The sequence below is a fragment of the Triturus cristatus genome, chromosome 9 (genome assembly GCF_964204655.1).
Source record: "Triturus cristatus chromosome 9, aTriCri1.1, whole genome shotgun sequence".
In the NCBI taxonomy this organism is placed as follows: domain Eukaryota; kingdom Metazoa; phylum Chordata; class Amphibia; order Caudata; family Salamandridae; genus Triturus; species Triturus cristatus.
In genome coordinates this window covers 636699198-636843376 of record NC_140592.1, presented here as the reverse complement: position 1 = coordinate 636843376, position 144179 = coordinate 636699198, and the positions used below count along the sequence as shown (strand labels likewise).

The window sequence follows — 144179 nt, the reverse complement described above, 5'->3', positions numbered from 1 at the left end:
TTGACAGTGTTGAAGAAAGAAATTATAAAGTGGGCGAACTGCGAGGAGAGAGTACTCTTGAGAGAAGCCCAGGGTGGGCATAGGTAAGGTCGACAGTGCTTGAGCCTGGGGTATGCTCGTAGATAGTTTTTCTAATCCTGAGCCGGATACACCGGTGGTGACTCCAGTGGGGTCCCCGCGACAGTCTCCATAAATCAATGTGTTGCATCTTGAACTGGTATGAATGTCTTACGATATTTGATGTGGGACAGCCACCGATTATGGAGGGCACCGCATCCCCCCACCGGTCGCCCAACGGCCTAGCTTATGCTAAAGAATGTGATTTGAAATGTTCTCTATATAATGCTGTACTGACTCATAAGTGGGAGGGAGGTGGGGATTGTTATCTGAGGGGTTATGGACCGCAGTGGGCATTACACCGATATTTGCTGTAAACACTAGATGTATGACGAATGTAATGCTTTATATAGTTTATCGCTGAAAACCCAATAAAATCTGTTGGAAAAAAAAGAACTAAGGTTATTGCTCTGCTGTCCATCGCAGCAGTGCGGCTCTAGGGTGGTGCGACCGGTTCCACCGCACCAGGCGTTGACTTTGGGAGGCGCCTTATTTTCAAATAGATTATGGATTTAAAAGCACCTGCAGCACCGTTCCTCACCTCCAGCAATTTTAAGGCAATAATACAAATATCAAGATTACTGTGGTTCTTAATGGAGCTGCTGGAGAGGGTGGAGAGTTTTGTCTAGTGGGACTTTGGATTCAAAGTAGCACAGAGGGTTAAATCGCCTATTGCAAAAATGTGTACCATGCAGATCACAGAAGTGTATATGTAATTAGTTCAGTGGGTTACCACTTTTGTTGCAGAGATATTTTTATTACTTCCAGTTTATAGGTTTGAATCTTAGTATATATAGCACAGTGAACTACTAAGTGCCATCTAAGAGCTGCATGCAAACTGCAAGATATAGATTAGAACACTATGATTTTTTCCCCAGTCTTTCATTATCCTAATGTCATAAAAATTGTTAATTTAGATAGAAATCCATTCTTATTAGTAAAGCAAACCACTGAGGCACATCTAATTTCTTCCGAAGACCAAGCACTCTTTAAATGATACTGCGTACCAGTATGCATGGCATGTGACTCCTACACCATGTAGTTCTCTGTCTTATGTAACATTTCCCATAGACGCATGATTCATTGTCTCTGTGTAATGTGTGTGTAGTAAAGTGCTCTGACATCCTCCACTGGTATGAGTGGCGCTAAAAGCAAAAGAAAGGCACGTCAAAGAGAGGGGTTATGGAGACTTGAGGGGCGTTTTTAAAGGATGGTATTGAGGGAATCCATGGAGAAGTAAGTCATTGGGGTTGCCAGCGCCAACAAACATTGGCGCACTGGGCGCCGTCAGCGCGAAAGGCAGCCGGCCCTGATTCGCAGCCCTGCATGTCAGCAATTCGCGGGCGTCGCAGAAGGACCCTGTCTCACACATATCATTGAGGCAGACCTTCCCCATATTAAAGGGGGGTCCGGGGGAAGGGGGGCGTTTGCCAAGCAGGCATTATGTAAAAAACTGACGGCTTGCGACCCTGCCTTTGTATATTAGGCCGTAATGTTCTGGTCTGCTGTACCGAGCCCTCAGGTATTAGAAACATTAATGATTTTCTCTTCTGAACTGCCATTAAAGACTTTTTTTGAAAACATATAACCTAAATATTGGCGATCGATCGACCCGGCCCCTTGTAAACACGAGGACAACTCTGCTTAACTCATGCAGGTGTGCAGTATGGGATGTTGCAACGTCATGTAATAGAGCACCCTGCCTCTTCAACTCTGCCAGGCCCGGGCGCGGCGCCCACCGCCATGCCACGCCCAACACCCGCGATGCCGTCACTCTCGTTTCGCAGGAAAAGAGGTCTTCTGAATATGAAAGCTCCGGATGGTTTAGAAGGGAAGATATACACCTACTGTCCCCATTACCAAGCCATGAGAGGGCCATCTTCTGTCGATGGATTATGGATTCAAGACCTCAGCTCCCAATCTCGATCGGTTTCAGCACCTCCAATTTACCGTCCCGTGCCCACTCCCCTTTCACCACACGCGGCGCTGAATATTTCCATAACGTCTGACTTGCTTTAAATCTTCATTTACTTGTATTTGCATCCTACGATGCACCTGCGCGCCCCACGCGGTAGGCTATCCATTTGTTGGGAAATACTGGTGCAGTTTGTGGTGTCGCTTATGTCTAGCGGTGGGCTTTACAGGTGGGCCATTAATACTTCAGCAGGGGTGCTGCGGGGTAGCGGTGTCTCACTGGAGGCCTTGTGCGACGGTGCAGAGCAGTGAGCGCGTGCTGGTGCTTGCTGTGTGAGGGAGAGTCGCGGGCAGGGAGTACGGAAGGCGTTTCAGGGTTTGGTTGCCTTGGTGGTCTCAGCACTGGAAGTGCACACTGGTGCTGCAGAATGGAGGTACATCACGGTACTGAAAGATCCACAGTGTTGGGTGTTCACAGTCCAAAGTAAAGGCTGCTTTTACACCTTAGTACTGGAGAGCGGAGGTGCGCTCAGTGAGGATTTTGAATTCGTAGGCGGATCACAAAACATTTTGCCCGTGCTTTCACATGGACTCGGTGCGGTGCTGAAGAGGCCACTGCTTGGTGCAAACACGTTTTACCAATGGATCATGTGGATTGTAGCTTTAGTAATATGTGACAAGAATGTATGTCCATACTACGCACCGACTGTCACTAGGGTGTATACAACATCACAACAACACAGCTCCCACAATAACACCACTGCGGTGTATACAACATCACAACAACACAGCTCCCACAATAACACCACTGCAGTGTAACACAACAGTGCACCAACATAGCACATCTACAAAACAAAACAACAAATCCAAAACACGACACAACAAATATACAGTAGAACACAACACACTAACAAAATACAACAACCCAACCAAGCAACACAAAAACGCAATGACTGGAACACAACACAATGCAAATTAGCATCGCAAAATAACACAGCATAGTATCAGAACACAACTGCACATCTCTGTTTGTGTCTTTGTTGTGTTTTATGTGGTGTTTAATGGTTGTGTTGTGGCTTTGTGTTTTTGGTTTAGAGTACTATTGTTTTGTGGTATTGAGCCGTGGGTATATTGTATTTCTTTGTCTTGTGTTAGTGCCATGTTGTGTTGATGTTTTGATTTGTGTTGCATTATTGTGTTACCGTTGTGGTGTTATTGCATTGTACTGTCATTGTATTGTCTTTGTGTTGTCATGTTGGGAAGTATTCTGTTGTGGATGTTGTGTTGTCTTCTGTTCTAACAATATTGTTACTTGTTGGGTTGTGTTTCTGAGTTTTGTAATTATGTTGTTTTTGTTCTTTTTTTGGTAATTTCCAAACAAATGAAGCGCATCCCACTAACGTTCTAGCACAAATTAAGCATTCAATACTGCCAATGCTGGCAACATACCGCTGCTCCTCTCTTCCAAGTTTCAAGACACCTATTAGCCCAAACCCATGGGATAGGCCGTGACTTAAACTAGCACTTACAATGCCGCCCACATGTGATCCAGCCCCAGTGGAGCAGTTATCTTGTGTGTGGTAGATTAGTGCTGAAGGACGATGTCTGAACAATGGAATTATTCAAACCTTAGCAATTAATAAATACATACCCACCCACACTCCTTCTGCTCACCGCCCACCAACGCCCCAACAAGCACAATACAAATCGAGTATACTCTTATGTGAGAAGCAAGGTGCATATATTGGAGCAGATGTGAACCCAGGGTGTTCAACCCCCTAGACTTCCCCCTCTTTCTCTTTCATTTCCACTAGACACCTGAGCTGCATTTGTTCCCGTACACCCCACCACAGACAGATGGAACGCTCCAAACGTGGAACATCCCCCACTCAGTGCGCTGCCTTGGGCAGTGGCATCACTTACATTCTGTCTGATCCGTCTGCTGCTGCTCGGCCCAGATCCTGTTACCTTCTTACCTGGCAGCAGTGAGTCATGCTGCTCTCTGTGCCCTGATGGAAGAGTACTGACATGCTGCCTTCCTCTCGCATTCTGCAGCTGCGGCGACCAAGTACTTACTCTCTTACCACCCCTGGCTCTAAAAATGTAGGTTACACAATCAAGTTATACTCTAGGTTGTTGTAGTGAGTTGGAAGTTAATAACAATATGACACTCGTAACACAATAGCCGTGCGATCTCATCAGAGTTATATATTTTAGAAGAATCATCATATTGCCAGATTTGGAACTTTTTTACTATATTTCTCCCATATCATAGGTGCTGTACAATCATAAGTTTGACGTGGTGCTTTGAGTGTGTTTTTAATAAACTCCTAGGAATATTAACTTGTGCATCCTGGGTACATGAATGCATCACACCGCATGACAGGACACTAGCTACCCACACTAATCAGGCACCCATGGGGTCAAATTCAACACTGTATTCTAGGGACACTAAGAGGGGAATATTTACTTACAATTCATGCAACAGAGCGCAGCAAGGCAAGTTGCTTCTCTGCATTGCATGAATGGAAGACAGCCTAAAAGCGCTATATCTACTAAGATATGGCACTCTTCAGCTCTCTCCCTGCGATGGCGCACTTTTGGATGCGTAGCGCCAACGCAAGCAGCATTGCACCATGGTGCAAGGGCACCTGCGTTAAAGGCAGGATTGTTTCTGTGCAGGAAGGGGCACCTTTCTGCACACAAACAACCCTAAAGGCATTTTCCTCTCTTTATGTAAATTGCAGAAGGAAACACGCATAGAAAGAGGAAGTAACAAGAAGAAATAAATAAATTTCTCCTTGTTACGTCTGGTTCAGCCAATGCTCCACCCATGGAATGCCTCCCATACACAAAGTAACGCAAGGCAGCATTTTGCGCTGCCTTGCATTGTTTTGCATTTATTAAACCAGGCAAAGCAAATCAGGGTTACTTTGTAATGCTCAATAAATGCTAAAAAGGACTTTGCATCGGGGCTGCACCCTAGAAGTGACACAGCTCTGATGCAAAACCTTAGCAAAACCGCTCCTAAGTAACTAGACAGTACTATGCATTGATATTTTTCTGCACTGCGTCTTAGGCGTGCAAACGCCCTATTTTGCCACAGTTATGCAAACTAGTCCACTTTACTACATTTCATTCTAAGTACACTAAACCCTGCAATGCCCTGCATCCTACAGATGCATACCAACCAAACCTAACTGTGTCCTCGGAACACTAATCAACTACATATGTAATAGTTAATGAGCACAGTACACTGCACATCCTATGAACAAAGATCCACTGCATTAACAGCTCGGCACATTACCCCACTAAAGTGCCATTTTTGCTAAGGACACTAGCCCAGCACATTGTCCTATCTAATAGTGATTGTTATAAACAAGGAGAGAGTGGCCTCACTATCCAAGAGACAGGGTACCGTATACAATAAATGTATCAAAAAATTATTTCTTTTGGATCACAACATCAAGAATAATCCACACTCAATCATTCAAAAGGAGTTCAAATACCCTCAGTCAACTTATTAAACCAGGACCCAAAAATCAAATATACATTTTTTTTGTATGTATCAAAAGCACATTTATTAAGAAAACAATTTTGATCATGTAAAACACAATTCGTAAATACAATAATTTTTCAAAGTAAAAACAATTCAATTATTAATCTCATATATATGAAATTTGAACTTCATTAAACATAAATACGAGAGACAAAACAAGAGACAACTTTAAATCATCATAACCAAGTTAATTTGATTGAATCAATGTTGTTAAAGTCTGTGAATTCTTTTGTGGTTAGACTTCAAAGTTCCTTGAATTTAACCATAAAAAAACAGAAGCATTAACGCGTTTCGGTGAGCAGTATATTTTTAAGCCACCTTCTTCATGACTCTCAATCTTAAAGTCTCTCTCAATGATAACATAATTTAGTGTATGCCTGTTTTGAAACAAAATATATATCACAATATTGTATTATACACAACATAAAACAAGCGGATACATATTGCACTTAGGACAGCCCAAACGTTTCTAAAAAGACATTCAGTATCCGTTATGTATGGGATAAATAGTCTATACATATAGTTTATAATTGATTCACTGGCCCCTCCTTAACATGCAGCAAAACTACCACTCATACTCATTCAACCCAGTCATTAATACCAACTTTATATAGCCTACAAAGTCCTACTCATATAATGTCGAAGTAGGATGTGGCGACACTAAGGGAACAGGCACTCATCCTTATCGCTCACTCAAGCATTACTGCTTTTAGAGAAATGATCCACATGTCACATCCAAACAGTACCGATATTCTATCATTATTTATTACGCTGTATTGTTTCACATTCCTTTCCAGGGGACATATAGATCTCCCTTCAATTAGGAATATCTCCTATCAATCCCTCTGATGATCATAGCGACGTAAATAGTACCTTATAATAACACTGTTCCATCTGGTAGTAGAGGTATCATCACATATTTTTGCCTCTGTAGTGTGTGGCCCTACACTAAATTATGTTAGCATTGAGAGAGACTTTAATATTGAGAGTCCTGAAGAAGGTGGCTTAAAAATATACTGTCCACCAAAATGCGTCAACGCTTCAGTTTTTTTAATGGTTAAATCCGAGGAACTTTGAAGTCTAACCACATAAGAATTCACAGACTTTAACAACATAGATTCAATCAAATTAACTTGGTTATGATGATTAAAAGTTGTCACTTGGTTTGTCTCTCATTTTTATGTTTATTGAAGTTCAAATTTCATGTATATGAGAATAATTATTGGATTGTTTTTATTCTTGAAAAATTATTGTTTATTAATTGTGTTTTACATGATGAAAATATTTTTTTAAATAAATGTGCTTTTGATACATACAATTATTTTCTTTTATAATACATTTTTGGGTCCTGGTTTAATAAGTTGACTGAGGGTATTTGAACACCTTTTGAATGATTGAGTGTGTATTATTCTTGATGTTGTGATCCAAGAGAAATTCTTTTTTGATACATTTACTATATTATAGTGATACTGAGTCATCACACTGGGCTCTTCTATAGGGGCACTTAGCTGCTCCATGGCAGTGCATTCTCTGGACACTCATCCACCATGCTGCACCATAAGAATGCTAACACACCACACTGCACCGTTTTGTATCATCCATATGTAGTCAACATGTATTATAGTACCACTGCAAGATGATTTTTTTTACGCAGTGCTTTGCGAACACTTGTCATACTCTTAGGGACAGATGTACGACCATTTTGCGAGAGCAGAGTCGCTCGCAAAAAGATTTGCTCATACAAAATTGGTCATACCCAATGTACAAAAGTCACTCGCAAAACCATTTTTTGCGATGTAACTGAATACCCACTCGCAAAAATAGTGTGCGGAAATAGCGAGTCCCAAATAGCGACTGGCAACTAGCAAGTCGAATGCACAGGCCATTAGCAATTTGTCTCATTTGCGCATGCAATTTAACATGAATTCAAAACAGGTGGTAACAGGGCCCAACCTATAAAAACAGCCGCAGAATGCATCGGAAACCTTTCAACAATGGCTGCCCTGTATGTGATAGCGAGGAGTATGCGGATACTGGCTGCTCGGCAGAGAAGGCGGAGACAGGAGAGGATATTCAGAATCAAGCTAACCTTGTTTGAGAAGACAGAGGAAGAGATATATGAGCAGCACAGGCTGAGTAGCACTGTGATCCTAGATCTAATGCCACAACTAGAAAGCAGAACCCAGCGCAGCAATGCAATCCCCACACATGTCCAGGTGTTGTGCTCCCTCTACCTATTGGCCACTGGTAGTTACCAAGATGTTGTTGCAGTCGCTGGAGGGGTGTTGCAGAGTGCGCTTTTGCATTTCTTCCACAATTTCTTAGATGCCATGCTCCACCACATACACCAACACATCTACCTGCCTAGGGATGATGTGGAACTAGAAAATACCAAAATGCAATTCTACCGAATAGCAAGGTTTCCACAGGTCATTGGGTGCATAGATGGTTCCCATGTGCCTTATGTCCCACATCTCGCATCAAAAATCGATATTCTGGAATTGAAAAAGCACACATTCCCTCAACATTCAAGCTGTCTGCAATGCAGTTCAGTTCAGTTCAGTTCAAATAGCTTTATTTCTTTCACAAGTATCATAAAAGCATCGAACATTCTATCCATATAAAAAGAGGAAGAGTAAAAATTATTAAGATTAATTAATATAGCAGCACATGAATTAAAACAGTCTGAATATAAAGCTATTTCACCTTGAATTGTATGTTTCGATTTAAATTGATTAGATAAGAACTCTAAAATATAATTAAAAGTGAGGGTATTTGATGCCGTATTTGGGGTCAGTCTGCAGCGATTTAAAATTACAAATTCCATCTTCCCATATTCGCTGAGCTGCTCACAAAGATTCTGAATCATGTTACATCGCCCTTCGTTTGGCACTGTGCCTAATTATCCAGGCACGGCCTAGGAACTTGGCGAGACCACAAACAAAAAGGCTTCTCAGGTCAGATTTTAATATGCGTAGAGCTACTCGATGATCCTGAGTGCCTAGTTGTTTGCAATGCATACAACATCATCACGGACCTTGTGGCCAAATATTTAGAGAGCACCCATGACTCACACATTTTTGGGCACAGTGGCATGTACCAGAAATTAGAAAGTGGTGACTTTGATGAAGGATACCTACTAGGTACTTACATTAGAAAGTGGTGACTTTGATGAAGGATACCTACTAGGTACTTACATTTCATGTCCACAGTGAGATATAGTGGCACTTTAATGTATGTCTGCATGTTGTCTTACCATCATATATCTCTCACCAGGTGACAGTGCTTTTGCCCTGTGGACATGGATACTTACACCGTACCTATCTCCCAACAACCACATGCAAGGCAGTACAACATGGCACATGTGCGCACCGGATTGCAGTATGCGACTGAGACTGCCTGCTAAATAGTGGCAACCTGTGCCATACTCCACAACATTTCCTGCAGGGGTGGCTTCCCCATGGAGGTGTCTGAATCTGACTCAGTGGATGATGAACCTGGCCCTCCTGCACAACAGTCAAGCCAGGAACGCGCAGAGGGGAGAAAGCTCAGGGACCACATAGCCAGACATTATTTTTCAAGGTACGCCCTACCCATTGACACTCTAGCCTCAGCAAATGACAATATGAAATGTGTTTTTTAACAATGTCAAATTCCCTTTATTTTGAGGGCATGCAAAAATATTGTTGGACAGCATGTCCATCTGCATCCACATAACCAAAACAAAACTAGAACTGTCATGTGGTTACTGCACCACCAAAGGAAAATAAACTGGGCACATTGTATGCCACATATTTGCCTCTACTTACAGCTTGGGGGGATCTTGCAGGTGGGATTAGAGGCTGGTGGCTGCTGCTTCTCACGTCATTGGTGTTTCTGCAGCAGAGGTACTACTGCGGCTGGACACCTCATGTTCTGCTGCCTCTATTGCTCCTCCACTAGCAAACATGTTTGATTTGCATAGCCTCCACTCCATCGTTCTATTGCAGCCCTCGTGCAATGTCACCACTGTAGTGGCTCATCTTGATCTCCAGACCCAGGGTGCGTTGGTGTGTTGAGTGGTTGCCTGCGCTAGCCTCCCGATTGCCCTGGTCATATAGTCTATTCTTTGTGCCCGGCTAAGCTCCATTCTCCTTTGCTGCCCCTCTCTCCTCAGACAACTCTGTGCACGGCTGCCGAATAGCCCCTGTAAGGGCATCAAATGTCCTTTAATGCGGGCCTGGTTCTCAGCCATCTGTTGTGTAATGTTCAGAAATCCCTGGCTCAGCTTGGTGTTAATTAGCCTAATCTGTTTTTGCTGCAGGCACCGAACCTTCCTGCAGCATAGCTTGTTCCAGGCCACCAACCACTGTCTGAGTGGCTTCTCCAGCATGGGAGGGAATGTGCAGCCTAGCTTGCAGCCGCCTACCTGACTGCTGTGTCAGACGCAGCAGCCAGCTCCTGGTGACTGGAGTGCGTTGGGATGGTGCTGGCTGCTGAGATGCTGGGAAGTTAAGCACTGAGCCTGTGGGGACATGGATGCAGCAGTAGCATGGACATTAGAGCAACTTGGCTCACTTGCTGTTCTCTCATCCTGCCCTTCATCCATCAGGCCCTGATCCCGGGCTTCGTCAGTCTCATCCACCATTTGCTCTCCTCCCAGAGGTGTTTCTATGTTACAAATAAGAAAACATATGTCAGTCCTTAACTGCAATCATATTAGGTCACTGACTACGTTTCCCATATTTCACCAACTGTGATTTTTGGTACATGTAAATGGAGCATCTAGATGTAGTTGGGTGTGGGTGTGTGGCATGCATGTGTGGGGCAGGCTTTTAGATTAAATGCTGACACATTACACATTTCACACTTACCGGGAGGGTGGTGGGGGAAAAGACGTGTAGAGGGTCCCAAATCCCACCACTGCCTCTCTCTCCGGGGTACTCTCCACCATAGCCTCTGCTGCAGAAGGGTCAGAAACATTGAATGGGTCTCCTCCTGTCCCTTGGACTTCACACAGCCATGCAGCCACCCTCTCCTTGGCTCTAGAGTGCAGGTCATACCACCTTTTCTTTAAATCGTCCAGGGACTTGTCAGCCACACCCAGGGCATCTCTCTCCATATCTCTCTTTTGTCCGACTCTGGGACAGTGTGAGATGCCCTCCCATACAGCTGCTCGTGGTTGTTGCAGCATTCATCTATCAGTATGTCCAGTTCCTTTTCAGAGATTTTCAGTTTGTGCAGATGCTTCCTGCCTGCCTTCTCACTGGACTTGCTGGACATCTTAGGATTTTTTTAGGAGCCTGCCTGCAGTGTTGGACTGTGCTGCTGCACCCTACCATAACAACAACGTCTCAACTGGATATCATTTACAAATAGCAAGTTTCAAAACAGTAATGTAATGTAAATCACAAAGGGAAGGAAGGGAGACCACAAGAAAAAATTAGAAAAGGGTATATATTGTAGGTAGACGCTTTACTCGCCCGTCTCTCATCCTCTCAGGATTTGCTCCTGCCCCTCGATTAAGTCTTTTTTGGACCTATTTTGCAACACTTTCTTCCGAGGCACATAGATTTGATTCCAATGCCTGGCCCCCGGACTTCGAATGTTTCCCGGTTGCAGACCACCTTGATGTTGACCCCTAAAACCATTGATTGTGCGCTGATTTATGCCAGTGTTTGATCCACTTCTATTGGATTCCTTGTACTTACCTGTACTACGCCCAGCACACATTTAATTATGACCATTGTCCTGATGATGGCCTGAAATCAATCAGGCTGAAACTTCGTCGACAATCCTCAGCAAAGAACTTTGGCTTTTCTGTGGTCACTTAAAAATTGGTTCAAACTAGATTGTATATAATTATTTCTCTTGACCACATTGTTATTATATTATTTTATCGCCGTTCACGCTGTCCTCACCCATTGTGTTCACTGCGCCGTTCACTATCACTAGCACGCCCAGTGCCCACTTGTGTGTTTTGGTCATTTGTACCTTTATTGTACCGTAGTGCTGTTATAACTACCTACAATATATACCCCTTTCTAATTTTTTCTTGTGATCTCCCTTCCTTCCCTTTGTGATTTACATTACTGTTTTGAAACTTGCTATTTTTAAATGATATCCAGTTGAGACGTTGTTGTTTTGTTAAACATTATTGCCCGGTCTCAGCTGGGATAATGGGCTTACTCCTGTATTTTGTTTCTTAGCACCCTACCATATGCCACTATTCTGCTCAGAATCCTCCAGAGACACCACTTCCTGTTTTGGACTCCTTCTGCGCTCCTAGGAAGTGTTTCAGCTTTTTTTTTTATTGGGTCGCTATTTGCGACTGCAAAATGACCTTTTCTGACACATTCACTATTCGCGAACGCTAAACAGGCTTTTTAGCCCTGGCGCTATCTACGAGCACTTATCCACTCGCAATTAGCCTTCTCGCAATATTGCAATGGGAGTCATTTGCGACTCACAATTTAGGGACCAGTTGGGTACATACATTGTGATTTGCAACTCGCGCAAATTGAGAGTCACAAATTACAGCGGTCATACATCTGGCCCCTAATGATGCTAACAAAGGGAAATCAAACGGAAATCATATGCTGCTTACACAGTAGCAGGTAAACCAAGACTAACTACCTGCGTAACACACAAATAATAAAAATGAATTATTATGAAATCCTGGGACTTCACATCTTGAGAACGGGAATGACATATGAAGTGACTCTATGGGGTCTATTCATGAATTTGTCATGCAGTGCAGTGCAGCTCAAAGGTCACCTTACTGCGCTGAACTGTGTGACAGGGAAAGGGCAGGAATGTGCCATTTTAAGGCAATATGGCCCATTCCTGCCTTTTCCCCTGCACTGGCACCCTTTTGGCAGCCTAGTGACAATCCAAAAGCAAAAGAAACACAATTGATGGATGGAATGCAGAAAAAATTAAAATATTCACCCACAGTCAAGAGATCTGGGTTAAATCCATCATTTTTTTGCTCACCATGCCACCCCAGTTTAGACCTGGCCATATGCAAATCAGTCTTGACCCTGTGCCTCATGGGAACAGTCCAGCCCGAACTGCCAAGCCAGGTCCTCCCTGGACCAGAAACAAGCATCCTAGGACCGGTTTCAGGGTTTCACCCCTCATCAGTCAGGATAACTTGAGTCCAATGGCACAGTGAGCCCAGGACCCACGTCTGGGCATACCTGGCGCACTTAGGGCGAGAAAGCAAAAGACACACAATTGATGGACGGAATGCAGAACAAATCAAAACATTCACTCCCAGTAAAGAGATCTGGGTTAAATCCATCTTTCTTTTGCTCACCATGCCATTCAAGTTTAGACCTGGCCATATGCAAATCAGTCTTGACCCTATGCCTCATGGGAACAGTCCAGCCCGAACTGCCAAGCCAGGTCCTCCCTGGACCGGAAACAAGCATCCTAGGACCGGTTTCGGGGTTTCACCCCTCATCAGCCAGGATAGCTCGATTCCAGTGGCACAGTGAGCCCAGGACCGTCGTCTGGGCAAACCTGGCGCACTTAGGGCGAGAAAGCAAAAGACACACAATTGATGGACGGAATTCAGAACAAATCAAAACATTCCCCCCCCAGTCAAGCGATCTGGGTTAAATCCATCATTCTTTTGCTCATCATGCCACCCAGTTTAGACCAAACTGAAACCGGTCCTAGGATGCTTATTTCCAGTCCAGGGAGGACCTGGCCTGGCAGTTCGGGCTGGACTGTTCCCTTTGGGCGCAGGGTCAAGACTGATTTGCATATGGCTGGGTCCAAACTGGAATGGCATGGTGAGCAAAAAAAGATGGATTTAGGCTTAGCGTGGCTTCATAAATCTCACTTATGTTTTGTGTCATGCATGTACCACTTTGTGTGGTGCACATGTGATGCAAACTGGGTCATAAATACGCCCCTATGTATTTATGTGTGTGTGTGTGTACTAGTTATATTAAGGATTGGCTCTCTCACTGAGTGGAGGATGGTGGACTCTGCAGGTGCACCGTGCTGCATGACACATCTGTGCCCGCTGGCTGTGTGTTGCTCGCATTTGTTTTTCTTTTCTTACGGCTTGAACACTGTGTGCATGATATGGAGTCAAAGGCCATCAAAAGAAGCTGCAGTGTTGAGGACCGCTTAAGTTCTGGCATTCGGCCAGAGGGTGATCATTTTCCCTTGGCTTTGTGGATGCTCACCAAGAGAAGACCCTGATGTGGGGAGTCCTCAACAGTCTAATCTTCCTCAATATGTAGAGTATCATACTCATTTTCTGAGGCTTCTAACCCATGTTACTGTTTGATTTGCTGAATGAGTGAAGGTGGTCTATATCACAGAGAGTTTTTCTGGCTTCTGCCTTTTCATGGTGAGTCACATCCTGTTGTGTGCCCTTGCAGATCCTAGTGTGTTTCCTTTTCTAAACTGGATTTGTGGGATACATGCAGGGCCCAATATCCACTTCCTGCTTGAGAGTACTAGTGGGTCAAGATTCAAGATTTAAATGTTATTGTTTCTGTTAATTAAAACCACACCAATGTTGCCATTAAAATAACACCATAACAATGTTACTGTCAAGCTTCGTCCTCCGGTGATCCTCAGGGTTGTACTGATGCTGAATGGGGTCCACCTCTCGATCTCCCCAAGTCCGGAATTATGGAATAACACAGACTGGTGAGGTGATCGAGTGAGGGAAGGAAAGGGTAGGGACAGCAGGGAAGGAGATCTGTAACGAGAAAACACACAACGTATCTAAACTTTGGCAAGATGTAGGTACATAATCTCTCCCGTTAAGGAGTCTTACTGTTATGTCGGACTGAGGTGCGGATAGTTCGCCCTTGTCGTAGGGTGTGTCTCACAGGCGTGGCTAATATATAGCACTGAAAGCTTTAGCGCTCCTCTGCACGAGGCTCCGCCAAGGAGTCTCTCCAACAGAGGGGCAACTCGGAAGGTGCTTTAGAAATAGCACCACAAGAAGTTTTAGCGCTCCTCTGCACGAGACTCCGCCAAGGAGTCTCTCCAACAGAGGGGCAACTCGGAAGGTGCTTTAGAAATAGCACCACAAGAAGCTTTAGCGCTCCTCTGCACGAGGCTCCGCCAAGGAGTCTCTCCAACAGAGGGGCAACTCGGAAGGTGCTTTGGAAATAGCACCACAAGAAGCTTTAGCGCTCCTCTGCACGAGGCTCCGCCAAGGAGTCTCTCCAACAGAGGGGCAACTCGGAAGGTGCTTTGGAAATAGCACCACAAGAAGCTTTCGCGCTCCTCTGCACGAGGCTCCGCCAAGGAGTCTCTCCAACAGAGGGGCAACTCAGAAGGTGCTTTAGAAATAGCACCACAAGAAGCTTTAGCGCTCCTCTGCACGAGGCTCCGCCAAGGAGTCTCTCCAACAGAGGGGCAACTCGGAAGGTGCTTTGGAAATAGCACCACAAGAAGCTTTAGCGCTCCTCTGCACGAGGCTCCGCCAAGGAGTCTCTCCAACAGAGGGGCAACTCGGACGGACCGAATGGGAACTAGGGCTGATCTGCGACTCACTTCCCTCGTCTAGGTAGCGCTGAAGCCGGTCTTCGGGTTGGAGCGTAGCGACTGCTCGCCAGGACTGGACACCGAGGAGGAATAACCAGCGTCTGTTTGCTGCTTCCGTCTCACTGATAAGGGATCCGGCGCACCGCATAAGCGTCACGTGGAACATCGCTACGCGCAACGCTTCACGGGAATTGTAGTCTTTGCGAATTCGCGGCAGTCAGTGACTACCGGGTGATCGGCCTGACAGTACATCCCCCTTTCCGAGGACACTGACTGGCTCTAGGCTTGTCAGGGTATCGTGCGTGGAATGCCGCCACTAACCGGGCCGCATGAACGGACGAGGCCGGTTCCCAAGAGTTTTCTTCTGGCCCGTAACCCTTCCACGCCACCAAATACCACAACTTGCTTCTCAGTATTTTGGAGTCCATGATGCCTTGTACCACATATTCCTGATCGTGTCGTACCCATATAGGTACCGGACGTTTTTTCACAGGACAATGGGAAGGTTTAAGGAGAGAGACATGAAAGACAGGATGTATGCGTAAGGAGGGTGGCAAAGTCAGTTTGACAGCTACAGGGTTAACATGCCGGATCACCCGGTATGGACCTATAAATTTAGGGTGAAAAGCGCTGTGTTTTTTAAACCTGATGTGTTTGGTCGACAGCCAAACCCACTCCCCTTTCTTGTATGAGGGCCCTGGTCGACGATGTTTGTCCGCTTGAGCTTTGTACAGCGTCTTGGCTTTCAACAAGGCATCCCGTGTGTCTCGTAACGTGGAGTGAATGTGTTCTAGCCGTTCTTGTACCGTGGGGAGTTTGGAACGTGGAAGGGGTAGGTCGAGAGGTGTGAACCGAGGGTGAAATCCGTAAGAGCTAAAGAAAGGGGAGTGTTGGGTGGAGGTGTGCTTGGCGTTATTGTAAGCTATCTCCGCTACCCAGAGCCACTCCACCCACGCCTCTGTGTTGTTGTCCACATAGCAACGGAGGAATTGTTTTAATGTCTGATTAAGTCGTTCTGTTTGGCCATCCGATTGTGGGTGAAAACTAGTGGAAAGGGCGGACTCGATCTTCAGTGCTGAGCACCAGGTCTTCCAAAACCGGGCAGTGAACTGGGCACCCCTGTCTGATACAATGACCTTTGGAAGGCCATGAAGACGGACAACATGGATCAGCAGCAGTTTGGCTAACATACCTGCAGTGGGAACCTGCTTGCAGGCAATGAAGTGCCCCATCTTGGTTAAATAGTCAACCACTACCACTATGGCAGTGCAGCCTTGGTCCCGGGGTAACCCTATGATAAAATCCACTGAAAATCGTTCCCATGGGGTGTCGGGCGTGGGTAGAGGTTGTAACAATCCCTGAATGGGGCGGTGTTCGGTCTTCATCTGGGAACAGATGACGCAGCTTTTGACCCAAGACATGACGTCGGTACATACTGTGGGCCACCAGAATTGTCTCTGAATCCTTTCCAATGTTTTCTTCACTCCGGTATGTCCGGCACAGGGGAGGTCGTGACACCATGTGAACACCATCTTCCGTAACTCCTGGGTTGGGATCAAGAGCTGGTGACCTTTAAAGAACAGACCCTGGTGGCTCTGCCATTCTGGGTGGAACTTCAACCAGGTTCTCCAGGGAAAGGTATTCATTCCTTGTTTGGTCTTCTGTAAGAACAGATCCGTGTGCACTGCCCCAATCACTTGGTGGGGTGCGATTATGGCCCTTTCCTTGGTTCCGGGACGGTCTGTTGGCGTTTCTTGTCTCGTAAGGGCGTCAGCTTTCTGGTTATCTTTGCCAGGACGAAAGGTGATAACAAAATGAAATTCCGCAAAAAACAACATCCATCGGAGTTGACGCGGGGTTAGATGTCTTGCGGCTCGCATGAATTGGAGGTTCCGATGATCCGTGTAAACGGTGACCTGGTGAACCGCCCCTAACAGCCAATGTCGCCATTCACTGAACGCATCCTTTATCGCCAGAAGCTCCTTCTCTGCAATCGTGTAGTTCTGTTCTGCGGAGTTGAGCTTTCGGGACATGAACGCTATGGGGTGCAGGTATCCGGTTTCCACATTCCTTTGAGATAAGACCGCTCCTACCGCACCTTCCGAAGCGTCGGCTTCCACGATGAAAGGTATCTCTGGACGAGCATGGGCCAACACCGGAGCAGAAGTGAACGCTTGTTTGAGCTGTTCAAAAGCGTCTTGGGCGTCAGTAGACCAATGAAAGGGTACCTTTTTTCGGGTAAGTTTGGTGAGAGGTGTTACCGTCTCTGAAAAGTTCGAGATAAACCTCCTATAAAAGTTAGCAAACCCTAAGAAACTCTGGATTTCTTTCACGGTTCGGGGTTGGGGCCAGTCGAGGATCGCCTGCACCTTTCTTTCTGCCATAACCTGACCCGACGGGGTAAGTATCACCCCCAGGAATTCGACCGTGGCCACATGAAACTCACATTTGGAGATTTTACAGTAGAGTTGATGTTCCTGAAGGGCCTGTAACACTCTTCCGACGTGGGTCTGATGCTCCTCTTCGGTAGTGGAGTACACCAGGATATCGTCTATGTAGACGACCACAAACCGATCCAGAAATGGCCGTAGGACATCGTTCAGGAAAAATTGAAATGCGGCCGGGGCGTTACATAGCCCGAAGGGCATGACCAAGTACTCGAACAACCCATACCGCGTCTTGAAGGCCGTCTTCCACTCGTCGCCTTCTCTCATGCGAACCAGATGGTATGCCCCGCGTAGGTCCAATTTGGTGTACACCACCGCCGTCCTTACCTGCTCCAGAAGAACCGGAATCAAGGGCAAGGGGTATTGGTTCTTAACGGTGATGGCATTTAAGGCTCTATAATCAATGCAACACCGCAAGTCCCCGTTGGCCTTGGGGATAAAAAAAAGGGGGGACGCCGCTGGCGATCGAGAAGGGCGGATGAATCCTAAGTGCAGATACTTGTCAAGATACTCGCGGAGATGTACATTCTCAGGAGTGGTGAGCGCATAGACTCTACCACACGGAATTTCAGTGCCTGGGACCAAATCGATACGGCAGTCATATTCCCGATGTGGGGGAAGTTCTTCCGCTTTACTGTCACTGAACACTACTGCGTATTTCTCATAACATTCAGGTAGGGTCACGTCTTTCTCTGCAGCCGTTGCCACGTGGAAACCCGCGGCCACCGTCTCCGATGGTCGTGTGGGGTAGTGGTTGCATTTCTCCTGACAGAACTGGGATTGCAGGATTAAGGTCTTGTGTGTCCATTGTATGGTTGGTTCATGCTTCTGAAGCCAGGGGAGACCCAGGATCACTCCGTAGTGTGGGGCATGAATGACTTGGAAGGACAGCATTTCGTGGTGATATCCTCCGTAGACAATTTCATACTTCTGGGTCATGTAGCTGATTGGTCCGGACTCCAATTCCTTGCCGTCAACGGCAAATACTCTTTCAGGGGTGGTTTTCTGAATGAGTTGTAGCTTTAGACGTTGAGCTTCTTGGTGATCTATAAAACACCCGGTGGCGCCGGAATCAATCATGGCTTGTGTAGATTTTCTTTGGTCGTCCGTCAGGATGTCAACCTCTATGAAGAAGTGTTTGCCTTCGACGGCGTTATGGCTGTTAACGGAAGGGATCAGATACGTGCTTGATGGTTCCCCTTCATGAACCTTCAAGCTTTGGAGTTTTCCGACTCTTTTCCGGTTGTTGCGGCGGCCGTCTGTCCTGGTCGTGGACGCCCAAACCGTGGTCGTACAGGACATTCGCGGAGGAAGTGCCCCTTTTTGCCGCAATAAAGACAGAGGCCTTGTTTCCTCCTTTGGTCTTTCTCGCTCAGAGTGAGGGAGGCCCGCACAGCTCCTATTTCCATAGGCTCAGATTTGCTAGCCGAAGAGTCCGGAGACGGCCTGAGGTCCGGTGGTAACGAACCCCTGTCCTTTCTCCGGTGATCCCCTTTCCGTTCTCGAAGGCGATGGTCCAGGCGTAACGTCAACTCTATGAGGGCAGAGCACGTGGAGGGTTGAGGGTCAATCTGGGCAAGGACGTCTTTTAGCTCATCCTTCAGACCTTGGTAGAAGACGGCGGCTTGCTTGGATTCGGGCCAGTCTGTCTCAGCCACCAACCGCCGAAACTGGTTCAGGTAGGTAAGCAAGTCTGCAGTACCCTGGCGTAATACCAATAAGTCCCTGTCTGCCGCGAAGGACTCGGTTCTTCTATCAAAGGTCTTCTCAAATTCGATTCTGAAGGCGTCCCAGTCGTACAATAATGGATCGTCCCTTCTCACCAAGGGCACTGCCCACTGGGCTGCTTCTCCCGCCAAATAAGAGATCACAAACGCTACTCTAGCTTGGTTCGTGTTGAATAGCCGTGGTTTGCAATTAAAATGAAGCAGGGCTTGGGTTATGAACACTTGTATCTTTTTGTTATCCCCATGAAACCTTTCCGGGGAGGCTAACGGGATTTGTGAGGGCATCTCTACGACTACTGGACCTGAATGAGGGCGCATGGTGTCTCCTGCATCAAAGGGATTCCTTTGCATCCTATCTACTCTAGCCTGGAGAGTTGCGCTCTCTGTTCGTGAGGCCGTGAGCTCTGCTTGAACAAGGGCCAGGGCCGCCATGACATCTTCCAGCGTGGTCATTCTCACACCAGCACAACCAGGAGGAGCGAATTCGTGGGCTGGTTATTCTGTCAAGCTTCGTCCTCCGGTGATCCTCAGGGTTGTACTGATGCTGAATGGGGTCCACCTCTCGATCTCCCCAAGTCCGGAATTATGGAATAACACAGACTGGTGAGGTGATCGAGTGAGGGAAGGAAAGGGTAGGGACAGCAGGGAAGGAGATCTGTAACGAGAAAACACACAACGTATCTAAACTTTGGCAAGATGTAGGTACATAATCTCTCCCGTTAAGGAGTCTTACTGTTATGTCGGACTGAGGTGCGGATAGTTCGCCCTTGTCGTAGGGTGTGTCTCACAGGCGTGGCTAATATATAGCACTGAAAGCTTTAGCGCTCCTCTGCACGAGGCTCCGCCAAGGAGTCTCTCCAACAGAGGGGCAACTCGGAAGGTGCTTTAGAAATAGCACCACAAGAAGTTTTAGCGCTCCTCTGCACGAGGCTCCGCCAAGGAGTCTCTCCAACAGAGGGGCAACTCGGAAGGTGCTTTAGAAATAGCACCACAAGAAGCTTTAGCGCTCCTCTGCACGAGGCTCCGCCAAGGAGTCTCTCCAACAGAGGGGCAACTCGGAAGGTGCTTTGGAAATAGCACCACAAGAAGCTTTAGCGCTCCTCTGCACGAGGCTCCGCCAAGGAGTCTCTCCAACAGAGGGGCAACTCGGAAGGTGCTTTGGAAATAGCACCACAAGAAGCTTTCGCGCTCCTCTGCACGAGGCTCCGCCAAGGAGTCTCTCCAACAGAGGGGCAACTCAGAAGGTGCTTTAGAAATAGCACCACAAGAAGCTTTAGCGCTCCTCTGCACGAGGCTCCGCCAAGGAGTCTCTCCAACAGAGGGGCAACTCGGAAGGTGCTTTGGAAATAGCACCACAAGAAGCTTTAGCGCTCCTCTGCACGAGGCTCCGCCAAGGAGTCTCTCCAACAGAGGGGCAACTCGGACGGACCGAATGGGAACTAGGGCTGATCTGCGACTCACTTCCCTCGTCTAGGTAGCGCTGAAGCCGGTCTTCGGGTTGGAGCGTAGCGACTGCTCGCCAGGACTGGACACCGAGGAGGAATAACCAGCGTCTGTTTGCTGCTTCCGTCTCACTGATAAGGGATCCGGCGCACCGCATAAGCGTCACGTGGAACATCGCTACGCGCAACGCTTCACGGGAATTGTAGTCTTTGCGAATTCGCGGCAGTCAGTGACTACCGGGTGATCGGCCTGACAGTTACTATACAAATAACACTGTCTGCTGACGGAAGTATGTTTAAAGTGCGTGTATGGTCAGTAAAAGTTGATTGCAATCTACTGTTTTTATACTGCATTATATGGTAAAAGTTGAACTCAAGAAAGGTGCTTTATCAATTAGAGGACCGATTGGTTTAACTAAGCTAAAAACGTGTCTGTTAAAATCACATACAGGATCGATTGGTTCAACTAAGGTAAAACAATGTCTACTAAGATCAGTACCCCGTTAAAAATACAACCTTATTAGTGTTTTAACACTAACTGACCATGTGTGATGTTCTTTATAAAAGGCACATTTCCTCAACCCATGGGCAGGCCAACCTTTCAACCCTTACGGACCATTAAGACCGACTGACCTCAGCTCATGTCCAGCATAGTTGAACTGGGTAAGAGAGAGGCTACCATCAGAAATTTCACCAATCTGCAGTTCAACTGATGGTCTGCTTGGTTGAGACTTTCTATTATTGCTTCTCTGCACGTTAAAACTCCTCTGACATTGAAACTACTTTTTAGTTTACTGGTGGGAAGCTTGTAGAGATGAGGAATAACGCTTACAAAATATAGCATGCCTTGCTACCCCTTCCCCGCAGATAGACCACCATACTTCTGGCGGTTGCGTGATACTCTTCTCCACCGCCTAGAGGTGGTACAACGCTTGACCAGGACTTTGGAGGAATTCTTATCTTTCAATGACACCCCGTCACCTCAATAGTGTCCCTATGGAAAACGCTCAAGATAGTGGCAAGAGGTGACCTCATTCGCAGAGATAAAAGAGAAGAGCTTTCCAAACAAATGCTAGAATTATAAGGAAAGAACCACAGTTACACCCAGGGTCTGGCCCGGGGAGGGAACTAGAGGCGTTAGGGCACTAGAGAACGGTCAGCCTCCAACCAAAGCTATGAACCACAGAAAGGACCGTCCCTAGTTGTGTCTTAAGAGATGCCCAATTTAGTGGGGGAAAATCACAAAAATTGACGGACTGGCATCACACACCACCAGGTGTCATGCTTCATCATCTGCCAGTCCTCGCCCTCTAAAAACCGCGTTTGATAGAGGGCGGGCATACACCTGAAGACAGGGATGCACTTCTAGACTAAGTGGGGGCCCAAACAAAACAAGCATTTGCAATGCAATAGGTCTCGCATTTATACGAGTTTGAGCTATTGGCATTGTAAATGACAATGCTTTTTATTGAAGTTTGGTTTTTTTAAAACATAAATAAAAGGCACTGTCATTTACAATGCCACTAGCTCAAACTCGTATAAATGCGAGACCTATTGCATTGCAAATGCTTGTTGTCCCTTGGCAACCACCGTACCTCGGAAGCATCACATGTCGCAGTCTGTGGTTTTCAGACAAGATAAGCAGGACATAGTAACGATCGTCAAGAGACCTAAAAACGCATGAGACCAAATCACACAATCTGAACTAAGGGTTTGGCAGCAGCAAAATATGTAACAATCAAAGCGTAAAAGTTTAGTGCTTGGTTTTCACAATTTTCACCACTCAAATACACTAAGCGTTAAAATAACAGGGAAAATACATTCGTAGGTGTATTATCAAGAGATTGCGATTTTACGAATTTACGGGCAGCTACTAAAATGCAGGCTTGCTCCAATACAAACGATCATGCGGAAGCTTTAGGAGCAAGAAGTTAACAGCCAATTGAACAGCTACGCTCAATGACCAATGGGAAGCTTCGACGCATCACAGCATCGGGAAGTAAGTTTCACTTCTATAACGGGGAGACGTTCGTTATTCATGGAGCCAGAATTACAAAATGATGGTTACAAATTAGACAAAGCAGCTCCGCATCACATGAATAATTCTGAAGGTAAGCATGTGCAATCCTGGTGCCCCTATAGATGCAGAAATAAATGCACGTCCCGGTTTTTGGTGCTTCCTTTACAGTGTTGTGAGTGATTACGCTTCTACTGGCCCTTTCACCGCACTGTGTCCTGAAGTTCAATAGTTTCTAGAGCAGCCTTGTCTCCTTCACTCAGCACAGCTGGTTTTAATGTGGGACCAGTCTCCTTCCTCTGAGCCCATTAGCATGACCCTGTGAATGATCGAGGCATCGGGGGAAGGAGTATTAATCTGACTGGTTTCATTCAACGTAGGTGTGCACGATATGAATGTTTTCTATTTGAGTTCCAGTTCGGAATACATGTGATTATGGGCATCTTTTCACTGTCTTCTGTTTCCTCTTGTAGATACGCAAATCAAAGCTTATCAGGTCCTGTGTTTTTTTCGCTGGCATTCATGGAGGGAGGAAGGGAGGCGGCCGTGCGGCCCCGAATGTGAAAGTGATAGCGATCGCGAAAGTGAAAGAAAACGAGTGCTTTCAGGCTGCCAAATGGTGCGCGCGCCCGGAGCACATGCACTGTAGTTGGCGGCCTGAAATGCACTTGTTTCCACTTCCAAAACTCGCTTACTATAAGTCTCGCCAGAGCAGCGCTAAAGCGCTGTCTCAGGCGAGACCTAAAAAGGAGTGAGTGAATTTAAAAACCATCATAGTATACCTGAACAATTTTTATTCTATGGGGTTACTATGTGGGATTAAAAAAAATAAGTGCGGTGAGTGGGGACCTTATCATCCCGTCGCCGCTGTGAATCAGTGATTGTTAATAGGGGGTCAACATGTTTCTGCCTGTATTGTCCACTTGGGTACGTGGCATTCGTCAGGACCTTAAATATTGGGCTCCAATCTTACCACTGGGGGCGTAGGCCTATAGCCAGCTGCCACCTGTTTAGAGAGTATAGAATCTGATAGAAGTGAATAAGTTGTAAAGTCATTAATGGGCCCAGAAACCAAGAATACAGCTTCAGTTACAACACAGAAACTAGATCTGAAAAGACAAGTGAAGATACCCTGGTAGCTGCTGTCTCTCCATCACCAAAGCAAGTCATGGACATTTCTACTGCCGGTCCCCAGTTTCCTCAGTGATCCATTCACCACGAAGACTGATTGAAGAGCTCTAATTGCATATATTTGTAGAAAAATTGCAATTTTTATTTAACAAAGGGGAGATGTTACTTTTGTGGCTTCTGATAGACTCCTTAGAACTGTGACGTAAGCATTAGAGCGTAGTGATTTGAATGCAGGTTTAGAATGCGGAGCTGGCAGTTACATGCAGATTAATGACGTGTTATACTAAACTCTCTGTGTGGCGTAGTCATTGGCGAGTACCCGCGCTGGGCAGGATGCTAAAGTCAACACACACCCCCAAGGGCATGTTGTGGCTATAAAAGTGTCAAACCTGGCATCCAGACCTCAGATCACGTCTGAACTGGACAGAGGACCAAAGAAGGGCTACCCTGCTGTTCCCTGGACCAGGCAAAAATAGGCTGTACCAAACACTGGACTGCACCTGCTATTCCTGGGCTAACAAAGAGAGGATTGCACCTGTAGTATCTGGCTCGAAGAAAAGTCAAGCCAGAGCCCAAGACAGAAGAGTCAGTTGGCAGACTTCCTGTTCCAGCACCATGGCCACAAAAGCTGAAGAGGCTCCCTTGGCAGACTTGGTAGCCACAGCAGTTTGTTTCCTCCTACCCGCCCGGGAGACCAAACCCTTACACTAAAAAAAAAGTGCACTCAGTTTGCTGGACCCAGGAGAGTCCTTGAAGTGGAGTCTGGTCAACCAAAATGGACACTAGCCGCAGTAAAACAGAACTGTGGGTTTCACTGAGAAAAGGCCAGCAGCAACTGGATTTTGTCTGGACCTTGCATGGACTTCAACAGACATCAACATTTGTGGCCAAAGTCCCCCACCGCATTCGTAGACTGAGGGGTGGTCCCGGGACGATACCCGTCAACTAGACAAGCACCCTGTATCCCTTGCATCAGGACCACTCCATTGAAGAATATAGGAGTTGACCCATAGAGCCTGGAACCGGAATGGACACTGCTTTGACTGCAAAGTAACTGTCCTGCTATGTCTTACTGGCCCGTGACTTGCTCCCCATCAAAGTTGGTCACCCAAAGTAACTGCTGAGGTAGTTGCCAATGCCTGTTTACATTCTGAGAGAAATTCAGTGATTTACGATTTGTTTAAAAATTTATAACTCCGGCACCATCCGCTGGATGTTGTTAGTTTCAGTTAGTTATAAAAGTAAGATCTATTTTTATAAATTGTGTTGGATTTCTTTTTTCTCACGCTTCTTTCTTATTCAATTGTTTTGTTACTTCTGAATGCTGTGCACTTGTTCTTTTGATAAAGACTGACTGCTCAAACCCACAGCTACCCAAGATTGAGGTACGGTTTTACAAACGAGCCTGACTGGATCCCAGACAGGGTTGTGAGTTTATTATACAGTGAGTTCGCACAACTAGACCATATAATAAACCACATTTCCTGGATTTCTCATGAGTCTGAAGAGAGAACTGGGCATAGAAATGTATTCTCTGTCACTGAAAACTTTTAAGTGTGGAGAAAAAAACAGTTCCCTTGTCCAGTGCTGCATCTCTACCAATCACCAAAAATAGGTTTACCTATATGTGTTTGATGTCAACTGGGGTTTTGAAATAGATTGTGACATTATTTACACATTTTAATAAAGTATCTGTGTAATGCCTCCAATTGCTTGCCAGATGGCACTCATCTTCAACCTGGCATTTTGAAGTCATCAGACCGAAGGCCTTTCAAAAACACATAAGAATTAGAGCTCAGACAATGAGGGATCTCTTAAACAGGCGGAACTCTTTCTAGGAGAGACGACTTTTGTCTCGCCACAGCGAGCAAACACTCTGGGATTAGATGAAATGGCAACTACCATGCAATAATAAATTCGTCCCTTACAGAAATGAGATTATTTCCAGAACGAGATATGCAAAGTGACGTCCTCTCAATTCAGTGTGTAAAACCAGTTCAGTAGATGCAAGGTAGCAATGGTGTATTTGGGAGAGAGATAGGCTCATTCTTAGCACCTCCCTCCATTTTGGTAAATTGCAAATCTGAGTAGATCAATTCTGATCCACGACTTATATATTATCTTTCTCCCAGTCAGTTTAGCAACTTTAGGATCTCCTTCAATATCTCTATGGGGGAGGCGGCTGTTATGAAAGGAGAGAAAGTATATCTGAGCGGCAGAAGCATTGAAATCCTTCTCTCACTACAGGCAGGAGTGATGTTTCGCAGGTAGAGTTTCACTGGCGTACATCAGAGATCATTCCCAGCACTGGAAAGGCATGATTTGGGGAGCAGGTGGGAAGGAGAGGGATTAGAAGTGAATGAAGCTTATTTTGTTCCATATAGGAACTTGAGCGGAAGATGGTTGAAATGTCCTTCTCTGAGCTCCATCTGAGCTGTCCCATTATGTCCAGAGTGGGTAGATTGTTGATGTGGAGACTGACCAGTCTTCCAGAGTCAGCACAGCTGTTTTACAATGTCCAGGGACTGTTTCTAAACTCTTACCATATTTATGTAGTGCTTCCTGCCCTTGAAGAGACCCGGAGATGCATCTGCAAGCAGGCAGCATACTACTCTTTGGAAGTGCTACTGACGGAAAGGTGTGCATGTCATGTGGCCTACATGGTTAGTATTCTGACACTGTATGTTAGGATTGTGGTTATGCTGTTATCTTGATTTGTAGCTACATGAACATGAGAATTTGAAGCCGAAGAGGCAGACGGATGCTTACATTTTGGATGGTACAGAGTGGGAAAATCTAATTCTGTGGCTTATTTGAAAAGTGTTTTTCGTTCTGTGCGTACACATCAGGGACAAAAAGGTTACTTACTTTTGGTAACTATTTCTAGTAGACACTCCCAGGACAGATTTCTTACCTTTACAATATTCCCAGGCACCAGCCTGGTCTGGGGACTTCCAAGCAATAGGTCCTGCGAATTGCTAGGTAGCCCCACATGGCACTATGGCAAACTCGCACTGCTCCAAAAGTGAGAGTGGAGAGGAACATGGGCACGAACGTCAGTTTCTACACTGTATTATTTTCATGCCCTTAGACATAGAAGTGCTGCCACAAATTGCATGTGACTTTGTGCAAAAGTCTACCTTGAGACCTTTTTAGAGTGTGCAGATATCCAGTCTATAAAGCGGCAGGGTACTTAGGACCAGGTCTTCAGCTTTTAGCAAAAGTCAAGAGATGAGGAGGCTCTGATGTGCTGCAGGAGGTCGATCCAGGCTTTAGAGGCCAGATATGAGAAAGTGCAGCTCTGCTTTTGTGCATGCGTGGGATGTGTGCTGGTGAGAGACCGGCAAAGTGGAGGTGTCTGGAAGATTGATGGAAGTGAATGCGGCTGTTCAGGTAAGCAGGGTCTGTGTTGGGGAGTGCTTTGTAGGTTTAGGTGAGGAGCTGAAGCATGCATGCATGCTTGTGTATCAGTTAGCCACTGGGATTCTTGGAGGTGTGGTGTGATGTGGGCTCTGTGTAGGAGGTTGAGGACTAGTCGGACTGCTGTGTTTTGGACAGTCTGCATTCTTCATGTGAGCTGGTTGATTATCCCTGCGTGTAGGGTATTCCCGTTGTCTAGTCTGCTGGTATAGAGGGCTTCTGCGATTGTTTTCCTGGTGGTATCTGGTAGCCACTTGAAGATTTTCTTCACTATCCTCAGGGTGTTGAAGCAGGACGAGACCACTGCGTTGACTTGGGCAGTCATGTCCCGTTTGTGGGCCTATGATTTAGAGGTTTCTCGCTTGCGAGCAATGCATGGGGGTTGATCGAAAGTCTGTGGGCCACCCGGGGGAATCCCATGCCGAGGTGTTTTTCCCAAAGACCTCTGCTTCGGTCTTGTCCGAGTTCAGTTTGAGGAAACTAGATTTCATCTAGGTGGCCACTTCTGTCATGCATGAGGTGAACTGGTTTCCTAGTAATGGGTGCTTTGTCAGAGAAGAACAGTATCGGTGCACGTCATCGGAATGAGGCTGTTTATGTTGTGAGCTCATGTAATGTCGGTCAGTGGAGTCATGTAGATGTTGATGGTCAGTGGGCTGAGCAATCAGCCTGATGGGACTCCGTATAAGCTCTTGCGTTTCAAAGGAGAAGAGGGGCATGTTGACAGTTTGGGTTCTTCCAGTGAGGAAGGAACAGATCCATTTAACGTCGTGTCCCTGGATGCCTGCTTCGTGGATTAGAATGGGATGGCAGAGGTTGTTGAAGACTGATGATAGGTCTATAAGGATGAGGGGTGCACTTTCCCCTGTCGAGGATTATCCATATGTCATCCATCGCTGCTACAAGTTTCTGTGCTGTGGTTGGGCCTGAATCCTGATTGTGTAACTTCAAGAAGCTGTTGTTTGGCGAGATGGTAGGAGAGGTGCTAGATTTTTTTTTTTCAAGACGGGCTGGGTATGGAAGGAAGGATATCTGTCCGTAATTGAGGAGCTTGGGCAGGTCAGCCATTGTTTCTTTTGGAGGGGGGTTGATGGCTGCATGTTTCTTAAATGGTTTCAGGAAGGTGGCTGTTCTGATGGAGGTGTTGAGGATGGGGGGCGGTTTGTGGGAGGACAATGCTGATAGGGATTGCTCCTTTGTCAAAGGCGTGGAGGCAGGGGTCCGCTGGGGGGTCCTTAGTGAATATGCTAATGGTGTCCCATGTTGGGAGTGTGTTGTTTACATTTGTCACTGGGAGACTTCTGGAAAGGGGCAGGAGGGCTATTTCTGGGGCAAAGTTGCTGAATATGGTTGCGATCTTGCTGCAAAAACAGTTTGGATATTGCTACACAGATCTTGTGATGGGTTGATGTTGCAAGTGGCACCTGTGGGTGTGGTGAAGTCGTTGATGAGTGCAAAGATTTATTTGCTGATGTTGGAGCTGGGGTGTATTCATTCTACTAGACGAGAGGCAATAACTTCGAAACACGTGTCCAGGGATGGCATTTTAACTATATACTCGTGGCATAGGTGTACCCGTCGCTGTCACTACATCCTCCAGAATCCTATGGGGCTATTTGCTATTATGACGAGCGGTGTGCGACCCACCTCGCATTCTACTAGATCCTTCTTCTTGGTCCTTGGATTAGCTGGTGGTACAGTCTCATGGGCGGCTTTGAAAGTCCCTTTTTTCACTTCTCCTGTACTGGTTTTCCAATTCTGTTTTAGTTGTTTAAAGTGTCTTTAGTCATTTTGAGGTCTTTCGTGTACCAGCTGGCTTGTTATAGTTTTTGCTGTGCTGCTTCGATTCATGGGGGCCAGAGTGTCTGCAATATCGCATGCTAGGAGGCCTATGGTTTATAGTTTGCTCTTAAGGAAGGTAGTCGTTCAATCCACCTCTGTTAAGTTGTTCCAGTATTGGCGTGCGGGATGTCTATAGTGAAACAGACTATGGCGTGGTCTATCCAGCTGACAAGATTTGGTGCATTGATTGTGATTTTGTTGAAAGATGTGAAGTCAAGGTCTATGGTGTATCGGGCAGCGTGGGTGTCAAGAATGGCAGCTGAGATGGAAGGTGTGGGGGGTCCGTTCTGTTCTGTTCTTCAAAATGGAAACTGCTATGTCCTAGGAGGATGAAAGCGCTGGTGTTGAGGACTCAGGATGGAGAGCAATTTTGTCTGTGATGTTATTTGCTTGCAAAGTTTTCTTGAGGGCCGGGTGCGAGGGTAGACTAAGGTTCCACCCAGGGTGAAATTTGTTGTGATTGGCAATTAAGTTGAGGTATTCCATGTAGTTTGTTTCCGCTTCAGTGGCAGCACTGCAGGTGAAGCGGTCTTCATATAAGAGTTTGATTTCTTCTCCTGACCTGTTTCGGTGAGCGTACTTGGTGATGTTGTGTCTGGTGGAGATGGCGGTAGCGATGCCTGCAGTTGAAGCTGTGGTCAGTCATATTTCCATGAGGAAGAGAAGGTCAGGTTGGCATTGTACAGCAGGTCTCATATCTCCAGGGCGTGCTTGCTGAGTGAGCATGTGTTTAGGAGCATGCATGAGGCTGGTGTTTAAGGGGTGAGGGTATGTTTGTTTATAGGTGTTTGAGTGTGTATGGGTGTTCTTGGTTGCAGTTGAGCGCACAGTGGTACAGGTGAAGCAGCAAAGGGAGCAGGTGAAAACTCTTTCCATGTGTTTGCACGCCAGCAGAGAGTGGCGAGGTGTCCCAGGTTTAAGGCACAAAGGAGAGCTGCGAGGTAGTGTTGGATCGAGAGGGAGGTGGGGGTACCAGGGTTTCTGGCGCTGGGCATGGTCCACGCCGACAGGTGCAGACACGCTTGCCTTTGGTGCACCAGTGGTGCACCTGCTGCTACTCTGCGCTGCAGCCATCATTAAGTGAATTCTGGGAGGAGTGCAGGGAGCAGAGGATGGGGCTGAGGATTAGCATGACAATAGCGAAGGAGAGGGAAGGAGGGAGGGAGGTAAAGGGGTGCAGAGAAGATGGCAGAAGTCAGAAAAGAGAACGAGAAATGCACAAACAGCGAAAAAATGCAAAAGAAAAACCACAAAAGGTTGCAAAGGGATGGGAGAAAAGGCAAAAAAAGCGAGAGAAACAGCATAGAAAATTCATAGAAAGTGAGAAAAGGCACAGTACACGAGTGAAAAGGCACAAAAAGTCACAGAAAGTGAGTGAAAAGGCAAAATAATTGAGAGAGAAGGGGCACAAAAGTCAGAGAGAGCGCAAGAGGCAGAGAGGAGAGGCGGGTGCCTCGGGCTGCTGGAGTGTGGTAGTAAGAGCCTTGACCGGTCAGAGGACTATCGCAGGTAAGTCCACTGGGGGCTGGGCCTATGCACCTGCTCAATTATACAGAGGATGATCCATCGTCAGGGAGTTCTCTTCTGTGCCGTTTTTCCCGGTTTAGCATCAGCAAATCCTACCAAGCGCTGACCACTGACAATACTCTTGTGCATTCTGTATAAGAACTTAAAATCTCACTGGGGGTCAAACCAATGAAATCTCTGCTCCTCTTTCAAGGGATAAGGCAAAAAGAAAAGCTACGGGAGAGTGATCGACTGTCCTATGTGAAAGGACGATACAACTTTTGGTAGAAATGAGGCCACGGTCCTCATCACCAATCTATCTGGAAAGAAGGTAGTGTATAGAGGTTGAAGCGATAGCGCCTGCAGCCAACTAACGTGACATGCTGAGGTTATCACAATGAAGAGCGCCAGCTTAACAGTCAATAGTTTTAATGTACAATAGTACATAGGCTCAAATGGAATGCACATGAGGAATATCAGAAACCAATAAAGGTCCCACTGAAACATCATACAAGCTCTTGTGCAAAACAAGTTAGGCCTTTCAGGATTCAAATCACAAGAGGTGATTTGAAAAGAGGCGGCTGATCATCAAGCATACAAAAATGCCAAAAGGGCTGTCCTGTAAGGTTTAACTGTGCCCACTTACAAAGCCTTGTTGAGGTAAAGATAAAACAAGTAACACATCAGAAAGTTTTGTCTGTAGAGGATCCCTTCTCCAGGCCACAAACTTTTCCCAGTTTCCAGAATAGACTTGATCGAAAGACATCTGTCTGCAAGGATAACACCCAATTCTTCAGAATGCAAATCAACACTGCTCAGATGCTGCTAGTTAATAACCATTTATGGTGATTTAGGTTTTGGAGGTTCGAGTGGAAGACTCTCCCCTGTTGCTGAGATAGAAGTCCTCCAGAAGGAGTACCCAAATCAATGCTGAATTCTCAGGCACGAACAAATTCTGTACCATATTCTCCTGGTCCAATTTGCAGGAATCAAAATAACTTGGGCCCAGACGGTCTTGACTTTCTTCTGAACATCGAGACAAGACTTTCTTCTGAACATCGAGACAAGAGAGGTCTACAGGAAATGTGAGTACCACAGCAGACGGAATGCAAGGGAGCCTCTTCAGAAGTACTCCTTACGCAGTAATTATGACACTGTCATTCTTGGAGGTGGCAAAAAGATCCACCCCGTGCACATACACCACTGGAAGTACCTGTGTAGGCATAAGGCGGGATTTCGGTTCGCTAATGGGAAACCCAGAAATGTCAAGAGGGTCGGCCACTGACTGAAATTTAGTTGCATACATCCAGGTTGCCCCGAGCACAACGCTGGTGCCTAAATGTGGGCTGACTGAAGAAAACATCTGTTCCCTCCAAAGTTGCGAATTCCCATAGAGTGTCTGTTGGGAGGGGTGATAGGATAGGCTTTATGATTCTTATTAATGGGTTGAAGCCTGCACTGCTAGATCTTCCTACATAGTGTGTAGTGTGAGAAGTCTTGGATCATCACGGGTCGGTTGTGTTGTCTGGTGACAGACTGTCTGGAGGGGCCGATCATGGTTCCGTACATGTGGCCTTAAGAATGTTTATGAGTGCCTCAAAGGGCAATAGGGACTCAGTGGAGGTCAGCCCAGACTGGATCTGCATCAGTAAATTTGATTTAGTTTCGACAATAGGCAGCTGTAGGTCAAGGACGTCTGCTGCCCCGCGCATAACAACTGCAAATTAAGTACTTTTCTCTGTTAGTGGACCAGGTGGCGAGTCAAACTTGATCTCCGGAGAGATGTCCATTTCATTTGCATTCTAAAGGCCTGAATAAAGTTCTTCATCAGTGTAGTGAGGAGAAGGCATGCGGTTTCGAAGGTCACCTCTATGTTCGTCCATGCATAGCTTTGTTTTCTGCCCTCTGATTAACTTTGGGTGCATCAGAATGCTCTCTTCACAAGACTGAATCTTGACCGGAGACCAGGCATTGTAGACCTAAGTCATTAGAGTACGTAACCGACATTGGCTTCCTTCAGTCACAGCTTAAATCCTGTTGTGTTCAGGTGAGGCATTTTCCCTGGCACACCTTTTAAGAAAAATAGGCAAGAGTTGTGAGACCGAAAAGTAGGGAGCAGAGCTCCAGATTCATTTCTAAGAGGTACAGAAAGAAAGGAAATGAGGTCAACACACAGACGTGTACTGAAATGTACCTCTGCTTCGAGGGTGCTACAAAGTAACTGTGCAGCCATGTGACACTACCAAGGCTTGCTTGAAAATCTACGGATCCAATTTGGTGACTGGGAGGCTAAAAGAAAGGAATCTGTGATTAGAAGTATTTGACAGAATTTGCAAACCTTGTTGTAGCAAAGATGTAGCTGTGCCTAGACATGGGTAAAGGCAAAACACGCAGAATATAAGCAGTCAATCTTGTGGATGCCAGCCTTATTTAGAACAGTCTGTAGATACAGCTGAAGCAACACATATTATGGCCCTCAGGGGCCTATGGGTGAAGGGTACTTGGCTTGTGAGGTACGAAGTTGCATAAATTCCAGTATAAGCTCTACAGTCCAAATAAGAGGTGTAGAGGAGGAGCCAATAGAAAGTTGCTGCTTGTAACCAGCTACGGGATGTGTTTTAATGAGTCCACCCAACAACTATAGGAAGCAAGCAACCGGAAAGGTCATTTTACCACCAGTCAGAGTATAAGTTCTGAATGGAATGCCCAGGAGTTGCTGAGGAGCAATCCAAAGCATGATCAACCACTAAACCTACATGGTTCTATGGTTTCCACCCTGGTGTGGTAGTGGTGCAAACAAAGGACAACAGATAGATCTAAGAAGTGATCAGAAACGATGCATGTGGGTCTGTGGCCTTTAACCAAACTAATAATGGTGCAGCCAAAGGAAATCAGTATGATAAATACAACGCCACACATACAAGGGCCGTGAAGTAAAACCAGGACCGGTAATAATAAACGTCACTGATGTGGGTGACAGTAGGATACCAAAGAGAGACCGTTATTTAGAGATTCTTTAGAAGGAATAGGTTTTAGGTCAATAAACATAAGAGGCAGAGGAAATGTGTGGTTCAAGGGAGGATGTGAGGGGGTGAAACAAGTTATGGGTTTGAACCCAAAAAGAAAAGACGCCACTGGATGCCGAGAGGTGGGGGTTCAGCAATCTAGTAAAATGCCAATTAGCAGAAGGGGGATGGAGTGGAAAGAGGAGAGGCCCAAGTCACCTATTTGCGTTGGTCAATGGGGCAGCCCACGGCATGCTCTCATTTAGCAGGTGGCTGGGGAAACAATGGACAGTTATAAACCCAACCTACAACAATACAGAAACACAATGCACACAAAAAAACGACTGAAATTGAAATGTTCAAACTATGATTAATCTTAGAACACCATGATAGTACCTACGGTTAGAAGCCATTACAAGTGGTTCACTGGACACTTTGATTCTCCCAAATGGGCCTGGATAACAGGTTGCATAAAAATCCAGTGCAGATGCTTCCACTTGCGTACTTGGAATGAATCATAGGGATTCTGGGGAAGGAGGTTCAGTTTCTAAATAGATAAATATACATCTCTTTTCGCCTATGTAAAGCCAATCAGTATTCTGGTAAAACCCCTTTTATTGTAGAATCAATACATTTACTTAGGGAAGGGAAGCAAGGCTGTGGATGCCCAGCCCTTGAATCTAAGGGTTATAGAGAAGGTGCAGCCTTTTATAAAATGCGGGAAGCCACATACACCAGCTTCATCTTATCGCTCCCTAAACTTGCTTTTTAGCCACAGCGGCTGCTAAATGAAGGTTCGGCCATATCATGGAAGCCAAAATGCAAGTGCAATTCTATAGACTGATGAAATGTCATTTTATGTCCTTCAGTAAGTAGATCGCAACAAGAACTTTGTGGAACAGAGTTCGATAACTGACGGTCTAGGTACATGACAGTGTATACCATGAGGTAACTGAAATACCTGATCTTTGAATGTCGAGCCTCTACCATTGCAGTCTTCTTCTGAATGAGATGTAATTGAAATGTCTGGTTAAGAAGCCCAAAAATCATGGACTCTGTGGTATCTCAGGACATGCACATGGCATAATTGTTGGGTTAGTCTGAGGCACCTGCAGGCAATAGAGATTACCAGTGGAAGAATAAAAATCAGAGGCAGAATCCTAGCAACAGCCTCTAAAGAAAATATCGATAAAGAGTTCGTTAAAAATATATTGGATGTATAAGATGCTCTATTTAAAATAGAAATGGGCCCCCTGGAGGCTACAAGACTCACAACTGTTAAGGAAGAGTTTGTGAGAATGAGAAAGTAGGCACATTTTGTATGGCTGTGAGAACTCCCATTGTAGGAGGTAGAATGCCTTGTGTTGGAGGGGAACTACATAATACCTCCAGCTCGTCTACGTCAGAATTGACTTGAGCTCCAGAAGGGAATCCTCAAAGGGTAGAACAGAAAATGAGCTTGCAACTCATCCCCTTACCTGCTGATGCTTATTGATACCAGTAGCAGTGTGATCAGATGCAACCATGGATCCTTGGTATGTGACACCAATGGGATAGCTCACTGGCAACTTCATTTACACTATTTGATAAATCTCTTATAAGTTTCTGATGCAAATGAGATGAGAGATCTGTTCTTATTACAAGTCTTGAAATGTAGCACCTGGCAATCCATAACCGCTCTACAAAGGAAGAGGACCGCTTCACCAAGGAAGAGGATAGCCGAGTAGTACCTTCAACACAGTTGCAGTGGTTTTGAATGAAAGCAGAGAAGTAAACAGAGTGTAGCTCAGGCTGGCTATTTTTCATCTTAAACTCTACGGAAATACTTCAGCAGCTACTACGGTGATTTTCCCACTGTGAGCTAACAAGATCCCTTCCCAGCATCAAATGGTATTTTGGCCCAAGTCAGTAACAATTTGTGTGCTGCTCTGCACAAGAAACACAGAACTCGATTGCAAATACATCCTTAAAATATGTTTTTTGGTTTCAAGATAGCATACAACACAGGAAACTGATAGATAACATATCTTTATATACCAATATATAAATTCCATATGGAATGATACTGTACCAAACAAACAGAAAAGACAAACAAAGACAGCTGGTATAAAAATATATACACACACACAGTAATGAGTGTAAAAACAGAATAAAAATGATTGTTCTGCAGAAGATGTAACAAAAAAACAGAAAACAAGAAACAAACGCACTTGGTACCTTTCACTTTGGAAGACGTGTTCTAGCAAACAGGTCAGTTTTACATATATATAGGAAAAACATGTCAAACAGCATCCTTGTACAAGGTCTTTGAGGAGCGTTGGGTTCTGGAACAGATGAATAACAGAGGCAGCGGATACATAAAACTGCTGTCTGGGCAGTGTTTGATACAGAGAAACTATTTTCCAAATGTGAACGATAAGCATTACAAAGACAGAACATAAGGTAATCCCGTGTAGTACCTGTTAGAACAACACTCTCCCTTACTGCTGGAAGCCAAGGAAGGTAGGGAAGGATTCGTTATGTGACCTACAGCTAGTTCTTCTCAATCTTATTCATAAGTCTGTCCCCCTATTATCAACAGATGATAGTCTACTAATGCTCTTTGAAACTACATAAGTAGTCTTGGGTTGTATATTTATGCAATTCATGTGTTCTCCCCCACAAGATTCCTACAAATGGATTATGTCAAATGCAATGGAAACAATTCAGAAGTGTTTACTTTTACAAATACACGTTCTCCTATGTTCCTCCCAAGGAAACCAGCTTAGGATTTCACTTCTATGAACCAGCTTCTGCCAAAATTAGCCAGTCTTGCCTTTAGTAAAGGCCCTTTAAAAAAAACCAGATGAAGTTTTAGACCTTCTTTAAAAACATAAGCACGAGGAGACTAGATCTAGGGGTCATGAGTATTGAATGAAAATCTAGTGATCACAGTGAATAATAAATATTTTTCTTTTTAACTTCACTTTTTTCTCAGATTTCTGCAGTATTATTCGAGTTCTGCGGTTAAGATATAAAATTTTGGTCCACACTGTGGTGTCTCATCTAAGGCGGGCACATCCACTGCGGATTCTGGATGAACTGCTCTCAAGGTCAACTTAGTCTCAATGTATTAACACCAGTTGAGGTCTTGAACTCTTCATCTGCTTTCAGCCACTGCAAAAAGCAAGGAGTTATCTGAAACTGCGAGTCAATATACACTGAATAAACAAATGTGTGAAATGTTTCTATAAGGCACTTTTATGACAGATTTCATTTCAAGCTGATCCCCTGTGGTAAAAAAAATGTAACAGACAAGCCCTAGGGGTTGTCGTTGTCTCGCTTTATATCTATCCATATTATGACCTTAGGCTGCTTGATTGATCTAGAGAGAAGACAGACCTGTCCAGAAATGCTATCATTTTGGATTTACTACAAAGATTGTGAACTCATTTCAATAAACATTAACCATGATTCACCAGCAGTTGTGTAGCCAAGAGTGGAAAGCATTACTCCTTCGATAACCCTCTGATGTATTCAAGTCCCCCCCCCCCCCCCCCCCCCATTTGCCTATAAACCAGCCCCGTTGCCCATTGCAATGAATTCTCTACAATTCATGTACACACATTTTCTAGTGGATACAGCCATGATTTGCTACACTATGCCTCTCCATATTTAAAGTGCTTCAGAATATTGTGTCAGGGAGAACGGCAGGTACTTGCACGGAATCTTTGGTAACGGATGTTTGTGCTTGTGATCGAACTTTGGCATAGCAGCAACACTTCAAAAGTCTTCCCAAGGCGTTGCTTCATGTTACAGAATTTCATACATTCTAAGATGGATAACTTCATACTGCACTACTGACAATTGAGGAGTAACACAGGTTTTAAGTCACGTAAAGGGGCAGCTGCCAAACCTTTGCTTTACAAGGCACTTTTCTGAAAAGAAAAACTAAGGCCAACTATTCAATTAAAATACAGCAATTTTCATAGCTTTCTAACGCTAGATTGGGCAAGCAATGGTGAGATGAATTTGTATTTCTTTGAAGACAGTACGAGTTAATTCAACAATTAATAGATGTGTATAGTGCACCTTTAATCTATTTCACTCACATATCTTCAGAGGTATATACTGGATGAATCTTCTGATTCTCACCTTCCAAGACACAGGTAATGAGAGGAGAATGGGGTTTATATCAGTCATCAATCCAATGAGAGTTTCGAGAACAATCAGAGCGAAATAGTCGTCATCAGTAGCTGAAAGGTCACTGGGGCCAGGTCTGATGATTGGAAACCACCTGCTCCTTACTGGGGCTGCAATCCTAGAGCAGCTCTGAAATAAGAGAGAGGCAGCAGAAGCCTGGTCAGCCTCCAGTAGCCCATGCACTTTCTGGTTGTGGAAAACAAATCTCTCTGAAGTGAGAGAACTCGTTCTGTCCTTTTAGTGAATAGGTCACCTGCTGCTGATGGGATAACATGCAATATTGGGTCCTTTTAAGTAAAGATGGTCTTGACATTTCAGTAAATAAAATCAAGATCTATCACAAAGCTTTTGAGGAGGACATCTCATCTGCTGTAAAGTAATCTTGAAAATGAGGGCGTTGCTAATCTACAAACCCAAGTGGTGGATGAAGACTTGTCCCAACACTTCAGACGTCATAGGCAAGCCCTGTGTAGGTCAGCAGTGGAGAGCCCACAAAGCAAGTAAACCTGGATGCTAAGCAGCTGTGACAATAAGGGTCATACATCAGCTGAAAAGACAACAAAGGAGACAGCATACCCCAAACTAAAAACTGAAAAAAATAAAACAAAATATCCTGTTCATAATTATTTTCAAACCTAATGCTTTGATTAGGTCTTGGCAAAAGGAGCTGAAGGAAAGATTTGATATCTTATCGACTATCAAGAAAACAGAACTCTGCATTAGGCCCACAGACAAAATAAAGAGGGGCTAAGGACACGCTCGAATTGTATTGGCATGCCTTGGGCTCCACAATTTTAAAGTGCTGAGGCAGAGTCTGAAATCCATTCACTTGATGGCACAGTACTCACAATATCTGTAAAATGAAGGAAACTAAACGTAATTGTGCAGGTTATAAACAAGCAATGTTCAATGCAAAGAATAAGCAAAGTGTTTTAAAATGCACTCATGAACTTCTGAAACTGCAACAGCAAGTTTAAAGGGAAAGGGATAACATCACATAGATATCTGGGAAAGGATCAGAAAGCAAGGTTCCAAATAATGATGGGCACTGCAAGAATGCAAAGTATGTTTAGAAGGCCAGGGCAAAAAAAGTTGCTAAGAGAGGAACCGGTTGGTTAGAATTAAGAGCATTTGAAGAAATGGACTAAAAAAATAAATATTACGTGCGTGTGGTAAGAGAAACTGGATAGTTTACTAGGTATGGGACTAAAAGGCCAGCTTTCAGAGCTTGCAAGAAGATGGGCTGGAAGGTCAGCTTTTTGAAGCGTGGAAGCAGAACTCGAAGGTTTGCTTTTATGATAGGGTGACCAGGTATTCTGGAGTGGACAGGACAGTTTCGTTTTTCCACCATCTGTACCGACAAATTTCATAAGTTTAACACCTGTCCTGGTTTTCGGAGAGGTTCGACTGCACACGCAAGGAGGCAGGCTTTCTTGTGTTCCAGTATAGGATTAGTGTGCAGTCTATGGCAGAAAACAGTATAGCTAACATAAATGATACTATGTGAAAAACTTGATTCAGTTTCTCATTTTCCGCATTTGCTACATTTTGTGTGCTGCTAATTAAATCACTGTGCCCTCCCCGGTATATGCACAATAGTAGTCCTACTTCCATGTTTGTGTAATGTCCCAATTTTTGGTTTCAAGATCTGGTCACCCTGCATTAAGACCCTGCAAGTAGGACTGCAAGGAGAAGGACCGGAAGATTCGATTTAGGAGCATGAAATGAAAATGACTGGAGGGTCAGTGTCAAGGAGAAGAACTTGATGGTTAATGACTTAAGTGTAGTCCGCAAAAGGAGTGAGAGAGGACAGGAACTGGAAAACCAGAAAGGGCACTAGAGTTTAATAGTAAGGAGATGGGAGACAGGGATGTACAGGTACAGCGATTGGCGATGATCTCTAAGCATGTAAAAGGAAATGGATTTGAGAACTATGGACAAAGAGAAGGTTTTAAGTACTAAGGGCTCAATAAGGAGTGCCCCAGAGGGGTAAGTGCTACTATCCACAAAGGTTCGGATTTTAGGAGGAGTGATAAACAGCACCTATGAGTTATGGCCTCAAAAAAGAGTCAAAGCATGCAAATTTTGGTGCACCAAATTCTGCACGTCCAGTTATTTACCAGGTCTTTTCACCTGCAAAGCTTCAGCAGGGTTTCACAATCCGACATATAGTGGGAGAAAAAGCAGAGCGCAATCTTCATTGCACCCAGTAAATACCAAGTGCAATAAACATCACACAACTTGTATCTGCGATCCTGCAACTACACCTTTTGATTTAAAGTATCGCTGCCTAACAGAGTGTGACTGGAAGATCAGCAAAAGCATTGACGGATTGGCAAGTCACATCAAGATCGCTTGTGCAAGAAGAAGTGCCAGGAGAGTGCATGAAGAAAGACTGAAAGGTCAAGAGAAGAAGCATTATGGGAGGATTAGTAGATCAGCATTAGAAGCGTGCAAGAAGATGGACTGAAATGTGAGCTAAAGAACAGTGCCTGACAGAAGCCCCAGGACAGTGCTTGAAAGATCAGCACTGAGTGTGCAAGGAGACAGAATGAACAATGCCACACTAAAAAATAATCTGGGGTTCACCAGTAAAGGTATGGTAAGAGTATGATTCCAAGGACCGCACTAAGAGTACGCAGAGAGGGACAGGGGGTCAGCACCAAGAGTGTGCAGGAAAAGAAATGTAAGGTCACAAGTGAAGCAGTGTAATGGGAGGACTGGAAGGTCAGCAATAACGGTGTGGAGAGAGAGTTTGGACAGCAACGACGCTGTGAGGCCAGGAACTGAGAGCATTGAGAAGTGAGGGCAAGCATCAGAAGATTGGGAGGGAATTGTAAGGTTAACATTAAGTATAAGTGTAGATACTGGAGAAAGGCTGAAGACAGTAGTGTGAGCATGTGCAGAAATGGATTGCAATTTGTCTAGCAAGTTATGTCAAGACATAGACTGCACAAGAGCATGCGAGAAGAGAGTTCGGAGGAAAACACTGTAGGAGTGCAAGAAATGTAACTGGAAACCAACACTAGGAGGGCGCAATAAATATTAGTGGAAAATCAGCTTGAAGAAATATTCAATTAAACAGACTTCGTAAGGTCAGTATAAAAACCAGCAATTAGAGAAACTAGAGTGCAGTCAGCGTCAAAAGCGTTTGAACGAAAAGGCTGGAAAGGTGGTGGCCCTGAGTAAAGAGAATTCAAAACCAAAAGGAATCATGTGTGAGCATTTCCTGCCTACTCACTTTAAGATGGTGACAATTGTAAGCTGGAAAAGCCATTCATCACAGCAGAGGTGAGCCAGTGATCAGGGAGCAAGAAGAGCCGGGATCTTCATGAATGAGAACAAGATCGCTACAAGTTAAACTGCCTTCTTTCAAACAAGCCGTGTAGAAAACAGAAGGGTTGATAACAATGTACTGTTGCAGTGCTTCCAGGGTTACGAAAGTGAGGAGGGCTTCTGTTTTTTCGAGGAAAAGATGTAGAAAATATTGTCATACCGGTTTTCGTGTGGCCTTTGCGGACAGCCCTTTTGGGAAGGAGACAGTTCTTGTGTGCCAGGGATCATTATAAACCTACTGTTCTGTTTATAAAATGGAAACATTATTTGCCTTTTGCAAATTATTGATACAATGCGATAGACTTTTTGAAGGGCTCGATGTTGAAAGCAAAGATGGTGTCAAGAGTCACCTGAAAATGTGCTATTCAAATGTAGGCAATTATTTAATAGGCAAATGTGTATCTAGCCTTTAGTGTTATCTTCTCGTAGGTTAAAATGATATGACCGTAGCTTTAGACAAGTTACCATTCAGTGTTGGGATGCATAACTATCTTCATCCAAGTTCAGATTAATCTCTGCAGCAGTGTCTCCCTTTATGGCCGTGGCCATTTTACAACAGTCTAGACCATTCAGCAGCAGTGTCACCTTGGGCAAAGCTACCAACAAAAGAGGGAGGACATGCAGTATTTTAGTCACAGCTTTCTCCAAGGGTCCACATGATAAAATATGTATACTGCAGCAATAAAATGTTACATTTCCTCTAAGAAATCTTGGATCATTTTGATTGAAGAGGGAACAGAATAAAGATCTGCACGGGCAAAACTTTCACTACAGGCTTCTGTAAGGATTATTAAATAAAACCCTTTCTACAATAACACAGCTTCCTTTTCTTGACAGCAATAAAATGTCTTCTCTGATGCCAGGGAGACCCCAAACTCTGAACATTTGATTTTTTTTTTAATAGGACTTTCCAAAATTGCATGTTGAAACCATGAAGCTCAACAATCTTTGACCTACCATTGGACAATTTCTCTCGCCTGTTTTTTAATGTGTTTTGTGTTGGCTACTTTTGAAATACTTTCGATATCTCTTCAACAGTCCTCTTCTTAACCGGTTGAGATTGTTTTCTTACTTAAGCAGGGTATTATTTACAAAGACTGAACTGGTTTGTTTTATGTTTGAATTGTCTGCCATTTATTTATTTCACTGCTAAATGCACATTAGAAGGGCTAAGGGTGACAACGGATGTTTTGAGTATTTAAACACCAATCCTGATTTTAGGACTTGTGTTTAGGAAGCAAGATATGCGAGGACTCTTAATGCACCCTCCATCTTGGGGCATCTCTGGTGGCACAATGGTAGCAGAAATGTCACCATTCAACCCAGCAGTAGAAAAATGTGTACCTGCAGTTTCAAAACCTAAGTAGCTGTTCTATGAAGCAGAAAGACACTTCAGACTGAAACTTCCTCTTCCACCAGAAAGAACTTAAAAAGGTAAGGGAATTTCCATCATCAAAATTCATTGCTGGTATATACATCTCAAATGGATATCCTGAAACTCCTGCAGTGCACGGAATGCGAATCAACTCTGGACATCCTTGTTCTAGATGCTAATTATTATGCACATTTTTAAGGAAGACTGGTGGCTGTCGCATACATTTTAAAATCAAAGACTTAAATTTCTGACTTTCAAAAGGGAGTTGAGCGGATTTGTAACCTCTTGTGTTGGCATGAATGTCTGGCTCCTTCTTATGTCTGACATTTTCCTGTCTTCATCATTCTTCAGGGCGTTTGTATTTATTTGGCTAATATATATCATAACAGAATTTGCTCTTAGTCTCATTTAGATTTTCCATCTTTGGGATTTTCTGAGGTTCCGAGAACTGAGATTTGAGCTTTAAGGAGCTGCATAAAATAGGAAAGGACATTATATGTTTTTTCCCAATCTTGCATTAGCTATTCCCAATGTTGCTAAAAAGGGTTCATCTGGATAGATATACATTCTTATTAGTAAAGCCATCCTTTACCAGTGCTTTAAAATAAATGAAATATATGTGAGAGAGGGGCTGAAAAGAGATGAGGGGAACTTTTGCAGTGATGTAGTGAGGAAATCCGAGGTGGTGGTCATGGGGGTTGTATGGGGCACCAAAAATGATTGTCGCACTGCTCGCCAGGCCCTGCGGTAGCACTCTCGGTCTCTTTATATAAGGACATATGATGTCTGAGGTTCAAAGATATAGGATTCTGCCAATTTAAATATTTGCACGTGCCAAATAAGTAAATTTTAAGATCTCCTGTAGCTACTATTTCTATTAGGGTGAACAACGAACGCACTTCATGGATAATAAATGTGTGTCACTCTTTTTAATACTGATAAGATGAAGAATATCAATTATGTTTTTTTGTAATGCAGGAAAAGGGTAGGAAGCTAAGCTCTCACCCCATGCATGCTGGTGCTAGGTGATCTGTGCCTTGCATGCTTTATTTTGCTGTCAGAGGGGGGAATAAATCTATAGTGTCCATAGGATTATTCTTTTCATGAGGGGTTGATTCTGCAAGTGTGATACGGTGTGCATTGTAGGTTGTATCTTTTTGGAAATAGTTTTCCATAACTGGCAGCTGTTCAGTTAGGGGTGCAGTTATATTTTTAAAACAATCATAAAGAGGCTATTTCAGTCAGGAAAATTCCACTACAGTAATATTAGTTCTCCCGAAAAGTCGTACTCGTCTTACTCACCATCTCCTGCTATACAGCCCAAATTCTTTTTTCTTAATGGTGAAATAATTTATACCTGCTTCTTAAAATTAGGTGACAAAGTTTCTGCGCAATAGGTTAGATTGTGGGTTTATGAAATGAAAGAGCGTGGAATGTTAAAAGCAAATGTTTCTTTTAGTACATTTAAGAACTCAGTTTTTAGTTTCCAAATAACTAGTTAACCTATTTTTTAGGAAAGTGTTGCAGGATCTCCCAGGCGGCAGAGGAGATATTATGAAGGATATTAATTGAAATATACTCATTCTGGAGAAATACGTGTGAGAAAACCCATGGAACTTTCCAACGTAGCCACTTGGTTGTAGGGGTACGAATAAACAGCATAAAAACATCTGCTGCTAAAATATTCCACAATAACCAGTCCTGCAAATGTTGGTGTATCTATAAGAGAATGTGAAAACAATTGTGTTTTTCAAATGTTAAATGTTTAGGAACACCCACCTCTCAACACAAAATTGAAATCATTCAACGTTAATACAAATTTCTAAAGCAGAACATAGTGGCCCTCTATGAATGACAAAGGCCCTGGAGTGCAAAGGCAATAGGTTGCATTGTTACATATGTATTGGAGTCATTTCTGGATGCTAGGCATACCCTGAACCTCCATCTGTGGGATACAGTTTTGCTGTGATCATCAGCCATCACATTGTGGTGAAAAATCAGAGTATACAAATGGTTGGGGATAACTCCAAAGATCCTGATCAAATCAATCTCTAGGATCACGTTTCCTACCACACGCTCCAGAGAAAATGTATATTGTCATTTCATCTCCTACAAGTGATGCACAGAAAATCATCACAATTCAGGACATAAAAAGGTCCAGTCTCAAGAGGTTCTACAGTTATACCCAATAATGCTGCATACAAGCCTTAAATTTACCCAACAGGGACATTCGTTGTAAAAAAAAAAATCAAGCTTTGTTTGCTTCACCACCTTGAAAACGTACATTTTGAAAAAGTACATTTTGAAATAGCATTCATCACCGACGCTTGGGAACCAGCCTCACGCTGATCAGTGCTCATTACATTCAACAATTCTTTCATTCATTCTTGCATATGAAATCTTTGGATAGGAGTTCCTGTGGCCCTCCATCTTCTTGTACGTCCACTCCGTACACCAGTAGTGATGGAGGACTAGAAATGTCTCCTGTGATCTAATTCTATGGCTTTCCTATAAAAAGCTGTTAGTATAACAGTTTCTCCGAAGAAGGGCTTCTGACTGGACAACCTACTTGTTGGGTGAAGAGCAAATCTTGGAAATTTGTTATCAAGCTATGATACATTCATAGTTATCACAGCATGTGGTGGGTAAGGCACAGTTTCTGTGTAATGGGTCTTAGTGTTGGAATAAACTGAGGCAACAAGAAAAGAAGGCACTGCATACAGGTGTTCAGATTCGAAGTTGTACGGTAGCCACATACCCTTCCCCAATATAAATCCAATTTAGACCATGTCTGCCTTTCTTGACTTAAAAGTGGAGCTTCACGCATCATAACAGTGTCAGGCAGGGCTGCATTTAATACTCCGCACTGCTTTTCAGCTCCCTAGGAAGACATTCAGGATGCTATGGCCCCAAAGGTATTGAGACACATACCATGGACGTTTAAAATCACTCAAAATCAAGAAATCAAGGGGTGCGGAGTTGCTGGTCCAGACTGTGACTACTGTCAAACAAAAAGAGAGGGCACATTCCTTAGAATCAAGCTATTTCATTACAATCTGCCACAGATGTGGCTAGCAGATGGAGAATAGTTCTTGACTGAGATCAAAGATCTGTGTTGACTTTCACTTTGCAATTTTTTTTGCAAGCACAACAATGCTGACTTTGAAAATGTATAGAAGAAATAGAAACGTGTGTGCAAAGATTCCCTTTGTTTAAAGTCCTACAGATATCTCATGGAGCATCCTCGTCGTAGAAGGGCACTCTAGCACACACCAACGGCCCAGGGATTTTGTAGTGTTATGAGAACCGTTCAATGAGATTTCTTGAGTCTGCTGCACTATGCATTAGAGGCACCCTAGAATGCAACCATCCGATGAGAGATGCACAAACTAATCCACTGAACCTCCATTAAAGGTTACATATCTAAGGGTTCCTCAACAGGCACAGACTGGAGTTGTGTCAGGACTTTCCCTTCCCGGGTCATCTCATCAGAGTCCTCTCCAGACAGGTGCTGGTGGTTTTCTCCACAGCCAGGAAGTATTAGACTCTCCCCTTCAGCAAGGCGTAGAAGGTTACTGTTCTCCATTCCATCCAGCATCTGAACAGCACCCTTTTCCATCTCAAACAGGCTGCTGGATTCCACTCCTTGCACCTCGATTCCTGTTGAACTTTGTCCACAGAGGGATCCTGACCACACCAACTGCTGTGGTGACAAGGAAGGGAGAACCATGCCCTCCAGGGGACCATTGGAGAGAAAACTACTTTGTGTCAGGGTCCCCATGCTAGTGCTTATATTGTTGTGGATGGGGGAAGCAGTGCTACCAGACTGGTCAGCTTCAAATGCTACAGCTGGCTGGTTCAATGCATCGCTTAAAGGTCCATCAGAGTTCATGTGAGTGGAGGCTACCACCACTCCGCTGGATGGTGAAGGCATAGAAGAGACACCTGAGCTGACAATGGAACAAGGCAATACAGGAGCACCTGCTGTGCTCCCAGTATTCACCGTGGTCACTGGCACCATGATTTGTTCATTAGATTCCAGGGCTTCTTGCTTGATTGGAAGAGCCATGCCACCAGAGACCGGCGAGGGCATCAACATGCTGGTGGGGAAGGTGGCCGTGAAAAGGAGCTTGCCCTGTTGCAGTGCGAGAATAGTGTTTCCAGTCACCGGACTTGACAGAAGGTAATTTCCTGCAATAGAAAGAAAAAAAACATTGGTTTCTAGGCAATGTAATAAGTGTACAAATGTCTCCATCTCATTCTGGACAGTCCCTGAACGAGGATATCACACAGACATGTTGTTATGGTAGGGTTGCCACCGAAATCCCAACCCCTTCAACCATAGAAATTCACATTTTTATGTCTATTACAATTTGGTCGGGTTAACTAAACTGAAGTCTGAAATTGTTCATTCATCTCATAAATACCTTAACCATTAAGGATATTTGAACTGCCATAAAGAGATTCAACTATGCTCACTAAACGTCAAAGAACGTAACCATCCAGTTTAAAAAAAAAGACAGAAAATGTTTGGAAGGGCCACGAGTCAACTTTGATACAACTCAAGAATACCATCTCCCAGCAGAAGGTATTAAAAGAATGAATATAGATTAGACAACAAAAGAGACTGGACCTGCAGCTCAACTAAAGAAGGGGGAATAGCCATAGGAAAAATAAGAATGCTGCCTTTAAAAAAAATATATATATATCTCATTGGTAAGGCAATACAAACGTTTTGACGCACTCACCTCGGACACCCATACCAATTTACACTAATATATCAGCCAGGCATCGGATCACCCATCCGTTTGGAACTCAACAGTGACACTACAGTTTTGCTTACAATGGACCAGACTGCAGACAAGCACAACTCACCGAGATTCCAACTATCCACCAAAAGAGCATACAAAGATAAAGCATTTTGAGAAAAATGTTGCATTGCCAAACCCAAAACGGATCCAAAAGGGATATCAGTTTCACATCCAGGAAAAATAAATCCTTCTGTCGAACAAATTACATTTTAATTGTACAATATACTGAAAACTGTGTTACAAATACAGAGTCTATTATGGTTTCCAATCACAGGATCATTCCTGTAACACTTGATGGCAACATTCAAGCGTCCACACACAACAATGGTGACTTTGCATAAGCATACTTGCCTAATGCAATATCACTGTGAAAATAAAGAAAAGAATTATGCACTTTCAATAGAACAATAATATCACTATTAATTCACTCACGTAATTCAAACTATCAATAATAGGGTCACTAAAATGGATTTTGTCTCACGAATCAGAACACGTGACCTTGACAAGAAACTTCAACAATTATATACGTATATATTAAGCCCCAAGTAATCATCAGTGGCTGAGAGTAATTCAAGCATTCCACCCATCGCTTTTTAGGTCTCGCCTAGCTTTGCAGCACATGCGCTGCGCGCTTGGCAAGATTTATTGTGAACAAGGACTTTGAGAAGAGGGCTTGAAGCCCCGCCCCTCATTTCCATTGGCTGGCGTTACCGTTTATGCTAAACGGTGACCTGCCATTGGAAATGAGGGTTTTTTGTTGACGCCTTTTCGCCTCCGATCCGGACTGGGTCGCCTGATTTGCTGCTGTCGCAAAGCACTTTCTTATCTTTATGGGGCCATGTGTTTCTAATTCGAAACACATGGCCCCAAAAAGACAAGAGATCAATGCTTTTTTTGTTTGTTTAAGGAGCTTGGGGAAGAGGGGAGGAGGCAAAGCAAATTCAGCATGTGCTATTTTGTTCTGTTTAGTAAGAAAGGAGTGAAAGGCCGTCTGACCAGGAATCCAAAACAAAAGACATAAAACACACGATGCAAGGATTCTTAAAACGTACAACAATTATGCCATACGAAAAAATAGAGAAGAATAATTGCTAGCTCGTTTGACCAGCGAGTGCCTTGGGCACAGTCACTTCAAAGTTAGCAGCGATATGTAGGTGCGCACTTTTAACACAAATAACCACGCACTAGCACCGTAAAAATGAAAAGAGCAATAAAAAGAATCCTCGAATCCCTGAACGCAGGAAGCAGTTCTCAATAGTGTTTGCGAATGCAGTAGCACTTTAGAACTAATTTCCACACAGTAAGGCAGCCTACTTTAGAACATGCTGACCTTCAGCAAATGACGCCCTTCGAGGCGTGCACACCCTGGATTATGTCACCGAAGCGGGCAGATAGCCTCTCCATCTATAGTAGGCAATGGTCTACGGACCCCGCCCTGAACCTATTTTAACAAAGTGCTACTACATTTCAGCGATGCGCAGTTCAAAGCGATAGAATAACATCAGCTCCTGTGCCCACGTCCAAGCTGTTTACAACTGCACTCCGTGCAAACCAATGCACGCCAGGGAGTGGCTGCGTCATGAAGGTCGTGTATAAAGCAAGGATTTAAATCCTGCTTGCTTCGCGCATATATAAAAGTAAATCCCAGAGTTGCTCGAGTTCTTGCAATATTATAAGAAATGACGGGATACGAGGGTTTAAAACAAGACCGTTCAAATGCTGGGCACTACCAACAGTTTCAAGAACGCGGAAATACAGGAGAAGGAGTAAAACAGTGCGTCTCGTTTAAATGAGCAATTGTGTTAGGTGAACACACACCAATCTTTCGCCCGTGAACTGTGCAGCACGTCCGAGCGATGATCAACATTGCAGGGTGCAAAGTGTCCTGGCCTATCACCCGCGTGCCCTACATAAGTCTGCGTGGGAGAAGAACTGGAAGCTGCGTAGGGGGGCCTCAGAAAAACGCCCTTTTGCAGCCGGCACCATTAGTGATACAAACAAACACCAGTAAAACCAATAAGTCTCTCCTCGGGGACCGACCGGCTTTGCCAATGGTTTCAAGCCATACTGCACGCATCCCTGAAGCTTTGCACGGAGGATTAAAAGGTCATTTTGCATGTACGTGCCGACTAAATGAAGCGAGTGCTTTTTTTCGCTTTGTTTAGTGATCCAAGTTGTGTCTGTAAACAAAACGAAACAAGCATTTACAATGCAATAGGTCTCGCATTGACGCGAGTTTGAGCTACTGGCATTGCAAATAACAATGCCTTTTATTTTTGTTTTCTTTTTAAAAACATAAATAAAAGGCATTGTAATTTACAATGCCAATAGCTTAAACTCGCGTAACTGCGAGACCTATTGCATTGCAAATGCTTGTTTTTCTGTGTGCCACCCTAAGTGCGAAGGGGTATGCCCATACATGGGCCCAGTGCTCAATGTACCACAGGACTCCATCTCTCCCTCACTGACAAGGCCTAACTATGTCAAAAAACATTTGGGGTGGCTTCTGTTCCAGTTCAGAGGAAAGCAAGCCTGTCAGTTCAAACAGAACTGCTCCTACTACCAGGGCTGTTTTAAATATGGCTGGTTGCTGTCTGAGGTGTCATGGTGGGAAAAACAAAACATGGACTGGAATTCTGCTCCGGTTAATAACCAATGGCTGAGAATTATTTGTTTGTTTTATAAAGCGCGAATTAGACCCTAAGGTATCAAAGTGCTTTACATCAGTACCAATTGCGTTACAGACGGACACTATATTTCAGGCATAAGACATGAATAGCACTGATGACCAGTGCTCCCTGTAAGGAGGGCTCCTGCGCGCCCGCGCACCTTTAAGATACCGAGCGCACAGTGGCCCGTGTGAAGCGCACACACGTTCGTGCCGCCGCCCGCTTTTAAAATGCGAGTGGCGAAAAACAGCAATTTCCCAGTTGCCTGAGGCCTTTGTGAAAGTATTCCTGTTAATCACAGCGCCCGTCATGCGCTGCAATTAACAGGAATCCTTTCACAAAGGCCCACAATCAGCCCCAGCTGGGATCCATAAAAAATGCAGCAAGTCCGAAAGCATGACGTGTAAAGCACACGTCATGCTTTTGGACTTGATGCATATCTTTTCTCAATAGAGAGATCCAGCGGGCTGATTATGGCCATTTGTGAAAGTATTCCTGTTAATTGCAGCGCATAACGGGTGCTGTGATTAACAGGAATACTTTCACAAATGCCCACAATCAGCCCGCAGCCTCTCTATTGAGAAAAGACACGCAGCAAAGACAAGGCAAAAGATAGCCATAAGCCATTTTTTTTTTTTTCAAGTTTATTTATTAGCATGGTTAATTCAAACCTGTGCAACATTAAAACCACATTATAAAAGTCTGTTAGATTAAAACCATTTCCACAGTAGAAAGGGTCCAAAAAATAGGCATTATTATTGGCGGAGATGTCTTATATGCAAAATAGCAAAACACTAAAAAAAATGCAAGGTTCCAAACCCGAGCGCCTGCCATGATTATTTACATTACAATATATGACCACCTGGCACACATGCAAAAGAAGCAAACCATCCGTAAAGTATGTATTTTCACTTCAGAAGTACAGTTCTATTATGCCACTTCAGGTCAATCTAACATATGTGCAAATAAATTACTCAAACCATCCATTAAGTGCATTTTCGGTTTGAAGGTGTGATCTTATTAAGCTGCTCCAAGTTTTCCAGCATGGATAGCCTCAGCTGCCATTTTTCATTTTTTATGTTATTAAGGAGCCTCACTGGCAGTCCTTTTCTGCAGCTCCCTTTGTGTAAACATTAACATTCATCTGGCTTAAGTGCAAAAGTGGCCCAACCGTCCATAAAGTGCATGCTTGCAGTTGGAAGGTGTAATCTTAATAGGCTCCCTCCAAGCTTACCTACACGGATGGCCACCGCTGCAATTCTTAATTTTTATATTGTTATGAAGCTTCACATTGCAGCCCTTTCAGTGCAACTCCCTTTGTGCAAATATTCAACAAGTACATCATTGTTTGCGGGGGCAGTCTAGCGGCTAGTGCCCCACCTTGTGGCGCTTCAGTTGTTCCACTCCTACTGACTTACTTAGAAACTACCCTAACATTTTGTGAAATTTCCCTCTAGTTGTTTTCTAGTGGATTAAACCAGATAACCAGGCGCTTGGCTCTCAGTATTTAATTGTTCACAGCTGATTTTATCCATAGATACTGCCATGTTGTGGTTGCAATAAAAAATACATTTCGATGTAATCAGCATCACAAAGGATTGCTTGAAATGACAGTTTACAGTGGTAAAGCAAGAGCTCTACGGGCACCATTCTGCAAGGAGGTAAGAGACCTCCCGGAACCGTCATCTGGTAGTAAAAGAGAGATGGCTGTGGGCCCCTCATGTCCCTGGGCTTAGGGGCCACTAACTTTAAACCTTTCCCTAGCCAGGCCTTTCCAGGTCTCACCTTTAGACAGCCTTTAGCTGTTGTCGAAGACGTATTGTGGACACAGGGGTTGCCAAAAAGCAAACTAAAATACCCCCCCTCCCAATTCAATTGATACCTCAAATGCCATCAGGAGAGTGAAGCTAGTAAGGCCTGTCCTCCCTAGAAGAGGTCCTTTCATTCCTCCTTCTATCTATTAATCTTTTCACCCTTTAAGCCTTTCATCCAGCGTCTATTTCACCTGTCTATTCATGCTCCCATCTGTCTGTCTTTTCATCTAATCCATCCATCCTTCCTTTACCATTCTATCCATCCACCCACCCACCTATCCATCATTTCACCCACCTTTTATCAATCACCCATCCTTTCACCTTTCCATCCATTTATCTATCCAAACATTCATCCTTCAATCCATTCTTACGTACACCCACCCATGGAAATATAACTTTACTCTTCCATCTCTCAAACCTTTCACCTTTGTATCCATCCTTTTATTGACCTCTCCTCCTTGTCGCGGTTTCTTCCTTCTTTTCATATTTCCTATATTTCATTCTTCCTTTCTGCCCTCCCTTTCTTTTTCTCTCTATTTTCCTCATTCTTTCTCCATCTGTTATGGTTTCTACCCCGCATTTAGAAAAGAAATGCAGCAAGTTTTTATATAGTGCAAATTCAACCCAAAAGTATTGGAGCGCTTTACATGATTTATTATAATATTTTGTTTTGTATGCATGGGGAGATTCATTGATTTGCCCAGAAACACAAGATGTTAAGCTGACCCGAGACTCAAAACCCATCTCCTAAGTCGACAGCTCGAGCATTAAGCCACAACCTCAACCACAAGAAGCATTTTCAATATTATATAAAACTAGATGCAAAAAAACAACTATTGACAAAGCCAATAGTCTTGGCTTCTTGTAGGCGTAATGTTACATGTATTATATATCTAGATGCAATGGCAGAAGCAGCAAAATATCAGTCGGGTGGCACACTATGCGATGCACATATTTTTAGCTTAATTGCTTTTAAGCCACACCCTTAATTGCATTGGTTACGCCCCTTTGAAAGATCACAGAGGTTTTTCATCCCACTCAAAGCCCTGGTCTACACGAGCGGTCAGGTTCTTGGCGCACATAGCCTTTGCTGCAGCGCACAGAGACCTTACTCTGCCGCACACAGAGGAAAATAATTAGAGGGAACATTGACCATGACCCCTAACCGCTTGCTTCTTGCTGTCCAATAGTCCTCAAACATTTGGCAGGTTTATCTTGGATTTGAGAATTTGTAAACAAAAACAAGCAAAGGCAAAACATCGCCCTCGGGACCCACTGGCTTTGCAGAGCTGCATGGCTAAAAGTAAATCAAGCACTGGGAAAGCCAATAGGTCTTGTCTATGCAAGATCTTTGTCAATGTGTTTTTAACTACATTGAAAGGCACACATGGCCGAAAGTAAAGGAAAACAAAAAGTTACGACGCGGCCAGCATTGACAGCGTCATAGCGCTTTTATTTTTTACCTTCGACCATGCTGCACTGCAGCCAACGCTTTTGTACAACATGGCTAAAAAACACACATTGACAAAGCTAATAGAGCTTGAGTAGTTACGACGCGGCCAGCATTGACAGCGTCATAGCGCTTTTATTTTTTACCTTCGACCATGCTGCACTGCAGCCAACGCTTTTGTACAACATGGCTAAAAAACACACATTGACAAAGCTAATAGAGCTTGAGTAGGCATAAGCATACTTAACATATGCTATGATTGCACTACATTTCCAAATATCTAAACTGAAATAACAGCCCACTGTGTCAAGAGTGTTTAGTTTTGCACACATATGGCAGCACCTTGGATGTTTGAGTAAGAGGGGAACTGTCAGATTGGCTTTAGATACATAGCAACTACATATTTAGATTAGAAATAAAAATCAATTTTGTTTAGGTTCTTGTCGGAAGTGTGTTTTTCCACAATAAAATTTACACTATGTAAACTCCCCTGTGTCCACCTGAAATTTAATGAAACAAACCTCTTTGGGAAAATGGTTTTATGCCACAGAAATTTCAAAATTGTTCTATTTAGTCGTCTTAATCATAGAAGCACATTAGGACAGGTTTACAGTAGCAGTGTTTAAAATCAGACTCACCATTAAGTCACATTTTTTTCAGCACGGATACACTGATGCTATTATTAAACCATCAGCTAAATAATAGTTTCACATCAGCATGAGGAGGGCAGAAGTGGTTGGGCGGGGCAGAGTAGGGATGGATTACTCGCCAGCCAGCAAAGATGTTTCCCACAGGTAACCGTCTCTGGGGGTGTTAAGCAAGCACAGTACGAAAAAATAATAATGTTTGTCCCTGAGATCTTGTAGTAATTGTAGCAAAATAGCCAAGTTAAGCTTAAAATGTGGGTACTTGGGTGCACAACGAAATGTTTTCATTTCACTAATATGCATGTGGCATGCACTTCTCACCAACACATGACGTTATACTGAACTGCCAGTATGAACTGTATGATAAAAAAAGTTTACGGTTTTAAAAAGATTTTTGTTTTAACGAACGCTGAGCCAGCACCGGGAATGAGGTATCTATCTTTAAACCTCACTCCAATCTCACCTAAACTCCTCCTAACACCGAATGAGCTGTGGACTTATCATTACTAAATAGTACTTGCCCTATATAATGAGAGGTTAGATCCTCTTTACTATAATCTATGTGGCTAAATGCCTGTTGCAACCTCCTTTATTTATTTGGTGACTGTTCCATCTTACCTTTTCTATTCCTTCTGTTCTCCTATGTTCTTTCTGAATTCCCTCGTTTTCTAGTCTTCATTTCTTTTTTCATTCTCACTCAGCTCATGTTCTGCTTGTCTTCCTCTCACTCACTGTTATTGCTCTCGTCACTGTAGTTTACAACTTAAGAGCATAAAACCTCACGCTGGATTTTCCAATACATGCATCCTTCACGTTCCTCACCAGGTGTTTGGTTACATCTAGCCTTGCGTACAACCTCGACTGAAACTGCCAAATTAACATCTTTTTCAGCCTTGAGAAAGCCCAGGTCTGACTGACCGCTGAGGGCAAAACACGCATCGGCTGGTGCAGTTCTAGCAATGTGCTATTAGAAATCTTTGAAAAACAAGGATGTTATCCCTGTACTGAACTTCACAAAGCACTCACAAACCAAGCACAAAAAAAGAAGAATAAAAAAACAGTTATTTAAAAGGAACTGAGATCTCATCGTGTTTATTTAAATACAAACAAGGAGGAGGGCGGTCATACTAAAAATCATTATCCACAACTGCACAGTACCTCGCTGCTATCTACAGCTAAACTGCGTTGAGGCTGAAACCGGGGCATGGCTGGCCGAGGCACTCAAGTCGTGTCTTTTCCCTGCAAGCTCGGGTAGAGATGGATCAACGGACACATAGGGCGTGCCATGGTAAACTAGATGCTTACCTTAACTGGGCACCTGGATATATCACGACCCTGCAGATCTACTAGAGGGTAACATGGGGCGCGCCTTGCGCAACACAAAAAGCAACTTTGAGTTGTGGGGGACCCTTCCATTATCTGTGGCGGGTAGGGTGGCGTTAGTGAAAATGGTTACATTACCCAGGCTTCTCTATTTCTTCTGGTCACTTCCTCTTTGGATCCTACCGAAGATCTTTGCTCAACTTAACACAATGCTCACAGGGTTCCTCTGGGGTACCGGGAGGCGGAGAGTGTCTCTCACGACTATGATGAGACCCAGGGCGGAGGGGGGGGTCTCACGGTGCCAGATGTTGAGGCCTATTACCACACAGTGAAATTACAGTGGTTCACGACATGGATGGCAGGATGCTTAAAAACACACTGTAGACCTTGGCGTTCCAGACCCAAGCTTGAGCCTTCTGTCCCGGGTGCTGTTGCGTCTGCCCCTGGGGTTGGAGGGGGTCCCCCCGGACCTACAAACGGTGCGCCAATGTTGGAACCGATTAACTAGGCGAGCACGACTGCGGATTCCATATGCGCCTGAGATCCCGTTGGTTGTCTGCGAGGCGCTGCCCCACGGGAGGGGGGGGGGGGAGGGTGGATTGGAACAGTTTGAGATTATGGAGTGAGGCAGGAATCTCCACCCTAGGAGATTTATTTGAAGACAATATCTTGCTCCCTTTCAATGATCTCCTGGAACACCACGACCTTCCTAGAGGTCGTTTGCTCCTACATGCCACACTGACGGCAGCTATCTGGAAACACTGGCGGGAGGGGATGGTGGAACCCCAGACCTCCCTGGCCTGCCAATATGTGGTGATGGCGGACGGTACTATCAAGGCGGTCACTTGCCTCTATAAGCGCATTACACAGGAAATGCGTAGGCCCCTAACGGAGCTGCGTCTCAAGTGGGAGGAGGACCTGGGTGAGGTCATTGATGAGAAACCATGGGGGGCGCTTGTCGAGAGGGCCTGGAAGAGTTCTAGGAACACACGCTTCCAGTTGATTCACTTCTATGTCCTGCACAGGGCGTACCTCACCCTGGGTAAGATTGATTACTTCGGGGCCCGAACTGCGTGCCCGAGATGTAAATTGGAAGGGGCAGGGTTTCACCACATGTTCTGGGATTGCCCACATCTGGGAGAGTTCTGGAGGGGGTAACAATAGGACTGGCGGAGGTGACGGAAAGAGAAATAGCGTTGACGCCCGGATGTTGTTTGCTGCACTGGTTCCCTCATACTGCCAGGAATAAAGTTACTAGCAAGTTTATAGACCTGGGGCTGGTGTTATCCAAAAGGGAACTTACTAGTCATTGGAAAACTAAAAATGTCCCAAGTGTGCCATGATGGACTAGGGAGATGGTGAAGTGGGCGGATTGCGAGGGGACCTTCCGACTGCAGATGGCCCACTTCACTGAGAATGAAAGAACGCTAGAGATAGCACGGGCATTGGTGGACTTGTTGAAACACTCGACTGACAATGCTGCAGAAGACCCGGGAGGGGCGGACCAGTTAGCAGGAGCGTGATTCCGGGATTGTCTCGCTGCCCCGCAGGTCCCTCTGGGTGGGACTGCCAAGATACTCATCCCATCTACTGATATCACCAGCTGGAGCCATGGGACATAGCGCCCCTGATATATGGTCGAACTGTCTATTCGGGTATAGATGATTGGTGGTATCAGCGACATGCCTGGGGGGTGGGAAGGGAGGGGGTTCGTAGGGAGTTGGGGGGGTGGGAGGGGGCTTGGAGGGAGGGGCGGGTTAGTGGATGGTATTAGTGCAGGGCCGCCAGGCTGGCAGTAGGGCCCACCGAGTGTGTCAATATGCACTACGGGATCCCGAGCTGAGGACGGGCACGGGCCCCAGTTATGCATGCCCATATTCCCCCACCAGATGGACTGGCAATCGATTCTGAAGGCTTGTTATGTACTTTTGTGTACCACTGTGTTGCACACAGACGGACACCATGCTGTCCAGATGGCCCTGCGGGTTGTTTTCACGGTCTTATTGCAAATGAATAAAATTTGTTTATAAAAAATAAAAAAATAAATGGCTGGCCGAGGCACTCTAGCAGGGCATTCGGGGAGGCAGTAGTGGCAGAAATAAGCACACACTACTTCTGCTACTAAAGAACGTATACAGAAACCAAAGAAAGCAGACTCTGGCATCACAAAACTCTATAATGATCCGGGGTAATGTGGTCTCCTTTTTGGATGGATAATACTTCTTAATTATGTGTAAATAGGCAAAATGCATTTGTTCAGGTCATACCAGGTGAACTTTGAGCTGCTGGGATGAAGCTGTGCCAAGCTTATTTGATTCAGGTGGAATGGCCTACTGGGAAATCAAAAAAGACAGAGAAAGTGTTCTTTTGTTTCTGCACCTAGCCCCAGAGAATGTTCATGAACTAGTTGAATTTGATTGTTGTTTTGGAGTGACACTTCTCTCTTATATAAAGAAGGCAAAACATGTCAATTTGCTGCATGTAGGCTCGTACCTACATTTTCTGCCTCATCAAGTGCGATTCATCACTGTCATTTATTTAGTGATTCAAAATGGCGAATGTCACTCGGATCGATAAATTAAAAAAGTGTAGCACCAAACCTCACTTTTTTTTAAATCAAGGGTGGAGGGGAGCAACATGGAGGGTGCAGGTGGGGGAAAGAAACAGCTAACGGAAGCAACTTGGACTTGGGGCAAGAAGGACAGACGAGTATGCAACAAAGAAAAGCACTTAGGCGAGAAAACAAGGACAGGAGAGTGCAGAACACGAGGGAGAATGCAACATTAGGAGGGGCAGGGACTGTAGAGGAGGAGAAGCGCACAAGTGTAGTGTTGAAGTATCGATCCGGACACAGGATGAATGAAATATTCACTAGTACATTAAGCCCACAAGAAATTGGCCAAAAAGCGTAGTCAAATCACCAACATCCCAGGCCAACTCCCCCAACATTCTAGCCCCGTGCTATAAATTGGTTAGCAACATTCTATACCTTTATAACATAAGTAACTGCCGTCTACAGTCACCAGGACATTGCCGTCTCCGTTCTTACTTAACAATGCAACACCTTCTTCATTTTACAAAAAAAATACAAGAAAAAAAAAAATGAACTACCCTAATCTATACACCGCTAACACAGATCGAACCACACCCTCCAATAGATAATCCATCATTTTTTTTAATACATTGGCGGCAGATCCCAGGCTGAAAGGTCATCTTAGATAACAGAAAGCCCCAAATGGTTTAACAAATGTAGTTCAATTCCTTGAACTCTCCATTGATGTAACCTGTTAGGTGGACTTCATATCTATAATTGAAGCATTTCCTGTATCCTAGGCAGAGGATGACAGTCAATTACAATATTTTTGTTTAATGTCCTCAAATCCGCACAAAGCCTGATCTCACAATTTTTGTGTGATTACTATTGCTGATACCAACTCAGAGGAATCATTAGGCTCAATAACACCATCTTTGCACAAAGTAGTCAATTGAAGCATTCACTGAGCTGTGTAAGACCATAAAAAAGGAGATATCTAAGCCAGTTCTAATTAATTCTGATACTAACCCTAGATGGTTTGATAACTCCTGCTCTAGAGCAAATAGAGATTTGAGAGCTGCTCTAAAAGCTGACCCACCCAACCAAGCTCTGGTGAGGTCCCTGAGGATTAGTTATAAACGCACCTTAAGAAGACGATCTGAAGAGCTTCTAAAAACTCATTGGGAATCACTTGTACGTACTGCAGCAACGAAGGATGTTGCTGGGTTCTGGAGCGAGGTCAAGAACCTGAAATCATTTGGCTCCAATATCACTCCCATAAATTGCAGTATATCAGGGGATGTATGGGTGAAGCACCTCACAAATATTTATATGGCATCGACTCCTCCTACTGAAAACCGCCAACCTTTTAAGTTTCCGAATATTTTAATAACAGAAGTGGAGGATGCAATTTTTCAAAGCGCAGGAAATAAGGCGCCAGGGCCTGATGGAGTATCCATTGACTTAATAAAATCAGAGCCCGACCTATGGTCCCCATTACTGTGTAATGTTTTTAACAACTTATCCACTACCTCATTGCCCGATACCTGGTCAAATAGCACCATCGTCCCCATTTTTAAAAAAGGCAATAGACTTGACCCTGGCTGTTATCGCCCAATATCATTAATTGATAATGCATTGAAGATTTTGGGCAGGGTCATTTTTAATAAGATCAGTATTTGGGCCGAGGAAAACAAAATCTTACACCCATGCCAGTTAGGTTTTAGAAATAACGTAGGGACGGTTGAGCAGTGCTTGAACCTAAACCTAGTCTTAGATAAATATATTATAGCAAAAAAATCCCCACTTTACCTAGGTTTTATGGATCTAAGCTCTGCTTTTGACTTTGTCAACCGATCTCGTTTATGGACAGCCTTGCTGAGTTATGGTTTGGATGAACCTTTGGTCCAATTTCTGGCCCATCTACATAGAGATCTAAAAGCCCGTGTTCGCATTAACAACGATGGTGAGGTTTCGGACGAGATTTTAATTGGCAGGGGTGTAAGACAGGGTTGCGTCCTGGCTCCCCTACTTTTTATTTTATATATAAATGAATTAAGCCCATCACTGGATAAATTAACTACTGATGTCCCGCTCGTCAATGGCAATTCTCTCCCCGTACTTCTTTATGCCGACGATGCGGTACTCATAGGTCGTACACCTAATGCACTCCGCACTTTAATCTCAGGCTTTGTTTCCTTTATGGCTGACCTCGACTGATGTACAAATTTCAAAAAATCTTATATAATGTCTTGTGGGCCAAGGAAACATAAAATTCGCCATATAATGTCAGGGAATAATATTTTAGACAGCACTTGCACTTTCCCTTATTTGGGCCTGCTGTTCTCCGATTTTGGATCCTGGCAACCACATGTTGCCAGAGGGAGGAATAAATTGGGTAAAGCCATTAACTCCTTAATTACTTTACGCCAACCAAGGCACGCCGAGGTCACTTCATCACTTCTACAAATCTATAAAACCCAGTGCGTCCCTACAGGAACTTACGGTGCCGAGGTGTGGGGATACTCGAGTTGCACCAATATTCAGATAGAAGAAAATAAATTCTGAAGGAAGGTACTGGGGGGGGTCATTTCGGCTCCGTCATATGTGTGCCATAGAGAACTGAACCTCCCCTACATAGAGGATTTTATAAAATCAAAACCCGCTTTGTTTTGGTTAAAAATCTGGCGTAACCAAGCTGCTTCACTGACCCGCGACATAATCTCAGATTGCTTAAAAAGTGAGCGGGCAAACTATATCCCTTGGCTTAAAGCGGTACAGACGAGCCTAGTAAGTGTAGAAATGGGGCATCTTTTTTCAGCCCCCGAAACAATAAATTCATCGCATAAGCTTATAGTGAAAAGGGCCTTATTTGATCTGTATCGAACGAACAGAGAAAATATTGAATTTAGAAAGCCAGTAATCCTTGGGTACATACACATACAAGAACTCTGTACTAGGCCACCTAATATGCCCCAAGGCTATTTGTGCAAGAAACTGGGCAGATGGAACAGGAGTTTGCTGTTTAGATTTAGGGATGGGAGTGTGGTAAATTTACTTTGTTTCCCCTTAGGTTACACCCATAATTTAGGAAACTTACCCTGTCCATGTAACCAGGGTGGAAAGCAAAGTTTGCTGCATTTCACATTGTTTTGCGGCTTTTATAAAAAATATACCAATCACTTTCTCATTCCCTATTTTAAAGCCAATGCCCTGACAGATTTCAATGAGGCTTTTAGAATTTTGCGGACACTAAGCACTGAAGATGTAATCTACAGAGTTAGTCACTTTCTCCAAACCGCTGTCCGTTCTCGCGCCTCAATGAATACGACCTGAAGTATGTCTATTATCTTACATACTCTACACACTGCATTTTTGCACAACGGTTGTTTACATATTATAATGAATTTGGCTTGATAGTCTGTTTATCACCTGCACGTTGCATTTTTGTACATTAGGTGTACCACAAGATGTGCTGATAATAAAACCCATTTTTATTGTTCATTGGGATGATCTTTTATATATTTTAAATGATGTATTTTATTGAGCCTTTGATGTGACCAAAATGGATATGGCCTGTTAATTTTTAGAAGTATATTTTGCATATTTGCACATTGACTTTGCACTTTTGTATAGGAATGTATGAAACAACTTGTATGTACTTTTATGGATGTTTTAAATATATCCGAATAAAGATCATTTGAATTGAATTGAATAGTCAATAAACATTTTAACTCTGGTCTGACTGACAAACCCACGTCTTACTTTGTGAGTTACTGGAATCACATTGTATTTCAGTTTTAAATGGTGTTCAAACTCTTTTACACAACCAATGTGGTTAGCAAAAACTTAAATTTATCTATCACCTCATCCAGTCCTGTATACCCAACTTTATGCTCTACACTTAAACTGGTAAATCACCTAATAATACAGGTTCCTCAAAACCAGGTTTGAGTAAAATACCCAGTTTTCCAAGGTCTTGCATCCCATAATGTCTCTACCTCTTGCAGCAACAAAATTTCGGGTTTAATGGATAGGGCCTTGAATCGGGAAACCGCAATCCATCAATACGTTTAATTCTACCTCTCAGATATGAACTACTCCTACCGGCTCTTTAAACCTACCAGGTTTACTGTCAACCGTATGTACAATGTTTTGAGCACATTTCCTCACCAAAGTATTCCACTGAACTCACTTTCACTGTACTATAGTTTTTTCACATTTCTGCATAAAGACCCCAAATGCCCTATTTTTGACACTTTACACATTCTTTTCATATTGCAGGGCAACCGGTATGATTACCTATGTGTGTTTTAAAGCCTCACCTGTAACACACAAAAGGTTTCCTTGCACTTGGTTTGCCAAACTTACTTTTTCAAGAGTAGTAGAAGATGAGAAACCACTTTTCATCTCATTCCTCTTATCATAATAAGCACAAACTGCTTGACCTTGTGTTTTTTCTGTGGATAAATTTTTTGTTGAAAGAAGGGATTTTTTGATTCCCTTAGCTATGTCAATCAACTCATGCAATGTCGGGTTTCTGCAAGGTAAAATTCATTCCTGAGTATTTTTGAATAGCAGTGGAAAAGAAACTGATCCCTCAAGTAAATATCCATCATATCTCCAAATTCGCATTTAGCAGCTAAAATATGCAAACTTGCAATGAACTCCTCAATCGTTTCTTGTTCCTCTTGCTCCCTTATGCAAAACCCATATCTTTCTACCATCACACTCGGTGCTTCCGTAAAATGTGTCTCCAACGTTTTCACTGCTTCCTGATATTCCTTCATTGGTACAAATTGACCAGCTGAAGATTCCACTTCTGGTAGATTTTAGAAGACCTCATGAACTGCATTTCCCAGTAAACCAAACATTAGTCCTTTTTTTCTTTCAGGACCGTACTCTTTCCCCCGTTAATGATGATCAAATAACTCTCAAAAGATTTGGGCCAATTTTTCCATTTCATTGCAGATTTCCCTGGTGTTTGTAAAAATAATGATGGCTGGTGAAATACACTGGCTATGTGGTTATTCAGATGCTGGTTCAATATATGTGATTTATATATATAACTAACACACACACACACGCACACACGCGCACACACACACTTCAAGTTTGACCCTTTATTCACTTTTTCTGCGCAGCTCTGTGTAATAGAAACGCTTTAGGAGGGCTCATAAAGAGAAATAAGAACTGCCACTGAACGAACAAAACGAAGGAATCACAAGGAGCTCTGTGATGTGATGCGCTCTAGTCTTTCAGATGCACCACACATCACAATACAAACATCTCCTGGGGTGAGACCAGCTCTAGTCTTTCTGCTGATTCGCACGTCACAATGCAGACAGTCTCGCACAGAGTAGCATTTCAGAACAATGCATACAGACGTCACACAGCACGCTTGGATTGCCTCGCGAAGTTAAGCGTAGGACAGGCATGGGACGTTTACCTGGAAACAACAACCAGCATTCTCTTTCTTAATCACTTTAAAGACTTGACATTTTGCTGCATATTACTTTTAGTAAATGTACATGTGGTTTGTTTTGTTGTAAAAAGGAAATAGTCTTGGTCCAACTTGGTTTAGCATATTATTCTGGGTATGCAGCGTTTTCCTTAGTTAAGGCCTGAAGTACTACCTTGAGTAGGCCGCATAAATCTCGGTGAGCATATGGTGTGGCAAGTTTTCCTCAGCTTGTCACCATAATTGTAGGGTCGAAGTTAAGATTCGGACACAGGATGAATTAACTATGCCCTACTATATTCACTTGTACAATAAGGCATCGGCCAAACAGTGTGATCAATTCACCAGAATCCCAGGCCAACTCCCCCAACATTCTACCCCGTACTATAAATTGGTTAGCAACATTGTATACTTTAATGACATATATAATAGGCTTCTACAATCATCGTGACACTGCGGTCATCTTTCTTACTGTCTCTCTGTCTCTCTGTCTCCATCCCTCCCTCCCTCCCTCCCTCCCTCCCAGGGATGCTTTCTGAAGGCGGCCCTACCCAGATGTCTTTAGCAAACCAGACTATCAACTTATCAGTAAGGTGCTGACCGAAAGCCCATTATCTATTGCATTTGTTACAACAAATTTGTTGACAACCTACAGCTGAAGCTGCCTACAGGTGGGATCTAAAAAGAACTTAGGGGCTCATTATGATGGCGGGAGGATCGCCATCAGAATGAGATTTACCCACCACCAAATTAGAATGGCGGTGGGTATCGCGACAGACGCAAAGTCCGTCCGCCGCTTTTCCACTGGTGGCAATCGTTACGATTGCCTGCCGGGTGGAGCAGGGCCACTAATACGGTGGCGGTGCCTAGCAGGTACCGTCCACCATATTAGGATCAGGGTATTGGAAAGGTTGGCGGGGATTGGCTTTGGGGGCCGTTGCAGGCCCCCTCTGTGGGGGGTGCACTGGGGTGGTACCCATAGTACCCCTCTGCAGTTCCATGCACTAAGTGGCAGGCACCGCGTGGTGCCTGCCACGTGGTGCAGGGAGGAAATGCTGTGCATGCTCTTTTACCATTGCGGACAGTACTGCAGCCAGCAGCACCGTCCGCAATGGTAAAAGGCTAGGAGGCCATAATGGCAGGCGCATCCTAATCGCACTGGTGGGACCACCGCACGTCTGGCGGGCGATCCCATCACCGTTATGATGGCGAGCGGACATCAGTCCGCCCGCCATCATAATGAGCCCCTTTGTTCAAGGCCAGATGTCTGCAAGGGCCCAGTCATCCAAATTACAGGCAAATTCATAAATAAGATCTGCATGGGAAAAAACAGAATGGATGTGTGTACTAATCCAAATAAAAGAAATAACAGAAGGCTTAAGAAAGCTGTTCTCAGCATGTAAAAGTTTAAACCTAAAAAAATGGAAGTCAGCAGCAAGTGCCAAAATAAAATACTGGATTCTTAAAATAGGAAACTTGACCATTATGGCAAGGACCATGTTAAAGATTAGAAAAAAAAACAAGATTAGAAGTCTATCCTGAAATTTGCAAAACAAATGTACTATGCTGGACTCCGTTTCTGACGCCTCCATGAACTTGGATATGTTAAAAACTGTATTAACCCACCATTTATCGTCAAGACAAGTTGAGAGATATGTTATTTACTTAGGACCTTAAGTGAGGCTCCGTTAATCCCTACATTATAATGTTCTAAATTAGTTGCAAGGACTGTGTTTGCATTTGGTGTTTTAGGACATTGAATGACATATCGCGCAGCTAATTTTTTCTTTTATCTAAAAACTTGTTTTGATTGAAGGTACTGCATCAAAGGATATCAATAACATTTGTAATATCTATACGTTTGCATCATAACAACCCTTATGTAGCAGTTAATTGATTACATGACTTTACATCGCAGTCACCGCACATGAGGTGGATTACTATATACTGCAGTGAGCTTTGAGTTAGAATAGTAACCACAAACATAAGCAAAAGAACGAAAACAACAGTTGAAAAGAAGAAATACCTCCCACCCTACCCCACCCCCCACCCGGCATTGACCGGCAACTATCACTATTTCATTATATGGACGATCTGACAATTGGTAGAAAAATTGGTTTGAAGCTTGCGTGAGAGGGCTATTAGACTATTTCTGCTTTAGGTAACAGTGAGTTCTGGATAGATGGCGTAGTGTGTGTGGTTTGGCTATCACTTTGTGCTGTTGCAGAAGTCACTTCTGTTAACATTTGTCCCCAGTCTAACAAATAACTATTGGCGTTCTCATCCACTCTTACTGCCCTAAGGCGACACTCCTCTGCCACCCCCCACTCACGCATGTCATCTTTCCATTTGTCCCATGTGGGGAGGTGGGGGGGGGGAGGGGCGGATCCAGTGGATCACTATCCGCCTCTTCGCCAACTAATCTTTTCTAACAACCTTTATTGGGGTTTTAGAAGGAAAACTCAAAATCTTTGACTATCTTTCATATATAAAAGGGGAAAGAGGTAGTATTTACTGCACAATCTGGCATTCAGTAGTGGTGCACAGCAAGAATTAGGCTAATCAGGCGTATGCGTCAATAACATGCAACTCTTTCCTTTAGTATTTTGACGAGCATCAAGTAGAGATAAAAACAAGCATTTGCAATGCAATAGGTCTCGCATTTTAGAAACTTTGACCTACTGCTATTGTAAATGACAATGCCTTTTATTATTGCAGGTTTTTTACACACATTATTAAAAGGCATTGTCAGTTACAATGCCAATAGCTCAAAATCTCGCAATTGCGAGACCTATTGCATTGCAAATGCTCGTTTTCTATGCCAGTGAATGAGACAGCTGATGTGAGCTAAGGACGCGAGTCAGTGATCTCCAGCGAGGAACAGAAAAATGCGGAGGCTGGAAGGGCAGGAGCAAAGTCAGTGATCACCATTGATGAACTAACTGATAATAACAATTTCAGACTTAGAACCATAATTTGAAACAATTGTTGTAAACACGGTGCAAAGTTAAAAGAGATAAAATTATAGGCCAACTGTCCAAACCTTGTGTTGGAAAACGGCGACGATCGGGGTGTGAGTGGATGTGTTATGGAGCAGAGTTCAGCATGAATGTGGAGTGGTATTATGTGAGTTTGATTGAATTTGTTAATTGTGGAATTGTGTGACGCGTAAATGTGTGGTGTAGCGCAGATGTGTTTACTGGAATTATGTGGTTTTTAGTGTACTGGAATTAATTGTAGTGGGATTGTGCATTGGAAAGACTGGATGGTCTGGGGCAGTTTTATTGAAATGGCACACCCGGCTTTGATGTGCAACTCACTGCCAGTGTACAAGGTGAAAACTATGGTGCCTGTTAGTTAAAGTAAAAAAATCTCTGTTACCGCGTTGGGTACACTGGTAGAGCTAGGGCCGTGTCAGTGACTGGCACAGTTACGGTCCATTGCAGAATACAACATTTTAAATCTTTCAAAAACAGCAAGGAAGGCAAATTACTAGCCCATAACTGCAGTGTGTTTCGATCAGTTTTTCAGAGCGGCCTAATTAAAAGTGCAGAAAGTTCTGCACACCCAGACAGGAGAATGTGACCAAATGTTCTCATTTAATAGATCGGCTGGTGTCCCCATGTGTTCTGCCGGGACCCTGCATTGTCCCAGATTTTCCTCCTGTGAGCACGCGCACCACGGAAGTTGTCTATAACGGAGAGGCTCTAGCCACCTGGGATTGTTGTAAAAGGGATTAGAGGAAGCCGCTCCCTCGTGCAAGTTTAAGACTCTCCCACAATGCTTGAGATTAACACAATAATTGCGAATTAATCCTTTGAATATATATGTATTTTTATTTTTAAATGTTCGCGGTGGCGTGGAGAAAAACATTTAAGACTCTACTGCGCAATTGCATCGTCAGGAAAGAAGACTTAATCACACGCCCGGAGACAGTTACAAAGAAACACCACCCCGCTTCAGTTTGCTTGATTTAGCAGTGGAGGCGGGGAGGGGTGAGCCGGGACGGAACAATGCTCGAAGCCATACTGGGCTGCTGTATAAAAGTGCGGAGTGGCGTTTTAAATCTATAGAGGAGGTGATTTAGTACATACGTGCGTTTGGTGGCCGGGTTGCGCGCCCGGACGCTATACTAAAAGCTTGCCATGCTTCCAAATAAAAACACAATAGATTGATATTTAACTTGCTTGCTGTTGCCGACCGCTCTTCATGCATAGCTGCTCGTGGGGTCTGCTGCTGAGAGCAGTGGGGGCGGGGAAGGATGAGTCCGGGACTGTGTTCGGCGGCCTGGATACTCCTGCATGTTAATGAGCACTATTTTTACACAAGCCCGGCGGAGCGTGGCGCGCGCGCTTGGGGGCGGGGGAGCACATTTCAGGCAGGGGAGCGGACCCTTTGAAGTGCGATGCCAAAAGGATTGCATGGCGGCACGATGCGCGTGATTGTGCGCGTGCTAGCCATGCAATCCGCTTTTCGGAGCACGTTTGGGAGCCCCTTACAATAGTCTCGCTTTGCGATCGCTTACGCGATAGCAAGGCGAGACCTAAAAAGGGAGCCTAACACTAATGGATAAACAACCCTTAACTAATCCTTCGCCATACTGGGCCCTACTGCAATGGGTCGTATTCAAGGATGATCAGGAAGCACAAGAATTGTTATGTACCAGAGTGGACATGGGGGGGGTCTAGGTAACATCAGAAGTCGTCGTTTATTCCCTCAGGGAGGCTCAATAGGTTTTCTCTGCCACATGCCGAGTCAACAATTAAGCTAGAGATATCAATTCCAGTTGGGGTGTGTGGGCAGTCTGTCTCTATCAGGGGGGGTGGGGGTATCTTCATTTTTAATATGTTCTTGGAATTCATGAAGCGGGTTATCCCGGTATTATACAATTACTCATTTACGTAGGCCCAGTTTTTTCTCTCTGCGGAGTTATGCCCTTTTGGCGTGTGCTGACTTATTGCTCAACAGGTAGACAGTGTAGTTGGCCAGGGCTGCTTCCAACGCATTGTTATGGCACATTTGACCAATAGCAGAGACAGTTCGGGCATTTTTGTGGAGGCCTCTTTATTTTTAGATCTACAATATATTCTGAACAGACCATCTTGGAGAAGTATAATGTTGGTTTGCTATATGATATGTGCAATGTCGCTCAAAATGTCAGACCACAATTGCTGAAGGGGGTAGAGGGTGGGAGGCAGTGTTCCAGTGCAATTGAATTACATATTCTTGGGGGAGCAGCAGCAGAGGCGGCTTCTGGTGCAGAGGGGTAGATCAGGTGGGGTCTGTATGCAGATGAATATGTTATATGAAGTATATGTAACTGTATGCACTTAAATCTCGCTTTACAAAATTTAGATTTTGCCTGGAGAAGCGAGCATTTTTTTGCCAGTCTGCAACAGTAATGGTTTAGCCTACTGTTGCACATGTACACACATGTGCACATGTACTGCTGGAAGTTTTTAACCTTATACAACCAATGATGTGTAGTGTTAGCAGCATTGTATTTGAGTCAGGTTCTAGGTCTGGACTTTGCAGAGTGCTCAGATTGTCAGACTGATTTTACCTAAAGGAGGAAGGTTCCACATTATAGGCCATAGTGTTCTGCGAGATCTGGGAGACTAGAGAATGATCCTCTGTCACAGAGGTCCCCGTCTGTAGTGAAGCCTGTATCTTCTCAAGCTGTTAGAGGCCTTTCTAGAAGAGTGGCAATGATCTCTACCAGGTAACTAAGTGGTATTTCTTGTGCATATGATTGGGCTACTTTAGAGTATTTAAGAGATCGTTTTAGACAATCTCGGGCTATTCGCAGGTGTAGATGTATTTTTGGGAGATTTGCAACAAGTGGGAAAAAAGGTCGGAGTAGATCCCCCCCCCAACAACCCTGTTTACTGCAGGTGATGGCCTGCCAGCCATTGCAATTGTGCAGAGAGAAAGTAACAGAGGAAATTAGGGGCACCCATGCCACCTCTGAACAGTGGAGGTTCAACTTTAGCCACATCTACCCCGTTGGTCTCTTTATCTAGGACTCAAACATTTTGTATGGAAGAAGGAACAGTAAATTGATGAAGTAATACCAAAATGGTGGTGCTCCCCCATCTATTATAAGGGCCACCCGGCCCATCACTGATAATCAGTGGCGGCTGGTGAGATCTGAAAGTGGTAAAACGTAAAATTTGTGTCTGAGTGCACCGCGGCCCGCGCGTGCAGTGAGCGAGCCCAAACAATCTAAGGGGGGTGCGGGGGGTTCTCCCACGAGAAAATTTTGAAAGAAGATTGCGGAAATGGTGTATTTTCAAGCAAATTTGAGAAAGCAAGGTGGTTAATAAAGCAATTGTGAAAGTGCAATTATTACATTAATAAAGAGATGTCATATAAGAACATAGGTACTATCCTAGCTACTAAACACCCAACCGCACCAAGAAAAGCACCAAACACACCACATATCTACCCTTTAGACCCCATTCCTTTTAGTGCATACATTGACGTACCATGTGGCTGCACAGCCACCTGTAGCACACACGGTAACCCCAATGCAAGGACAACCAGATCTCTGCGCATCCACCCTGGCAGCAGGCAATGCACCAAAGCAAATCTCCTTCAAGCTCAAGTTCAACAAGGGACAACTTCATCAGCTGCAAGCACTGCAGCAGCTCGCCAGGGGAGGAGGCGACCTTCCGAACAGGAAATGCAAAATTAAATGAAAAAAAAAAAAAACTCGTCTCCATTCAATCCTAAATTCATTCGAGAAGCTAGTGTCATTTTGATGCCGCACAATGCACCCTGAGCCATGTTCTCTACTATTTTGCTTTCAAATTGTATTCGCTGCCATTTGTGTCACATTTAAAATGCTAACAGTATAAAATGTCATTTACACAATCGGAAGTTTGCTCCGGAAAAGTAATTTGACTTATGCCTTCTGCCCGTTCCTATATCCAGGCCAATATTATGCTAGTCATTCCGCGAGAGTAATACTACTTAATGAGTGGCGCCATTAATATTGTCAAGGTCCGTGGGGGTCTGTCGGTTAACGGATAGGCGTCGACAAGAAGGGGCAGGCACCTGACTCCCCTTAATGTTCCATGAAAAAATATCAGACAGTGCAGTGTAATTACGGAATAGGCGATGGCGGACCGGGCTGGTGATCTTGGTAGTGTCTTACATATTTTTCCAATTAGACGCTGCGCATATGTAATTTACCTGAAACCTAGTTTGTCGGCATAGATACGAACCAAGTTTAAATGCATAAATATAATAAACGAAAAAGAAAGGCGGTAATAATACACAGACGACAGCGTTAAACACTTGGCCGCATTGCAGCCACGGCCGGCGGCATGCTCACAGGAGTGAGGGGGGGTGAACTTGGGGGAGGGGGGGGGGGGCGCAAGCACCAGGATTGGCTTGAGCAGTAGTGCGCATGTTCTGTTTAGGGCGTAAAAATGTTTGCGACCAGCCCGAACATGCGCACTAGGCTGCTCATTAGACGAGCGACATGGAACAACCCTCACTTGTCTAATGTTCGGGCTGGTCGCAATCATTTTTAAGCCCTAAACAGAACATGCGCACTCTTGCTGTGCGCTTCGCCGACCACCTGCCCATGCACTTGCACAGCTCCTGCTGCCCCGCCCCCTTCTGAGCCGACTGCCTCCGGCGGCCTGAAATTATAATTTGCAAATCAATGTGTGAGTGAAAGAGTGACGGTAACGGCACGCACGCTTGTTATTCAGTCAACTCCACTCGTGCCTCAAATTAATTAGTGGGGCAACGCCCAAGCGCCCTAATGGACGCACCGCCCCTGCCGATAATGGAAGAGTAATCCAGAAGGTTAACTGAGGTTTCAGGGCACCTGTGACTTTCCCGAAGATTGCCCTCTTCCAGGTTAACACATGTATGGGGTAACCCTTTATGTTTTGCCGATTAATGATGGAAATACATGGGGGTTCCAGAGTATTCGGCGTGGATGAGCCATTCCACTAGCTTCCCAGCTTTTATCTGATTCAGAGTGTTTCTAAGCGGTGTAGGCATGTCTATATGCTGCTGCAGCTCTATTAATTCGGCGTAGCGATCTCGCAATGTGCCCATTCACTGGGGTTGTCAGTTATTTGCTCTAACTCAAGGCTACGTAGGACCAGATAGTGTTATTAAAACGAGGGATTGTTATCTACCTTCTTAAGCTGCAAAAGAGATATATACTTCTTAGCAGGTTTAATATTATATTAGATCTGGATAGCTATTGTGTTTGGTAGGGCAGGTACAGACCATCCTCTACCTTGGCTTGTTATTCGATGGGCTTTAAAATTTTTAATTTAAGAGCGGTGTTCCAAATTAGTGGCCTCAACGGGGGCGATCATGAATTATGGACGCAGGCTGGGCCGGTGGTCGCCAGAACAAGTTATGAACTTGTACAGTTCAATCTGTAGCTCAAAAGTGGTATATGGGTCTGAAGTTTGGGGTTTTGTTAGCACTCAGCAGTTACAGACATAGGAGAATAAATATTTGAGAAAGGTGCTCAAGACCCCACAAAGTACTCCCGCCTACATTATCCATGAAGAACTAGTAAGGGTATACATTGAGGACCTAATAAAGGTCAGACCTCTTATGGCCTGGCTAAAGATTTCGTCCAATACCGAGGCAGACCTGAGCAGACAAATTATTAGAGACTGTACAGAAAGGGACAAAGGAATGAGTATTCCCTGGCTAAAATACGTGAAGTCCACACTTGAGGGAATTGGTTGTAAGGATCTTTTTACCAAACCAACGGAAATTATCCCCCAAGATACAATGAGAGTCAAAAAAAATTCCTGGACCTGGTAGCCTCACATAGAGCGGCTGCGGAAGAAAGTAAAACCTGTCTGTGCTCATAGAATGGTGAAAACAGAGGAAGGATTGGAACCTTATCTCGCTCTTATGTATAACGCCCGGGACAGATTCATAATCACTCGTTTTAGGCTCAACCTTTTACACTACCTACTGGCTGATCCACCAGGTTTTACTTCAACCGTTGAGCAGAAGGGTTCCTGCGGCTGCGACAATAGGTCTCCGCAGGATACCCTTCATTTTGTACTATTATGCCCATTTTATTTTCTTGTTAACATCTTTATCGTTTGGTAACTTAAAAACATTGCATAATATTTTTTTTTTTTCAAAGTTTAAAAAATAGCAGCACTAATCAAAAATCACTTTTTTGAGGTTGAATCAATAAATTTAACAAGGCAGCACATCATCTTCAGCTACACGAAGTAAAACTATTTCTTTGTATTATCTCAATCCCAAGCGGCTAAATATTGGTTTCAGCCGATTCCTCCGAGCAGAATGCAAGGAGGGAGACAAAAAAATATATGAAGCATTCAAAACTGTAATCAAGTATACGGCAACTTAGTGAACAATTCCAGTTACTCCTGTTAGTCCTAAAGTTAGGCTTGGGAACGGGTGAAATCAAACACTAATAAACTTACATTTTGTCGAAAAAGCTAGATGTAAAGAGAACTTGGAGTTGTACAGGTTTCCTATCATAAGTATTTACCATCGCCCATGTATTTTTTCTTAGTACGTAGTGTGGTAAAATCTTTATAGTAGCTTGGACTGTGGTATAATCGTCCATTTAAATTGTATGGGAAGTTGAGTCCGTGTCCGAGGCTGTTTAAACTGAAGGGTTTTCATAGATTCTGCATGTACTGATACCAAGGCTTCACACAAATGAAGAGATTGTCTAGCTCTCTCTCGAGAATGTTTCTCATGTGTCATTCGGTAGCTAAACAGATCTAAAGCAGTAACTAATACATCTTGACTCAAAGACTTGTTGTTTAGGTAGTCTAACTTGAAGTTGAATTACCACCTGGCACCAAATGTGGCATGTGAAACTACTAACAGTTATCAATCAGCTCAACATAGCGACACTTCAGTCTGTTCCAGTTTATCTAAAGAGGTGAGCAGTCTAAAGTTTAGAGGGGGCCTCCATCTTATGGCCAAAACTCAAACAATGGGTGTATCAAGGGCCCACATAGGTTTTTTTATCAGTTTCACGTAGGCCTACTCTTGTGTTTCCCACGCCCAGGAGCACTTAGTTCTTACAGAGTTATATATCTTGTTGGCTTGCATTCTTCCGCTGCGGATGTTGGCTGCATTCTGGGAACTACTTTTCCTCTTCTAGGTACTCCATGTGAGGGAGTGCTTGTGTTTTCTTATTTTTCTCCCCGGGAACTGTTTATCCCATGATTTTCTCTCAGCCCCCTAGCTCCCCATGTTTGCTTCTCTCGTGCCTCCCCAACTTTCTCTCATTCTCACTGTTGCTTCTCCTGCTGTTCCTTTAGCTCATCCATTGATTACCCTTCCCCACTCCTCTCGTTCTTTAAAAGCTATTATCTCCATCCTTCTCCTTTGTTGCTTTCCCACTCTCTCGATGCACCTTCTCCTCATCCCCTCTACAACTTTGACTTTTTGTAAATTTGTTATTGCACTGGAAAATATCTTTTGGCGCCAATCTTAAAATGGGTTCTTTCCCGTTTCAATGTGGCCACTGGCAAGTGAGCATGTGCCCACATGCATGGCAGTACAAAAAAAAAAAAAAAAAAAGGTTTGTATTATTTGTACACACCCATTCAAGGAAGATCACCAAGGGGGATGCACATGCATCCACCTTGGCAATCCTTGAAGGGTTTCTTCAAATAATACAAACGTGTTCAAAGGCAGTCCCCATGGATGTGCGTGCATCCACCATGGCCATCTTTATCTTTTTGCAGTTTATATAGTGCGAACGCGACCCGGAGAGATCAGAGCGCTTTTCATCAGCACTAATTGCATTTCAGGAGGACACATTCATTTCTAGGCATGGGGAGATTAAGTGATTTGCCCAGAATCACAGGATGTTTGAGCCTCCCCCCAGACTCGAAACTAGTTCCCCAGCTTCAAAGTCGGCCGTTCTAGCTGTTAATCAATCAATCAATCAATCAGGGTCTTATATAGCGCGGCTACTCACTGTGAGGGTCTCAAGGTGCTGGAGTCAGGGGGGCTGCTGGTCGGATTGGGTGGAGGATCATTAGAAGAGCCAGCTCTTGAGGTCCTTCCTAAATTGGGTCAGTGACGCGGACTGCTAGAGGTGGAGCGGCAGGGTGTTCCAGGTCTTGGCAGCGGAGTGACAAAACGATCTTCCAGTTCTGGTCTTGTGGATCCTGGGGACGAAGGAAAGGGCGAGTTGGGAGGATCAGAGTTGTCTGGCAGGAACGTAGAATGTGAGGAAGTGGTGCAGGTATGCTGGTCCTTCGTGGTGTAGAGCTTCAAAGGTGTGAGTGAGGAGCTTGAAAGTGATTCTCTTGTTGACTGGGAGCCAGTGGATTTGTCGGAGGTGTTGCGTGATGGGGCTGCAGCAGGGGATGTCTGGTACCAGTCTGGTTGCGGCTTTTTGGACATTCGGAAGTTTGAGCGGTTTCTGGGTGATGCCAGCGTAGAGTGCGTTGCCGTACTCGAATCTGCTGGTGATGAGTGCATGAGTGACCATCCTTCTGGATGTTGTGGGGATCTATCTGAATGTCTTTCAAAGCAGGTGGAGCGTGTGGAAGCAGGCTGAGGAAACTGCGTTGATTTGGCGGTTCATAGTGAGCGATGAGTCCAGTATGATGCAGAGGTTGAGTGCATGGTCTGTTGGGGTGGGGAGAGATCCCAGAGTGGCTGGCCACCAGGAGTCATCCCAAGCTGAAGGGGTGTGTCCCAGGAGGAGTACTTCGGTTTTGTCCGAGTTGAGCTTCAGGCAACTGTCTTTCATCCAGGTAGCAACTGCCTTCGTTCCACTGTGGAAGTTGGTTCTGGCAGTAGTGGGTTTGTTGGTGAGGGAAAGGATCAGCTGGGTGTTGTCGGCATATGTTACGATGTTGAATCAGTGACTTCTCACGACGGCTGCGAGGGTGGCCATGTAGACGCTGAAGAAGATGGGGCTCACGGACGAACCCTGGGGAACTCCACAGCATATTGATGGTTCTGAGAGGAACGGTGGTAGTCAGACTCTGGTCCAGCCAGTGAGGAAGGAGTGGATCCAGTCCAGAGCCTTGTCGCGGATACCGGCGGAGTGGAGTCTCGTGATAAGGGGTGCGGTGGGAGACGGTGTCGAAGGCGGCCGGGAGGTCTAGTAGGATGAGGGATGTGATCTGGCCCCGGTCGAGGAGGGACCGGATGTCGTCTGTGCCGGCAAGGAGTGCGGTCTCCGAGCTGTGGTTGCATCGGAAGCCGGATAGGGAGGTGTCGAGAGTGTGGTTTACTTCGATGAACTCAGAGAGTTGGGCGTTGATGGCCTTCTTGATGACCTTGGCTGGGAAGGGGAAGAGGGAGATAGGTCTGAAGTTCTTGAGGTCTGTCGGGTCGGAGGATGGATTCTTCAGTAGGGGGTTGTTTTTGGCATGTTTCCAATTGTCGGGGAAGGTGGCGGTGGAGCAGCTAATGGTGCAGAGAAGCTGACAGGGGCGATGGCGACGGCTGCTCTGTGGAAGATGAGGTAAGGGAAAGGATCAGTCAGGCCTCCAGAGTGGATACTCTTCATGGTCTTGAGCTTGTCCTCTGTTGTGAGCTGGGTCCAGCAGAGCATGGTCTGTTGGGGTGCAGCATGGTAGTGCGCAATGTTGGCGGGCGTACTGGCCCGATCTAGGGTGTCAAAGCTATCTTAGATCTTCCTCATTTTGTGGCGGAAGAAGGAGCAGAGTTTGTTGTAGAGGTCGTGGAAGTGGAGGGGAGACGTCTGTAGTCTCGCTGTTGGGCCTGGCGAACTCCTTGACGACTGTAAAGAGTTCTTTACTGTTGTGTGCGTTGGTGTTGATTCGGTCTTGAAGGGCCATTTTCTTTTAGGTTTTCAGGAGGAGGTGGTGTGCATTGATGGCGGATTTGAAGGTTGCATGAGTTTCCAGTGTTTCGTATTTCCTCCATCTCTTCTCGAGTCGTCTGGAGGTGTGTCTGGAATTGTGGAGGGTAAGAGTGAACCAGTTGGCCTTCTTGGAGTGTTGCTTTCCTGGTCTTTTCTTGAGGGTTGCCAGGTGTTGGCACAGTTGGAGATCCATCGGTGGAGGTTGTGAGCTGTGGTGTTGGCATCCATTGGCAGGGTGGTTGCGCGGAGGGAGCTACCTAGAAGTTCTTCGGTGGCCTTGGTCCAGCTGCGACACGGGGCATGATGATGGTGGTGTACAGTGCGACAGGCGAAGGCGAGATGTACGCAGTGATGGTCGGTTCAGGAGAGTTCGGTGGTGTGGCTGCAGCTGATGTTCCCGCTAGCGGACAAGAAACGGTCGAACGTGTGCCGGTTGTGTGTGAGTCCAATGATGTCAAGGTTCTCCAGAAGGGAAGCGGTGTTCTGGTCACTGGAGTTGTCCAGGTGGAAGCTGAGATCTCCGAGTAGGATGTAGTCGGTGGATGCGACAGCCTGGGGTCGATGAGAGCCTGGGGTCGATGAGGTCTATGATGGCGTCGGTGAAGGAGGGTCGGGGGGGGGGGGCTGTAGACGAGGGTGCCGCGGAGGGTGGCGTTGGGGTAGGTCCGGATCTGGAAGTGGAGGTGTTCCATGGTTGTCGTTGGGTTGTTTGAGTGCGTGGTGGACGGTGGCGACACCGCATCCTGGGCGGTTGGGGCGGTCCTTACAGGTGATTTTGTAGCTGTCGGGGATAGCAATGGCGAAGTCCAGTCCGGAGCAGGGGTTGGTCCAGGTTTCCATGAGGAAAGCAATGTCAGGAGAGGTAGCGAAGAGTTCCCAGATTTCTGTGGCGTGTTTGTAGATGGGCTGCACATTGAGGAGGATGCAGTTGAGTTTAATGGGCGAGCTGTTGGCCAGTTGGACGGCGAGAGGAGCTAGCGTGTTGGTGTGGTTGAAGGTGCGGTTGCAGTTCCAGCAAGCAAAAGGTTCAAGGGTTTTCTTCAGTGATGCTAGATGGCAGGCGGTGTAGCGTCCCCGGTTGAGGAGGGTGCTGGCGTCGTAGTGATGGAATGTCCAAGGAGCAGGATTACTGTTGCTAGGTGTGGTCTAGGCACAGACGGGTGCCACGGTCTAGGCACAGACGGGTGCCGAAGGGCTTGCCTTTGGTGAGTCTTTGGTGCGGTAGCAGCGTGGTCACGCAGTGGCCGCCATTATGTTTTGCTGCGGGTGGGCTGGGGAGGTGGGAAACGGAGGAAGGGACACTGTCGGGGGCAGGCAGCAGGTGCAACGAGGGAGAGGACACGAAATAGGAGGAAAAAGAAAAAGGGAAAAAAAAAGCCAAAAGGAGAGAAAAGCAGAGAGGGACAGAAACAGCAGCAAGAGAGACAAAAGAGCAGTCAAGCAGCAGAGCAGAGCAGTGACGCTCTACCACTGGACCACCAGGGATGAGGCACAGGCAGGAGCCTGTGGATGGAGGAGGTCCTCGAACTCCTGACCTCCGGGTCAGTAGCAGCAGCAGCAGACGGCACCGCGCTGTGGAAGGAGGAAGTCCACTAAAGGATAGTTAAGCCACATCCTCTCCACTTTAAATATGCTTGTTCAGATACTACAAATGCCTTCAAAGATGGCTACCATTAGTGCATTTACAACCTTACAACAAATCCTTTTAAAAATGACCACCTCAGATGCACGAACATCCAATGTAGCTATTTAAGACACACAAAAAACAATGGCAAGGTCAATAGGTTTCACTACTGGGGCCTTTTGGCTTTGCCAATGCATGCTGTGCTAGCTGGTGTGAGACATACATTTTCTCTAATTGGTCAGGAGTCCATGTCTGCAGTATTTGCTCCGAATCAGCATGGGATCTGGTCTCTTATAGAAAATAGAGGTAACGGGCATGAACAGATTATGTTTAACATGAAGCAATACAGGCCAATAGGTCAGAGAGGCACTTAAGTGACCTCACACATACAGACTGGGTTGATGACTTGGCGATGGCAGAAGAGGACCCACTGGCCATATACAAACTATATATTAAAATATTTCAGTTACTTTATGCAGTGCTGGCAGCAGACCCCGGAAACACAAAGAGGCAATTACTTTCCTGTGATTGTGAGCTTGACTGCCTGCAGCTCATGCACTAACTCAGAGATTTGTCGAGTAAATGTAAGCACTGAAAATGGGAAAACAAAAAGGCACAGATCCATTCTGCATTAGTGTAGCTCAGAGAATGGATCACGATACGGCCCTTCGTGGTAATATTGCATGGTCAGTGAAACACAGGGAAGCGATAAAGTGACAAGAGTTGTAGAGTAAGTATCTAGATGTATGAACTGAAACGGTCGTCATTTTTTGTTTTTTAATCTATGGGATAAAAGGTCATTTCTTGTCCCACAGATCCTGCCTAAATACTCTTAAGTCGGGAGGCATGATTTATGAAAAGTGTAAGAGAGGTTTTGCAGACAACAGTCTTGATTCATGGCAGTCAAGCTGAAAACTAGAATTCTGGGGCACAGGAGGAAATCAAGCACTGAAAGGTGAAACATGTGAATAGGTCCTTTCAAGTTTCAAAGATTTGCAGGTTGTGAGAGGGGGAGGACAGGAGGGAGATGCTCACGTAGGTTTTTAGCCGTTGTGAGATGCTGAGATTTGTTACGCTGCCATTATTATAATATGCTGGATTCCTTGCCGTTTTATTTTGGATAATTTGAATAAAAACAAATAAGAAGCACATCTGTTAAAAAATATGAATAAGATTTTGGGGTAATCATGCCACTGAACTGGCCAATAGGAAAATGCTACAAGTCTGGTAACAGAAGAATAAGCACCAGATGAAACAAACATAGGCAAAGCCAATAGGTCGTACCTTTAGGACCTACTGCCTTTGCAAATTACATTTAGCCATGCTGTACAGCATACCAGATGCTCTGTAGCATGGCTAAAGAGGAAACAAAAGGAGCTATGAAACAGCTGCATCATTTTGTAGGCGTAGGCACCGAACGTGGGTGCCTGCAAAATGAAGAAGGTGCTTTTTTATCTTTATCCCGCGGGCCACATATTTTTCACGCCTTCTCCTGGTGGCGATTTCTACCTTCGGACTTAGACACTTTTTGTGAAATTAGTTTCTTCTAGCATAGCAAAGCTGCAGCCTGTAGCTGAAGAGGACTCTACGAGACCAGACACCTTCTCTGCGAAGTCCCGCCAGATTGGATTTGTTGTTGTGGAGAAGAAAATAGCTATAACAGCCCGAGTTACTGGCCCAGGGGCGTTGCAGCTACGTTGGATAGGCTTAGCAGGTTGGTCCCATGTTCCATCCGGGCCTCATTCAGGGTGTTAAAAGCCTTCCGGCATACCTCTTTCCAAATACATATTTGGGCTGCTTCTTGGAAATCAGCACAGTTAAGAGGGAAGTGATGGTGCCTTATCCCTTATCAAATCTACAGTAGAACCAAGAGAGGCATAGGAAGGCTTGGGATGCTCCCAAGCCATGATGGTCTGTATCTTGGGCTGAAGATGCGGATTCTTGCCTCCGCCAACCTGGTGGTTCAAGCACACCACTGAACCCTGTCCAATCTGGCCTTGATAGTCAGACCTGCCTGGAGGTGATACAGGTGATCATCCTAGCTGGAGCTGAAAAAAACAATATCATCCAGGCAGGTAGGACTGAAGTTACTCGTGAAAAGTTTATTGAAAGATCAGATGGCATCTTTGCTACATTGGCTGTCCTTGTAATCTTTAAATCTGACAACGACCCTTCCATTGTCAAGAGGCAAGAGACTTTCTCAGCCACCTCAATGCCAAACATCAGGAAAGCAATCCGCTCTGACCCCAGGCCAATGGCATTGTAGAACGATTCATGAGAACTCTTAAGAGAGCTATGCAGCGTACTGCATCAGAGAAGCTCGACCTCATGGTTGTTTTGAATACCACTCTTCGAGAGGGGCAGGTTTTGAAGGTGAAGGAGCTGGGCATAAATCCCTAACCTCAAAATCCTTTTGATATGCATGAATTGTAATTCTTAATGCTGAATAAACGGGATAACCCACTAGCTTGGAGCGTGGTGCGAGGATGACAAAGCGTGGTGCGAGGACGACAAAGCGTGGTGCAAAGGAGGCTGACAACAGAGCATGGTACAGGCAGAGTGAGGCAGCGGAGTCAAGCAGCTACAGAGCTAGCAGAGTGTAAGGCTTTTATTGGAGCTACTGGCAGCTCTCCAGCAGCCCAGCAATCTGGCGTAGATTGATTTCCTAGTGGGTCAATAGTATGCTCCATGGAAGTGCTCAGGGGTGCTTGTGCCTGCCTCTCCCTCGAGTGTCTGCAGGAGACCAGGAGGCTCCAGGTCATCTCCAGGCACACCACCATAGCTACTATTACTGCTTTCTTCCTATTTACTGCCTCCTGCAAACGCTTTAAAATTTTGACTACCTCCTGACAACTCTGGAACCTTAGTCCCACAGTGCCAACGATGGAAGAAATCTCCAGTAAATAGTGGTGTACTATGGGGTGGAGGGGCTTTTGGCAGGGGGTAGTAGCAAAGCAAGTGGGTGGGTGATTTTGGAAGAAGCAGTGGGCGTAATACTGGAGTATTATCTGAAGTAAGTCAGAAGGGATTGAGGTGAGGCAGCCCCCAATGTGTCCTGCATGTCATCAGATGAGGTTCAATCTAACTTGTCGGATAGCCAGATATTTGGGGGACCAGTATACAAGAGGCAAAACAAGAGTTAGGCAGCCCAGCTGTCTTTTAGCACTCCAGTCCCTCTGCCTGCTGACCTGCTCTGCTGTGATGGCTCTTGAATTTTCAATGCTGAATTTATTGTCATTGATGCAAGCAACTCTTCAGGGGATGTTAAAAGCCTTGGGGCCTTATTATGAGTCTGGCAGTCCGACCGCCACATTATGACCCTAGTGGTTGTGCCACCCTGGGACAGCTGACTCCTCCAGGGAACCGGCAGTGGTGCGGCGGTCAAGAGGCATCAATATGCTTGGCGGGACCTTGTGGATGCACACAGGGGGCACAACATGTCTCCCCCCTCCCCGCCTGTGTGCATGCACAACAGAAGTTACAGCACGGCACAGACTTTTCAGTCCATGCCGTGCGGACTTTCCTTTCCGTTCCCACTGCTGTTGAAAACAGCAAAGAAAAAAGCCAGCCAATGACTAAATAAGTAATTATAGGGAAGGTGGTCCTCACATGGGTTTGGCGGCGGGAGGTCCAGCGCCACACTGTCAAACTCAGATTCGGCCCCTTAGTGTTATCTTACTCACAGCAAGATAACTAGATACAATTATCAGGAAAAATTACAGAAGTGCTTGATTGAAAATCTAAAAAAGTCCAAAAAGCCCCCATAATTGAGCCCGAGTCAGGCTGGGCTTCAACCTGTTTGAGCTGAGAGGAAGCAGATAACATCTATATATCCCGGTATCCTGGACTGGTCTATATTGGGCGAAAGATACAGGGTCCTCTTAGCTTAACTAGACGTGTAAGAAGATTAGGAAAACCCACAAGAAAGAGTGACCCCCATAAAATCACTGCAAAATCCCAGTTCTATAAACTCTTTTTCAGTCATGGTGTTAAGGCTTGGGTACCCAGCCCAAAATGGCCCGTAAGAGCACTTTGCTAACTGGGTATACGTTGATTTAAATGGGGCAGGCATACTATCTGAGAAAATTCCTGTTGATAATGGCTTAAGGGAGAGGTGTGGTTTTAGCACGTCCTCCGTTCTAGTCTTTTTATTTCGAATCTTACTATGATATTGGCTAGTAGAAATTATTTAAACGCCTAAAATGGGAGATGCCCACGTTGACTGAATGTACGCGGATGTTTATGTAGTAACAGGCCATACCCCGATATGTCTGCAATGTTCTACACACTATTGTGAAGAAGACAGACTACTCATTAAGGTGGAAAAAATTAAGCACTTGATTTTCTCAGAGCATACACAGAAATGCACTTGGTTTTTAAATAATATACCCCTGGAACAGGACTAGGATTATAAATATTTAAGAATCACATACGCCACTAATTTAAAATGGGATAAGAATAGCCAGAACCACACTACTGACAACAATTAATGCCTTTAAAAGATCTGACCTTTGCTTTGGAGAACCCACTGTGGAACCCCTACAAAGGGCTGTTAACAGGCTAGTTAATTACTCAGGCACTGTATGGGGACTAGCTTGTCAAAAAGGATCAGTGCGTTGACTGGAAGTGTCAGGAATGTATCTACTTAAAGGCTTTCCTGGGGAACTCAATGATCCATGCGATAAGGCTCAATTTGGGTTTAGATTCCTGTACTCTTTTGGCCAAGTCACGAGTAATAAGGTTTTTATGCAGCATCAAAAAATATAATAGTAGGGATAAACTCTCCTACCTAATGCTTCATTCAGGATATTATACTACATACTGATGAATTTTCATGACTGATTGTTGATGCTACTATGAGTACTGATCTGGGAATAGATATTATTAAGATTGAGGACTATCGGGGAGGAGCCTAGCGCGCAACCAAGATGGCCGCGTAGGTGCGAGGCTCCCGAGGACCTCCGCGACCTCCTACGAATATTCTGACATTATCCTGCCCTGGATGAGGGGACTAGGTTGGTGAACCTGAGCTGAGGTGGCACCCGTTTCTCGCTTCCGAATCGGACCTCGGACACCGGAGTGAGCACCGATTGAAGTGTGCGGCCTTCCCCTCGCCGGACCTCGGATTTGCGCAGTGGGGTGATCCAGGGACAAAGTGAACAACAGCGGCAGGCAGGGCCTGGCGACTCGCGTGCCCCGCACTTTCACTTTCGCTTTCGCACCACCTTGTTGTCTCTGCAAGGTTGGGTCGCGGAGCCCTTGGTGTTGGTGTGGTGTGGCCTTGCTGGGAGACCCTGCCTGCCTGCCGGCTGTGTCCACCCCTCTGCCCCGAGGGGGCCCCCCCGGAGCCTGTGTCTGCTTTCCTGCCCTACACGGCGTGGCTGGTGCGACTGGGAGACTGGCGGCCATGGCCACGAAACAAGATGGAGACCGGGTAAAGACCAAATCGACCCGGCGCGGTGCCGTCCATCAGGCCAACAGTATGGACCGCTATACCCTCCAGAAGGGATCGCCCGATGGACCGCGCAAGCCCCCTGAGAGTCCTCCGGATACCCCAGACCTGCCCGCAGATTTGACTCTGCGAGATGTTATGGGCGCCATTGCCGAGATGAAGGCCTCGGTGGGCCAGCGGTTTGATACACTGGCGCAGAAGATTGACTCGGTCCTTGTGGATGTTGGCCTGGTGAGGGCCGATCTTTCCAAAACCAATGACCGAGTAGATTCTTTGGCCCACACCGCATCGGGCCGAACGACAGATGTGGCGGCCTTGCAAACGGAGGTGCGCCGGCTTAGTCGGGCGACGGCGCTAATGGATCGGCGCCTGGAGGACTCCGAGAGTCGGGCACGGAGGAACAACATCCGCATTATCGGGGTGCCCGAGGGACGCGAGGAGGCGGCGGCGGATCTTTTTGTGGAGGACCTGATTGCTACCCATCTCCAGCCACGGGGGCTGAGCAAGTTCTTCGCTGTGGAGAGGGCTCACAGGGTTCCCGGGGGTCGGCCTAATGTCGGAGCCCCTCCGAGACCTCTCATCGCCCGGATTTTCAATTTTCGGGATAGAGACGCTATCCTGCAAACCTCCAGACTGCATGGACCGGTCAAGCTAGACAATATGGAGGTTAATTTCTATCCTGATTTCACTCCAGCGGTCCAGAAGCAGAGACTGAGCTTCCTAGGTGTCAAACGCCGTCTTCGGGACCTAAACCTCAAGTATGCCATGCTTTTCCCGGCCAAGTTGCGTGTGGAGGTGGATGGTCGCACGCATTTCTTTGATCGTCCCGAGGCGGCCGGGGACTGGCTGGATACTCTGCCCGGGGATCGTGATCGGGGGGGCGGGGGGGGGGGGGGGGGGGCGGCGGGGGGTGACGGCACGCTGGATCAGGACTGAGGGTCTCATAATGGGCCTCACTCTGGACGAAAATGATGCCACTTTTAATTCTGCGTCAGTTTTTTGTAAGTTCCCCTCCTATGGAGGTTGTGTTGGGTCTCTTGGGGGTTCTCCCTCCTCCTCTAGGGGGCTTAGTTAGTCTAACTATATATGGGGCGACAGGCACACTGCACGTTGGGGGGGCTGTTTGGGCTCATGCAGGGGTGCAGGGAGGGGGGAGTTCTGTTGGGGTGGGTGGGTTGGGATGGGGTGTTGTTCGTTCTTACCACAAGGCAAACGTATTATTGTGTTGGTTTTAAGGTGCTCTCCGGGGTACGAATGATGGCTCTTGTATATGATGGGGGGTAGGGAACTAACTTTGTTATCCTGGAATGTGAATGGACTGGGGGACAGGATCAAACGGGGTGTGGTCCTGCAATTTTTGAAGCGAATCTCGCCTGATGTAGTCTTCCTGCAGGAGACGCACCTCATTGGTAACTCCTTCTGCGCCATGAATCGGCGTGGATATCGCCTAGTGGCTCACTCGGGCTTTACGTCCGGCTCACGGGGTGTGGGCATCATGGTGAAGAACTCGCTCCCGTTGGAGATTGATGAGGTGCTCCACGATGATAGGGGACGCTATACGGTCTTGGTGGGAAGACTGGAGGGCAAAGTGGTTGTCTTTGTGTCAATATACATCCCACCGGGGCTGCAGTCGACCACCTTTGCGGACCTTGGGCGCCTTCTCCTTGGCCTCCCGGGGGGGCTTTTGGTTGTGGGGGGGGGATTTCAATGCGGTGGTATCTGGATCTTTGGATCGTCACCCCCCTAGGGACCTCCCCCGGGCACAGGCGTGGCTCCCCGGCCTCTTAGATACATTTGGATTAGTGGACTGCTGGCGTTTAAAACACCCCGCGCAGTTACAGTATACTTTCCACTCGGGAGCCCATGGTAGCCTCTCACAACTAGACTATGTCCTTGTCCCGGCGGCCTATGTTGGGAGGGTGGGAGAGGTACGCCATTTGCCACGGGGTATTTCGGACCACTCCCCGCTCCTACTGCACTTTGATGTCTTTCCGAGGGGTGAGGGTAGGGTGGTCCCAATCAATCCTTGGTACCTGCGCGACCCCTCCATTCGCGCTGCATTGATTAAATCCCTTCAGCGATATTTTGATGAGAATGTGGGGTCTGTGCCTTCGGCCATACCGCTATGGGAGGCCTTCAAGACAGTACTCCGAGGAGAGGCCCTATCCCTCATTTCCCATGCCCGGAGGCGCGAGCGGGAGGAGGTGACCCGGATGGAGGCTGAAATAGCCGAGTTGGAGGGGAATCTAGAAGGTGGGGTGACGGATGCTGCATTACATGTCCTCCAACTCAAGCAGGCGGCCTACAGGGCCCTCGTCACGGAGGCGGCCAGGGGCCTCAGTAGAGAGCAACAGGGGCGTTTGTATGATGTGGGTGATAAGGCTGGTAAGCTTATAGCGTGGTTGGACAAAAAAGAGAGAGCGAATCGTGTGGTCCCGCAGATTGAGAAAACGGATGGTGTGTGTGTGACCGAGCCAGAAGAAATTGTCTCCTGCTTTGCGGATTATTTCCATGGGGTGTATTCCCCGGTGTCTTCCTGCTTGGAAGAGGATTCCCTCGCCCTGCTCAGTGATATCGCGCTGCCCTCCCTTTCTGGGGAGGACAGGGTGTCGTTGGACGCCGCTCCCACCTCCGACGAGATCGCCCTCGCCATACGCTCGGTCGCTTCCGGCAAGGCCATGGGTCCGAATGGTCTCCCTATCGAGTTGTACAAGTTACGACCGGATACGCTGGCACCCCACCTCCGGGCTATGTTCCTGGCGGCACACTCGGTGGGCTCCCTCCCGCCGGACCAGCGTCTGGCTACAATCGTGGTCATCCACAAGGAGGGGAGACCTCGGAACCGGGTTACATCCTATCGGCCCATCTCGCTGCTGAATGCGGAGCCCAAGATTCTCGCTAAGGTACTGGCCAATCGGCTGGTCGGCGTGGTGGGCGATTTGGTTCATCAGGACCAGTCTGGCTTTATTCCTCATCGCAACACGGCCCTTAATCTGCGGCGTTTGCACGGTGTGCTCGCACGTGCCCCGTTTATACGGGAGCCGGCCATTTTGGCGTCCTTAGACGCCACCATGGCGTTTGACACGCTTGAATGGCCATATATCTGGGCGATGCTTGCGAAGTTTGGATTTGGCCCAGGGTTCATCAGTTGGGTCAAATTGCTGTATTCGGGCCCATTGGCGCAGGTGGTGGTGAACGGAAGAGTATCGGCTCCGTTTGAGCTGGGCCGAGGCACTCGACAGGGCTGCCCCTTATTGCCGCTCCTTTTTGCACTTGCCTTGGAGCCCCTGGCGGAGTGGCTGCAGTGGGAGCCTTCCATCCGTGGTCTCCGCTGGACCCCCGAGTATGAGGACCGTGTATCCTTATACGCTGATGACATCCTCTTGTACCTAGCTTCCCCACGTAAATCACTCATAGTACTAGTTGATGTTCTGCATTCATTCGGTCGTAACTCCGGTCTGGTCATCAACTGGGCTAAATCGTGTGTGTACGTTCTCTCTGGGGAGGCTCCTATCCTCCCGCGGGGCTGTCCGATCCAGGTCGCCCCGCAGGGATTTAGGTACCTGGGTGTCTTCATTACTCTGGACCCGGAGGCTCGGTATGATCGGAACTTGCTTCCCCCCCTCCAGCATCTGAAAGAGGATGTCGCGCGCTGGCGGCGTTTGCCGCTTTCGCCGCTCGGCCGGGCGGCATTGTTTAAAATGAGGTCGTTGCCGCGTTTCCTATACGCGTTACAGAACACGATGGACCTTGTCCCGGCGCGCTACTTCCGAGAAGTGGAGAGTTTGCAGCGCCGCCTGTTCTGGGACGGGAGGCCACGTATTGCCCTGTCTAAGCTGACGCTCCCCTGGTATGATGGGGGGATTGCCCTCCCGGATATTAAACGGTATTAATGGGCCTCCCAGCTAGCCGCAATTAATCAGGGCCTATATGGGCCAGCCTTAAACCCTGCGTTTGAAATGGATAGGATGCTACTTCCAGGTGGTGACTATAATCGAGCGCTCTACTCTAGCGCGCCCGACGCTCGCCTGACGGGCCCCACGCGTGTCATGGTGCAAGTGTGGCACACGGCTAATGCTGCAATGGGGTGGAAGGACCGTTTGACCCGGGCGTCACCACTATACGCATCTGAGCGGTTGGGCTCCTTGTGGACCTCGAAGGGCTTTGGGAAATGGGATTTAATAGGCATCAGCAGAGTGGGGGATCTCTGGACGAGGGGAGGATTTAAAACGTTCGAGATGCTGCAGACGGAATTTCAGTTGCAGGGCAGCGAGTACTTTCGGTACTTGCAGGTCCGGCATGCGCTGGGCTCCGTCTTTCCGGACGTCGCCTCCATCCCGGAGTGCTCCCCCCTGGAGGATAGAGTGCTGGACGGACACGTCCCTGACAGCACGATCTCACTGATCTATAAAAAACTAATTAACGATCGCTCAGACTTGCTGACTGCCCTTCGTGAGGCTTGGGTAGCCGATGGGCTGGAGCTGGACGACGAGGACTGGATCTCCGCGGTGGCCTCCCCGAAAGAGGTGGCCATACCGGCTCGCCTTCGTTTCGTCCAGCTCAAGATACTCCACAGGGTCTATATGACGGGGCCAAAGCTCCTGCGTATGGGCTATGCTGAGGACGGTTTGTGTAAGCGTGGGTGTGGTGCGCTGGGGACCTTTTTGCATATCCTTTGGGAGTGCCCGCAGGTGGAGGGATTCTGGCGAGGTGTGCATGAGGTGCTGCGAGTGGTCACGCATGTGGCGCTGTTGCCCGAAGCGAGGAGATGCCTGTTGAATGTGTGGGAGCCTACCGACTACTCGGTGCCGCAGACGTGGTGGGTGACTCTGGGATATATGGTTGCCAAGCGTGATATTGCCCAGCTGTGGGGATCCCAGAGCACCCCGACAGTCTCGGCCTGGAAGGAGCATATGGACTGGTGCATGTTTCGGGAAAAGGTGGTGTATGTGGCGAGAGGTAAGCCTGCGACATGGGTGAAAGTGTGGGGCCCCTGGAACGCCTACCGCGGGGGAATCTGTGCTCCACCCCTACTGCCTGATCCATCGCCGGCCCCGTCCCCTTAGCCAACTCATCCCCCCGGTACCTGGGCATCGGGTGCCCCCAATCCTAGTTCTGATCTCTCCCCCCCCTCTTGAGACTCCTATAGATGGCTAGATTCCCCCTCTAGGGGAGCACGTGTTGCTATTTCGATTGAGGATTGCCTTGTGGGTTTGTTTGTGTTTGCTGTGCTTTAAATTTAAAATGGAACCGTAGGATGGGGTCTGCATAATGTGACACGCAACGATGTTATCTCCTGTAAATGCTCGGCAGCGGCACCATGTGTTTTACAAATGTATACCGTATGCTCCTTATATTGCTAGCGGCCGGCCGGAAGGTTGTAGGCCCATACTTGTACAATTTTGTTTTTGAGTCCTGTAATAAACGGTTTCAAAAAAAAAAAAAAAGATTGAGGACTATCTTTCTTAATCAGGTAAAGAAAGGGAGCCCTTCAAGTAATGTAAGATTTAATAGCCAGAGAAAAGTAGCTACTCACGAGGAAGAGTTTAGTCACCCATTTAAGTGGTAATTCGGGTGACGCTGAAATCTTTCCCTATCAGCATCAAAGCCCAGACTAACAATTGTTAGATACAATATTCCTATTACGGATAGAAACTGACAAAGTTTGGATAATCCCAGGTTTCGGGGGAAAAATCCTGGATAAGGGCTACTGTTGCTGTTATCTGAAATAAAGTACAATGCCCAAATCACTTTATTCTCAATGAAGTCTTTAGATCAGTCGCAACTGAAAGATACATTTTTTGTTACCGTTTTTAGGTCTTGCCTGCGTTAGCAGCATGCATGTGCTGCTCTCGCCATGCGAGGGCCTTTTGGAATCAATACAGTTTCAGAAGGGACTTTAAGCCCCGCCCTGGTTTTCAATTGGCACGCGTCATCGTTTATGTTAAACGCTGGTGCGTGATTGAAAATCGGGCTTTTCGGTTACCGCCTTGTCCACTTTTAGGACGGCCCATCTGAACAGGCCAATGCCATCTTGTTCTTTTCTCCTAGTTCTAATGAGCTTTCACGCGTGTGCTTCAGCACCAGCACTCTCATTCCCTGCAGGGCTGTTTGCATTACTGAGATGCTTTCCGTGCTCTCCCTCTGCAAGCAGTGGCGCACGCAGGGACCATCTGTGTTTTTTCTGAGCTTTCCTCCTCCTTCAGGAGCCTTGCAGAGCTGCGGCCACATAACCTGGCGCAAGCAGGGCGAGAAAGGCAGTCAGTAGCCAGCTTTGGTGGCTCCGTTGACTGATCCTTTTATTACGAGGTCCGTGATTGAGCCCATGGTCGCAGGTTCGACTCACCGGTTTATCCTTTCAAGGTCGATACAACGAGCACCATTAAATCAGAGAACAAACGTGTCATTTAGACCAAGAAACTGTCTTGTGAGTGTCCATATGGTCTACACTCTACAGCAATAGAGCCCAGTGGGCGCGGCGCGTCCGGCACTGCACCGTAAAAATCCAGTGGTTGGAAAGCCGATATGAGAAAATATTGCGTGTACATAAAAAAAGTCATGTAGGCGGTGAGAACTACCCTCCTCCTCCCTCAGGAGCCCCGCAGAGCTGCGGCCACATAACCCGGTGCAAGCAGGGCAGGAAAGGCAGTCTGTAGCCAGTTTTGGTGGCGCCGTTGACTGATCCTTCCATTACAGGGTCCGTAACAATCCAGTGGTTGGAAAGGCCGAGCCAAAGCCCCTTTCTAAATTTAGAGTGTTGTTTCCCCTGTGTGTTGTATTAATGTGCGGTCAGGTCGCATCTAAAGGTGACTGTAGCCAGACCTAATCATGAAATACCCTGCAATAGTCAGGTCACCTTTAAAAAGAGTACTTCTGGGATGGCATGCTTACTTGAAATGGCAGACAGCATGGACAGTTCAGCTGCTTCGGCAAATATCTGTGTTTATCCTGCATATGACAAGTTCAAATCTCTACAGGCTCAACCCGGCCTTTCATCCTTGTGACACCACTAGTTTGGTTCTAAACATTCCTGTTGTTTCAGGGGCCGAGAGACAGATCTGTCTCTGTAGTGTGCACTATACAAATTGTTCAATCTAATCACATGGTGGTGTGTAGATAAGTCTTTAGAAAATTACAAAAATAATTAATGGGGCCCAGGGCATGTTTTCGAAGTTACCAGTGTCCTTTTAAATGTGGGCGTGGCCAAGATGGCGGAGAGCTAAGACGTGTTTTGTCTTCGCTCCTCCACCCGCCGACTTCCAGCACCGGCCTACGGCCTTCATTAGCACAAGGAAGAGCAGTCTTGCTTCCTTTCACACCCAGGATTGCCAGCAGACCTACCAGGTGATTCCCGGGTTCCCGTGACAGGCTCTACGGCTGCCGGGCCCGCCCTGGGCTTCGGCGGTGGTTCGGACAGCGATCGGCGTGCTGCGAGAGGCGAGATCGCGGCCCTGAAGTCCGGCCGTGGTGTGCCCCACCTGTGACGCCCGCAGGGGCTGTGGCGCATATCCCGCTCGCGGATCCTAGGGTCGGACCGGGAGGGCATCGACGACACCTGCGCTCCCTGTGAGGCTGAGACACCGCCGGTGAGCGAGACGGTACCCTGGGAGGCCTTTGATGATCCGACGCGGAGGGACGTCTCATCGGAGCCCAGACGGTGAGCTTCGCGACCTCCCGCACCCAGCTGAGCGTCTCTCACTTAGCACCCAAGGGCTCGGACTCCACCGAGAGTCCTATTGACTCCTGATCCTCCAGCCTTTGCCTGCACTTGGCTCCCGGGTTTCGGTCGCCTATCCACTGCGGCGAGAGAGGTGTACGGACTGCGCACTGGGCGCCATTTTGGAGGGCCTCTCACCTCGCCAGCTCCATTGCAGCTAGAGTCTGGCGAACCCCCCCCCCCCACTTGGTGCCTCCTTCATCCTTGTGGGACACAGCCGTGGCAGACGACCGCGACCAGCACCGGGGGTCTCTTTTGCGGTGGTCTCTCCAGGGGGCGCGAGCTAGCCCCATTGTGACACCACAGCTCCGGGGCCCGTCATGGGAGGTCGCTACAAGCCTAACAGCGGCTGTAGCCTGGGCTCTGCACCATCTCCAGGATAGCTCTTCGCCTCTCTCCCACCACTGCCCCTGCAGACCGGGCTCCCGTCTGGTCACAAAAACGCAGACAACTGGATGGTCCTCAGTAACCCTCTCTGGCTATCCCCGGGGCATCCTTAGTTCCATCTAGCGACAACTCCCACCGGCTCCTCAGGTCCATGCACTGAGGGTACGAGCCCGACCTATTGGCCCAGCCGGACACAAAATTGGATGGACTCGGTTCCTTTCTCTCACTAGTCGACACAGCTGGTGGGGTTGGGACCCCCGACATCAACCAAGGGTAGGAAGGACAAGTCTGCTACCAGGGAAAAGAATGCGCTGAAGGACTTGTTCGCCAAAGCACAGGGCGGGGGGTCTGGTGACCAAGATCGATCAAGCCCGCCCAACCTCGCAGATGGCAGACTCGTCGGAGGCCCCGGTGACGTGTGCCTTTTTGGAATCACAATTTCCCGCTCTGTGCGAGGACCTCCAAACTGTAAAACGCGACCCATCAGCAGAACTTAAAGACGTCGGCAAGGATGTGGATGACATAGGGGACAGAGTGGTGTCTCTAGAAGACAAAAGCGACTCCCGAGACACAGAAATGGCAGCCCTGCAGCAAGAAGTCCTCCGCATCTACGAACAGCAGGTGGATGTGCAATCTCATCTGGAAGACTTGGAGAACCACCTCCGGCACCATAACATCAGGATCCGAGGGGTTGGCACTAATGAGGAAGGTGGGGACATTTTTGCTTACGTACGAGAACTGTTCAGCCACATTCTGGGCAACCCTCTGGACTCTCCGTTGAGACTGGATTGCGCCCACAGAGTGGGCCCGCCCAGAGCAGCAACAGCATCCCCCGCTGACATACTGGTCTGCGTCCAGGATTTCCAAACTAAAGAAGAGATCTTACGCAAAGCCCGCGCCTTACAGCAAATTTATTTTCGGAATCAGACGCCCACCCTATACCAGGATCTTGCAGCCATCACCCTCCAGAAACGCAGGACCTTCCGACCCATCACAGAGGTTCTTCGTCAACGCAACATCTCCTACTCCTGGGGGCATCCGTTCCGCCTAGTGTTTCTACATGATGGCAAGTTATTCCAACTCCGCTCCTGATCAGAAGCCAGCAAGCTCCTTGGGATCACCCTCCCGGAGGATGCTGATGATGGGGGTCGCTCAGAACAAGGGTGAGGACAGATCGCAGTGGAGACAGCAGAGGCGGCGTTGCCGTGTCCGCCGGCCGGATCCTGCAGAGATTAAGATGGAACAACAAGCGGCTCTGGAGGCCCTTCCCAGGGCCCAGGCCTCTACTGACTGACCACTCCTGGCTATTTTTGATGCATCCTTTTTCTGATATGTTGGGGGTGGAGGGGGAGGTTAAAGGGCCGACTCTGGCCACACGACCACCGGATAAGACTTCCTCCCAGTTCATCCCTAGATGACCGACAATGTTTGAACATTGAACTCTTTTTGGCGACAGTTGCGCCTTGTGGGGTTTTCGTTCTTCTATCCTTTTTCTCTCTACAGTTGAGGTTTCTTTTAACTTTTGGCATGCTTCGTCCTCCTCCCTCGCTTTCCAGCATGGGACTTCTTCTGGCTTACAAGGCGCCTCTGCCTTCCCCCCGTAGGGCCACTGCCGTGGGTGATTGTCCTCTGCTAGCTCGGGGACCTGGCCTTGCCGAGACTCCCACGAGGCGTCCACACCTTCCCCAGACTGAATGCCGCCCCCCTCCATAAAGATCCTCACTCTCAATGGGAGAGGCCTGAACAATCCGATCAAACGGAGGGCACTCAACTCTTATTTAGAAAGCACGGGGCAGATATCGGTCTCCTCCAGGAAACACATCTCCTCTCTAAGGACTGTCACAGACTTTGGTCCCGCTCCTATCCCACCCAATTTCATTCCTCCGGTTTTGCAAAGAAGGCTGGGGTGGCCATATTGGTCTTGAAGAATTTTCAGGGGAGGGTGGCACAAAGGGGGCTGGAATACGAGGCAGGCTCCTCACCTACCAATTCACAATAGAGGGACACACATTCACAGTAGGGTCCATTAACACGCCCAATGACAGCCAGGAGCGCTTCGTGGGTGAGGCATTAATAGACGCGATGGCCACTCCAGACCACCATATATTGCTTGGGGTCGATCTCAACTTAGTATTTGACAACGACCTTGATTGCTCTGCGCAACGCACTAATCAGGTCGGTGCCCTCTCCTCTGCCGGACACACCCAATTACGCGACCTGGGACTCTCAAACCTGTGGCGACATTTTCACCCCGGCACAAGAGATTTCTCCTTCTACTCAAACGCACATAAAACCTAAGCTAGATTAGATTACTTTTTGGGCACTAAATCTATTCTAGATATCACGCTCAGCTGATATACTAGTGGCAACCCTCTCCGATCATTCCCCTGTGTTAGTCACCTTAGCCTTCCAGCAGGCACACACCCCGGTTCGACACTGGCGATTCAGAGATGCCCTCCTACATCGGCCAGACACGGTCACTCGACTACAACGCACACTAGACGAATACTTGTGACACAACGATAACTCAGATACAGCCCCCTCCACTAGGTGGGAAGCCCTCAAGGCGGTACTTAGGGGTGAAGTAATAGCTATATCTACTGCTGACACAAACGGAAGAGGGAAGAACTGACCCTTAAAACACGAGAACTGGAGCAGTTGCACCAGCGCACCGGGGCCCCACGGGCTTGGAGAAAATTAACGTTGGCTGCTCTGGACCGTGATAGGGCAGAATACGCTGCGATGCGCTTGCGACATTCTTTCTATGTGGGAGAGGTTAAGTGTGGGCGGCTACTTGCACACAAGTTGCGGGAAGTCTGTCAAAGAGAAGGGGTCCGGGGGATCAGGGGATGCACCGGAACACTTTACAAGGGCGACGCTGCTATAGCCGACACATTCCGGGAGTTTTACATGCAGCTTTATGATGAACAGCCTCTAGGAGGTAACAGACATCGATTCATATCTGGCTCAGGCCCACCTCCCTAGCTTGACCCCTGACCAAGGTGCGCACATGGAGAGCGAGAGATCAGAGTGGGAGAGGTCATAGCCGCTATAGCCCGCCTGAAATTGGGTAAATCGCCTGGTCCCGACGGTTATACCGCAGCTTTCTACAAGCAATTTTGCGCTACCCTGGCCCCCCTGCTCACCCGCCATTTTAATTCCTTTGCCAAGCCCGGCGCAATTCCTGCGTCCATGCTTGAGGCTGTAGTGGTCGTTATTCCAAAGCCCGGGAAAGATAAAACATCCTGTGGTTCTTACCGGCCTATTTCGCTCTTAAACATTGACCAGAAGCTATATACCGGGATCCTCGCAGCCCAAGTACGCCCTCATATGCAGGGGCTGGTAGACCCCGACCAAGCGGGCTTTATACCGCAGCGGCAAACGCGCGATAACACCAAGCGAGTCACGCACTTAATCGAGAAGGCTTCCTGCATGCCTGGGGAATACATGCTTTTAACAGTGGATGCGGAGAAAGCCTTCGACCGCGTCCACTGGCCATATCTCGATCAGGCACTGATACGCCTTGGTTTTCGAGACAAGATGCGGATGCACATCCTGAACTGTTATCACTCTCCCGCTGCAACTGTTTGAGTGAATGGCCATACTTCCGCGCCATTCCCTATCCGTAGAGGCACTAGACAGGGGTGCCCTCTTTCGCACCTGCTTTTTGCTTTCTGCATGGAGCCCTTGGCTCAGAGAGTCTGGGATCGCCCACAGATTACGGGTATCCGCTTTGGAGGAGACACACATACCATCAGCCTTTATGCAGATGACGTGTTGGCCACTCTCACGAATCCAACGACCGCCCTGGGGAACTTCTTAGAGGAACTAGAGACTTTTGGAGGGGTCTCCGGTTTTAAGATCAATTTAGCGAAATCTATGGCACTGAATCTATCTCTGCCGCCGAAGGTCATGACTGACCTCCGGGCCCGATACCCTCTCCAATGGTCAGAAGAGGCGGTTCCCTATCTGGGCATACAGCTTGCCCCGACTCTACAAGCCATGTGACAAATTAATTATTCCCTCCTGCAGGCCCACGTTCGTGCTGCGCTGCTAAAATGGAAACACTACCCGCTATCGTAGCTAGGGCGAATCGCAGCCATTAAAAAGACCGTTCTTCCCAAGATCTTGTACCTTTTCCAAACCTTGCCTCTCTCGCCCCCTACGGGTTGGCTACAAAGAATGCAGTCTGACCTCTCCTCCTTTATCTGGCAAGGACGTAAGCAGAGAATGAAACGGCTGGTAAGCTTCCTCCCACCGCACGAGGGAGTGCTCGGAGTTCCGGACCTCGCGCTTTATTATAATGCCACGCAACTCCGATACCTGGTCGAATGGAGTAGAGCAGAATCTGAGAAGCACTTGCTTTTCCAGGACAGGGCTGTCGCCGGCACGTCTCTGATGAAGGTGCCATTCTTGTCCAGACCCCATCGTCCACCCAATCTGTACGCTTCTCATGTAACGCGTTCCATCCTTAATGTTTGGGACCGGACTAACAGATGGTACACGCCCTCACCACATTCCACTCCCCGCTTACCCCCCTAATGGACAACCCAGACTTTAGGCCCGGCATAGATCCTCGGTCTTTCCCGCTGTGGAGAGAAGCGGGTTGTCGCGCCTTGGGTCAATTGTTCCACAGGGGTGAAATTGTTCAGTTTTTGCATCACGGCTTCCCTGAATCGGAACGACTGCACTACCTGCAGGTCCGACACTGTGCCATGAATCCGAATAATCAGGCGCAGACATCGCGACTCCTTACTCACTATGAACGATGGCTCATTACGCGCCCCTGCGACAAAAAAATGATTGCGGATCTTTACAAAATGCTCTTGTCCAGATTCACTCACACTTACCACGCCGGGCACGATAGGAGAGGGACTTGGGGTGGGACCTTACCCCCCAGGAGTGGGAATGCACATGTTACAGGGCACGCCACACAGCAACACAAGTAGGACTGACCGAGACCTTCACTAAACTCGTATACCACTGGTACTACACCCCAGAGAGAATGCACCAGGCTCACCCGACACATAGTCCCGACTGTTGGAGGGGTTGTGGACAGAGGGGTTCGTTGGTCCACCTCCTATGGGACTGCCCACACATTCAGGCTTACTGGACACATGTCCTCAACAAAACAGATGAGCACTTAGACATGGAACTTCTTAGGTTCCCCGCATATGTTTTGTTGGGAGTCCCAAAACCGCTCAGTTACCCCCTGAAGTCCAAGAGGGGGAAGCAGATAGCCATTGCTCTGTGCACGGCCATTCAGATGTACTCATACATTGGAAATCCACCCGGGTTCCCTCACACACGGGGTGGTATCAGCGTTTGTGGCATGTGCTGGGCATGGAGAAGATCTCTTTCACCCTAGCTGGCAAGGGCTCTTCCTTTAACGATCTCTGGCAACCCTTTCTAGCCCTCCTAGCCCCCAGAATTCAGGGAACCGTATTGTCCCAAATATCTACGCCTCTTGCACCTTACCTCTCCAGACACCCACACATGATGCATTTTCGCCCTTGTGGGATATGCCTCTTCACGCTGTGCCATCCAAGGACAATGCCCCTGGGGAAGGGAAGAGTGGTTTACTTTTACTTCTTTTTTTTTTTTTCTCTTTCGTAGTTCTTTTTTTTCCTTCTCTGTTGGGGTGGGTGGCGGGAATGTAGGTTTTCATTGGAGCCCACATACTTTAAAGCATTTCGCGCTGAACTTGTCAAGCCCTGCATGGCCTGCTTGCATTGTGCCTTCCACTTGTGATGCTCCAATATAATAATAAAAAACTTTAAAACTAAATGTTTAAATGTTAAGTGTGATTCTCTACGTAGTGCCCGACAACAATGTGATGGTTCTGAATGCGACAACAATACATCATCCCAGATATGCCATAAAAAATGTGAGAAGTAAGGTTTAAAAAAAATTAAGACACAATCAGGGTTAAACCTGAAAACGATCTGTTTGGTTTAAAGACCCCTCTACCCGAATGTAAGTTCTGCACATTTTAGGCACACGTACGTCCATATGACGACACTCTAGGCTTGAGCCGGTCTATTTTATTGTCACTGAATGTGTGAGGTGTGGTAGGAAGAGGACGTGTGGCGTCAGGACAAAGAATGGGGCACATGCGTGTAATGTCATAGACAGAGAAGAGAGAGAAATTCATGGGAAGTCACAGGCAGTGAGCTGCACAAGTGTGTGATGTCATTGGCAAGGGACATGTCACACACAGAGAATGGCGCCCCTTTGTGTTATGTGATCTAGATAGAGAGTGGCCTACCCTGGTGCCACGTCCTTCAGGTGGGTAGACATGCACCAGTGCCCTTTCACTTCTAATGCCATCAGAAGTGTACATTTGAAGGACTTGACATGAACACCCTCACTCAGTTCACACACAACCACTCAACAACCTTATACAACCCCCTTCAATCTGGCTTTAGGAAAAGCCAAACCCCAACCACACGTCTTCTGTATCCTTCCAAGTTCACCAGATCCACTAATCACAGTCACATATTGCCCATTCTCAGACGCCTGACATCAGAAGCAGTGGAGGTGTTTAAAGATGCAGAGGAGAGAACGAAGCTGGACAAAGATTACCGGAGGGTGACATGCACCGTCTTCAGAAGCAGTGAGTGTAGTGGAGGTGGCGTGTATTGGTGTCATTGCTGGAAACCAAAGGTGAACTCACATTTCATGTAAGTGCACCATGGCAGCGAAAATAAATGTGGCCCAATAGCCCGGTAGTGCAAATGTATTAATCAGTGCACATTTACACATGAATTAGTATAGTACCTAAAATATCAAACTGCAGTTTATTACCACAGTGGAGCGAACTCCGAACTGCTCCATGTGTGCATGACCACAGGCAATGGTCAGCGGGAACTGTGGATAGAGTGTATTAACAAGCATTGGCATAGCCAATAGGTCTCTCCTTTGGGACCTTATAAGTATTTAGTTATCCAGCACAATATCCTTGGTGCAACAACATCAACTGTTGCATGGCTAAACACGTATAAGGTCCCAAAGGCGAGACCTATTGGCTATGCCAATGCTTGTTTTAACTAACACCTTTGGCCAACAAAAACGGGTTATGGAGAAGAAGGCAAAAATCTGGGGCTTTGCCACACAAAAGAAGGTCATTTCCAACAGTGGAGGAAAGGAAACGGTGTGGGGGCAGAAACAACATGGGCTACAGACAGTAATGTGGGGCTGGGGGAACAAGCATGCAGGTGAGAAAGCAACACGGGGGTAGAAGCACACAAAGGCAAGCAAAAGATGGAGGAGGCAAGGAAGAGGCACATGGGCAAGATACAGCAACGCAGCGCAGCAGATGGGGGAAAAGAAGTACACAAGGGAGACAGCTGGTAAACACATACATATTCAATGAGAGCATAATCACAAAGAAAAACAGTAGTGCCCGAAAAGTAAACAGTGGAGACCCAAGCAATGATTCCATGCTCCAGGGGACTTACAGTGACAATAAAGCCAAACATTGGTAAGACAACATGTATTTTTGCAAACAGACAGCTTGAGCGGTCTGGTAGGTGAGACCCAAAAAGAGAGTGTCGCCACTATAAATGGCTATAGTTTGGCCCCACTTGTAAGTACTGTAATCACACCCCAAGAAGGATAACGACTTGAAACACTCCAAAAAGGAGTGATCATAGATTATCAATTGCCAAGACTATCAATTTCAATTTTCAATTTTATTTAAATATGATTTTGGAACTCCTTGGAGGTCCACATATTACAAAATAACAGCCAAAATATAATAAAATGAGTCCACATATAATCGACTTTTTCTAGCAAAAAATGTACAGATTATCATACCGTTCATCTAATACAATTCTAAAAAACATTTGAAAAAGTTAAAAATTCTGTTACAGAAAATTTCGTTTGGGGGACTGAAGATAGCATCTATCAGAGATCTTGCGGATAAAGTACCAAACTGAATACATACAGGCTTTACCCACAGACGACGGTGGGCCATTAATGCTGGACAGACTAGCAGGACATGTATAGAGTCTTGGACTGAGATATTGCAAAGGTTACATATATTAGATATACCATGCCATTTGGCCAACAGCTTATTCAGTGGAAGGAGATCCTGCCTAAGAAGCAGCCAAAAACGGCGCAAACCGTGGGGTATATTCCAGGAGGCGTAAGGTTGTATTTGTTTAAACAAATAGGAATCAACAGCTTGAGTGGCCCCCTTCTTTTGTACAATCAAGTTACGATCCCTTTCGTAGCTTAGCTTCCATGTGGCTTGTTTTAATGTAAATTTTAATTGTTGCATAGAAAGGTCTAAAAGAGTGGCTTCCTCTAAGTCCAAGAGTGTAATGGCCTTCCTATAATTCTTTATAAGAATAGAATGCTCTTTTAGTGGGCCCATCAACTCTTTTGTGATTAGGGATCTTAGTGTGGCTGGCTTTCCTTTGACCAAACTGATAACCCAGCGAATGACTCCTGCCAGACCCTGTGCCCAGCTACTTCTTAGACCGAATTCTAAACGAAGGGCTGCTGCACTGCAACTATTATTAACTGAAGTTAAGCTTCTCAAGAGGGAACCCTCGATAATGTCCAAAAAACCCCATTCGACTAGGTCGATGAGTTCTATGCCGTAAAGCAAAGTTGGGGGGACTTTTGCCCGGAAAGCCTCCAGCAAATAACCAAAGTGTCTTTTACCGGTTGATTTGTATAATGCTCTTAACCCATTTCCCTGCAACTTTGCCTTGCGGGAACTATTTTCTATATGGGATTTGTTGCTCAAGTTGCTATTTACAACCTTACCCAAAAATACGTATGATTTTACTCTTTCTAGTTTTTGGCCTCCCAGCTCCCAGCAAGACTATCAACTGTAGGTACTCATGAATTTAAACGTGCGGAGGTAAAGACTCATGGGACTGACAGATACAATAAAGACATTCAGATTCCTAAAATTAATAAACACACCTTTAGTGTTGGAAGTCCTGGGAAAATAGCCGTGCATCACCCTGCATTTTATCTGTTTTAAGGTTTCTAAAAAAAACCTGCATGATTTCCTGCATAGAAGATTCATGTACAGAGTATCCTGGCAGGTGCTTCACGTATTTTGGAACAGACTGCTTAACACTCTAGGAGATTGTGTTCCCACAAAGCCGACATAATTTGAACAATGGCAACTATTGTCCCCATGTTCAGGCTGTGACACAACTAAAAGTTGGAGAAGCTGATTGAGAAGTGTCATTTCACCAACTCTTTAAAAGGTAGGGAGTGTCTCTTGACCCTGCTGCTAAGTCAGTGCAATCTGTCCTGACCCAGAAGTATATCCCTTGGTTACAGTGCATTTAAATAAGTAGCTCTTTATATTCTGAAACCTTTTTCCCTCCTAGAATTGCCCTTCTAGATTTATTCAGCATTTCTAACTTCCCATTTTTTGAAAAAGCCTGCGTCGCTCTGTATATTCAAAGGCCTGGATGATTTTATGTATTTTTTGAACAATTACAATCAACAAAACCAGATACAACTTAGCTAAATGTATGCCCTTAAGTAACTCTCATTCAACACTGAACTATATAGCAGAAGTAATCATAACAGAAAAGGCACAGCAGATTTAAATTAACGATAAGACTTGCAATACAAAAAAAAAATACAGCGTGACTTACCGGTTGCTGCAGCAGGGAGCTGCACCGCTGCCATTCCCATGCTCGTGTTGATCAAGTGAATATTTCCCTGGTTGAGGGGGGAACTGAGAAAAGGTGGGGACCCAGCTTGACTAAGTTTCACGGGGGCGTTGTTATTCAGGATCTGAAATGGTCCCGTGCCTTGCTGGAAAGTCAACATTTGGGATGAGGGGACAACCTGAGGGAGTGAAACTAGCGGAGACCCTTGAGGCATCTGCGGTATGGAGAGCAACGGCTGGGCTGAGGTGGCCATTTGGGGGACTGAGTAAACTTGAGAGGGAGTGACAGCTGGGGAGAGCGGGACCATATGGGATGAGGAGAACATTTGGGTGCCTTGACCAGTTTGAGACAGTGGGACCACCTGAGAGGTCAAGGAAGCTTGGGAAAGGGGAAGGAGAGGTGGTGATGCCTCGACTCCTGAAGGCACGGTGGCAACAGCGGAGATGGAAGTGGCTGGCATTGTCTCAACAGAAGATGTCAGGTGATTGGCTGTGGGGAAGGAGACCAATGCAGAACCCTGTAGGACATAGGGAAAGGGTGCTGTCTGGATGCTAGGCGACACAGGTTGCGTTATCCCAGCCTGTGATGGCTGGAAAGTGTGAGCTAGCTGACCAGACTGAGTGTTAGACACAACTGAGGAAATAGGAATAATCTGGGAACCAGAGACCATGGGTTGTGCCTGGATGACTTGAGCCACAGAAGCCACTTGAGCCGCAGAGGTCGTATCTCCTGATGTTACCACTTGAGGAGCAGACAATAACTGAGGAACGTAAGCTGCCTTTGGATCCGAGGTCAGCAATTGTGTTTGGTGCACCTGGGTGACGGGTAAGATCTGTTGGGAGCTTTGCCCAGTCTCAGACTGAAAGAGGGCTTCAGAGGTTGTGGTCTGGCATCCTTCTGACTTGACCTCAGTTGGCCCGGGTTGACTGGTCTGTGGAACCTGGAGGGATAGAGGGCCATTTTTGGCAAACACCAAGGAGGGCAGAGACTCTTCCCCGTGTTCTACTTTAATGTCTGCACGACACTGTAGCTGCTGAAGACTGGTGGAATTGCTTGTGTTCAGTAAAACTGTAGACATGGGGTCTTGCAGCAAGCCAGACTCCTGCTTTAGCTGTGGCCGAGTGGCACCAATGACAGTGGCTCCATTGAACAGGATGGGAGAGTTGGTGCCCACTGGGCTGAGGGTAATGGACTGGCCATCTCCTAAAGCCAAACCGTTGATGATAACCCCATTAGGTGTCTGGATGACAGATCCCCCGTTCACAATAATGGGTTGAGGGCTGGTAGTGATGAAATTGCCATTAAGGAGAATGGAGGCGGCACTGGAGCACGAAGCATTGGTTGCCAGGAAGAGGTTGTCAGAGAGAGGAGTCCCATCTTGACCAGTGGATCCTCCAACCTCCATATCCTCAGGCCCCTGGCTAGACTCATCTTCTGTACTATGGTTTCCATCAGACTCGCTGCAGGAAGAAGAAAGACAGGTGGTTACTGCAAAGGTTTGCAAATGGTAGAACATACATTTCTTTCAATCATAATAAAATTAGAAGCCTCTGGTTGCAAATATTACAAATTTGGAGATGTGGGTGGGGAAGGCATCTCGTCTTTCCAAGACGACCTTCAAGTTGTTTTATATAAATGAAATACTGATCCTGGCTTCACCTACAGGTGTTCTATTACGAGATAATTTCATCTAAACAGATAGGGACACTCTGCTTTCAACTCTTACTTTGAAGACATCATAAATAGTCACAGCAAGCCACTCACTGTTGGGGGCAGACCAATCTTTCCTGCCACTACCAAAGAAGCAGATTGGAGATAAAAACGTATTCTTTGAGAGTTCACGATACACATGCGGAGTTATAAAGGAAATCCCACCCACCTCAGAAAATGGACAGACAATTCTCCAGCAGCATCCCTAGGATGCACAATATTGAGAGCTTCTCCTGGGAAAGGTAAAGCTTATGAAAGCACATTTCTCCTAAAACTCAATCTGAATTGAAGTATCTGTTTTTGTAGGTCAGTTCTCTCACCAGTGCATCTAAGGAAAGTTTATGAAGCTGCAGGGACAATGGGGCAGCCAAGTTAATTCAGTTGTGACCTCCATCCAAGACAAGGAAGTAGGGTCAAATGCGATAATCCTTAACAAAGCAGAACTTTATGATCAAATAGTTCTTCACACATGTAATTTCATCTTAATCTCAGACTAGTAGCAAACTGTCTAGAGGATAGAATGTACCCTTTTATAGTTTGTGTGTTTTGTATGCATGCATCCAGTGGTGCGAAACGCAACTATTGCAAATTGTATAGAAATCCTGGTCATTCCTATTTAATATTCATTAATTAAATCTTAAATAAGAAATTAGGTAAACAGGCCTAATACACAGCATAAACATCTTTGAAGTCAATTATTCCCCAATAGCGTCAACGAAATGGAGCTATTTTAACGTTACTCAACTGCATGCTGAGTTACTTCTCTAAAGGACAGTTTACCTATACAGGGTCGCTTTTTGTTTGAGATATAAATTATGGTCTGTCTGGTGTCTATTTTCAGGGTCAGGATGTGAATTCCGGCAAGAATACCGATAATGTCAGAAGTAACAGGAATATGTCTCTTTACAATACGAGTCATTACATCCCGTGCTTTTACAACGCGATCGTTACAACGACCACGTTGTTACAACGCAGTACCATTACTAGAGCCAGTCATTGTAACGACTTGCTCTAGATGGCGCGCTGGACTTAGGAATAGTATCATTTACTATTCCAACTCCAGTGTATGCAACAGTAGGCAAGGTGTTGGAATAGTAAATTATACTATTCCTTAGTTTAGAGCGCCATCTACAGCAAATCGTTGTCACGACTTGCGTTGTAACAACCGCGTTGTAAAGGTATCACGGTGTAATGACCGTGTTGTAAAGGTTGTTTCCCAGTAAGCCAACCCACACACATCTATGAGGAAAAAAGTTTCAGACTTATGCAGATAAGGGTCTGAGTAGTGTGCTACTAATGTAAAATACATTTTATGTACCTCAGGTGAAGTGGGGCCCTCTCCAGCCCAAGCTAACCTTAGAGGTTGCTGGATAATCATTATCGAGAAACGTATCACTCATAATTAACCACACCATGGAAAGAAAATGCCAAAATCACCATGTCTGCCTGTTGAACACCGTGCAGAGAGGCTGCCTTTTGCAGCCAACGTCACAATTAGAGTTTTGAACGAGACATTAATAAGAGCCTTTGCTTGCAATCAAAGCTAAATATTGTTCCACTAAATGTGTGTACCCAGAGAGTACCACTCTTTTGCTTATAGGACTGGATCCATCAACACAAACTGCCATGGGCAAAGTCTCATTTTTGCTGCACAATATCAATGGATTGTTCTCCACTAATTATTTTTTTTTTTAATCAAGTTTGCCCAATATCTTAAAAACAAAAAAAAGTAATGCTTAAAAAAGAATCAAAAAACCCTGATAGGCTATTGTGATTTTTGAACAGTATTCAGACATTTGGGGTACACGTATATTTTCCCGTATTTTCAAACTATATCAATTTTAAGGAGACATCTAATCATAATCAGTTTCACCACACGTAACAATTTAACTGTGAATCTCATCCAGGGTGGAGGATACGTGAGCTAGTGGGAAAAGGAACATTTACTTTTTGAAATGTAGATGTCACCACAGTGTACACTGTTCATGAGGAGGTGCTTCCCTAGAACAGGAACCGCTTTCAAGAGCAAAAGCAGTTAGGCCAACTGTACAGCAACAGAGGTGATGCACCACCAATACTAGCATAAGCGCTTGTTTCTCCCCATTTCAATCTCAGCAGAAAACCTTAAACTTGTATTCCAAATTTGATGTGTATAACTGGGGTTCCAAAGAACCAAAAGTGCACACAGCTCAAGTAATTCATAAATTGTGTTTTCCAATCCTCCTGTGTATTTTGTGCTCTTGCATTATTCTTTGCCTAACTGATGCAGTCAACATATTTATAGTACAAACTGACTTACACAAATCTAACACAGGTAAATATAGAGCAGACTAAGCGATGAGATCAACACAAGGCCATCCAAGGTAAGTACAACATTACTCTTGTCTCCTACCCCTTTGCAACTGAGTGCTGACACGGAAGCAGGCATGAGTGCTCGTGACCCGCTGGTCTTTCTATCCAGAGTTGCCTGTCTGCCTGCCCCATTGCTCAGGATCTCTGACGCTACTACTGGCAAAGGCTACTGGAGAGCGCAGCATGGCGTACCTTGGGGGTGGATATCATCGTCCCAGGAGGACCACACCAGCGTGAAAGTGATCCCCAAATGCGGCTTGTAGCAATCCCCAGTCGTGGAGTTGAGTTGGGCTAGATCAGACAGGAGTGTATTTGAAAATCAAATGATTAATTTCAGTGAAGGTCCCTACCGTTATTATTGGTGTTAGATGCTGAATGCTCTATGTCAGCAGTTCTCAAACTGTTGTCCAGGTACCTCTGGGAGTCAGCAACACCAACATAGGGCTCCGCAACAGCATTGAAATGACATAATATTAAAAAATAAGGTGTATGTAACTAAAGAAGCAAAATTGAAAATGTAAACATTTTAATACACTCTGTAAATGGGAAGGAATCTGAAATTGGAGGCTAGAAATTACAACTGCATCCTCAGACTGAATTGTGAGAGCAATCTAACAGCAATATACTATAGGAGATGGGTGGCCACAATTTAATTTAAAAAAGCCAAAGCCTCCCAATTTTAATTTTTTTTTTATTAATATTTGTGACTATAATAAAATATTTCATTTGGGTAGTTCTTTTATTAATGCGGATTTCCGTACTTTAGTGTATTGTTTTACGGTTCAAATCATGTAAATTTCTTAGGCTGTGGTCCCTGGACTCAAATAATGATTCACTGTGGGTCACCAGATTACAGCGTGATCAAGTGGGGGTACACAGAAGTCAAAAGATTAAGAGCCACTGTTCTTCAGTGTGAACTAAAGTTTTCCCACACTCGTGGCTGTTTACCAATGTAACGCTGCTGTATCATCATTGTTGCAGCTTTTGTCTATGACTGGACTTCTGGAACTGTGACTTGTGCTCGCAGGTCCACCTGACGCGAAGTGCAGTTTTTTTATGCTTTCGACTTTAATTCACAGCCTTTTTGTTTATTTATTCAACAATAGAGCTTTCATCTTCTTTTGTTAGATTGAACTCTTTTTTAAAAAGGTACGAAAACCTCCTAATCTGACTCAGATATATTATTGTTATATGCAGGTGGAGGCGGCTGTTGTCAACTCGCCAAAAGGATAGGAGCGAGCATCCAGCAGTATTTATTGTTGATTATTTTGAATTGTTTTGATTTTAAATATGACAGTGAGAAAGCATAGATCGTGGAAGTTAATTCCAAGGTCTTGTAATAAAACAAAATCTAATCTCATTGGGAATACATCTTCCCAATTTAGAGCTCTTTAAAGTATAGGCAACTATTTCCATTTTCTTCTCAAAAATTGATAACAGAAATGTGAAAACTGGGAAACGGCCTTCACAAGGAGGGCTGAGCCACATAAGCGGCTTCCATCAAAGTGGAAAAAAGTCAGTTTTAGGGCGAGGGGCCAGGCGTCGGGGTAGTTTTATGGGCAAAGGCCAAGTGTTAGGGCTCAGGGTGAGAAGTCAGGGTAGCTTTAAGGCTGGAGCTGGGTGGATTGTAGGGCTGGGTTTGCAGGTGTTGGGGTGCAAGGCGGGGGCTGGGGTGAGCAATTTACCATGCATATCTGTAGGAAAGTAGGATCTGTTTCTTATGGTTACCCCCACTTTTAGCTTTTTGCACCCTCTGTTTTGACTAGTCTGGCTGGGATCCTGCTATTCAGGACCCCAGCCTGCTTTCTCCATTAAATTGATATGCATGTACTTTGGTACAACTCCAGATTGGATACTGGGGTAGCCTTATCAGTCCCTAGTATATGGTACACATGTACCCAGGGCATAGGTACCCCAGAGGCCTCCCCTGGGCTGAAGCATGCATTATGCCACCCATCAGAGGCCATGCAAAATGGAACCTCAGGTCTGCTACTGCAGCCTGTGTAAGCTGGTGCTTGCACCACTTACGAGAGATATAGGTTCACTAGATCTACATATATCACTACACTTAAAACTTTGTAAGTCACACCTATAGCAGTCCTTAACAATCCTGAAGACAGGGTGCTGGGTTTTACGTGAGAGGGTGCTCCTGCATGAGCAGGGCCCCTCTGCAGTCTTTGGAGACCATTCTCCCGGGCTGTACGTGATACTACCAGACATATAGGTAGAGGTGCATTATAACCTCGCAGTAAATGCTATCTTGAAAATGACTGCAACGAAGTATGTCGTGTTTGATGTCAAACACTTTGGAATCATACCTCCACACCAATAACTGGTGTGGAAGGTAGGATTCCTCCCCCCCCCCCCCCCAGAACTGAGGTTCCATGGGTACCCAAGTCTACTGGTACCAACTTTCTCAAGCCTTACAGCACAAAGTGGATGCTTTCTGCCACAGACAGCCCTCTTGCTGCAGAGCCAAGCTAGAGCAGAGGAAGGTCGGACAATAGGTATCCTGTCACAGGGAGGTGTGACCACCTCCCTGACAGGATTTACTGTATTGGGGCTGGGTGGGTGCACTGTCTCAGTGCCAGAAAGTCTGCACAAGGGGCACATTTGGTGTCCCTGTGCATAGTCCAGCACAAACCAGTTCTGGGAGCCATTTGCTCCTGCTCTGGCATGAAACTGGGCAAAGGACATGGGTGTAGCCACCCCTCTGTCTTGTCCCTCCCATTGGTGGGTCCCTAGAATCTGTCCAAGGCTCTCCTGTGGATATAAAATGGGCTACCTGGCTACAGGACATTAGATTTTATGTGGACAAGATTCTGCAAAAAGATACCACTACACTTCCACCATCTGGACACGCTGGACCTCCCTTGGGCTCGACTTAGTCTTCCCTTGCCGTCCCCAGTCTCGCCACTGTCAGTGATGCATACAGGCACTGTGCAGGGCCCTGTGGACCTCCAAGACAACAGAAGAATCTCCCTTGGAGTGAAGGAGTGACTCCCTTGCAAACGCAGGCACCGTAACGCATCTGAACTGTTGGCTGATCCTGAGCTCCTGCGGACTTCGAAAGCTCCAGCAACACAGGAGGTGGGTTTCTGAAGGTCTCCGAGGTCGAGCTGCCCTCTTACCGAGTTTGAGGCAGATATCCCTCGTGGGGACCGTATACCCGTACTCCTGTGCACCGCATCCATTTGCAGCTGAACATGCTTGTTGTCATGCAACAATTCCGTGCATTGGGCAATTTGTAGCCCTGACCCCAGCTCATCTTTTCTGAGGAGGACTCTGGCATCCTCGCACTCTGTGCCCTGCTAGCTGGTATCCTGCGAAACCGCCTGAGGTCCCCTCGCGCCTCCTGTGCCGCCGGCCTGTGGGTCCACTTGAGGGTCAACTTTGCTCTATTTGGGCTCCCCTGGTTGCTCCAGGCCTGCCCTGACTCCCTTTGCGGTGTTGAGTCTCCTGGTCCTGGCTGGGCCAGATCAACACCGAATTTGACCATCTGCGTTGCTTGCCGCTGCCAAGGCTTGTTGGTGCTTCTGCCAGACACCGACCTCTCAGCACTCGAAATCCTTCGTGGGACAGCTCGTATCCAGCTCCTGGTCATCCTAGACGTCTCCTGTTCCACGCAGCTGAAGAGTCAAGATCACCTTCAACACACCTGAAGCACCCGACATCGGTGGGCATTCGTCTAACGAGCCCCTGGTCACTCCAAAGTGACCCAGACTCTGTCCCCTCTGCTTTCAGGTTCTTCTCATCTAGAATCCACGTTTGGATTCCACCGGACACTTTTCTTACTTCCAGCAGCAGCATTTCTTTGTCGACATCCATAGAGAAAGGACAAGGGTTTCCGACACAACTTCGTGCATATGCATATGGTACAAAGGTATCCACAGGTAGGGTGGCTCTCCAACCTCTTAAATTCCAAGGGTTGTCTTCGTAATCTGCTGGGAAGGGTCCTTAATCTCTAATTTTCCAACCACGACTTTCCCATTGAATTGTACGGAGCACGCGGTCGTGTTCTCACTCTGCACCCGTCCTCCATGGGGTCCCTACTCACTCACCTTGGGTGGTTCCTTGGGGTCCCAGCGATTCTACACCTTCTAGACTAGTTCTAGTCCAAAGTCGTGGTTCTTATACCACTTATTTACTATATGGTTTGGTCTCCCCCGGGAGCCCACTGTGTATTGTGCTACTTACATTTGATTCGTTGCAACTGTATTATTTGATTTGTGTTCTATCCTCTTGTACATGATACTAGAGAGTGTTATATATAATAAATACATATTATAACTACTGTGTGGTTTCCCTTTCATTTAACCAATACTATAAGGTTGCATTCTGGTAAAACGAGGTGCTTAACATTCCTTCAAGACTTGGCCTGAAGGCTGCTCTAAAAAGCTACCACTAGGATAGCCTTCTATAAAGGTTATCTTTGACCTAATCACCATAAGGGTTGTTTGGACTGGTATAAGGTGCCAGACGTGGTTGTGCTTCTGACTGCGTTGTTTAGACATGCTTGGTTTAGGCATGCATGCAAATTCTCCAAAGGAGGCGAAAACGCGTACTGATCAGAAGAATGAGGATTCCAGATTCGATAATCTAAGGGCAAAACATCTTCTGCAATCAGTACATAAGGATCTAGCCATCATACCAGAAACCGTTGTGGAAGATTTTACTCTTCCTCACACTGAGTTCTCTGTATCTATCTTTTCGTGCACAACACCAATAAAGACGCAAAAAGACACCATAAACTGAATCAATTGCTGAGTTATCAGTAACTTAATAAATTGACTTACAGACCTCCTGTAACTTACCCAGAAATTATTTTCAGTATTTAGAAACTCTTCAAACCTTGTAAAGAATTCAATCTTACATTTTAGCATTATTGAAAAGATTTACAAATGTTTCTCACCGGATCCTGAATGCCCTTTAAGTAATCCTACAAAACGTGGTACTCAGAGTAACGGATGGTTTATCTAGGCGCCCAGACTAACAGTGATCAACATTTGGAACTCTTACCTCAAGATCAATCTCCCTCGGAAACATCACAAACTAACACACTTTTAAAATACCCTCTCTACAGACTGTATTTAGCAGTGCTGGGGTTTGGATTGGTAGCCCTAAGATAAACTAAATACAACCCAAGGAAAAAGAGAAGAACATTTCGAAAGACAGCCAAATAGAATCTTTCTTTCGATAACATTGCTGCATTCCTACAAAGGCTCTTGTTGCTCCTTTGGCTTATTTACTAATCTTTCGAAGCAAGGAGGAAATATCAGTAGCAGAAATTAATATTCATACCAGTAAAAAAATAAAAAAAATCAACAAAACAAAAAGCAAGAAACGTAGAATCAGTAAAATAAAGGTGTGCGAAAAATCAGATTCACCCCATCATCAAATAACTCTTTTAGATTACTAAATGGCTTTTAAAGTCATTCGAATGATTTAAATAATTTGATTTTACAAACACTTCATATTCCAGGACTCTCCTTTTTTGGTAATTTTATCTCTTTGGCACTGGCATTAGACTACGCTTGTTGACTCTCAGGCTCTTTGTGAGGTATAAAAACATTAGTGATCTGTATCCTCGGTCTGCTAGTAACACAGCCATTTTACCACTTTGACACTTGGGGCCCGCTTACAAATTTGGCGGTGCAACACCAGGTCCGCCCCGCTGCCGCACTGCAAAACCCATTGTGAGGCTGCCCACTAGATTACGGGTGTAACTCATGTCTGGCAGGCTTTTTTGGCGTTCCTACGGCGGTGCCTTTGATAACAGGCAACACAATGGGAATGTTAATATAATTACTGCATGGCATGGACTGAAAAGTCCATATCATACAGGAACTGGTGAGCATGCACACAGCCCCTTGTGTGCATCCACATGGCACAGAGGCACCAAGGGACCCTGTAGTAAGTACCTCCATGTAAACCCTGGTGGAGAGGAAACCCGTAATATGCTTGGCACAACAGTGGCGGTCCCGCGAAGCATTCTGATGCCTTTACACCACTGCAACACCACCAGGGAACAGCAGTTCTCCGTCGGCTGCAGTGGGACTGTGGCAGTCCGGCCGTCCAACTCGTAATCAGGCAGTTGGGAGACCGCGGCGACCCCGCAAGGCTGACACTCCTCGGACCCCCAGACTTGTAATTGGGCCCTTGGTTTTAAGGATCAGACCACACTTTCTGGTATATGATCTCTGTTTTCGATCATGATTTATTATTTCTGCATAACTGTTCCACAATGACTAGGTCACTTCCCATCTTTTGTTTTTTAGGTCTCGCCTGACCCAGCGCATGCGCTGGTCTGGCGAGACTTATTGAGAGGGCTCCAAAAAGTGCTACCAGGCCAGCCTAGAGCTACAGTGCATGTGCGCGGGCGCGCGCGCCGCGATTGATTACTTTCACTTTCGCGGCCGCATTGATGTTTGATCGCGATCACTTTTGCGGCCGCTTGGCATAGCCAATAGGTCTCACTTTTGGGACCTTATAAGTATTTAGTTATGTAACTGTTGCATGGCTAAACACTTATAAGGTCCCAATGCTTGTTTTACATACTATTGCAACATGGGTTTACCGTTCTATATCAGTGTTGGGAGCTTCACTTTACTATGCCCGCTATCTCCAACGTGATTTGTGCTCTGGTGTTTTCAGGGATTGTAATTTGAGTCTTTCTTTTTATAGGCAAATTACGTAGGACATAGATGATCTCATTTGTTTTAGGCATTGCCTTTTGTCCCTTTTAGGTCAGGTGAGCAGTATGATGGTATTTATCATCCAGATTCTTCCTCTCTTTACAGCATCTTCACTATTTTCTGACAATTCCCCTCTTTATCTAGGTCTCGCCTGAGCCGGAGCATGCGCTACTCAGGCGAGACTTTTAGTTAGTGGTCTTCAAAAAGCCCGACCACAGCTTTTAGTGAGGCACAGAGCGTGCGGTTACGCGCACAAGCGCGCGCCTCGCTCCGCCTCTCCGTGTTACTCGCCTTCAACGTTCCTCCTCCTCCTCCCCCACCAAAGATGAGACATGTCAAAGGTCTATTTGACCTAGGTGCAAGCAATGAACATTAACATGTCTTATCTCCCCAATACCAAACTATTAGTATTTTTTCTGTTACTTAGATCAGCCTACTTTTTAAAAAAACAAACAGCACATGCCAGTCTTTGCAGTAGAAACTCCAGAGAAATGCTGCACCCTTTTTGCCCCCCGGACTTTTCCGTCCCTCCCGGCCCGCCTCCTCGGTTATCCTTGAGGTCATCACAAACCTCAACACCCCGACGGTATCCCGAAAGGGGGGGGGGGGGGTACATTTGCTTCTGTCCTTGTTGTGAAACGAGAGACTCCAACAACCTTCACTTCCCCTAGTGTTTGATGGACGGCGCCGGACGGACAGGACGCGTCTCACTGGAACACTGCGTGCATGGTGCACGCTGGGTTCAAAGGTCAAGCTTTTTTTTTAATGTAGTTTTATGTAGCGCGAAGTTATTGGAGCTCTTTCTACGAACACCAGTTACATTTATTTTTGTAGACACCGGAAGCGTAAGCGATATGCCCAAAATCACGAGATGTTGAGCCGACGCCGATACTCAAACCTAGTTCCTCAGTTCCAGTGTGACAGCTCTGGCCCTTACGCCACAATCTCTCCTCCTTTCCTGACTAGCCCTGCTATTCTGGAGCCGGTTCTGTCTCACATACCTCAAGTGTTTTCTTTGTCCACCTTGCTGTCTCTGTCCAACAGACCAAAGACCTTGCTCTCCATCACCGGTTTCTTTTTACCTCGCAAACCTCACATCTTGCCTCCCGCCACCTCTTTCCTCACATGTGAGGGTCTGCCTCGCAGACTCTGAACTTCCTGTCCCTCACCGGTTTGACTCGGTTTAAGAGACCTTCTCTCTTCCCTTTCCTCGCCCTCTTCTCTGCGTTTAGCCAATACTGTGCCTTCCCATCCTCACCTCTCTATGGCTCTCGAAGCGCATACCCTTGTCTTGCATCCCACCTTGCCTTGCGTTTGGAGGTTACTTCCACCCCCATCACTCATCTCTCCCATGACATCACCAACGGCCATCGCGACGGGCACCCCTGCACATCTGACCAACCCGCTCACCATCTCTGGTGGCTTTTGGCACACTCTCAACCAAGACACCCTCTAACTGGAGATACAAATTGTTTCAGCTGCGCCCGCTTGTAATATATGGGGTTTTGGATGCTAGGCCATGGACGTGCAACACAAGAAACTAGAGAAATTCTACTGGTTAAATAAAAATATCAGCTGAAACCATCACACCCAACTTGGCAACAATAATCAGATCCGAGGTGCAACTGGGACCAACATGAATAGCTTCCAAAGAACATATGTGCTAGTAACTGGATCCTGTAGAAACCTGTAGAAGGTCTGCGAGGGTCAACAGAGTCACAGGTGGCCTTCATCTAATCGTCTATACCTGCTTTCATTACCCATATATTGCCGATAACTCACTTTCCTATAAAGCACTTCAACGCTGAGCTGCACACGTTTTCAGCCTTTTCTTGTAACCCGTGAGACCAGCATGCCTGTGGGCTCCGTGACGTCATCGAGGGCCACTGGGTGGGTTCCACCGGTGCTTCCCCAGTCAGAGGGATAGTGAACTGCTTGTCCATGGACCTGACGGACATCGCTCACCAAAGGCAGCAGAGAGCTGGGCTTGTCCCAGGCAGGGAGGCGCAAGGCTTGTCTCACAGATGTTATTCAAAATATAATGTGCCAACCTGGGCTTCCGCAGTCTCAAAGCGCTTTGAGACTTTTAGTGAGGCATAGAGCGTGCGGTTATGCGCACAAGCGTGCGCGCCTCACACCGCCTCCGTCTCTCCGTCTTCCTCGCCTTTAACGTTCCTCCTCCTCCCCCACCACCACCACAGAGCGCGTCTGGCGGCCGCACGTCTTGTACAGGTAGGAGCGGATCAGTGTCTTTCTGAGCTTTGTGAGCACCGAGTCACTCCCTGCCTCTCTCCTTCACTCTCCCTGTGTTGTCTCCCCCTCTCTCCCAACTCGCAACCTCCTCCTGGCTCATCCACTGACACCCCTTCTGTTTCTGAGCCTTAACTTACCTGCCATCTTTCTGCCCTCTCCTGTGTTCTCATCTGTGCTTCCATTCCTGTTTCTTGCTCTCTACCACCCTGTCCCCACCTTAAATCCACTACTACTCTCTCCCTGCATCCCTCCGTCGCCCGACTGTTCCCCTTCTGCTACTACGTGCCTCTTCCTACATATCTCTTGCCTACTTAGTCCATGTTCTCGAATTCGGCGCCTACCTCTGCCCATCGTTGTCTCTTCTTGCACCTCCTCTTCTCTCTGCACGGCACCTCCTCTTCCCCCTTCCAATTTCTCTCTTCCTCCGATCTTGCTAGGTGTCTATCCTCTTACCCCTGCCATCTCTGTACTCAGACTGAATGCAGGGAAATGTTAACAGAGACTTCAAGGCGCATTACTGCATATCATTTTGGTCTTTTTTTATGAACTATGGTGAATGGTGATATTAGGTGATCTTTCTTACTGCGTGTCTACTGGTGGATTAACAATAGTGATGCGCGCACCATTTCTTTTAAAACATTTTTAATCGCTTAATGTTTGAGTGGCTAATTTTTCATAAGCTGAAATTTTTTAGGTCATTTTCGGGTGTGAACTGCATTCCGGGGTGATGGATATGTTTATTGTCTAAGGTGTGAAAGTCACGCATTGGCGTTCTGATATTTAGGTCCTGGGCTTTGCTTCTGATATCAATTTACTGTATTCCTCTTAAAGATGCAGAATGTTATGCCTCCACCCTTCTTTTTGTCTAATATAGGAAAACCACCCATTAGGTGATCTATATGTAAAATGGTCTTTATGAATTACGCATTTGTGTGTAGTGTCTCACTAAGTGCTGGGACTTCTTTGTTGCTGCACTGCTATGGACCCGAAGGTCAAGAGGTCCTCGAACATTTACCTGACCTAAGTGGAAGTGATACTGACAATCTTAATGAGTTTGAGGTATGATTGGATAAACTGGTTTAGGGACTATCTACCAAAAGTGATTACGATCTTGGAGCACTACCATTCCGGTAGACATATGCAAAGGGCACAGGAATCCATTGAGTCTTATGTCACAACCTTGTGTAAGTTGGGTGTTACTTGCAAGTTTGAAGGCTTGTTGGAAGAGTGAATACGCAACCCACTATGTCATGAGCTAATTGAAGCGGCTCCCTTAACCTATTACCTTCAGGATGCAGCATTTATAAAAATATTCTTTCAGTAAAGAAAGTGCACGTCAAATATTCCTGTGATAACTAAAACTAACTGAATGAATATAACAAAAAATTAGCAATATTCATAATGTTTTTAACCTCAGCACGGATGCTCTTTACTATGTTACTTTATCACCCCTTTCTTCCAAACTTGAACACACAACACCTAAACCACCCTCTCTGCTTCTCCTCTCACCATATGTCTGATCCCCCATTTTCACAACTTCCATTCTATAGACTTTACTGACCGAACCACCGCACCCTCACTGCTCCAACTTTCCTTGCTCACCCCTGTGTCACCTAATTTCTATGTCATGTGTATATATGTATGTCTGTCTGTATATATATATATATATATATATATATATAAATAAAAGGATGCTGGGTGACGGCTCTCTTATGTATACGGAAGCGCCAAACTGCTCTTCCCCACAAACAGACCTGTGACAAACCCTTTATGTTTTATTCACGCAATAATAGTCTACGTTTTTACCGTTTTTGAGGTTTTTGTAGATGGGTCACTTACTTTTATTTTCTATACCAATTACATTTTCTTTTCTTCTCTTTATCGTGTTACAGAACCACCCTCGTGCAATTTCAATTCTTGTTTTTTTTGGCTCCCAGCAATCAGATGCGCACTCCTGCCCCAAGATTGAAGGAGCTGTAAAATGCGAAAATTTCTCGGCTTCAGAGGAGACTACGTGGGGTCTCCTGGGCGAATTACCACCTCCAGGAGAGACGCTTGGTTGTCATGAGCAATGGTCCTTCTTAATTGAAGTCCATTTAAGGAGTAAACATGGAGGCGGTTTAGCTGCGGGTAGTGTCGTCTGCAGAGGGCAGGCACAACAAACCATCGTTTAGCATACTGGCTGTGATCTGGAAAAAGATTTTCTGAACCTGGATGGAGCATAGTGCATATGTCTAAAATACATCCCCTCCCCGGAACTGCACGCAGCACGTGGCATTGTGTTCCATAACATATTCCCCCGTCCCCAATGACCCAGGTCATAAAAACGCTCGGTATCTCCTTATAAAAGATTCATTTGTTATTACAATATAACACCATTTTATACTTCTATATAAAGCTTTTAAAGAAGGAGTACACCGTTACGTTACACACCTCTACTACAAAGGTACATTTATTTCTAACAACTCGTATATTTCACTAAAAAACACGTCCCTGTGAGAAAAACATGCCTCGGGCAGGCAAGGCATTCAGCTTAAAAGCATGTTCAAAAGTCTGCACTTCAGAGGGGTTTAAAGGACAAAGCACTATTGTTAAAAAACGTAAATGCATGCAGGTGCCCCAGCGTCTGGCCTGGACGCCTCCCCATTAACATCCATGATTTTAGCGATACATTACCGAGAAGATAATGTATTTTCATCACAGTTGTAACAGTAATACGCAAGACCTTTACAACAAATTAGCAGAGACCCTTTTGGTTAGTTCCAATATGCCTATAATGCAGCTGTTTGGACTGAAAAAGACAGACTACGATCTTCTGCCCATAGCGCACTGCAACGATCCCAGTCTAAGATCTCCTTGTTTTTATAAATTCTTGTGCATTATGTATAAAAAAGTCTACATCAAGTCTTCCCTAGGTGTGTCCTCCAAAGTTATGCGGCGGGTTGTACATTCGAGATCTGAGCTATAGTAAGAACGTTTCTTTACTAGCCTCTCTCATTTACTGTGCAAGCGCCATTATTGCAGTTATTTACTGACTGACATTAAGCTCTTAAACACACTACTAAGTGTCAAAAATATCAGGTCGTACTTATGAAATTATGAAAACACTTTATTTTGTAAAATCCATTTAAACACATGCAAAAGCAATGATTCAAAAAGTTTGTTAAAAGTTTAAATAAATGTCACAATTTTCTACAAAGTGAAATGTTCCGTCGTCTCCACTTTATTTTTTACGTTTTGCTCATTTGGCGAGTATGTTCTGTGGCGCTCGTACCTGCTTGGGCTGTGCTGCTGCACCTGGGGCTCTGATGCTGTCTGTATTCCCTGCCGCCGATTAGAGACTACCGGCCGCAGTTGGAGGGAGACTACAGCTCCAAGGGTGCCTTGCGGCACCACGTCACTTCCCATCTGCATCGCGCCCGGAGGCGCTGAAAAAGGAGAGGCTCCCTCGGTGGAGCGGGGGCTGTTGCTCATTTGGCGAGTGTGTTCTGTGGCGCTCGTACCTGCTTGGGCTGTGCTGCTGCACCTGGGGCTCTGATGCGGTCTGTATTCCCTGCCGCCGATTAGAGACTACCGGCCGCAGTTGGGGGGAGACTACAGCTCAAAGGGTGCCTTGCGGCACCACGTCACTTCCCATCTGCATCGCGCCCGGAGGCGCTGAAAAAGGAGAGGCTCCCTCCGCGTCGCGGGACGCGCGCGGGCGACGCCGGGAGAAGCCTGGGACAAGGGCGGGGCCGTCTGTGGCCGTCAGAGGCCGAAAGAGGACGGGACGGGCCACCCTCCTTTCATCGGCGACCCCGGACGTATACCTTTTATGTGAGAAACTACTATTACCTTTGAGATCTCACTACGAAACTTTCATTAAGCTCGTGGAGCTTTGTTATGATATATTGTCTTCCACATGTGTATGTGATATCCCTTGTTATATATTGTACGACTAATGCCCATCTGCTGTCAATATTGACGTGGTTGTAGTTACTCCACTTAATATACACGACACGTCTAAAAATGGCATCCTCCTTAAGGTCTGGGAGAAAGATCGTACAGGATAGTATAGGGGGCACAGTATCCGGGACTCTAGATCATTTTATCTCCAGAGCAGTTCGTGTTCTCGAGCACGAAATCATCCTCACTGAAAAAAGATTGTCTCAGGATTTAACGGCAAAGAGATCCTCCCTGGGTAAAATAATGTCTGTTGCTTCCCCTGAGTGCTTGCCGGCTCGAAACGATTCTGACCAGGCGTTAATTACTGAGATTGTGGGGTCGGACATAACAAACTACAGCACCTTGGATACTACCCCTGATAGTATATCCATCCTAGAGAATAGACCTTCCATTGTGAAACATAGCATTATTTCTCCACTGCCCCTTGTAAAAATACCACCGAATGTTAACTTGGAAACGGGGAGTTTGACCCAGCTTACAGTCGGAAAAAGAAAACGTGCGGGAGGGATTAATAAGGGTAGACGCGCTAAAGTGTCTAAATCCGACATTCCTCCTAAATTAACCCCCCCCCTAGTCCACTGTAATACACCCCCAGTCAACCCCAGCCCCAGGTTTAGTGGGTGTTTCAGCCACAATTGGGCGGAGAAAAAAGTAGCATAAAATAAATAAAAAAATCAATTAATGCCCACGTACCCCCTACTACTACACTCTCCCCAAGATACACAAGGGGATCAACCCTCCTCCTGGACGACCTATTGTGTCGGGGATTGTCTAAGTACTGGAACCACTCAGTAAGTTCTGCGACTTTTTTCTCTGCCCAATTGTCGCTGAAACACCCACTTATCTCAGAGACACGACGGAGGTCCTCAACCTTATTGAAAACTTCCCAGAACCAGCCACCATTGATCTACTGGTCACACTTGACGTCGAGACATTATACACTAACATTCTCCAGGATGCCACTCTTGAGGTCGTCAAAACCGTGCTGCACAACATCAACCCATGGCCTCATGAGACACCCCCCTCTTTCATCTGTGAATGTGCTTTCTTGGCACTGAAGGAAAACTTCTTTGCCTTCGAGAATCAACGTTATCACCAAATCCAAGGCACCAGCATGGGAAGCACATTCGCGCCGAGCCTGGCATGTCTGAATATGGCCAACTTTGAGGACAAATATATCCTGGGAGGCAACAACCCATACAGACCTAACATCTTAATATGGCGACGCTACATTGATGACACTCATTTTCTGTCGAGGCAAGGAAACACTATGTAAAACCTTCTGTGAGTGGCTAAACACCCTCGATCCCTTTTTGAGATTCACAGGATCCATATCTAGTGAGAACATTGCCTTCCTGGACCTATGGATTACCTTGCGTGAGGGAACCATACTGACAACGAACTATCGGAAACCAACGGATCGCAATAGTCTTCTCCTATATGAGAGCCACCATCCCAAAGCATTAAGGGACAATCTCCCGGTGGGACAATTCCTGCGTCTATGCCACAACTGCAACACCATGTGCGAATTCAAGAAACAATCTGAGATTCTGGCCGTTAACCTACAAGAAAGACACTACCCCAAGAGAGTAATAGTACAGGCACAGAAACAGGCCAGAAACAACCACAGGGAGGCACTTTGGAAATAAAGGACAGACCTAAGACAGATGCCCTCACATGCGTCATGAAGTTTACTCCCAAATCCAATAAACTCCAGAAACTAGTCAGAAAACACTGGGCCATCCTAGAGACAGGTACCTTTAGACCAGGACCTCCCCCACTGTTCTCGTTGAAAAGGACAGAGAATTTCAAAGACATACTAGTACATACATGACCTACAATAACACCGGTCATCCAACCCACACTCTGGTCTCTTCCCCCTGTCGTGGGCCTCTACCCTTGTGGTACATGTACAGTCTGCCCACTCACGACAACGTCAAAACAACTCGACCTGGGTCTGGCTAAACCATGGGTCCAAAAGAGGCACACTAACTGTAACACAAAGAACTGTGTCTATCTAATAAGATGCCCGTGTGACAAGAAATATGTGGGAATGACGACAAGACCTCTTAAGATCCGCATAAGCGAGCACTATACGATACAAAAAAAAAACAGCACCAAACTACAGACTCATTTCTTTGAGTCGGGTCACACGCCTGAGAGCCTGAAATGGACCATCATTGAATCCAATCCTGACTGGACTCCTCGCACTTTGTTCCGCCAGGAACAAAGGTGGTTTTCCATCTGAAAAGCAATACCATGGGTCTTAATGATGAAATCCTGTGGTCCGAACTCATTGTCTGACGCAGCTCCCCACATACACTCAAAATTTGGCTGGTAAGATCATTGTAGACATTATGATATTCAAAAGGTGTAATCTTTTTCTTTTTGGGGCTCAATAAACTACCCTGGCCCTGTACCTATGGGCTACCGTGGCGTCAGGGACCACAATCACCACAGGGCCCCTTGACGCCTATTGCCACATTCTCACTGGCCATTACTATGTTCACGTTTCGTGAAATATACAATCACAATGGGCTCCCCTGACGAAAAATGCCTTTTTCCTACTGGCTGTCACTATATTCACGTCACATGTATTATAATGAACCATGTAATAGTAAAGACGCTACTTTAATCTGTTAACCTTGTATGCGACATGACACCGTTGACAATAGACCATTCACATTGGATTTTAACCATTCAAAGATGGCCGCGTTATTTCCACCACCTTGACCCACCGGCATTCACAATCCCATCGTGCTAGACGGCAGTTGCCTTTCGTAGTACTTCCGCCCTCGCGCCAAGCGCCTTTTCCCGCCAGCCGCACAACCGGGCAGCTTAAACGGAGAAGCTTCTTCATTCCCTTCTCCGGCAGTCCATGAGTGGTTGGGGCAGTTAATAAGCTGACACAAAACTAAAATTGTAAGTATTGCTCTGCTGCTTGTCCGGCCAGAATCGAGTTAAAATTACCATTTTACCTCGGACTAATGGCACAACCATTATGTCATTTTAGGGCAGCTTCTACACTTCGGACTTTGCCGTAGAGGCACTCCATGACTTTCTAAGGGGTATGCATAATTTTTCCCAGTATACAAGGGAAGTAGTTTTACTGGGTATTTACGTGGCCCTATAGTCAGTGACCACACCATATATTACCATCACTGTTCTTATACATGTCATTGTATGTCTGTGTTTTTATAGGATAATGGACTGTCACGTCCACCACAGCAGCAATGCCTTGATTCTGTATGTTTGTTGAATGCGTCACGGTATCGGATGTGAACTGCACTTCTTATACTACGGCTCTCCACCAGGGTGTAGTATGAAATCCCTCAGCATGAATACGCACATGTACGCATTGATCACACAATTCGACAGCGATTATGGCGCGGATGCATGTGTTTTGATTGAGATGGTAGGGACATTACTTGATGCATCCTGCCTATTCAACCTATTGTTCAAATTGGACACGGTACAGAAATGAAGTTGCACCCACTGGGGCAACAGATATCCATGTTGTTTTTTTGCTTGAAATGTCTCTATTTCCATTTTTATCCCTTTATCTCTTTCAGGTTATTATATGGAACAAACAGTTGATGTTCCACTACGCTACTCAGACGCAACACCACCTTATTATAGGTACCATGGGCTACAGGGTGTCGTCGTCCCTGAACCCTTTTTTATTGTCTTATCTCACTTTCACACGGTCCTGAAGAAGCGCACCATGATCTACTAGGGACCAATACTGCGCGAAACATGTCGACCACACTGACCACACTTTCACCTCCACACACACGCATGGAATTTTAAAGAGCGCAGCAGAGCAATACTCTCCCCTCCATTATATTTGTTTCTTGGAGGTGCTTCTCATCCAGCTGGTATACAAATACCAGTCTTTACCTCCCGGACCCTTGAGTAAAATTCTGTTTGTTAGGTACTAGCAGGGTAGATTTTTAAAAACCACTTCCTCATCTTTTATAGGCCCACAAACCCACATGCACACTGCGGTGTCTCCTAAAAGATCTCCGATAAAGAGCCCTCTTGTGGGGCCCGTGGAGGACTGCAGCGCCACCCCCACGAGGAGCAACGCCCAATGATGAAGCATGACACTCGCAAGAGTGTGTAAGGGCACTAATACATAAAGGAGAAATTCCCCTGGCTTCATCTGATCTTAACCTGATCACTTAGAGACATTTCTACTCCCTCTTCCTCTTCTCTCTTTACTCTTCGCCTACTCAGGCCTTCACCCGCAACCAAAGTACGGCTGCGGACTTCATAACTTTGGGAACTGTTACCTTTTGGTGATACATAGCGACTCTTGGGAGCACTGGTACTGGACCCGCTCGTTTTTTACTGAACGCTCCCTGTCCCCCCTTCTTGTGTTTAATGCCTTATTTAGTCTCAAAGGACTATTTTCTTTAATGAGTTTCTCCTACTGCAGGCACGACGTGCTTTACTCGCCATGCCTGCTTACACTTTCAGGCAGCCGCAGACAATGGCGCCGCTTCTTTGATGTGAAATAGGTCTAGCATTTACAAGAGTTTGAGTGATTGCCATTATAAATGACAATAGCTTAAACTCTCGTAAATGCGAGAACTATTGCATTGCAAATGCTTGTTTAAACCACTTATCCCTAAATCTAGTACATCATTTGGAGAGAAGGTCAGTCAATATATTGAGTCCCCACAAATTGAGGTTTTAAAAAATAAATAAAAAATTGATCTTTATATTGAAGTTGGTATTGTGATTGTTTTGACGTTGTTACTTTGTAAAAAATAGTTGTTAAGATCGTAAGCCGGTACACACTGCCTGCCCTTCATGCGAGGAATCGTATGATGACACCCGCGCCAAAACTTTACTTACAGGCATGCAACTCGAGTCACGTATCACTCGGACGTTGCGCCAGAAAAGAATTAAGGGCGGCGGCTGCCTGGAAGCGCAGCCGATTATTCTTCCGGGATCGCGGAAGCCGATTCCTCCGGCAAACACTAGGGATCTAGACAGACAGTAAGAGTGCTCACGCACTACCCTTCGACCGCCAGCGGCTGTAATTGAACGGTGGTGAGTTCACCGTGTTTACCAAAGACTCCCCTGTTGGACGAGATACGCGGGACTCACGGTCTCTTGCAGGGGAGCTTAAGTGAGTGCTCTCGCTCACTGCTTCGAACTGTTCGCTGCTACAAACGAATGGTGGTGAGTACACCGCGCTTTCCAAGAACTCCCCTGTTGGACGAGACACACGGTAATTGCGGTCTCTTGCAGGGGAGCGTAGGTGCCTATAACTGCACTTGGGATTGCTCTTTCCCTGTTGGAGAAACCGAGAGACTCATCCGGTTTCATGCAGGGAAAACATGGCACCCGCAATAAATCCCAGCTATGACATAACAACTCAGGATTATTTGACACACTGCCTTTTGTGTAGTCTTGTGTGAAGCTTCAAGATCTTGATTGGGCCAATATCAGGCCGTGTTTACTTGCTGTTTGAACTTCCTTTAGGAAACCTAAAACTTTGCTGGTATGATGCTGGGAGCCCTGTGCTATTAACATTCCTGGGTGCCTTGCACAAATGGGTTAAGTAATCAAGCTTTGTTGGTTCAGAGTCCAGAGAAACCCTCGGACTAGTATTATTTGGTTGTTCTTTCTTTCTGTAGTGCCTTCAGGAGAGAGGTCGTTTAGAGGGGGTGGAATCTGGCTTTACAGTGCACAGGACAAGTTGCCTTGATAGGTGTTTTTCTTTTACTCATTACAAAGATAATATAGTGAGGGCTAGGGGGGAACAAGAAGCCGTCCCTTATAGTGTGTCCTCTGTTTTCTCTTTCACGTAGAAGGTGTTCTGAATGTGCCTTCGCCCTCTGCTCTCTTCTGATGTCTACGCCTCATTTTTTTTTGTTTCTGGTAGGGGGTGTTGAATAGAGGAGCAGGCTGTATAGTGATAGTAATGGCTGTGAGGAAGAATAGACAGAAGAGGTCTCACGTTGTTTTCTTGTCTCCTTCACAGGTCTCCCTCCCCGCAGTTCCTACCCTTTCCTTCCCCCGCTCAATTACCCCAACAGTCTGTGTACATATCTCTATTCCAGGCTTGGGGTGGTTCAGAGGTGGGCCCCCTTTGAGCATTAGCACGACCCCGAGGAATCGGACGGAGGCTCCTGACAAGATTTTATACGTGGATCTCTGGGGAGGTCCAAATAATAAATAAATGTCTAACAAAAGGTCATCTCTGGTTCCGTAACAGTACCGTAACTGTCCCAAACTCAGAGAAATGGGTGTTATTTATGAAAATATAGGATGTTTGTATTAGGCATACCCATCTGCAATAGGTTGTCCTGTTTGCACCAGCAATATTGGACATAATTAAGGATCAGCTCATGGGCTACTGGTAGCTCTTTCACTACCAATAGGTAGCTCTTAAACATGAAGCCCAGTCCAATGTTTCATTTAAAAGATCGCAATCTGAGCAGAAATTTCTCCTACAACATGCACGAGTCAGCAGCCCTCATCTGCATGCTCTTGGAGTGGCAGTTAACAATACAATGGCAGATTCCCAGACTTGCACAAAGTGAAACTGAAGGTCACAAAGTCATGCAACACAACGACTCATTATCAGGGAATAAAGGATGCCAGCATAAGACAGAGATGCTCCAGTATGGCACTGCAAGAGACAATGTGAAAACGTGCATGCTTGGTGCAGTATCAGTGGAGGAATAAAAGTAGAGAGTGAGCTGAGACATAAATACGTATCATGCAGTCCTTCGTGGCAAATACGGCTTCTTCCTGGTGGCAAATCCAACTGGGACCAAAAGTAGTACCTGGTGGGTCATCTCTGGCGTAAAAGTGGTCATTACAGCATATCTCTGACCATCCCTTGCATAATGGTGGTCAATGCATAATGTTGATCTTTTCTGCAATATTTTGAGTATCTCTGCCCTAAGTACGCCTCCCTCACTCCCCTGCCTTATGGTGGTTATTGACATTTGTCATTCTTCTTGCTTAACTTTGACCACACATGATATAAGGCTAGCTTTACTCTTTCATGAATGCTCAACAGTCAAGGGTTAGCCTGGAGAACATATCCTCTCAATCCAGAATTGAGGGTTCTGCAGGAATTGTATTTAAGCCCAACGGTGACTTACATGTATATACAATGCTGCATCAGTTGCATCAGAGCTTAGAGGTCCTCTTTAACAAATATAGTTTTTCTATCCTAGATTTTAGCCTCTAATTTTGATGCGCAAGAGGATGGATTTTGCGGATGCCTAAGGCCTGAGCTTGTACAACTGGTGTACCTTTGGGAATTGCTTTGCTATCAGGTGCTTTTAAATTTAAGAGGTCTGTAGTCAGAAGGATTGGTTTCCAGTCATGGACCAAGACATTTAAGGCTTGTGTACTGAAAGACAACTCTGCTATCATAAGCTTGAGCTGGCAGATGTGTGTAACATGAGTGACAGATTTGGCTTATATCTGATGGACAGCTTAGCTGTCAGAGAACAGAGTGTAAGGTCCGAGTAAAAATGATAGCTTTGCTGACAGATAGGCATGCTGGTAAGAAATTGTGATCTTTGCCTTAGCTCATAAGAGATGTGTGTGTTGTTCAAAGCCAGCACCGGCAAGATTGACACAACCAGGTGCACAGGTTTTTTTGTATGATACTTCAGCGTGTAAGATCTCTAACTTTAAGGATAAGCATGGTTCTAAATACTTGGAAATTGTACGCAATGAGTCAGATACATCTTTCATCTGAAATCTCATTATGTACCAATCTCTGTAACCAACTGGTCACCTTTGAAGGCCTGAAGTTGTAAGATCTGTGTCACCTGAACAATTGCTGTTTAGTAAGATGTATAACCTAAAAGATAGCATGATCAAGTAAAGCCTAGGCATGTGAACTTTGTGTAAAACCAGCTAGCCCTGCTGTCTGAAGTCTGAGCCTGTACAGTACCTATGAACTGAGGACCAATTGGGTGGTCTGGCCCACAAGGTGTGTAAAGTGGGGTATTGTTGCAATCATTTTTCATGAACAATGATTACTATTAAAAGTTGTGCATTCTGAGAGATTAGCTGTCTTAAAGCTTAGTTCTGTACTAATTGTTTAACAAAGTCGATAGTGTTGTTCTGTCAGTGCTTGGACATCTGTACTAACTCAAAATAACTCATAACACTAAATCGCACTATGCTGGATTTAACTGTACTATTGGCAATTAAGTAGCATGAAATTCCCCACCTGTTTCTGCCTTACACCACTGTGTGAATTACAACGTGAAGTCCCTATAGTCAGCTCTATCATATTTATTTTGTAAGCATTCGAAAATAACAAGCGAGTGAATGTAATCTTGACCAGCCTCAACAATCATCGTAACCAAGATGTGCGAGTACTGTGGCGGTGGGAAGCAATTTCATTATGCAGTATACACACTCAAACAAATCCAGTGAAAAAGGTGTAGAGTATTATGTTAGGTTATCAAATGTGCAGCAAATATAAAACTTAACTATACCCTGTATTTTATTAAATGAACATTATGCATAGCCTTTCGTCAATGTGTATAGGCTTTTCCAAAATATTTTCTGTCAATGTAATTTATAACCCTTACTATGTAAATTTCTTACTACACAGCACTTAATGTCTCTCTCTAGATCCCCATACATCCTTACGATGGCCTTCACTTGTCCTTATTCTTACCCCGTGGCTTTCCCTTGGCTTCAATTGCCCAGTTTTCTGGAAAACACAGCCTCGCTAATGTCCACAGTGCTGCACATGTGGTGCATAGCATGAAGAGGTAGATCAATATTTTGCACTAGGAATATTGGATACACCAGAGTGCCATCTATCCCAAGCATTGGGGGATGCCTCAATCCATTATAAGACAGTGAGTAGCACCCCTTCTGGTCTAGTGTACAGGGCAACAGCCAAAGTCTGATGGAACATGTACTCAGGGACACTTTAAGGCATGGTTGTCAAATGAATAGCGCAAGATATTAAATATAGAGCTGGCCCAGTAAGTCATTCAAGGGGTCTCAAGCACAGCAGAGAGGTCTACCACAACATGTATTAGGTAGCAGGACTGCAGGCCCTTGAGTGGCAATTAACCAAACCATAGTCAAGTACACTCTACGACTCACCCACAAGGAATTACCAGCACAAGGTCTGCAACAAGACCAATCCGAGTCCATGAACAAAAAAAGCCATTAGCAGATGGAGTGACTGGAATATGGGACTGCAAACGTCAGGGTGCAAGCTTGGAACAGAACCCGTTGAGGAAAAAAGGAAAGAGCAGGAGCTGTGACATTCAAAGGCCTGTTGTGGATCTCGTCATGGCAGACAGAGTCTCGCTCCGGTGGCAGTCCCGGACATTGGGGACCATAAGTGGTATCTGTGGGGGTCATCTCTGTTCCAAAGGTGGTCATTCCTGGCATAATGGTGGCCAGTACTAGTATAATGGTGGTCATGGCATACTTATGATGCTTTTTGAGATGTTTGGGTATCCTAGGCCTGACCCTGCCTTCCTCGCTCCCTCACCTATAGGGTTACTGTTCTTGAACATTTCGTTCTTCATTTTCTCAATTGTGCCCATACCAGCTGTAAGGGTTGCAGGTTCACCTCTTTCACGAGTGGCAGATAGTCCATGGCTAGAGTGGAGGGCAGATCTCCCTCCATCCAGAATGAATTGGGGTGTTCTGCAGGAATCCTGTTTATGTGCAACGCACAATTATCTTCTCCAGACCCCACGAGTCTGCTTTCATAATTCTCGGTCCTCTATCCAAGCTATTAGACTCTACATCACGCATACACTACAGGGTGGTTTTGTGGATGCCCAAAGCCGGAGCTTGGATAGTCTGTGTACCTTTCTGAATAGCTTTGCTGTCAGATGTTTGAATCGTAAGAGCTCTGTAATCCAAAAACTTGCATGACTGTTGTTGATCTGAGCCTGTAAGGCCTGTGCAACCTGAAAGACAACTAACTCTGCTATAATAAGCCTGAGCCTGCAAAGAAGTGACTAACATGAGTGACAGCTTTAGCGTGTATTTGGTGGATAGCTTAGATGTATGAGGACTGGGTGTAGTGCATGCACAACCTAAAAAGCAGCTTTCTTCACAGAAAGGCATGCCTATAACAACTGTGACATGGAATAACGGCAGACATCTGGATAGCTGTCTTATGAACCCTGAGCATTACCTTCTGTGAGAGGTCTGTGGTCTTAAGCTTTATTTACGCTATATGATTTAATGAACATAGGTGATATGTTTTGTCCTCTATAGAGTCTAGACATCTAGCTTAACCCCAAATAACTAATACTAAAATCCATTGCTCAAATATGGCTAGAAAGGTGTTTTGATCATAACTTGCACTGTTAAGGACCATTACATTTCATTCATCCGAGTCTGCCTTCCAATTACTGTATGAATTGCAACATGGCATCTGCACAATCATTTCTGTTGCATCTTTTTGTACATACAGTAGCAAATTACCAGCTTGGTTAATATAACCATGCACATTTCTGTGACCGAATGTGTATACTGCTGTGGCAATGAAGCAGTAACGTTCTGCAGTGCCACAAATCAACATCCAAAACTAACTGAAAAATTGTAAAGAATAGTGTGTACATTTGTAAAATATAAAGTAAACATTTTTAATCTGTACACCCACATTATTCTGAAATGAATAAACTCCTGAACATCTGACCTGCTATACTTACTTCTATGCATACAGCTAACCTTACAGTTAGTCTTCTATGCCTTACACTCAGAACTCAATGATGAGGGCCTAGGATACTTCAGACAGGGCCGGCGCTGGGCATGGGCAGCTGCCCAGGGCCTCGCAGTCAGCCCGCCAATAAGGGGCCTCACACTCATACCTCCAGCATGGGTCCCCGCAACAGTACAACACACAACGGGTCCTCTTGTACCCCTGTTGATCCAACTGAAAGAAAGGTGTGTCTTTGCAATTGGTCCCATGGGAGGGCCACCCTTGCTGTGCTCCTCACGGATGGTGGGTGGAGGCCTAGGGGATGGAGACAACTTCTCTTATCCCAGTTGCAAGGAGACACATTTGGCAGGTTTGTCCTGCAATTAGCCTCCTGCCTGGCTGCCCATTCAGAGACACTGCAGGATGCCCTTTGTCCAGGACTTTAGCGCCCCTACGGTTTTAACTTTCAGCCCACTAACAATTTTCACACCTTCAGCTCGATAGGAGTTGTAAGAGGTGCTCGTAGGTGGCTGCTGAGAGGAGGAGCTGTGCCCAGCAGGAGTCTGCACAAAGTAGCTTCCGGAGCCCTGAATGAGTCATTTATGTAAATTAGAGGGGCCTCGCACATTACCTTTCTGCCCGAGGCCCCATAAATCCCAGAACCGGCCCTGACTTCAGACACTCATGCAAACCACTACATGTTATGTTATGTTAATTAATTTGCAAAGCGCAGCGGTTACCCTGGGGTGTCCTGGCGCTAGTTACCTATCTTTCCGGCCATCGCCAAAAGAATTCGAATTATTAAATAGCAGTAGAGAGTTCTAATTATTAAACAGCCAAGTCTTCAGGGCCCTTCTGAAGGACAGCAGATCAGGTGCATTTCTAAGCTGCGCCGGAAGATCATTCCACGCCTTGGCAGCTCCGAAGACAAATCTTCGGCCTCCCCAGGAGACCTTTTTTTATTTTCGGGACGGTCACCATTTTAGCACCTGATGTATGTAGATTTCTTATGGGTGTGTACCAGTTGAATTGTTTCTGCAGATATTCTGGACCAGCACCATAAAGTGCTTTAAAAACGGTGCTCAAAGATTTGAGAAGTACCCGCTTTTTAACTGGGAGCCAATGTAACTTTTTTATTTCGTTGGAAATAGCTGCAAATTTAGGCACCCCAGTGAGTAATCTGGCGGCTGCGTTTTGAATCCTTTGCAGTTTGTTCAAGAAGTGTTCCTGAATATTTAAGTAGACGCTGTTACAATAGTCAAGCCTTGACAACACAAGGGCAGTGACCACTGTTTTCTGGCTCCCTGCTGGCAAGAAAGGCATAATCTTTTTCACTGTTTTTAAAACAAAGGCTGTAGATGAAGAAACTGAGTTAATTTGGTCGCCCAGATTCAGTTTATCATCGACGATTACTCCCAAGTTTTTTACTTTCTTTACCGGGGCAGGGAGTGTCACCATAGTGACGGGCCACCAATTTGGATTCCAGAAATTGGGAAAATTATCACCTCTGTTTTATTAGAGTTAAGCTTCAAGCAGTTTTTTGCCATCCAGCCACTCAGTGCTACCATGTATTTATGAAAGCGGTTGTCCATGCCCCCATCCAGTCCTGGCCGAAGAGATACCACAATTCGGGTGTCATCGGCATAGGATGTAAGATCGAACCCCATGGTCTTAATAATAGGGGCCAGGGATGAGACATAGACATTGAACAGAGTCGGGCTCAATGAAGACCCCTGTGGAACCCCGCAGGGCAACACAAATGGCCTTGAACGGTGTTCGCCCATGGAGACCACTTGAGATCTATCAGTGAGGAAGGATTTTATAAGATTCAAGGCCTTGCCCCAAAGTCCGCATGACCTTAACCGGTCCACCAAAAGCTCATGGTGGACCGTGTCAAAGGCTGCGGACAGATCTAGTAGAATCAGGGCGTACCCTTCCACCTTGATCAACAACCTTCCTGATCTCATCAGTAGTTTTCATGGGGGCTGGCTCCGTGCTGTGGCCACTTCTGAAGCCATATTGGGTTGGATCCAAGGCCTGGATTCTAAGGAGGAAAGCCCCCAACTGTATATTCAGTGCCTTTTCTATCATTTTCGCTGGAAGGGGGAGCCCAGATATTGGGCGAAAGTTGGAGGGGTCGGCCGGGTCTAAATTGGGCTTTTTTAGAAGGGGTCAAATTGGAGCCCTCTTCCAGAGCCTAGGAAAGAATCCGGTATCAATCATGGCATTAAACACTGGTGTAAGTGCCATGCTAAAGGGTTCTACTGCTAGTTTGGTGATGGCCACCGGACAGGGGTCATATGGTGACCCAGATCTGGCAGTTTCAAGAAAACAACGTATTTGGTCTAAGGGCAAGTTCTCGAATTTCTCGAGGACTATAATAGGGGCGTTGCTGCGCCCCAGATCGTCCTTATCCCAGTCGCTTCCTATTGCCGTAGATCCGTTAAGTGCCGAAAAGATCACTTCAACTTTATCCAGAAAAAATTTGGCGATCTGTTCGCAGAGTTCCTGACTGGACTGTAATGAAACCCGACGTGGGGAGGAGAGATCTAGGACAGTTTTAAATAATACTTTAGCTGAATCTTTTGCCAACTCAATTTTATTGACAAAGAATTTTTGCTTAGTGGTAAACAAAAGTTGCTTGTAGTTCGCGAATCCCTTTCTATAGGCTAGCTTATCTACTTCCTTATATTCTTTCCTCCATGAACGTTCTAGGCGTTTACACGTGAGTTTTCCATTTTTCTGTTCCTCTGAAAACCAGGGGGCAGACGGAGTCAATCTCTTAGGTACAATACTCCTGATTGGGGCTAGCTTGTTACAGGCATTCTCTACCCATTTGGTATAGGCAATCGCCCTCTCCTCTGCTCCTCAGTTTAAATGAGTAGATGTAGAACTAAGGAGTTCCTGGAAAGCTCCTTTGTCCATTCTATTCAAGGGTCGGATGTCAATCCGTTTCTTAACCCTTGCCCCCCCCGGATGCTGTGCTTTACAGGTAAGTTCAAATAGAACGGCCGAATGATCTGTCCAGGCCATGGGTAAGACTCCTGTAACCTGGAGGCCTGGATGGTTTGTAAAGATGCCATCTAAGGTGTGCCCAGCCATATGCGTTGGACCAGTGACCTGCTGCATGAGGTCAACACTGTTCATAGTATCTATAAGAGTGGCTGTGTCTGGGTTGAGAAGCGCCTCCAGGTGGTAGTTAAAATCCCCCAAAATAGTATAGGACTCCTGGCAGATGCTATCTTCCAGCAGGTTTCCAATGGAGGTAATGAAAGGATGTTTATTACTCGGAGGTCTATATATTAAAATACCTTTAAAGGTATGATGAAAGGATAGGTTGAAATTGAAGGCCAACGCCTCACAACCTACATTAGGTATTGGGTGGAATACTGCTTTGAATGAGCTTGGCTATATCAGTGCTAGCCCGCCCCCTTTTTTTCCGCCGTCCCTGTTCAAAGTCTTGCAGACAAAACCTGGTGGAGTTGCTTTCAACAAATCGGGCCCGGAAGATTCCTCAGTCCAAGACTCAGTGATAAATATTAATTGTATGTCATTATCCTCAATTAGTTGGGCACATTCAGTGCTATGTTTGATCAAAGATCTAGCGTTGATCAGCATACATTTACAGACCAAGGCCTTATGGCCCCCGGATTTATGCCCAAGATCCCTCAGCTTATGGGGTGCTAGGTATAGAATTTCCGGTAGCGGGGTTTTACAAACAGAACAACTCGCTGGCTGGGGAATTGGCCGTGAGTTAAAGGACAGACCAACGCAGTTTGATTCTTTTTCAACCCCATTTAGTCCTAACAGTGCTAGTCTCGAATATGTGATAAGGGAAGGTATACCTACGTTTGGCGGAGCTGGGGTCGTGGCGCTGGGCGCGGGTCAGGCGCGGATGGGCGCAGACGGGCTTGCCTTTTGCGCACCACTGGCGCGCCCGCTGCATTGCCCCGCCATTAGATCTAAATATAGCTTGGGGAAGCCAGACACTAGACCGCTCCCCTCGCTACTCCCAAAATGGCGGTGGCGCTAAGACTGCCAGAGGCTCAGCGACGTGTGCAGCAGAGAAAGCTCCTAAATCCGTGCCACACAATCGAGGTAAGCCTCCAAGTGCAATGAGTATCAGGGGGTTAGAAAAATTAAAAAGGCGTCTCGTCTACCTACTTTAAAAACTTCCCTAAAGGTGCCACAGAATAAACAGTGCAAACAAAGCAATATCTGTGCAAATAAGCAAAACTTCTCGAAAATATACCGTGTCACGTAGAACACACCAGTCTCCCGGCTCAAGCCTCAGTAGAGGTAACGCTGCGCGCTCGCGCCATTAGGTCTAAATATAGCGTGGGGAAGTCAGACACTAGACCGCTCCCCTCTTAACTCCCAAAATGGCGGTCGCCCTAAGACTGCCAGAGGCTCAGCGACGTGTGCAGCAGAGAAAGCTCCTAAATCCGTGCCACACAATCGAGGTAAGCTTTCAAGTGCAATGAGTATCAGAGGGTTAGAAAAATTAAAAGGCATCTCGTCTACCTACTTTAAAAACTTCCCTAAAGGTGCCACAGAATAAACAGTGCAAACAAAGCAAAATCTGTGCAAATAAGCAAAACTTCTAAAAAAATATACCGTGTCACATAGAACACACCTGTCTCCCGGCTCAAGGGTGTCAGAATTAGGAGTATGATGGTAAAATCAGACTGTCTAATCTTCATCTGTTAAATTTTGGCTGGTCAAACCTGTGTGCAAAATAACCAGTAAATAGGACATACAGATTTTGGAACAGTGTGCACCTAAATCTGCATGTTGAACTTGTTAAGTGAGCAAAAGACACACAATTGATGGACGGAATGCAGAACCAATCAAAACATTCATCCCCAGTCAAGAGATCTGGGTTAAATCCATCATTCTTTTGCTCACCATGCCACCCCAGTTTAGACCTGGCCATATGCAAATCAGTCTTGGCCCCGTGCCTCAAGGGAACAGTCCAGTCCGAACTGCCAAGCCAGGTCCACCCTCGAACGGAAACAAGCATCCTAGGACCGGTTTCGGGGTTTCACCCCTCTTCAGCCAGGATAGCTTGAATCCAGTGGCACAGTGAGCCCGGGACCCACGCCTGGGCATACCTGGCGCACTTAGGGCGAGTCACAGGGTCAAGACTTATTTGCATATGGCTGGAATGGCATGGTGAGCATAAAAACGATGGATTTAGGCCCAGATATCTGTACTGGGGTGAATGCATTAACATTGTTCTGCATTCTGTCCATCAACTGTTGTTTTTGCATTTGTCACCCCAAGTGGGACAGGTATGCCCAGACGTGGGTCCCGTGCTCTCCATGCCACTGGAATCAAGCTATCCTGGCTGAAGAGGGGTGAAACCCTGAAACCGGTCCTAGGATGCTTGTTTCCAGTCCAGGGAGGACCTGGCTTGGCATTTCGGGCTGGACTGTTCCCATTAGGCACAGGGCCAAGACCGATTTGCATATGTTTGGGTTCAAACTGGAATGGCATGGTGAGCAAAAAAAGGGTGGATTTAGGCCCAGATCTCTGTACTGGGGTGAATGTATAACATTGTTCTGCATTCTGTCCATCATCTGTTGTTTTTGAACTCGTAAGTGAGGCCTTGTTGGCCTCAATTACGAGGACATCATAAAATTGCCCCTCCCGTTCAAACAGGTCGCAATTACGAAAGGCGCTGATCTTTCTGCCAATGCTGACTTTTCTGCAGCTGGTCAAACCTATCGAATAGTTTTTTTTGGGGGGGCTGTTAATTTAGCGCCAAAATGTGCATATTCTTCCCTATTTAAATGGAGAAACTCTTAATATCCGGTTTTTTGCATATGCTAGATAACAATTACGCAATTATTATATATTGGATGGGCCTCGAAATATCTACTCGTACCTCTAAATAGTTAATATGGAGCCGACTCGTCATTCTTATCGTCTGCCTTCCAGTAACCCGTGCCCTTGTACAGCATAATGCTCTGCTCATATCGAAAGGCCTGCAGCAGGTGTAATGTATAGTACGAAGTGGAGGGTCTGCATGTCTGCACGAGTGATATACATAAATAATATATATGCCACCTCGTTGAGGTGTGTGGATGGAAAAACGCTTGTGTGTGGATATTGGAACCAAAAACTAGTTCGGCGCCTTGGACAGGGAGGATAGGGCATGGAGTACAGAGAAACAGGAAGTTACCGGGTTCACATTTCACAACAATACCCACCATGAGGCTTGAAGCCACAAGCGTGGGAAGGCCCAGTGACGTGGCAGAGCCCGGCCTGGGGAGTTTCTAACAGCAACTGTGTACTTAGAGAGCTAGAGACCTGCTGCTAGGAGGCGTGGCAACGCTCCAGGGACTGCAGGTCGAGCAGTGTTTTCTACAGCAGAATGTGAGCTTTTAGAAGCCTTAATCTACTTTCTTTTGCAATAAGAGTTAGATTAATAATACCCAAACCTCACTTTTCAAACGATATGAATTATTACTGGAAGCAGTAAAACAAGTTTCTCAAACTAAGACATCGACTTTCGGTCCATGTTCTATTTCCATTGCCAGGCGTTTTAGTCCTGTTTCCGAGCCATATGATTCTGGGTCCACTGAGAATTTTCGTTACGGATTCTGTGTACTGCCTATATATGGACCCTATAGTTCTGGTTTTCTGGCGTGTACTGTCTCCGAGGTATGTGGTTACATATTATCTGGACTAGCTCTCACAGTCCTATGGCTGTTTTCAGTATGTTTGTTGCCTGTCTGAAACCAATGCGATTCCCGTGGGCCTGTCGCATACGGGTCTCCAAACCTTATGCTTTTAATTCTAGTATCGTCTCTAGATGTTGGGATTCTAATTCACTATTCTCCTTACTTAGTGGACAAGTTTTCATGTTCCCAGGTGCTTATGAATTATTGGCTGTTTTAGTGCCGACACTTCCAGTCACCCTGCTGTCTGACGTCTTCTCCCTTCGGACATGTAACTTGGATTCTAATAATCTTGGCATCAGTTATTCTATACCCCAGGGCCCGTCCGCGACTTTATAAACTTAAGTTCCAATGTATTTTGGTTTTCCTGGCCCTAGACCCTGACATTCTCTCTTTTGTATCACTAGTTCACGAATCCGAGACTGGTTCTGGGCCTGTAGTTCCAAAGTGTTTGATACCTATAGCTAAAGGCAACGTATTTCGTTCAGAGTTGCTCTATGTAATGTAGTTCTAGTGTCTTGTTCTGGGTCTGTGGTTCGGATCTCTTTCGAACCGCTGCATACCGTGACGTTATGGTGTCTGAGCCCTGTGTATCCGAACCCCCACTAGCTAAACACCCCACGCCGAGCCACTCACCTTTTGCCGGTGCCGGTGCGGTCGCGCTGCCTGCGGTTCTTGAACCAGTTGCTGACCTGGGTGAGTGACAGGCCAGTCTCCCTGGCCAGCCTGCGCTTCTCGTCGGGTGCGGGGTAGCGATCACGGCGATAGCGCTCCCGCAGGGCGCGTCGGGCCCGCTCCTTAAAGCAGTACACCGTCTCCTCGCCGTCCCAGATAGTGTTGGGCAGCGGGAACTTTTTGCGCAGCCGGTACTTGTCCACGGCGCCCAGCGGCCGTCCCCGCGCCACCTCGGCTTCCCGGTAGCGGGCGCGCAGATACAAGTCCTGCAGGAAGCCGTGGTGCTCTGCTGGGAAGGGACGGCTCTGCACTATCTGGTAAAGAGAAGCGTAGTCCCCGGCCTCGAAGGCCACCAGGGCACGAGCCCGTAGAAGCGCCTCCCCGCCCGGGCCGTCCGCGGGCAGCGAACGCAGGAAACCGGCCAGACGCTGCCCGTCCCCGGCCTGTAACAGTGCCTCGCATACGCATGAGACCTGCTCGGGGGAGAATCCCAGGGGCCCTGGAGAGGAGGGTGTCTGCTCCCCGGGATCCAGCAGACCCTCCTCCGCCGACAGCGGAGACTCTTCCGACGTCTGCGGACTCCCGGGCTCCGGAGCGGGGAAGGAAGCCATCTTCTGGGGCTCTGGGATCCGCCCCTCTACCGCCCTCCTCCCCCGGCCCCTGCTCCACGTCTCCCACCTCTCCCTTGACCCCCTTCCCTCCCCCACCTAACTCCTGACCCCCTCTACCTTCTGACTCGATTCCTTAGTCCTGCACACATTCCCTTCTTAGTCTACCTCCTTCCTATGCCCCTCATTTGGTTCCTGGCAACTTTCCCTTATATTTAATAAGCCATGGCAACTTTTTCCTTTATCACCACAGATGTTGGGACCCTATAGGCTTTCGGGCCCGATTCTCATTTAGATCAGCGTTTTCGTATTTTTTAAAACACGAATAATTCTTTTATTCAACCCGTCTCCTAAAAAGTTACATTTGTTCGGTGAGCGCAACTTGAAAACGGGGGTTTGGTTATTAATATTTGAATTTTTTAAAAGTATACCAATCTTTTGAAAAGTTGCCTGACTTGTGTATCACTCTTTTTCTTCATCCTTTCGCATTCTAAAGCTTTTTCTTCCTTTAATCCCCATTTTTATGGCTAACTGCTCTCACTCATTTGCTTTATTTAGCATACAGTTTTATATACAAGTCTTATTGGGTGGCAGAGCGCCTTACATGAAGGGAGTTTTAAGCTAAAACTTGGGGACTTTGGCTCTGATGGCAGGTGAGCCGTTTGATTCGGATCAATAGGCATATCACTGTTTGCGTTGGGTTCAAAATAGCTAGATTTGTGATTCGTGCCACTGAACTATACCCAGGGCTTTAAGTGGGATGAAAAAACTGGGGTGTCTGTCAAAGTGGCGTGGCCAGCGTAATTAAGGGCGTGGCTTAAAAATACATAAGCTACAAATATGTGCTTAGCATAATGTGCCTCCCAACTTGTAGTGTGCTGTTTCTGTCATTGCATCCAGATTTATGATACAAGTAACATCATACCTACAACAAGGCAGGACTATTGGCTTTGTCAATGGTTGTTAGTTGCATAAGATAAATAAGCAGCAACAATGGCTTGTATATAATATTGAAAAAGCTTCCACTTAAAGCCCTGCTGACACCAGGGCGATGTTTCTGCTCCTGAGTTTCAAAAAGAGAAGGGAAATCCAGAGATAAAATGACTCTCTTTAAAGGATTTCCCTTCTCCTACAACGCACATCTGGCATGACATCATGCCGTAACTTCTCCACTAGTGAGAAGTGAGCAGTGTGAACACGCGCACATCAATGTGCCTGCTGTCACTGCAGTCTGGAAAAAATGGACAGCCTGTGCCAGGCACAAAACAGAGTCCGATAGAGACCCGTTTCGAGGCCCCCCTAAATAAACTGCTGGTGCTCAGAACCGGTGAGACCCGGCCCACTTAAAGCCCTGACTATACCTACTGTCCTACCCATGGCTATAAAATCAGATGCATTTGGGGCAGAAGCAGGGCTTTGAACGGGAAAAAGAAGTGCAGTTACTCGCCATCCTGACAGTGGGTAGGGTTAGCATCTAAGAAGAAGGAATTTTGAACTAGTGCTGTATAGTATTGCACTTCAGCGCTGTATGATAATGTCCCAACTCTTTGTGTTATTTCCAGAGCCCTGCCTGAAAGGACCAAAAGTGACATTAAGACAAGTGATGGCGCTTTTTTAGGACTCGATTGCAAGAGATATTGTATACAACAAGGGTCTTGCAGCCAACCCGTTGCTTGCTATTTGGTGGCTTTATTGTCGCTCTGATTTGCTGCATTCAAATTGGCCTGTACATGGTGGCTTCACTTCTTCTTCTTTTGGCTGGAGCACAGACCAAACACTGATTGTGTCAGGAATACGCATTGCCACACCATAACACATAGGTAATTTCCGCGCTACCGCGTTCTTCGCTCTGGAGACTACAAGTCCCATGAGCCTTTGTACTTCCGGCATGCGCGCGCAGACGCGGAAGGCTTCATAGAGCACTTCCGCGCTGGCGTCTTTGCCTGTTATCCTGGAAGCCGTAAGGAAGCAGCGTGTCTTGGTTGCGGTCCTCATTTCGTTTGAGAAGTCCGTTACGTCCGGAGACGGAGCGGCGCAAAGAATCTGGTCCCGACTTGCCCCGAGAGCGAGTGGAGGTGTACGTTACATAGAGAGATCCTGTTGGGTGTAACGTGTGGCGGTTGCGGTAAGGGTGCTGTGCACCACTTTGTATACTACCTCCTCTGCAGCCTGACGTATCCCCGATAAAGACTGCCTGAGTAAAGAGGGGAGGTGAACTTTGCCTCCTGGACTCCAAAGTGTTATTTTACACCAGGTGTTCCTCCTCGTTGGAGAGCCACACGTCTGTAGGCTCATGCGAGTGGTAGGAATACCGGTGCCAGAGAACCTTCAGTTTATAAACTAAGGCGCTACTGCCCTATTTGGGAAGGCGGTAATACCGTGTGGAGCTGAACACGGAACATTTGTTTTTTTGCCGTTTTTCTCACGTGTGTGAGTGGATTTGCGTTGGTTCCTTTATTTTTGGTTTCACTTGTAGAACTTGGGTTGCACACAAACTTTTCATATCTGAGGATTGTGGTTGAATTCCAGGCGTTCATACGCCCTCTGAGAGGTGGACTGCAATGCCATTTTAGGTACGTGTGGAGAAGAAGCGGAATGCCTGCCTAGTGAGAATTACATGAGAGTAGGATTGGTGTGTTTAATATTTGTCATTTGTTTTATAGTGGAGCATTTCTTTTCTTGATCCAAAACTGCTTTGTCCCAAGGACTCTCGAGTGTGAGGGTGAACAGGCCACAGGTCACCAGTGATTGTGCATCATTATTTTCTTTACAGGTAGCTAAGAGTTAGTAGCATAGCTTTCCTTGCAGCTTAGGCGGGTGGGAGGAGGCAGAGTGTTGTTAACGTGCTGTCCTTGTCTCATTTCAGATCTCCTTCCCTGCTGTCCCCACCTTTTCCTTCCCTTGCTCGATCACTTCAATGTTCTGCGCTATAATAGCCATCAGACTTGGAGCTATCGAGGGGTGGACCATAACGAGCATCGGTCCGATCCTGAGGAGCTGAGGAACCCGACAGAATAATCGGCCCACGGATTTGCTCCTCCTGATCGGATCCTCTACTCTAGTATGGCTACCCTCGAGGAGATGGTTGCCGCCTTACAATTAGTGCAGCAGGAACTGGTGGCCTCCAGATTAGAGACAGCCACTCTACAGGCCAAGGTAGACCTTTTACAAAGAAACCCGTTTGATGCAGGGGGGTTTTCAGGATCTCACACACAACCCATTACGGTAGAAGTTCCCACGCCTATACCCCTAGCACCCCCAGAAAGATATTATGGTGACGCTAATAAGATCCAGGTGTTCCTGACACAAGTCATGCTACATTTCAACTGTAAGGCCAAGGCATTCGCTACAAATCAAGCCAGGGTAGCGTTCCTCATATCTTATTTAGCAGGGGACGCAGCTCTATGGGCGGTTCCCTTAGTTCAGAGAGACGACCCCCTCCTCTATGATTGGGATGGCTTCAGAGAAGAGTTTGAGAACATCTTCGACCGCCGGTCTCATACTCTATCGGCCGACCGAGAACTATTGGAATTGAGGCAGGGAAGTAAGGAACTGGTGGTTTACCTTACCACTTTCAGGCGTCTGGTTGCAGAAACCAATTGGCCCGAGGAGAAACAATTCGCGATCTATTATCAGGGGTTAAGGGACGAATTAAAGGACATAATTGCACAGATCGATCCCCAACCAACCTCTTGCACGGAGTTGATCAACCTTACCCTAAGACTAGAACACTGGTTAGGTGATAGAAAAAGCGACACCCGGAGAAAGGAACGAGTTCCCCTGCGTTACGACAAAGTCCGTACTAGAGAGTCGCCAACAACTCCCGTCGAACCCATGGAGATAGGAGCAGTAAGAGCTCCGCTGACCAGCGAAGAGAAAAATACAAGAAGGAAGAACGGACTATGCCTCTATTGTGGTAAAAGAGGACATTTTGTGAGAGATTGTCTTCAACGACTTCAGTCCACCCGGGGCGCCGTGGGAAAGGAGGCCACCACTGTCACCAAAAAGGAGGCGGAAAACTAGATCGCTTGAGACAGCAAGGAGGGGAACCCTCGAGCGCTACCTATGTACCCTCTTTAAATGCAGCAGACATAAACCGATTCTTTTATATCACCATAGAGATACAGAGTGGCGAAGAGTGGAAAGAGGCTCAAGCCCTAGTGGACTCCGGTGCCACAGGCACATTCATGGATGAGGTAGTAGCCACACAACTGGGGGTAGGGCTCATGAAGAAAGCAGTTCCTGAAGCAGTGGTAGCGGTGGATGGACGTGTGCTGGACTCAGGTCCGATATGCTTTGTAGCTAAGAAGGTGGAGGTCAGATGTACTCCCAACCACGAAGAAACCCTCGACTTTAACATCATCCGGTCCCCTCAACATGGAATTATCTTGGGACTCCCCTGGCTCCAAAAACATGATCCACATATCCAGTGGACAACAAAAACTATCCACTTCAACTCAGAGTATTGTAACCAACACTGCTTTAGGCCTTTGTCTACACCCTCACAAGCACTCTCTTCTCAGCAATGGATCGCGACGGCGGCAGAAAAAGACATCATCTTACCAGCTCGTTATGAAGGGTTCCGCGACGTCTTCAACGACCTCCAGGCAGAAACTCTGCCGCCACACAGACAATATGATTGTCAGATAGATCTGGTAGCTGGGGCCGTGGTACTGTGCGGTCGTATTTATGCTCTCACAGAAAAGGAAAATGAGCATTTACGACAATATTTGGACAAATATTTGGAGTTGGGGTTTATCCGCCCGTCCAAATCACCTGCCGCATCACCCCTGTTTTTCATTCCGAAAGCCAACGGAGAGCTTCGAACATGCATCGATTATAGGGCACTGAATGACATCACGGTTAAGAATCGTTACCCACTTCCATTAATTCCAGTACTATTGGAACAAGTAAAGTCCGCCACAATCTACACTAAATTAGACCTCAAAGGAGCTTAGCACCTTGTGAGGATGAGAGCTGGAGATGAATGGAAAACCGCCTTCAAAACAAGATATGGTCTCTACGAATACCTAGTGATGCCATTCGGCCTCTGCAACGCCCCTGCGGCATTTCAGTTCTTTTTGAACGAGGTGTTACGTGAATTCATGGACAAATTCGTAGTCGTCTACATAGACGATATCCTAGTATATTCTTCATCTGAGAAACAACATTTCCAACATGTGTGCTCGGTGTTACAGGCTCTACGCCTGAACATTTTATACTGTAAACTCAGCAAATGCGAGTTTCATGGGGATGTTGTGGAATTTTTGGGCGTAATGCTTACTCCCAGAGGGCAGGTGATGGCAGAAAGAAAGGTGCAAGCAGTCAAAGATTGGCCTGAACCACAGAATGTTCGCGATGTGCAGTGTTTTTTGGGCTTCGCTAATTTCTACAGGCGCTTCATCCATCATTTTTCCAAAACAGTGACTCCCATTACCAAGTTGCTCAGAAAAGGGAATGCCTTTCACTGGTCCACCGAAGCCCAACGAGCCTTTGATGACTTAAAGAATGCCTTTATTACGGCCCCCATTCTGGCACATCCCAACCCGGAAAGACCATACATCGTGGAGGCCGATGCCTCAGAGGCTGCCATAGGAGCCGTTTTGTCACAAAGAAACGATACTACAGGACAAATGCATCCCATCGCGTTCATGTCCCAAAAGTTAAATGAGGCTGAAAGAAACTACACCATCGCCGAGAAAGAGCTGCTGGCGATCAAGACTGCTTTTACCGAATGGAGACACTTCTTGTTAGGAGCCAAAGAAAGAGTAACCGTTTATACCGACCACAGGAATCTGCAGTTCATGCGTTCTGCTAGACATTTAACACCCAGACAACTAAGGTGGATGCTTTTTTTTGAAGAATTCGACTTCATGGTCACATTTCGACCTGGGAAAGACAATAAAAAGGCAGATGCCCTTACCAGACAAGAATCTCTTCGTGAAGAAGAAAAACCCATAGAACATGCCATCATACCCCCTCATAAGGTAGTTTGTGCTATGCAAACGGATGATTTTCTGCAGAAAGTCGCAACAGGAAGCCAAACCTGTAAATGGAGATCATGGGTCCGGAACCACCCCGAGTGGAAAGAAAAACAAGGCTTGTTCATGTATAACCAAATGATTCTCATACCATCAAAAACCCTACAGAAACAGGTATTCCAATGGTGCCATGACGTACCTAGTGCTGGGCACAACGGTGTGGTCAAAACTCTGGATCGCATTAAGAGACAGTTCTGGTGGCCCAGTGTTCGTAAAGATGTGACACTATGGATACGGGAATGTGAGACATGTGCCCGCATGAAGACTGAACACCTGAAACCGCAGGGGTTGCTTCAACCCTTACCTACACCCACAGTTCCATGGAAATATATTTCTGTCGACTTCATCACGGGACTACCCAAAGATCAAGGTTGCGACACCATCATGGTCGTAGTCGACTATCTCACAAAACTAGGGCATTTTATTGCCTGTAAGCAAATCCCCACAGCAGGGCAACTAGCCAAACTCTTATTGACACATGTTGTTCGTCTCCACGGACTGCCACAGCGCATAGTGTCTGATAGGGGGACACAATTCACTGCCAGATTCTGGAAAGTATGGTGTGCGGCCCTACACGTTCAAGTAGCATTGTCCACCAGTTTCCACCCCCAGACGACGGGCAGACAGAAAGGGTTAACCAAACTCTCAAACAATACCTAAGGTGTTATGTAGACTCCACAACAGAGGCTTGGGTGGATCACTTATGGGTAGCCGAAGTGGCTTACAATAGCGCCCTACATAGCTCCACAAAAGCAACCCCTTTCTACAACACGTATGGTTTCCACCCTAGGTTCCTTCCCTTTCTTCACCCCGAAGTGGGAAATGATCTTCCTGAGGTACTAGATAGAGTTAAACACATACAGAAGACTCTAATAAAATCTCAAACCCACTTACAAAAGGCAAAAGAACGATACAAAAGAGAAGCTGACAAACATCGTCGGGTAGGTCCCCAGTATAAACGAGGTGATATGGTATGGTTGTCCACAAAGAATATTCACTTCAAAAAAAGATCCCTTTTCAACCCTAAATATATTGGGCCCTTTAAGATCCTAAAAATTCTGAGTCCTGTAACGGTGAAACTCGCTTTACCCTTGTCCTTACACATCCATCCTGTGTTTCATGTATCCCTGCTCAAGCCGTCTGTCACCCCAATAAAAAAGAAGCCAAGTCCCAAATGGGTAAATAGGGAACAGGAATACGAGATAGCGAAGATATTGGACTCTAAAATAAGAGGAAGGAAAAAATGGTATCTAATAGCATGGAAAGGGTATGGACCGGAAGACAATTCCTGGGAGCCTGCAACGGCCATACATGCACCCCGTTTGCTCCGCGCCTTTCACAAACAAAACTCCCGTTGAGGAAGCTGCCTAAGAGGGGTGTACTGTCAGGAATACGCATTGCCACACCGTAACACATAGGTAATTTCCGCGCTACCGCGTTCTTCGCTCTGGAGACTACAAGTCCCATGAGCCTTTGTACTTCCGGCATGCACGTGCAGACGCGGAAGGCTTCATAGAGCACTTCCGCGCTGGCGTCTTTGCCGATTATCCTGGAAGCCGTGAGGAAGCAGCGTGTCTTGGTTGCGGTCCTCATTTCGTTTGAGAAGTCCGTTACGTCCGGAGACGGAGCAGCG

General features: G+C 46.1%; 1 protein-coding gene across 1 annotated transcript; it reads right to left on the bottom strand.

Moving 5' to 3' along the window:
• Positions 1-44268: 44268 nt before the first annotated feature.
• LOC146798413 (homeobox protein SIX5-like) lies at positions 44269-136576 on the bottom strand. Its single transcript, XM_085625679.1, has 3 exons — positions 135859-136576; positions 100886-102363; positions 44269-46715 (listed from the first exon to the last, which is right to left on the bottom strand). Exons 1-3 carry the CDS (start codon positions 136506-136508, stop codon positions 45940-45942), a joined length of 2904 nt encoding a protein of 967 aa, XP_085481805.1. The 5' UTR covers positions 136509-136576; the 3' UTR covers positions 44269-45939.
• Positions 136577-144179: the final 7603 nt, after the last annotated feature.

Coding starts and splice junctions, on each gene's coding strand:
- LOC146798413 (XM_085625679.1), bottom strand. CDS start 136,508: ATGGCTTCCTTCCCCGCTCCGGAGCCCGGGAGTCCGCAGACGTCGGAA. Junction 102,364..135,858: donor CGCACCGGCACCGGCAAAAG/GTGAGTGGCTCG, acceptor TTCTTCCTGCAG/CGAGTCTGATGGAAACCATA. Junction 46,716..100,885: donor GCTCCCTGCTGCAGCAACCG/GTAAGTCACGCT, acceptor TTTCTATTGCAG/GAAATTACCTTCTGTCAAGT.